The 117,412-nt window shown below is 40.1% G+C and overlaps 6 protein-coding genes and 1 long non-coding RNA gene across 9 annotated transcripts; 2 read left to right on the top strand and 5 right to left on the bottom strand.

Annotated features, from left to right (window-relative positions):
- Positions 1-1,863: 1,863 nt before the first annotated feature.
- Positions 1,864-27,540, bottom strand: hormad1 (HORMA domain containing 1). Of its 2 annotated transcripts, none has more exons than XM_002935467.3 (15): positions 27,446-27,540; positions 24,248-24,297; positions 23,780-23,924; positions 22,091-22,154; positions 21,482-21,518; positions 18,957-18,977; positions 18,750-18,776; positions 18,303-18,370; positions 16,515-16,660; positions 14,313-14,557; positions 12,636-12,702; positions 10,447-10,523; positions 7,377-7,451; positions 3,928-4,008; positions 1,864-3,236 (listed from the first exon to the last, which is right to left on the bottom strand). In XM_002935467.3, exons 2-15 carry the CDS (start codon positions 24,275-24,277, stop codon positions 3,147-3,149), a joined length of 1,173 nt encoding a protein of 390 aa, XP_002935513.2. In that variant the 5' UTR covers positions 24,278-24,297; positions 27,446-27,540; the 3' UTR covers positions 1,864-3,146. The 2 variants fall into 2 exon arrangements, with proteins under 2 accessions (XP_002935513.2, XP_031747960.1); XM_031892100.1 differs by lacking the exon at positions 27,446-27,540 and adding an exon at positions 27,321-27,366.
- A 5,289-nt stretch (positions 27,541-32,829) lies between these two features.
- ctss (cathepsin S) lies at positions 32,830-50,619 on the bottom strand. Its single transcript, NM_001005695.1, has 8 exons — positions 50,540-50,619; positions 43,032-43,155; positions 41,492-41,614; positions 40,256-40,417; positions 38,513-38,737; positions 37,073-37,238; positions 36,505-36,607; positions 32,830-33,601 (listed from the first exon to the last, which is right to left on the bottom strand). Exons 2-8 carry the CDS (start codon positions 43,152-43,154, stop codon positions 33,502-33,504), a joined length of 1,002 nt encoding a protein of 333 aa, NP_001005695.1. The 5' UTR covers position 43,155; positions 50,540-50,619; the 3' UTR covers positions 32,830-33,501.
- Positions 50,620-62,683: 12,064 nt separating this feature from the next.
- Positions 62,684-70,380, top strand: LOC105948306 (serine/threonine-protein kinase N2-like). 2 transcript variants are annotated; one of them, XR_001171729.3, is made up of 16 exons: positions 62,684-62,863; positions 63,239-63,295; positions 63,988-64,099; positions 64,283-64,380; positions 64,465-64,543; positions 64,785-64,843; positions 65,180-65,266; positions 65,586-65,674; positions 66,132-66,308; positions 66,516-66,578; positions 67,160-67,236; positions 67,496-67,638; positions 67,856-67,963; positions 68,727-68,807; positions 69,129-69,476; positions 69,865-70,380. XR_001171729.3 is itself a non-coding variant. In XM_031891370.1 (15 exons), exons 1-15 carry the CDS (start codon positions 62,810-62,812, stop codon positions 69,237-69,239), a joined length of 1,395 nt encoding a protein of 464 aa, XP_031747230.1. In that variant the 5' UTR covers positions 62,684-62,809; the 3' UTR covers positions 69,240-70,380. The 2 variants fall into 2 exon arrangements, 1 of the variants encoding a protein (XP_031747230.1); XM_031891370.1 differs by having other exon boundaries at positions 69,129-70,380.
- Positions 70,381-76,048: 5,668 nt separating this feature from the next.
- Positions 76,049-88,183, top strand: LOC100490139 (cathepsin K-like). The gene is made up of 7 exons (XM_018096545.2): positions 76,049-76,273; positions 77,053-77,175; positions 77,835-77,990; positions 82,308-82,526; positions 83,387-83,552; positions 86,324-86,429; positions 87,641-88,183. The coding sequence occupies exons 1-7, from the start codon at positions 76,148-76,150 to the stop codon at positions 87,738-87,740; spliced, it is 996 nt and encodes a 331-aa protein (XP_017952034.1). The 5' UTR covers positions 76,049-76,147; the 3' UTR covers positions 87,741-88,183.
- An 8,950-nt stretch (positions 88,184-97,133) lies between these two features.
- On the bottom strand, positions 97,134-98,250 carry LOC116406706. The gene is made up of 2 exons (XR_004219763.1): positions 97,905-98,250; positions 97,134-97,512 (listed from the first exon to the last, which is right to left on the bottom strand). It is a non-coding gene; the product is annotated as an uncharacterized LOC116406706 (long non-coding RNA).
- A 301-nt stretch (positions 98,251-98,551) lies between these two features.
- On the bottom strand, positions 98,552-100,624 carry LOC116406835 (serine/threonine-protein kinase N1-like). Its single transcript, XM_031891795.1, has 6 exons — positions 100,617-100,624; positions 100,318-100,380; positions 100,112-100,188; positions 99,372-99,514; positions 99,005-99,112; positions 98,552-98,644 (listed from the first exon to the last, which is right to left on the bottom strand). Exons 1-6 carry the CDS (start codon positions 100,622-100,624, stop codon positions 98,552-98,554), a joined length of 492 nt encoding a protein of 163 aa, XP_031747655.1.
- Positions 100,625-100,882: 258 nt separating this feature from the next.
- On the bottom strand, positions 100,883-103,635 carry LOC116406705 (serine/threonine-protein kinase N1-like). Its single transcript, XM_031891372.1, has 8 exons — positions 103,479-103,635; positions 103,130-103,247; positions 102,680-102,747; positions 102,493-102,589; positions 102,242-102,324; positions 101,593-101,682; positions 101,401-101,489; positions 100,883-101,069 (listed from the first exon to the last, which is right to left on the bottom strand). Exons 1-8 carry the CDS (start codon positions 103,629-103,631, stop codon positions 100,889-100,891), a joined length of 879 nt encoding a protein of 292 aa, XP_031747232.1. The 5' UTR covers positions 103,632-103,635; the 3' UTR covers positions 100,883-100,888.
- Between the last annotated feature and the right edge of the window lie 13,777 nt (positions 103,636-117,412).

The raw sequence follows: 117,412 nt of genomic DNA, 5'->3' as shown, positions 1-117,412 counted from the left end.
CCGCTACTTTCCGAAGTAGCCTGAAGTTTCCTTGAGAGGCAATTTCACAAAGTCAAAGCGATGTATATGTTTTCCCTCAAGTGATTTACATTATAGCTGGTGGAAAATATTTTCCCTGTACCTCTTACCGATGGTGATTTATCATGGACGGATGATCGCTTAGTGTGCCTTTGACCTTACAGTAAGAGCTGTGAAGTTGTGGAATTCCCTGAATCAGTCCTACTGACAGATACAATAGATAGATTCAAGGTTGGATGGCTTTTTAGCAAGTGAGGGAATACAGGGTTTTGAGAGATAGCTCTAATACAAGTAGATCAAGGGACTGATCCGATTGCCATCTTGGAGTCAGGAAGGAATTTTTTTCCCTCTGAGGCAAATTAGAGAGGCTTCATATGGAATTTTGCATTTCTCTGGATCAACTCACAGTTAGGCAGGTTTCATATAGACATAAAAGGCTGAACTCGGTGGACATGTGTCTTTTTTCAACCTAAATTAGTATTATGTTACTATGACTGTGAAGTGAATAATGAGTCATAACCCTGCGAAACACCGATCTGCCCCCTGTCCGGACTTCAACAAATAAAAAAGGTGGCAACCCTATTTTTCCATGGTGATCAGTGGCTAAAAAAGTGAGCAGGAACTGTAGTCATGTGACTATGTTTAACACACCTTTATAAATATGGGCCTACTGTACATGTGCCTGTAGAGTAGAGAGCGGTGCAGAATCCTGAGTGTATGATAGTATGAATAGGCTTAAAGGCACTTAAGTAATGTAAATTTAGTACATTGCACAATAAAACCTTGTCAAACTTGATCTAATTATATATAAAACAGCAGTGTGTCCTAAAGTATATTCAGAACAACATAACAATAGGTCTCAGTTGTGCCAGAATGCAATATATTGTTTAGATACGAATCACAATGTTGGTAAAAAAAAAAAAAGGAACTTTTTGTTTGACTTCTACTGTGCTTATTGCTTCCCCCCCACAATGAAATCTTTGCAGTGTTCAGGGGTCCCTCCTCAATATATATACTCTAAAAAGGAAATGTATTTGAATTTGAGTTTTACAACAATTAGATTTATTTTTTTTGGCTTTAGATTGATTAAGTGCAAAAACCTTTGAAAAACAAATGTAAAAATGAGGCATCTAAAAGCTGGCCAGTTCATGTGGAAGTCAATGGTACACTCCTTGAAAATGATGATGATTGAAAATGAGATTGAGTTTTTTAAATAATAAGTGTCCATCTGAGTTTGGTAGCTTTTTGGGGTTTTCCTAAGATGAAAAATAAAACATGCACATTGGATTTTTGATAAATATTCCAACCCATATTTGTATCTGCAGCTATTTGTCCCTATTCAAAACAATGCATAGTTAGAAATGAGAACCTGATTGGTCAATAGAGGAGGGCCTAAATAGAAAGATAAGTAATAAAAAGTAAAATAACAATAAAACTGTAGCTTCACGGAGCAATAGTTTTTTTGGCTGCCGGGGTCAGTGACAGCTGGAAAGCTGGAAAGAGTCAGTAGAGGAAGACAAATAACTCAAAAACTATAACAAATAAAAAATGAAGACCAATTGAAAACTTGCTAAGGCCATTCTATAACATGAAGGTAAAAGGAAAGGGTACTAAAGAGTTAATCCCTATCTAGAGGCATACCTCCAGTTTAAAGAGTTCCAGGTTCAGTTTACAGATGCTTTTCTTTTTAAGACAATACGATCACACCATCGCTGCTTTCATCTAAAATATCAAATGGAAATATGTGAGAGGCATTATAGCTTTGCTGATATCTGATCTGCCAGCTTGAAATTAGGCAGGAGCAATGCACTGTTCACTGGAAATGAATAAAGAGTAAGGAAACTATTTTAATCAAGAAATGCTTTTAATATGGAATAGAATTGTTGACCAGAATTTGTAACTGCAATACAGGGAATCAACACAGTTTAAATAATTCTATAACTGGCTAATACTACGTATAAGGCAAAACATTTTATAGCTGTAATATAGTGCACTTCTATATTTATTCCTTTGAAAATACTCGTCATGGCCCCGGTGAGTCATATTGGCTACTATATTAGGTGTTTATCATGTTGCCAATGGAGACTGTTGTTCTGTATAACCACTAGTCTCTTTTTATGCACATGTAGGATCTGCTGTGGATTAAATTATCCCACCAAAACTATGTTAATACACATTTTACCATCTGGGGTTGTTCATTGACTGCTGTTGCCCGTTTCGATAACCCCAATACAAATATATATTGCTTTTATCATGAACTTACTGTGGGTACTGTATCCTACCTTAACTATGTCAAGACATTACAGGAAAAAAATACCCATGTTTTGGGCTCATTCAGGTGGCTACTCAGATGTTCAGTGTGGGTACTCACAGCATAGTAACTGTAAAAAGGCAACTTGCTCTAGTTTATATAATTATATATAATAATCATAGCAATGTACTAAAGGACAAGACCTCTTAATATAGACAGCATGTAATTCATATTGCATTCTAAGATCAATTGCAATTAGTTCATTCTGGAAACCTTTTTGTAATGCTATTTAATATAACATATAAAAAGTAAATTAAATCAACTATCTTTGGACTCTGGTGTACATTCGACTATTAAAAAATTGACAAATATGTAAACTTGCTGCTGTCCCATTCCCAGGAACCGATATCCTGGTGACAGTAATTCTATTACCAAACTGCAATATTTTTGCAGCTGAAGCAGCCCAAATCTCAAGTTCAACTCCCAGGGTTGCTATATGGAGTAGTGGGGCACTATATGCATACCTGGCCTGTCCAACCCTGTCCTGAACGCACTCAAACACTGTCCCCGATTCACCCAATAGTGCCATTTCTAGGATATTGGGTATTGGGAATAGCATAGCAGCATATGTCAGGGTCATTTAACAATTCTGTCCAGAATGATGCCGTGGCAGTGAAAGGGCTCAATGTGATATAAGCTGTATGTGGTGCTTTTTTCATTCAGGTAATTTGTCCTTTAGGAATTAGTTTTTGGGTTAACATGGGATTATCTGCATAGCTTTGCAGAGAACTTGAAACTAGGCAGTGTAACCAAAACCTGAATTAACGTTTTGAGCAAAACTACGATGTAGAGAACAAAGTTCATAGAACAAACAGAGTTATTTAAAAGGGGTCTTTGGCTCGCTAAACTTTCTTCTCTTTGCAACAGCGCGGTCTTCTTGACTTCCAGTGATTTCAAATGGCTGGCTCTGTAATAGGAAGGTGAAAGCAGATTACCAGGCATGATGTTAATAATATTTAAACTCCTATTTAGTTCATTGACTGGCCTGCTGCTTAAAAATTGCAGTTTATATCTGCCATAAATGTTCATATTACAGATATGGGATCCCTTATCTGGAAACCCGTTATCCATAAAGTTCCGAATTATGGAAAGGCCATCTCCCATAGACATTATAAGCAAATAATTCTAATTTTTAAAAATGATTATAAAACAGAACCTTGTACTTGATCCCAGATAAGATGTAATGAATTCTTATTGGAGGCATAACAAGCCTATTGGGTTTATTCAATAGTCAAATTATTTTTAGCAGACTTAAGTTATGGAGATCCAAATTACGGAAAGATCTCTTAACCAGAATACCCCAGGTCCCGAGCATTCTGGATAACAGGTCGCATACCTGTACTTAACTGTGTAAAATTTACAGTATACTTTACCTGCACCTACTAGAAGGCTATCACTTACATAGGTATATATAAATGTATCTGTAAGTAAGTTGTTTTTTATGTTATATATTCTACCAGCTACATGTTGTGCCCTCTGGCCATCTTCCATATGCCCTCTGGCAACCTCTACTTTGGAGGAAATTCTTCATTACTGAACGGTTAATCCCACTTTAAGCAAATATTTATTTTTTTTTAAATTTCACCTGGCATTCTTACCTTCTTCTCTGCTGACTTTCGTGCTTGCTGACTCTCTTTGGAAGTCCTGGCTGATGCTTTCTGAGCTCTTATTTCGAAGTCCTTTCATGCAAACAGAAGAAAGAAGCAACGCAAATTGTAAGTGGTTGTAACATTTGCATACCAAATAGGAACTTTCTTTACTGCCTGAAACAAGAAACAGTCTGAAAGCAATATAAAGTGACATATCCGGCAAGTAAGGAGCAAGGGCCAAACGATCTAATTAAAACGACGGGCATAGGCGCTGTTGGATTAGGGACTGCATCAATGAGCTAATGCAGTCCCTGATCCGATGGAAAAATTAAACCTACCCAATCGAGATCTGGCTGATTTCAGGCCAGATGTCAGTCGGGGAGACCCATCAGTGGTGCCCCTAGGTGGCAGCTTGGGATAAGCTGCCAAATCGGTCTAAATGACCGATAGCAGTTAAAATCGGCCCGTGTATGTACTCAGCAGCCCTACTGAGCTCATATATCCAAGTAACAGGACAGCATTTCAATCGACTTTTTCAATAATTTTGAGTTACTGTTCACATACTGTATAAAACTAGGTGTGTTACAGTGTGCACCTATGTTAATTTATCTAATAGGCACTGCTGGAACAGGTGGTGACGATGAAAAGAAAAAACTTGTATTAATCTAACCGATAAGTTATTCATTGACTAGCATTAAATATGATGTATTCATTCAGAGACACCTCTGTGGACAGATGGTGCATTGGTGTCTGATTTTTATGAATGATATCCTGAGGCCATGTGCATAAACCACAGATGGAAACTGGGGCAGGGGGGCCCTAAATGTCGTAGAGTGCTAGGCTAATGGCATTCATTGCTTTTGACTGCCCCAGTCATCTGAAAGTGGGCATCAAAAGGTCACTTTTCATTTAATAACACAATGCTGACAGGTAGACGGGGGTATTCTGACAGTCATCGGGTGGTCAAAACAACCTGTGTACCATTAGCCTTAGGGTAAACTGGCATCTACCTGACTGACCCAAAGACCAAACAAACAGATACTGTGCAATCATTGTTCTGTTTATTTGGGCCAATGGCCAAAGCAAGCATAACAGGAGGAAGAGCTGTTGCTTTTTTATTTCTGTATTTGATGGTGTGTGGATGATACAATGAGGTGGAGCAGCAACTCATCCTCATATCTGCTGAGGCCTGGGGAGTTCTGTCCCCTAGTGCCGCCAATGGGATGCCAATCCCCCCATTGCCTCTCCATGCTCAGGTTTTTTATGTCAGAGGGGGACAAGGGGGGGTTCTGTATTGCTAGTTGAGAGAGTGCAATAGCTCTTTCTGCACTAGCAGAGCTGAAATTTCCATTTAAAAATCTGAATTTCATCTCTTTAAGTTACCAGGAGTGGCTTTTTGCTGCTCCTGGTAACTTCAGGGGTGCTACTGCCTGAGGTGAGTATCTCGGCTAATGACAGCAGCTCCCCTGGTTTAGGCCAATAATCCGAACAAACAGAACTACATGTTGCAATATGACTATGCTTGTGTAGTTAATGCTTTCAGCAGGCTGAAGGAGAGAATACGCTTCCTGTATAATGCTCTCAAAACCTGCATAATATTACCCTGGGTATAAGGCAAGTAAAGTCCTAGCAATGTAAATCTCAGTAATAATTTGCTAGACTGCACAGCATAGAAAAAACACCTTCCACACCTCCCTTAAATACAGTTCATACAATACATTCCTGTTACTTGAATCATATGGGGCTTTCATTTACAAAACATCAACCTGAATTTTTGTGTTAAGCTGCCACACAGACATGCTAATTATTTTGATGAGAGATTGTAATTAGAATGAAAATCATCTAGCATGAAGTTAAGTCTTAAGTCAAGGTATACAGGAATAACAGGTAGAAATGTAGGCTAAGTTTCTTTTGGGTGGTGTAGGTTTTAGAAGAAATAGCCATGGCTGGATTTATCAAGTGCATTTTCAAACCACCCTGCTTCAGCTACTACGAGAAGCCCTTTTCTAGAATTGTTTAGAAATGTATACAAAAAAGAAATCTGCATTTTATTTATACAATGTAGTTAAAACTGTTTCTGAAGTAATAAATAAATACACTTATTGCTCACCACAGCAGTTAATATTAGCCAGTGGAGATTTCCAGTCAGAATACTGGTATTACCATTCACAAGCCTGATAACCTGCCTGCCCTATATTGTAGCTATGCTAATAGCACTTAAGTGCTGGTTTTAATGGCAAAACAAAAGTATAATATGGCCGCTCCTGGTTAGTTGCTAAGAGTTGGCTAGGTTGATAAAATTTGGTAGTTGGAAAGAGTTGATTTAACTTGGTTAGGTCGTGTTTTAAACAAACAGCTGTGTCATTGCACCACCTATTGTGCTTATTGAGTAATGGAGGTACAGATACTCAAAGGATTATTCCTGCCATTGTACAGATCTACTGAAGTGGCAAAGCCACCCCCATCTGCCCTTTAGCTTGGCTACCCTCTAATTCCCCAGATCCCATTTCCTTTCTTTTTAAGCTCTTGGTGGAGGCCCAAAAGCAGGAGGGATTGCAGTCAGTTTTGTAGTGCCCTGCTGCACTCCCCAAATTTTTTACAATGTACTTTCTGGAAACAACTGCAATTTCTTAACAGAGGAGGAATTTGCCTGCTCAGCAAGTGTTAGAAGCAAGGCTCTTACCTTGAAACATGGCTGAATACCCCGCCATGTAGTGATTTTTAAAGAATTACACTTTCCTTTGGTTTTCAACTTCCTAGATTAAAATGATTTGCATTTTGATGCAAGTTGGGAAGAGGGACTTATGGCCACACTTGATACCAGTTAGCCAGATATCAGTGCAATCCACATGCAATGCAATGAGTGAGCCCACTGGCTGGCAAAACGACAGGAACATGCATTCACAACATAAACTGAAGCAGATCACTGGGCAGCTTTATTGGTGTTTACTGCAGGGCCACAGCTAGGTTCCTATTTGTCAAGCACACGTGCTTGTGATTTATTAGAAAACACAATTTAAAAGATAACCGTAATACAGCCCCAGAGTCTCTTGCCTCTGATACTGATTTTCCATATCATAAGTTTGCTGAACAGCTTCTTAGATGCAGAAGTCCTATGCAACAGAAATACTGTTACTGCTTCCCACTCCAGCGCCATAATATTCAGGTCAGTGTGGTCTTTTCACCGCATACACAACACAGCCATATAACATATTACTGGTAAGTATGTCCTATAAATTACTAAAATTCCTTTTTTGCTAGCATGGTCCAAAGGCAAGTATACAAATGTTTAGAAGTAACCCATATCTACCATCTTGACCGTTTTAAGTGTGACCTTTGCAGAGCGCCATTATCAATTGGAAGTCTAAGCAATGGTCCTTCTCTCTGCTCACAGCATAAAAAAGAAAAATGTCAAAAAGTCACCAATGTAAAAACCCATCACCTGTTTCTAGACTTACAGGCTTTGGAAAGATCCTGCCAGACCTTGTTTTACGTCCATAGGGTACAGGAGTCACCTGTGATAATTCTTCCTTCTAGACAAAAGAAAAATGTATTTAAAATGGAGATCAATACATATGATAGTTTATCTGCTGTTGAAAAGCACCTTATCAGGGTAATAAAATAAGCTCCTGAGTCTCTGTTTTCTACTGGAAGATAGGGGTCACTGACCCCCTCCACCTCTAGAAACACGAAGAGATCAGCAGCCTGTTCTGAGAAACTTGCATAGGCAGCTTGATGTTAAGCTCTCCTGCACATGGACTATAGCTTCTTCACTCATCTGCATACATTTTTCAGCCAATCAGATTAGCATTGTGCCAATGATATGAATGAGGAAGCTCAGACATGCACAGTATTTTAAAATATGCGAATAAAGCTTTTTAAAAAAAAAAAAAAATTATACCAATGGGGACCTCTTTAATGGACAACCCTTTGAGAGGGAAATCAGTGATATCTGATTTCCTAGGTAGATAAAGATGTTGTAACTGAGAAACTGAAGGAATTGCTTGATATAATATTTTTCTTTAATATTATTTGCCTTTAGTGATAAGTTCTTTAGCTTCACAGAAACACAATGGTGTCCTCCACCCTGGCTTGTGGATTTGTATGTGTGTGTGTATGTATATATATATATATATATATACAGTGGTGTGAAAAACTATTTGCCCCCTTCCTGATTTCTTATTCTTTTGCATGTTTGTCACACAAAATGTTTCTGATCATCAAACACATTTAACTATTAGTCAAAGATAACACGAGTAAACACAAAATGCAGTTTTTAAATGAGGGTTTTTATTATTTAGGGAGAAAAAAAATCCAAACCTACATGGCCCTGTGTGAAAAAGTAATTGCCCCCTGAACCTAATAACTGGTTGGGCCACCCTTAGCAGCAATAACTTCAATCAAGCGTTTGCGATAACTTGCAACGAGTCTTTTACAGCGCTCTGGAGGAATTTTGGCCCACTCATCTTTGCAGAATTGTTGTAATTCAGCTTTATTTGAGGGTTTTCTAGCATGAACCGCCTTTTTAAGGTCATGCCACAACATCTCAATAGGATTCAGGTCAGGACTTTGACTAGGCCACTCCAAAGTCTTCATTTTGTTTTTCTTCAGCCATTCAGAGGTGGATTTGCTGGTGTGTTTTGGGTCATTGTCCTGCTGCAGCACCCAAGATCGCTTCAGCTTGAGTTGACGAACAGATGGCCGGACATCTTCAGGATTTTTTGGTAGACAGTAGAATTCATGGTTCCATCTATCACAGCAAGCCTTCCAGGTCCTGAAGCAGCAAAACAACCCCAGACCATCACACTACCACCACCATATTTTACTGTTGGTATGATGTTCTTTTTCTGAAATGCTGTGTTACTTTTACGCCAGATGTAACGGGACACGCACCTTCCAAAAAGTTCAACTTTTGTCTCGTCGGTCCACAAGGTATTTTCCCAAAAGTCTTGGCAATCATTGAGATGTTTTTTAGCAAAATTGAGACGAGCCATAATGTTCTTTTTGCTTAAAAGTGGTTTGCGCCTTGGAAATCTGCCATGCAGGCCATTTTTGCCCAGTCTCTTTCTTATGGTGGAGTCGTGAACACTGACCTTAATTGAGGCAAGTGAGGCCTGCAGTTCTTTAGATGTTGTCCTGGGGTCTTTTGTGGCCTCTCGGATGAGTTGTCTCTGCGCTCTTGGGGTAATTTTGGTCGGCCGGCCACTCCTGGGAAGGTTCACCACTGTTCCATGTTTTTGCCATTTGTGGATAATGGCTCTCATTGTGGTTCGCTGGAGTCCCAAAGCTTTAGAAATGGCTTTATAACCTTTACCAGACTGATAGATCTCAATTACTTTTGTTCTCATTTGTTCCTGAATTTCTTTGGATCTTGGCATGATGTCTAGCTTTTGAGGTGCTTTTGGTCTACTTCTCTGTGTCAGGTAGCTCCTATTTAAGTGATTTCTTGATTGAAACAGGTGTGGCAGTAATCAGGCCTGGGGGTGACTACAGAAATTGATATTGAAATTGAAAATTGAAATTGATAAACCACAGTTAATTTATTTTTTAACAAGGGGGGCAATAACTTTTTCACACAGGGCCATGTAGATTTGGAGTTTTTTTTCTCCCTTAATAACGTAAACCTTCATTTTAAAACTGCATTTTGTGTTCAATTATGTTATCTTTGACTAATAGTTAACGGTTTTTGATGAGCAGAAACATTTAAGTGTGACAAACATGCAAAAGAATAAGAAATCAGGAAGGGGGCAAATAGTTTTTCACACCACTGTATATATAATGATGTTGGTTTCACTGTGCACTGTGGGGCCTAGTTTAGACACACTGGCATGTTTATAATATGGTGTGATGATATGGAGTCCTTGTTGCAGATCCACAACTGGCTGAATTATATAAATTCCTCTATTTCATGAAGTGCATAGAGCATGTATGCCCCGGATGCAAGCGATTTCTGAATGAGCACCAAGTCGCATGATTTTGCTTTAGCGCTTGTGTCTGAGGCCATAATGTCCTAACTATTGAGTTTTGAATGTTTTGGTATACAATGATGGGAGAATATGCACTTCATTGTACAAAAACAAGGTAGTTTTTCTCCCTGGCATATAGTTGCAAACTTTGTACCCTGTAGCGTTTCAGCCCAAACCATTGATAAATAAGCCCTAAAATCTGAAGCAGTCAGCAACAAGGCCTTCATTGCTTAATGATTTGAACTTTGAATGTGTTAGAAAGGGCTTTTCCACCAACTCTGCCCCAACAAGTCAATGGTATCGGGTGTATTCTTTTACACGGTGAAGTCTTATTTGTATACAAAACACAGAAAGAAATCGCCAGTGCTCGGTCTAACCCACGCTGTAGCGTTGACCAGCTGCTAGAAGCACTCTTGTGCCAGTGCTCGGTCTAACCCACATTCTGGAGTTGACCAGCTGCTAGAAACAATAAAAAGCCATTATTTCTACACAAAGAGAAAGAAAGTCTTATTTGTATATCTAGCAAATTTCCCATTTGTTCCATAGTCTGTCACAGCATCACCTGGGAGTTTGCAAGTGCTGACTTCTGGCTGTCATCAGACTGGAGGTTTCCATCCTCTTGACAGGTCAAATTTAGAGCTGCACAAAACAAGCAAAAGTTAAGAATGATTTTGGGGTCCTAGGCTGTATATCAAGTAGACGAATTCCATCCTCAAATATATATATTCAAAACTCAAAACTACAAGTAGTGGCACAAGTGTGTGTGTACAAACCATTATAAATCAGAGTATAAACTTGCGTTTCTTAAAGTATTCCCATTCATAATAACTAAATCTATATCTCAGTGTTGGAGTGCCCTCTTCTGGTATGTCTGCAAGTTCAGTGTAAATTGCAAAGTAAAAGTTGTCCGCAAATTCATCATGACTGTTACCCATAAAGCAAGTCTTTTCCCATAATGTCAGAATTATTATGGCTATGCACAGAGCTGTGTCCACCATAATTACTCCTTATGCTTCAAAACAAACACCATTACTTGTGTGTGTGTGGTAACTTTCTAATAGTTTAGTCTGGATTGTGTCATTTCTAGCTCTCAGAGTCAAAAATTAAATTTGTCTGCAATTCTCTTGGCACAAGTCTGCTGCACTTATTAACACAACCAGCTGTGGATAGCCCAGAATTTATGCAGGCTGAAGGCCGCACCTGAATTCCCTGGTGTCAGTTAAAGCACTCTTATGCATGATTCAGCAGAAGAGACGGGGTGGATGAGGTGATGCCTGCCACAAAGATATGGGACTGTGAGGAAACTGTTATTAAACTGCATCAATAAGTGCAGAATTTGTTTTTATTTTAGCATGACCATGTCGCGGCTGGGTTCACAAGTGAGCCTACAGTAAAGCCTTGTGATTCACATCACCATCAATTTGCTTATAGATTCTCATTTCATATATTATAGCAATCCATACATATAAAACACCTTAACATATATTACAAAGACTAGAGTATAGGTAGGGCATGTACTTATACTTCATGAATGTAGGCTTCATGTTTGAAAATAGGGATATTCCTTAGTAACGTCACTCCGAGATAACAAAAGGGAATAAAAGTAAAATTTTGTCCTCAAATCATCATGTCTGTTACCCATAAAGCATGTCTTTTCCCTTAATGACAGAATTAATTATTGTGTCCACCATAGTTATTCCTTATATACTCCTTACTTTTTTTCATAACACTACTCAACCCATGTTAGTCCGTAAGTGCTTCTGCTAATGAGATTTCACTTTTGGGTGTTACTATCTGGCAGGGCTGGAAATAGCAGCTCTTGCTTTTGGAATAAAAGCAGCTGCTTGTTTACCTTAGCAACCAGGCAGTGATTTAAAATGAAAATAGGAATATGAATAGGATATGCAATAAAAAGTAACAATAATAATTAAATTGTAAGTTCACAGAGAAAATGTTTTTTGGCTGCTGACTCCCATTTGAGAGCTGGAAAGAGTCGGAAGAGAAAGGCTTGAAATTAAAAAAAACTATTGAAAATAAAAAATGAAGACCAACTGAAAAGTTTCTAAGAATAGGCCATTTTATAACATGCTAAAAGTTAGCATAAAGGTAAACCACACCTTTACACATAACACTTAATGCATAAGTTATCAGTACATGCCCTACCCATTACTCTTTGTAATATATACTAAGTTTTGGTGAATGGACCACTATACTGTATAAGCTGAGAATTTTTATGTTTGCAAATTAATTGTCAGGTGAAACCCATTACTACATGGTTGATCACATTAAAGGGTATGGTAAAATTAATGGCTGATAGAGCCGTCACTCTGGTGGGGGGAAACAATACTACTGATGATAGTACTACTGTACTAATGAGTTGGGACATTCCTCGTTATTTGCACTTAAAGTCCCAACATGGTTACCCTCCCGGTGTGGGTGGTATATCACTCACTAGGAGAATTTCTGGCCAAAATCATATTGATAAGCGCCCTTTAACATTTATTACAAAGAGTATAGGTAAGGCGTTCCACTTTGAACATACTGTGACTATACAACAAAGGAGCAGGACTCAGAAAGTGTTTGCTATTACCTTTCTGCCATAAAATTCACTGAACACCCCCACAGTATGTTTAAATACCGGCTATAGATTTAATTATATGTAGGTTACCCTAATTTTCCTTTGTAAGCACAGCATTCCCTTGTAAGCACAGCCTAGTACAAATTCACATACAGTGCCATAATACATCATACCTTCAACTTTCAGGGTCTCCATGTCATCTCTGTCCTGATTGGCTTCATTATCTTGAGCTGTCTCATCCTACAAGAAAGCAAAAATACAAAAAAAGGCAGTTGATTCTTCCTGCAATGAATTTCATTTCTTCCCATTGATTTTGTTTTTTGTAGAACAGAATGAACTCTGGAAATTTAATTTCCAGCCAGGTCCAGGAAAATAATAACTAGGTTTCACCATTCAAATCACAGAGCTGCTACATTTAATAAATGTACAGCTTGGTTAAAATACAATTGTTAAAACAGAGTCTATTACTAAGTGCAGGGATGCAATGTAGTGCAGATTAAATTAAAGGAAAATGCAGACTACCAAATAATATAATATACCAGTACACCTATTCCAGTATCTTTACAAAACAGACAGCAAAAAGGGAAAAAAGCAAGTAAAATTATATTTTCTTCATTATTTTAGCTGGATTATCAAAAATTATTAAAAATCAAATGATCACATAGGATATCATGGCAGTAACATAAATCCTATACAGGTAAAGGATCTATTACCAAGAATGCTAAGGTCCTGGGGTTTCTGGATAAGGGATATTTTCGTAATTTGTATCTCCATGCTAAAAAATAATTTAAACATTGAATAAACTCACTTGGATGTGTCAGTTCCTTATCCTAACAGTTTCTTTCAGCTGCAAATCATTTTGGCCCCAGGGCCAAACAACCGAATTAGCCTAAATTCACCCGATATCGCCCACCCGTAGGTGGGGATATCAGGAGAAGATCCACTCGCTTTAGCAACCTCACCAAGCGAGCGAATCTTAACGTGTATGGCCTCCTTTAGGGTGGTGGCACACGGGGAGATCTGTCGCCCCGGGGTTAAAACTGGGCTACAATGGGCAACAAATGTCCCCTGAATGCTTTCCCAATAAAATAAATTGCCTGTGGAAAATTATTTGTAGCACTTTGTTCTTTGACAACTAAGCGCAGCATTTGTTTTGCCAACAGCTATACACTTTACTGCCAGTGGGAAAGCATTCAGGAGAGATTTGTCACCCACAGTAGCCCAGATTTTACTGTGGGTGATAAGTCTTCCGTGCCATCACCTTAATTGTTCAGCATACAGTATTTTGTATCAATAGCACAAAGAATGCTACCATGGAGATTTTGAGAAAGGTGTGACATTAGACAAAGGCAAAACACTATAAACAGAAGACAAGCCAAAGGTCAGGAAAAGGAAGCAAGGTCAACAACAAGTTAGTGCTGCTGACAGAAGCAGCAGGAACTGACCACCAATATGCCTAATATTATATGAGAGCAGAATAAATGGATAGTGCTAAAAAAATAACAAATGTAAAGGACAGTACTGAAAACGCTGGATTTCCTTTATACTTGCCCTAGCCGGAAAGCTTGGACAATCATAAATCAGGCCTTAATCCCAGTACTTTTTTCAAGTTTCAAATCAGCCAGTCATAGCGTTCAACTAAACTAAATCTAAATCATGTGACATTAAAACTCTGGACAACTAAAACCATACATTTTTTTGTAAACATGGGGGAATTTTTGATTTTCAATAGAATACAAATTAGACTTAGTATTTGGTCAAATCTTTTATATCAGGCTCCCCAGGAACACCCTGGGGTCAGTCATCCCTGCTGAAGGGATTGACCTTAAAGCCAAAGAGAGAAATCTTACATTTATTTGACCTTCAGGCTCTTCTTTGGACATATCTGTCTGAGGTGGTGCTTTGCTTGCAGGTTTCTTGAGTATTGACTTTTCAATGCTTTCCATCCTTTCTTTTTCTGTGGTGACCTTTACTTTCAAGACATGAAAAGGAGTTGCCACTTCACCCACATTCAGGTACATAGGTTCCCCCTCAAACATCAACCCCTCGCAGTTCCCTTCCTTGAAACCAGGAGGCTGGTAGTCTGCAGGAGTAACTACAGGAACAAAAAAACAAACCCACAAAGTGTAAGGGCCAAACACCTAAGGAAAATTGCTCACTATTTTACACTTACTGCTTTTACCTTTAAGGGCGAAGACACATGGGGTGATCAGTCGCTGATGTTAAAAAACTCAGTTGCAGCGACTAATTGCAGCGATTTAGCTGCCATAGGTTAATATAAGAGCAGGCACAACCAATGGCATTCCGATTGCAGCGTGCTGATTAGTTGCTGTGTGTTAATGCAAATTACAGAAAGATCCTTTATCCGGTAAACCCCTGGTCCCAAGCATGCTGGATAACAGGCCCCATACCTGTATTGACATAAAAGCTTAAACCTGATGGACATGTGTGCTTTTTCAGCCTAAGTACTCTGTATGTTACTATGTTAATCAGCATACTGTACTTTATAAAAACTTTAAGTACTAAGAGCTTTGTATCATTAAATAACCGAAAGAAATATATTTGCTGAAAGTACTCTAATATTCTCCATATGTGGGAACGCATCCTAAATAGCACAGAAATTACATGCCCTAAAATACCTGTAGCCTTTTGCTGGATGAAAGGGGAAAAAAAGAAAAAATCAGCTGCTCCTCAGGAGTGGAAGGGGTTACAACTGATCCCACCTACAACTCACGCTGTTGTATGAAGGATAGATGCAAAAATAAAACTCTGGTCTTTACATAGGCTTAAAGGACAAGGAAAGGTTAATATAAATTAAAAGTAAGTCTAAAGGCATTCTTTTTAAGTACTTACTGCATATCTAAATTCCCAGATCCCTGCTTCCTATTCTCTGAGATATGGTGCTGGCAGCCTACAGCAGTGTGAAGACTACAGTGACATCACTGAAATCTCTCTCCCCTTCCTGTAGGTGCCAGCAGCAGCCTTCCTATTCTCTGAGCATGTTGGTACCTTCATCCTGTCTGCTGTTCTGAGCTACACATGCCCACCAGCCAGTCAGAAGCGGATCTGGCAGAGGGGAGTGGGGGGGGAGGGAATGAAACACATGTGCAGTATGAAGCAAGTAGGGAAATGAAGGGAGAGCCTGGTGTGAGTACCAGAGAGAGCCCTAAGAGAGGGTCTCTTGGCCAGAGTACCGGGGGGAGCTCTTAGATAGGATCACCTGGCGGGAGTACCGTGGGTAGCCCTTTGAGAGAGGTTCTCTAAGAGAGTAGTTAAAGGAGAAGTGTCACTGTAACTGTACATGCACTGTACCCTGGAAGTCCTGCCTGCACTTAATAAAGCAAGTTCATCTGGTTCATCATCATAACTGGTGTCTTGGCTGTTCATATACAGAGGATCCTCAACTGCCCGGTAAGCAACTACCCCAAGGGAGGGGCAAGGTACTGGGAGTTGCAGGGAGACCCTGTCCAAGGAGAACATTATAGAGTTTCCCACGGAGGGGAGTTATAGTTCTACTTATACCTACCCTGGGTGGATGCACGCCATTCAGTAATATTGTACCTGTTCCCCCATAGTAAGCGGGGGCTCAGGGCTCCTATTAGCGCCAAAAGTATCAGCAGTAGCAGCACCGTTCTAAAGTGGGCTACACAAAGAATAATACATATTCACAGCCGTGGGTTTGCTGAAACAATGATAAATTAAGTTCCTTCCCCAAAATATTTTGCTTTTATGCTGGTATAAATAAGTTCACACTGATTTGACTTAGTACCTGTATCCTGTATTAGATCCCAGCCCATTACTAGTGGGTTATAAATCTTTAAACCAAAGTCATAACTATATCTATCATGGCCCCTAATTGCAAGCAATGTGGGGGTCAAAAATGGAATTGCCGTTCACAAAACTACTGCACTACAGATCCATAACAAGGGCTTACTGTATCATCTGTGAGGGTCACTGGTTGCCAGCCAGCATCTATGTTAGTAAATGAGCCCCTATGTAGCCAACTAATTTATCTTAAAAAATGTTTACATTTTGCCCATTTATCATAATACCTTCATCATAATAAAACAGCTTCATTGTGAGATAGACATCATTGGGCAGAGGGCCCAGATTTTGCATAAGAACATACAGCTTGCGGATGAGCATAACGCTGGTTCTCTTGACATCAGAACATATGGAGGTAGAGCTGCCATTATTGCTGTAAAAACATATATATAAGATTACAGGTGAACTTTCAAAAAAATGCATGGGACAGTAAGGGAACGTCATTAAAAGCACATCTAATCAATGCAATATCAAGGCCCGGGCCAACGGTTATCATACTGAATTGAAAATTTAGCAGTGTTGTTCAGAATTTGCAATGTAGTCAGAGTCATACTGAATTAAGTCCAACTGCTACTAAAGTACAGCTCATAACATCCACATCCTGCCTTGGGCTTACAGTGCATCTGTAAACATGCATTGACAGTCATCCAGGCAATTACAGTACTTTGGAAAATATCCATCACTCATCCTGGACCAGAACCATTTGCAATTCTGGGGGTGCCCTATCTGGTTGATAACATTTATATTTTCACATTTTTATATTTTACTGGCATATCTGGAGTTAACAAAGTGCTCATTGCCTATATTTAGTGATCTGGCATGTCTGGGGTTACAGGAGTGCTCATTGACCATTTCTACAGTGATTATACTGGCGCATCTGTAGTTAATATGCTGATTATCCATTTCCTGTAGTAAATATACTGGCAGTTCAGAGATGAATATGCTGATTATCCATCTCTTCTAGTAATTATACTGGCATATCTCGGGTTAATATGCAGATTATCTAATTTCCATAGTAATTATACTAGCACATCTGGGGTAGAAATTATTATTATCTGTATTAATTATACTGGCATATCTCAGGTTATTATTGCATTTTCTGTGGCAAATATAGTAGCACATCTCGGGTTTATATGCCAATTATTCATTATCTATAGTAATTATACTGGCACGTCTTAGGTTAAAATGCCTGTTATCTGTTTTATCTACTGACTATACTGGCTCATCTGGGGTTAATATGCTCATTAACCATTTTCCGTAGTAATTATACTGACATTTCTGGGGTAGGTTTTGGAAAATGGTTGTGGTATTCAGGGGTGTGTTCACAAAGTGCTCGTGGCCAAAAATTTTTGCAGCATTGTATTGTGTACAGGCTTAGGAAACAGGTTGTTTTGCTTGATGACTTTGCAACCACCCTGGAAAATTTTCTGTGGACTCCCATAATAACTAAAAGGGCTTAAAACTACTAGCCTGAAAAAGAAGTGGTTATTTCTATAGTAAAGCAATGAAATTCTGTAGAGAAGGGTGTTAAATGACAGCTAAGCTAATACTTTATGGCACATGCTTATTGCTTTATCTCCCTATAATCAGGTGCCTATTTATGAGATAAGTAAAATTAAACTTAATTTATGGATTTACTTTACTGTTTCATGCCTCCCAGTCATCCCTATCTAGGCAGGCTAGTCTTGATCTGCCAACCCAAAAAATGAGCAGCGCTTTTGGGACAGGAGTGACTGGTCATAGTGGAGCCGAACATCTTCTGACACGGGGCCTCAATTGTCCCAATTTTAATACTGAGCATGCTATAAAGCGTGCTGTTTAAGAAACCCTTATGGGCTGTTTCACAGGTTTCATTCTCTCAATGTTGTTAGGCAGCCTATGAGCAATAGACAGAAAGTGCAAAACCAGTGCATGAAGATATGTAGTGTAGCTCTTTATGACTTTGCTGTAATGTCATATTACAGACCCTTTTGGAAAAAATTTTGACCAAGAAAACAATGCACAAATTTACTTACCTGACAAAATCCATGGTGGGTCCAAAAGCAGTGTATTTAAATTTAAACTGGTAGCATTCTGTAACAGTCTTGAAAAAAAGACACAGTATAACATTTATACAACACCCATATATATATATATATATATATATATATATATATATATATATATATATATATATATATATATATATATATATATATATATATATATATTTCTGTACAATGTGTTAATAAATAAAATATAACTATATCTATAGGGAGTGCTGGTCCTCTAACTACCTTTTTAATATATACTTATTTTGGGCATTGGAGTGCAGGCATTTAATAAACTGATATATGCTTTGCTGTTCCCTTATATTATATATATAGTGCAAGGGAAGTGTAGCACTGGTTACATGACTAATGCTATATAACATTTAGAAATAATATTGATTATTATACCATTACATGAACAAACATCCTTACCTGTGGATCTTCTGGATCTGTATAAATCTGAAATGTAATATTAAGGGGAACTAATGATATAACCACAGATTAAAACATAGATATATAAAATTATAACTATTTACTGTATACTCTATGTATAGTTATAACTATATACAGGTAGTAATACTGTAACTAAGAATTATAACATATATTGGGTAAAATATGACTGAAGCAGAAAATACTTACAGCTAACATAACCATTCTAAGCTATTGAAAAAGAAGAAAAAAAAATACATTACTATTTACAATATTCTAGGATAATATCTATAAACATTTACAGTATATATAATCGATGCTACCATTAATATACAGATATAAAACCTAAAACTACCTAAATGGATTGCTTATATAAAATATGTTTATAAATTTACTCTGCAAGGGTTGGATCAAACTGCAACAATTGCAATGTGTATTGGGCATATGCACAATGTATTTCAATACTACAACAAATATATTTTTATTTATTCCTGGGGGCAAATGGCCACACACTTCAGTAGCGTTATTTGAGAATGCCAATAAATTGACTACAGTCTCAAAATATTTAATAAGGTTTCAATTCTAAATAAGCTTAACACAAAATATTTGCATTATTTTAGATCAGTAAAGATCTGTAAAAGTAAACAGATATATTGTGTGCAAAACAAAATACTTTAGCAAGATAGCAAATAGGTCTCAGATGCCAAAAAATGACAAACAATTAAGCCTGCAGTGTTTTTCTTAATATAGTGTTCTTAATTACTTAACGATATCCAAACGGTGTCACCATGGACTGTGAATAGCCTGCAGAATTCAATGTAAACAGCAAGAAAGGTTATAGAAAATAAGAAAAAGAGTACAATGAAGGCCATTTATGAATCTCTAGAAAGGTTAGGTGCCTGAAGTTGTGCTCTCTGAATTTTTAACATGCAGCAAAATGCCCAAATACAGTATGTCCTTATCACCTCCCTTTGACTAAAACAGCAATCACATCAAAGTACCAAGCAATACTACTTGAAAATAATAAGCTGACATGTCTACATTTTTGCAATTGTCATTTAACTCAAAGAGGGAAAGCATTTGTTGGTGGTGAATAAAAACACAGTGGGCAAAATTCACGAATTCTGCCCCATGTGCTGTAGGTCTTTAGCTAATGGGCCACCGAAAATAATTCTCTGAATCATTTCTTCCTGTGTGTGATTGGCAGACAGGATGTGGATAGATATTAGAGCACAATACTGTTACTGAGCTGTACACTATTACCCCATAATCTTTAAAACAGTCAAAAAACTGCTCAAAACAGTCTAATACATTTAGTTCCCAGTTTGATCTTTGATCAAACCCTATTTCTGCCTTATACACTGTTTTTCTTTCATTAACTGAAATAGGTAAGTTAAGATCCACCAAACAATAGCAGTGTTGTAAATTCTAATAAGGCTTTCTGATAAAAGGTAATTGATCCTTCTCTGTTTTTATGAGACAAGTGTTCTGGTCATGACTGTAAATCCAGAATCCATGACGTAAGCAAGATAGATCTGCTGTTTTTTGCCAGAATAAAAATAGAAATAATCTGTACCATAAAATACAGTTCCCTAAGAGAGCACAAACAACTACTATCAGGTAAGTAGGAATACATACAAATATGGCATCCATTATCTGGAAACTAATTATCTAGAAAGCTCTGAATTAGGGGAAGGCCATCTTTCATAAGCTCCATTTTAATGATAGAATTGACATTTTAAAAAAATAATTTTTTCTGTCCTGTAATAATAAAACAGTACCTTGTACTTGATCCAAACTAAGATATAATGAATCCTTATTGGGGGCAGAACAGTCCTATTGGGTTTATTTAATGGTTAAATGATTCCCTTTCTCTGTAATAATAAAACAGTACCTGTCATTGATCCCAAACAAGATATAATTACCCCTTATTGGGGGCAGAACAATCCTATTGGGTTTATTTAATGGTTAAATGATTCCCTTTTCTCTGTAATAATAAAACAGTACCTGTACTTGATCCCAACTAAGATATAATTACCCCTTATTGGGGGCAGAATAGTCCTATTGGGTTTATTTCATGTTTAAATGATTCCCTTTTCTCTGTAATAATAAAACAGTACCTGTACTTGATCCCAACTAAGATATAATTACCCCTTATTGGAGGCAGAACAGTCCTATTGGGTTTATTTCATGGTTAAATGATTCCCTTTTCTCTGTAATAATAAAACAGTACCTGTACTTGATCCCAACTAAGATATAATTACCCCTTATTGGAGGCAGAACAGCCCTATTGGGTTTATTTCATGGTTAAATGATTCCCTTTTCTCTGTAATAATAAAACAGTACCTGTACTTGATCCCAACTAAGATATAATTACCCCTTATTGGAGGCAGAACAGTCCTATTGGGTTTATTTCATGGTTAAATGATTCCCTTTTCTCTGTAATAATAAAACAGTACCTGTACTTGATCCCAACTAAGATATAATTACCCCTTATTGGGGGCAGAACAGCCCTATTGGGTTTATTTCATGTTTAAATTATTCCTTTTTTTCTGTAATAATAAAACAGTACCTTCTCCGGAAAACACCAGGTCCTAAGCATTCTGGATAACAGGTCCCATATTTGTATAAAGATTTGAGAAAACTGGGCAAATGATTGTTGTCTGCTTTCACATTTTTCATAATTTTAATGATCTATTTTTAAGATTTAATTAATTCCACATCTAAATACTTACATATTTTTTCTGTAATGCATCATAACACCCTAACATCCTGTAATAGAATATAAAAGAATTTCTGCTTATTTAGGTTGCATTTTACAGTCTCATGTTGGAGTTATGTTTTATTGTGTTTATTGAAATTCAGTTAATTCAGTGGATTTTGAGCAGATTAAGACAATTAAATTATTTTCTGTATTCAGATTCCTGTCATAAATATAGATCATTTTGCAATTATGTGATAATGTATCCACTGCTACAGTTAAACGTCACTTGACCATTAAAAGACATATTTAGAAACGTAAGTGTAACTGCACAGCTCTATGTGAAAGTGAGGAAGCTGAGGAGCTACTACTGTCTGCATTTCGTGTACAGCTTGTTATTAAGGTACATCCCCACCACAAATAACATTTGGAAGATCAATAATATATGGAGGAAATCATTGAATTGACCTTTCTGGTGACTCTTACACTGGGACAACCTTTTCACAGTGCCGAGGGTTAGTGATGTTGATTGGACTGTTTGCATATTCAATACACAGGCCAAAAAGTGTGCAGTAAAAATGTTTTTTTGCAAGGGGTGATTTTAAAAAAAAAAAAACATTTTAAACAACATATTTTATCTTACCACTTTACTAGCTGGGTTGAACCAGGGCAGCTCTTGTCCTCCCTGAGGATCTTTACACAGATGTCTAAAACAAAATAAAAATGCTGTATTAAGAAAATCAATAATACTCATTTCTTGCCAAAATATGGGAATACAAACCCTATAAAGATAGCTAAGATACATTTTTGTGACTTTTTTTTACCAGAGTGAACCTTGTTTCAGTTGATATTTCATTGCTTTATGCACAATCCTGGGTACTAAGATATTGATGACCCTTCTCTTTCATTTGGTCAAGAACATGTTTGGTAAAAAGGGCAAATAATGTTTCTTTTTCCATTAGGACAGTAAATAATACATGGCAGTGGTAGCCAAACTGGGGCTGGAACCCCTGAGGAGACTGGAGCATGAAGGGTAATTAGAGTGAAATTTAGGAAGAATGCCTATTTTTTTCCCTACATATAGCTGAAAGCTCAGCTTAAATGTTATATAGGGTAAGATTTGGAGGGTAAATTTATTTGCTGACTTACATATTATTCAGACTATATCTGACTGGCTAATAAACCAATGTTTTCTCATATTTGTAACATGTCATGGACTAAAGGGACCTTGACATAAAGTTAGACCCCCTAACTCCAAGGGAAAAGTGAACTGGGCATGTCTGACAACAACAACTAAGGGCTTTGAATTTCAAAGTGCTGGTCCAAATAGAAAGATTATACCAGCTAAAAGGCTAATTAACAAAAATCAGCACCTGTTTTTACAAACCAGAAAATGGCTGTTTAACTATAAGGACAAGTTGTGACCCTTAAAATGCTCAGTCTCTGCTTTTTTCTCTAATGAATTCAAATTAGCCTTCAACCCAAGTACCCAAATACACAAACAATTACAGTTAAACTTTATAGTTAAGCATCTGATTGGCTGCTATGAGCAACATCACCAGTAATGTTTTACTCCACTTTTTACACAGCATGATAAATATTATATATATTATTATTATTATTATTAACATTTATTTATAAAGCGCCAACATATTCCGCAGCGCTGTACAATAAGTGGGTTTCATACATTGGACATACAGAGTAATATATAAAGCAATCAATAACCAATAGGGCCCTGCCCAAAAGAGCTTACAATCTACACACATATACAGTTGTAAGTAAGTTACAATCATAACCAGTATTAAAATCATGAGATTCAGCCTGCCCTTGCTTATAGAACAGAGTTCATCGAGGCAGATGTAGGAGGCCTAGGGAAGTTAAAGATGGGATTGCATTTTACCCTTGCCCCCTCAATCTATGACCCATGACTTACAAGATGGGGATCAAGGTGTGACCCTCACGCCCTATATATTGAATAAGGGTCTGTGGTGCTTATTAAATTTGATGTCTCCTGAAGAGTATGATCCTCATTTCATAAAACCAAATGTCCCTGTTTTACACCATGAACCAAACCTGTGACTTCCTTTATGTAGAATTTTATTTTTTTAAACCAACTGCCAACTGGGCAATGGCATTGAAAGTAAAAGAATTAGCCAGTGTACTTGGGTAAAGATTGGTGAGATATACTGTATATCATGATTATTTAGAAACAGGAGAGGCAGTAACGGTTGCCCTGCACCACCTGAGATTACTTGGGACCCCAATGTCAAGGGACTCTGTTTTGTGGTATTCAGCTTCACATAAACATTTCAAATAATGCTCAGAGACTTACCTTCTAGATATCTTGTTCCATAGGCATATTCAGGAAACAGGCCCCTTAGGTAAGTGATACAAGAGACCGAGACAGCAAGCAGCCTCTTCACAAGAACCAGGGACTGGGTCTCTGTTGTTACACGATTGGGTAGGATCACAGTGTTCTGCATCCATTAATATAAAAACATCATAATTACACTGCTGCATTCCATATTCCAATGCAAAGGGGACTCATATAAAAACTTGGCATAGAGTATGAGGCAAATAGAAAATAACATAAGGTAACACTGTGAAGAATTGTCATTTTTCTAACACAAATAATTAATTACTAAAATGCTATGACTGGTCATCTGAAGAATATGTATTGTGTCAATAAATACAGTTCATTTTTCAATGCTAGGTACATGTTAGACAATAGTTTGGTATAAAGTAAAATCAGCTATGGGAACAGTACAGTACAGAATAAACTATTTTAAAAACATACTACCGTGTTCCTATGCATCTGAGTAGTTGCCATACTCAAGGTGTCTTTTTATCCTGTAAAATAAAGGTACAATGAAACACAATCATTGGAGTAAACAGTAGGGATGCACAAGGATTTGGTTCAGGATTCGGCCAAGATTTGTACCTTTTCAACAGGATTCATGTTTGGCCAAATCCACATTTCTCGCCAAACTGATTCTAAATCTTTAAAATCACATAACTTTTTGTCATACAAAAACAGAGGTTGAAGATTTTTTGGCCTAATAGCCTAATCTGCATATGCATATCTGCACAATAAATTATGTAGGTGACTTCCACATTTGTATTTGACTGAATCTTTTACAAAGGCCTCGGGGTTTGGCAGAATCATAAAATAGTGAATTCGGTGCATCCCTAGCAAAAAGAGTAGGGTCCAATGGCTTTGCTCCTAGTAAACCAGTTAATTATGGTTATACACTGACTGAGGAAATCTTGGATTCTGTGACAAAATAATTCAAAATTATTCTTGAAATCAGGTTCAATATTTGCTATATGTTTTTTCAGCAAAAAAGATATTTCTTCCTGCCTCTTTCCTTTAATTATTTAACCCCTCAGGCATCTTTGTATTCATTGGTATATCAACCTCATCCTATAATTATCATTTCATACAACATGACAATAATGTAAGTATTACATTGTACTCTAAAAACCCATATTTCATTTAAACAGTGAGTTTTTTTGCAGCTCTCATATAAATACAGTAATACATAAGAAAACTTTATTAAATGAGAAATGCCATCCAAACAACAGTGAAGTCTTAATAATTTTTTTTTTTACAAATAGGATTTATTATTTTTTGTTACAGTTTTTGAGATATAATTTATTAGTGTACTAACATTCTTCCTCCTGCAAACAGCGCAACTATGCTGTGTGTCACTAGTATATTTTAACTTGCTCACACAGTCTAGAATCAAACAGAGTGTGTTATATGCACCTAGAAAAAAGTGCAGGTTGATAAAAGGTCTTTCTGCGTCCAACCCTACCCTACCCTTTCCCAATCTGACCCAGTGCATAACCACTTCTTATATAACCGTTAGAAGGAGGAGAATTGGAGTATGCTAATGTGGAGGGTTGGGCAGAGTTTGACCCGCCCACCCACTGGAAAAGTGTTGCACCAGCCCACGCAACACTTATGGGAACCGCTACCTAATGACAACATTACATACATGACATTTGCAACATCAAATGGCACAATCAATAGCCTAGCAATAGGTTGTAATTGATTAATTCCATACCTATAACTTGGTACCATTGGGATACCATAGGCAGCTTTCTTATAGCTTCCCAAGGTACACAGCAACAGGGATAAATTGGATCAGCTACTACTGGTGCTGTGTGGTGAAATGCAATGGATGGCTAATGCACCACAATATTCATGTGTGCAAGAACCATTAAGACTAAAGTATGTAGGCAGGGTTGGACTGGGGGGTGCAGGGCCCACCTGCCCTGCAGGTGCCCCAGCCAGCCGTGTCCCCTAACCTCCCCCCCTGCAGGGGCCCCCCTAACCCCCCCCCCGCAGGAACCCCACCTGACGTCCTCCCCGAGCGCGTATAAATTGAACGCGTCAGGGGAGGAACAGTCAGAAGGGGGAGCGCCGGTAAAGGTCGGACTGGGCCGCCGGGGCCCACCGATATTTTTCCTGGTGTCCCAGTCCAACCCTGTATGTAGGTGACTTCCACACTACATAATAGCACAAATGCTGCATACAGAAAAATTGCTGTAAGCAACATACTGAGAAACTTAAAAAACTCAAAGCGTTCCTGTACAAAAGATTTTGCTAAATATTTGCTTATTTTGTTAGCAGTGTCGGACTGGGACTCCAGGGACCCACCAGAAAACCTTAGGCCCTAGGCCCACTCTCCAAACTATTTTTCCTCCTTTCCTCACCCAATCTCTTTATTCTCCTAGTCTCTTTTATTTATATGCCAGCATCTATTCTTCCATCTATTTCTCCTCTTTCTTCCAATTCAGTATTAGAGAATGAGCATGAAACAGGCCAAATGGTCAGGAGCAGGAGGGCCCACTGACACCTGGGCCCACCGGGAGTTTTCCTGGTATCCTGGTGGGCCAGTCCGACACTGTTTGTTAGTAGTTATGTAGAAGGCTGCTGCAAATATTTGTTGTATAAAAGACATAGGTACCCTGACCTCCTTTAAACAATTATTATCCAGGGCTATCCGGGTTTGTAGTTTGGAAACTAGCCAAAGTTTTTTCCCCTAGTAAACCTGACTTGCCTGTCCCATTGCATGCTGGGTAATTTTATATCTAACAACTAGCCTACAGCTAGGATTAATATAAAACTACAATACCCAGCATGCAGTTGGACAGTATAGACAGAGGCTCCCATTTCTCTTGTATTCAGGCTCAACCTGTCTGCCCTACAACCTGCTCTATATGGTATGAGATTGTACCATTACTTTCTACTGGGATGGGATGGGGGGGGGGGGGGCTGCCATTTGTTGCTTTCTGCAGTTGATCCTTGTTAATGCATTATATTTTTATAGAGACCTACATTGTTTGAGGGTATAGTTTTCCTTTAAATGTATTACCACATCACAACCTTGCACTTTGTAAAAAAAAAAAAAAGAAGTAAAAGCACTCACCGCTGCTTGCTGGTGCTTTTGCTTATTTATTAAGCCAGTTTTACCACACAAAACTTATCTGGGGAGGTCTACCCCTCCTCCAACCTGACGAAGGGAGGTGTAGACCCCCCCAAAACATTGTTCTGTGTGGTAAAACTGGCTTAATAAATAAGCAATTGCACCAGCAAGCAGCGGTGAGTGCTTTTGCTTTTTAAAGTGCTAATTTACTAATGCACATCAGTGCAATAACAAATGACCAGAACCGATCAGTCTAGTAATGGTAAGAATGTCAAATAAACTCTCATTGGTTGCTACTATTGTGGCAGGGAGCATGTTGGTGTTGCCTCTATACTGCCCATTCCCAGCCCTCAGCTGGCCAACAGTGACTATGTATGAGGTAAATTTGAGGTAAGTTTATATCCCTTTTGAGTTGGGGAATTAAAATAACAGACAGACCATAGCTAGTAACACCTGGGTGACTCTCCACAGGGAATGCTACAGAAGCCCATCCCTAAACTCCTCCTTGCTAATCCTAATATCTGGGAGCCTATAGGTAGGTAGTGCTGGGTCCCCGCACTTACCCCCCTCCTGCAGCTGTTCCCTGTGGGGGAGCTAGCACTGAGCCTGTGTCTGTCTTTTGTCAGCTGCTGCCTAGCAACCAGCTGAACAGTAAGCTCAGGGCTGCAGGAAGTTGCAAAGCAGCCTGGGAGCAGGGTTGCCAGGTTGGTGGTTTTTCCACCAAATGGTGCTACTAATTTGAAGCCCAGGCGGGTTTCCAAAGTACAAACCCGCCAAGGTACAGATTTGGGCTATTTTTTGGTTTGTAGTTAGGAAACTAGCCAAAGTTTTTTCTCCTAGTAAACCTGACATGCCTGTCCCATTGCATGCTGGGTAATGTAGTTTGTATCTGACAATTAGCTTACAGCTAGGATTAATATAAAACTACAATACCCAGCATGCAATTGGACAGTATAGACAGAGGCTCCCATTTCTATTCTATTCAGTTCAGCAGGCCCATTTCTTAGCAGGGTTGTGGCCATGTTTGTTATGCTCTGATCCCATCCTTTTATGCCCCTTGCCATAACTTAATCTTGTCCCAGCTTGGCCCAATGTTGTATCTAAGGCAGTGTCATTGCCTCCAAACCCCACCAGAAAAAGCAACCACAGTGCACTTATATACACATATATATACAAATCTATACACTTATATATATAACTATTGTAGGGATCCATAGGGTTAACTAGTCCCTTTGGCTTTAAACCCTGCAGCTTCCTGGTTTTGTGCTGTTACTGGGCGAAGACCCATGTATCAGTTTTGAGTTGCTTGTGTGTGTTTATTGGCTAACAGGGAGACCACTCCCTTGGCACTGAGATATAGTGTCTCTTTGGCTGCCTAGAGGCAGGACTAGGCCCCAGTAAGCCATGTGCCCCAGAGTGTTGTCATCCACTCTGGTGAAGTCAGGGACAGGGACCCTGTGAATGAGGCCCAGTTAGATAGCAAGTTTTGTGGAGCACTTTCTAGGAAAGTGAGATAGTGAGGGAAGGAAGCAAGTGCAGTTTGGCTCAGTGGAAAGTAGCTGTGGGAGTCCATTCCAGACAGGCACTGTTGCCTTAGTGTAGGGCCACGGGTTAGACATAGGAGGCAGGCAATATCTGAACCCTGATCCAGAGTTGCTGTGGGGCCTGAGGGCTAGAGGTGTTCAGCCTGAGGAGTGTGGTAGCCAAGCTGACTGTTTTAGAGAGTGGGCAACTGAACCGTTGGCACTGACCCTGCCCAGGCTCAAGGGGAGTTGGGAGGAGCGGGTGTGCACCCTCTCTGCTCTGTCCTCAGGGAAATGCTATGCTAAACTGCTGTATGTGAGTATATTGCATAACCCTGCATATTGATTGTCTCTGACAATAAGTCAATTCTACTGTTCAACTGCAAGAACCTGCTGGCGCCCATTTGTTACTTTGCACTGCACACAGCTACAGTGAGTTGTAGTTGCACTACACCATAGCTCTGTTTGGTCACTTCTACATAGCGAAGGCCCATCCTGAAGGATTGAGTCACGTGTACCCCATGCTCTAGACCAGGGGTGTCAAACTCAATTGCACAGGGGGCCAAAATTCGAAACACACTTTAGGTTGCAGGCCGAACAGGATAAACATTTATTGAGCACACTAAAATTCAGTTGTCTTTGCTCTTATATCATTTTATCAGAGCTGGACACCTGGCATCTTTTTTTGGTAACAAGTTTGTTTATGTACCTGAGCCAGCAGCTATATTATTGCCCCATGTACCTGTGCCAGCAGCTATATTATTGCCCCATGTACCTGTGCCAGCAGCCATATTATTGCCCCATGTACCTGTGCCACGCCCCAATTAACACACCCCATTTTTTTCTAAAAATACTCCTTTTATATAGTTGAAATGGTGGGATCAGATGCAAATGTGCTATACCCTCATCTGTACTACCTAAGGAAAACAAAATAGCAACTCCTACATATAAAATACAAATATAGAGAGAAGGCAGTCAGTTATAAGTGAGTTATAACTATCTACCAGTTTTTCCCCCCCACACAGGGGAGACAGTATCCCCCATACACAGAGCCCCCCAGGTCCCCCATAGACAGTACCCCCATAGTGCCCCCACTTTACCCCATAGACAGTGCCTCCAATTTCCCCCATACAGTACCCCCCATACACAGTGCCCCTATACACAGTACCCTTTATACACAGAGCCCCCCATACACAGTACCCTTCATACACAGAGCCCCCCATACACAGTGCCCTTCATACACAGAGCCCCCCATACACAGTACCCTTTATACACAGTGCCCCCCATACACAGTGCCCTTCATACAGAGCCCCCCATACACAGTACCCTTTATACACAGTGCCCCCCATAAGGTTGCGCCCAGTGTGTACGTGTGACATCATTACGCATGGGCGCAACCTTATAAAAGGGCCTGGGACCGCTGGAGAAGGAGCCACGTAAGGAGAGAAGCAGCGCAAGGAGTCGGAGCGCTCAGCTTAAGCCCTCTCATCCCGCTATCGCGGATCGTTCTATGAATGTCCCGCATTTCCGTAATCTATTATGGAAATGCGGGACATTCAGGGAACTATCCGGGACAGCGGGATGCGCTATAAAAAGCGGGACTGTCCCGCTCAAAGCGGGACAGTTGGGGGGTATTCTTTCTGGTCAGACTGTGAGCTGGGGGTCTGATGAAAGCAGATATAGCTGGAACCCACCAAAGAAAATAAGCCTTTTTTCTGTGTGTTACCTGACAAAAATAGTGGCCCTTTGAGTACAGAAAAAATAATATTGCCATTGGACTTCTGCAGCCTTCTGTGCTCATGATTACATAATAACAACAAAGTCCTTTCTTGCTCCCCACTCCGGCAGGACACTTAAATATCAAACTTGAACACACAGTGTCACTGTTGTAACACACAAGCAAGTCAAAACACAAAACCAATCATTAAGCAGTAGATAGGGTAAAGGCAAGATCATTTTCTTGTGCTGCACTGATTCCAGAGAGGAAGTCAGTACTGTGGGCTCCAAATGAGTACATGGAGTTTCCAGCAGGGCCGCCATCAGGGGGGCACAGTCATCCTGAGCTGGGGCGATTTTGCCTTTTAAAGGGGGCCCGGCCGTGCTACAGTCTTCTGAATAGCTCGGACGGAGGAGAAGCCAACAGAGGAGTGTATGGGAAGCACTGTGTATGGGGGGCCCTGGCCAGCATGTGGATGGGGGGCCCTGGCCAGCATAATTAGGCGGGCCCTGGTCAGCATGAGTATGGTGGGCACTGTAGATGGGGGGCCCTGGCCAGCATAATTAGGGGGGACCTGGCCAGCATGAGTATGGGGGGCACTGTGTATGGGATTAGCCATTGGGGGAGGGCCCTATGGGAGGGGGGCCCAGAAAATTTTGTTTTGAGGGACCCCGTGATTTCTGATGGTGGCCCTGGTTTCCAGATACTTTTAGTAAAACTGGTTCTGGATACTTTTGGTCATATAATGTACATAGAAATTAAAAAAATATGGCTTACCCAAATGTTTATCTCAGTTACAAAGACATGGCACTGATGAGAGTGGAGAATTGGTACTATGGGGATAAAGTGGGAATAATTGCAATAATCCCCCTCCAAGAGTTTTCTATGAGACTTTAGATTCTTATGGCACAAAACGCGTCTGTGCTTTAGGCCTTATGACTCTCATAGAGAATGCCTGCAGGCATTTTAGGCTTTTTAAGTAAAAATGTGTATCTACTCAGATTGAAGAGGGTAGAGCAGATCAGAAAGCAAGCCTGGAGGGGTCATTCATGACCCCAAGTGCAGTGAACCCAGTGCAATTTTCAGTGCAATTTCCATAGTTTTTCCCCAGAATTCCAGCATTACTTTGCTCACCAGAGCGTGTTGCAATTGTAGTTGCTGATGCATTAAGATGCATTAAGATTTGTGCAATCGCACTTGAAGTTTGATGGGAATATTTGTGAAAAAACTTTATGTACATTTGGCGTCATTTACGCAATTTGGTGTGCAAGTGACATGCCCCATTCTTTGGGGCCAACTGCGCTGTTGTGATTGGCTTAGGATTCTTAGCTACTGCCTGGCTCGGAGGTGGTGGCAGTTCCAGGTTTCCCTGCTTCAATAGACACAACTGATCTCAATTAAGAACAGGAGGGGCTGAGCTTCACTGAGCGCAACAACATGGAAGTTCAAAAAGAGCCCTTTGACACAAGCACCTTAAGGGTGAAGATACACAGAGCTACTAGTAGCAGCTACAGAAATAGACAATGCTGATCATTTACTGATAACTGTCTCTACATGTGTTTTAGCATGACCTCACCTGCGCTAGACTTCTTGGATGTCCCAGTTTTTCCATTTGTGCTGTTAGAAGGCACAGGTACCAAACTTATTGATTTGCAGTTGGAGAGATTTTCAACTCCCTGAACTGTTTATGCCAATATCCTGTCAAATAAAGATGGCAGCACCCATGTGGGTGCTTGGCAGGGACTGACAGGCAATCTGTAGACTTAAGTAGATGCCAAAGGAGCTACTGTAGGATGCCATAGGCAGCCTCTAATCATTGGGCATGTGTGGGCAGGGCCGCCATCAGGGGGGCACAGGGGGTACTGTTGTCCCAGGCCGAGGAAGTTGCTGGGGGGGGCTGGAGGAAGTCGCTGGGGGGGTGGAGCTGGAGGAAGCCACAGGGGAGCTGGAGGGAGTCGCTGGGTGGGGGGGAGCTGGAGGAAGCCGCTGGGGGGGAGCTGGAGAAAGTCGCTGTTGGGGGGGAGCTGGAGGAAGTTGCTGGGGGGGGGGCTGGAGGAAGTTGCTGGTGGGGAGGGAGCTGGAGGAAGTCGCTGGTGGGTGGGGAGCTGGAGGAAGTCGCTGGTGGGGAGGGGAGCTGGAGGAAGTCACTGGTGGGGGGCTGGAGGAAGTCGCTGGTGGGGGGAGGGCTGGAGCTGGAGGATGCTGGGGGAGCTGTGCAAATGTTGGGGGGGAGCTGGGGCACATATCAAGAGGGGGGAACCGCAGGAAGTCACTGGGGGGGAGCTGGAGGATGCTGGTGGGAGCAGAGGGGGAGCCGGAGGATGCTTGGGGGGGGTGGGAGCTGGAGGATAGTGCGAAGGACGCTGGCTGCGAGCTGGAGGATGCTGAGGGGGAGGAACTGGAGGACAAGGGAGGGGGGTTAACTGGAGGATGCTGGGGAGATGCTGGCTACTAATGTTTTAGGGGGCCCCGGCTACCAATGTCTGTGTGTCCTTTTTACTGATGGGAGGGGGCAGGGTGTGGGTGGAGGGGGGCCCAGAAAATTTTGTTGTGAGGGGCCCCGTGATTTCTGATGGCAGCCCTGTGTGTGGGACATTTGTCTGCTTGAAATACCAGGGCCTATTTTCAATGCCAGTCCAGACCTGGTGTGTTGGACCACTGCCTAAACAATATATTCAGAAATATTCAATGAAAGAAAAACAAAGGATTTCCTATTAGATCATTTATTCCAAATCAGAAATTGTACATTAATATTGATGAGGAAAAAAAATAGAATTACAAGAGTCTAAAATTTTTAAGAATACCCTCTTGCCTATGTTGCAGCAAATGCCCCCAGATAAACCCAAATACCAATAGTTTTACAGTAGGTGTAGCACTAAAAAAATAACATTTAATAGCCCTTAAAAGCCCAGTGCATATAATGTAGCCTTAGTCACTAACAAAGGCCCAGTTTCAGTGTGTATCAGTATTTGTTGTCCCCTGGCTCTGTGCCTCCGCGAGGCTTCCGGTGAATGTTAGCTGTTTTGCTGTAAATACAAATGTATAACTAGTGATGAGTGAACCTGTCCCATTTTGCTTCTCTGAAAAATTCGTGAAACGGCAAAAAGACGCAAAATGCATTAAAAGTCAATGGGTGTTTTTTTAAACTACTATTTTTTTTTCATCCATTGGAGTCTATGGGCATTTTTCTTGGTTAAAACCTGGCCAAGGACACTATTGGGCGACCTCTAAGAGGTCATATCAAGTTAATCAAAGGATCAGTTATTTTATATGAATATGTGCAAGTGTGCCCTGTCGCTGTTTCATTAGGTCTAAGATATAAAAGTAAAAGTGAGCAAAGATCCTTTATTGCTCCTTATTGTGGTTCTGGCAAGCACCCTTATATTTCCGGGTAGCATGTGTAACTAGCCACTCCACACAGATTGCCTTTGTTCCTTGCAATGCGGACGTATCCTTGGTCTCCATACTTTGTACCCCAGCTTTAAAAAAAAAAAAGGAAAAAACAAGAAAGACAAAAGTGAGTATTTACTTGATAATCAGATTATGCTGGATCATCGTTTATATAAGTGGATGTATGTAATAAAAGGAACTACATTTGACCGGGAACAGTAACCCATAGCAACCAATCAGCAGGTAGCATTTACCAATAAGCAAACATCTTATTGGTTGCTATACGTTACTGCTCCTGGGCAAACGTACTGCCTTTTGTTACATATGGGGTAAAGCGCTTTACATTAGGCAATCCCCATATTTCTGGTTAAAATGTAATTTGGGATAGATTTATGTCACTAATTTACATTGAAAGCCTAAACAAAATCTACCCTGTAATGACTACAAGCAGCAATCCGATTAAAGCCCACAGAATTCTTAGTTTTAATGCAATTATTGTGTTTTCCTGCTGCGGCATCACATGCTGTAAAATCATTACTCGTGCCATAATTGGATTTTATGGGCAACATAACACAGATTAGAGTTGTTCTTGTCCAATGAAAGAACACAGGATCAAATAATATTTTTGTTGGGACAAACGGTTTCCTCCATAGCTGAGTACGACTGCATTATTCTGCAACTAGTTACCACTATATATTCTGGGACATTCCTGTGTTAATGATTGCTTTTGTTGAAAATCCTATTGTAAGAAATAAAACCCTTGGGTTCCTTCCTGCTCTGTTTAAACGAGGTCTAAATTACCCTAGCACAGGTGTGGGCAAACTTTTTGGCTCAGGGGGCCGGCCAGCGTTACGCCCAGGGCTGCCATCAGAAATCACGGGGCCTCTCAGTTCCCCCCCAGCATCCTGCAGCTCCACCCCCCAGCATCCTCCATCTCCCCCCCCCGGCTCGCAAGGCTCCCTCCATGCTCTGGCTGCTTCTGTCCCCCAGCTCCCTGCTGCATCCTTTTATTTGGTTGCACCCCGTGAGTGCTGACATCACGCGCACGCACGGGGCGCAACCAATCAGGGCCCGAAATTCTTTTAAGGGGGCCGGAGTCGGCGGTCTGGATTAAAAAAGCCAGCGGGCTATAGTTTGCCCACCCCTGCCCTAGCAACTAGGCAGAAGTTTGAATGAGAGACAGGAATAGGGGCTAAATAGAAAGATAAGTAATAAAAAGTAACAATAACAAGAGTTTTTGGCTGCCAGGGCCAGTGACCCTTATATGAAAGCTGTAAAGAATCAGAAGAAGGCAAATAATTCAAAAACTATACAAAATAAAAAATTAAGACCAATAAAAAAGTTGCTAAGAATTAGCTATTCTATAAACACTAAAGGGGAATTAATCGCTTTTTTTGGTTTGGCTTTGTTGATGCCAAAAATATGATTTTGTCACGAGAGAAAAATACATTTTTGTGATTTATTATGTTTTAAAACCACAACAAATCTGAAAGCAAAAATATGCCTAAAACCTGTTGAGATCATATAGAAGTCAATGGCAGATGACCCTAATACAACTGGAAGATCTTTGCTTTTCTTCATGGTTTTAGAGGTTTTCTGGGTTTTTGACGCTGGATTTTGTACAAAAATACAAAAAAATCACTTTTCAGGTGAGAATACGGAAAAGTTGTGGTTTTTAAATTTTTTTCACATTCATGCTTTTTTAATTTGGATCTTTAAAAAAAAAAAAAGACTGACATTTGTGGAAATAAGTTTAGTCGCGGTTTCAAAACACTCCGTCCCCCTTAAAGTAAACTTCACCTTTACTACATTTAACACATATTAAATAAAAAATATTTCCTATTCTTCTGATTTATTTTCAATCATTAGATTATTTTATTTTTTCATTATAGCTCTGTTATCCATAAAAAATCTGGGGCATGGCGGATAACTAAATACAACAAGTAAAGTTAGGTTAAGGGACTAAAAGGAGCCAAAAGACCCTCCTTGAAGTCCTGCACACCTTTCTTTCTATCACGTATTGTGAACAGTAATTATTCTGCTGTTCTCCCCAAATACAGTAGTGCGTGCAAAGCTGCAAGCATCTTAAGCTGCCCATACACACATATTATGATATTATTGTACGAAGCGGTTTCGTACTATATTCAGTGCAAGTATGGTGGATTGACAAGGTGACCGATAGCCTTGGGAGGACAGAACAATTAGGGCTGAATCGTCAGATAGGGGTAGAATTCCTATTGTTTCTACCTCCATATTTGACGATTTAGCCCTGAATGGGAGGGTACGAGTGATCTTTCCAGATCGTAATTGTAATGTGTAAGGCCACCTTTAGCCTAAGAGACTTCAGTAACTAAAACCTGCTAATAAATACCTCTTTCCATTTCCATATCTGTCACCGAAAATCTTGCTTCTTTGGTTCCTTGTTCTATATCAGAATGTTTTTGTCCATTGTGAAATGGAATCTTTTCCTTAATTATGTTCGTTAGAAGTGGTTTTGGAGATTTAGATCTCGCTCTTTGCTGAGCTGGGTTTTTCATGGAGACCCATCGGCCAAGGCCAGTGTCCATAGATTGATGCGGTTCATCCACTATGGTATTTTTCTACCTTTATTTCTAAACATCCAGTGATTAGAAAGTTATTAGGGAAGCCGCTGTTTTGACTCTATATATGAACCAACAGGTTGGTGACTTGGTCAAAGTAAATACCACCCAATATGAAGCTGTTTTCTGTACAAAAATGTGCTTCCCCTGAGAGAATTGTATTGTAAGAAGATTTGTTATGAACTACCTTTTGCCACGTGTAGAAGGTGTGGTTCTTTGGCTACAGATAAACTGTGGAAAATGAAAATGTTCCTTCTACAGTTCCTGTATGTGTTTTTCAGCAGCTTAAGCAATTATTGTTTATGAACCTTCTACATTCCTGGACTAAAAGAATAAACCTTAAAGAGTGTAGAACTTCATAATTGAGTTCATTTAAAGAAATTCCAAGTTACCTGTTTTTTAGAAGCCAGAAATCCTGTCCATTGAGATTTCCATAGCCAACTGCAAGGACGCCATGGTTAACTTCATGAGAGCAGGTTGGATCACTGTAGACACCTATACATAATATAGATTAAACACACCTTGGTATATTTGCCAGTATCTTATAGCGCATTGCTTTCCAAAAAGCTACACTGAAGAGTCTGAAAAATCAAGATACCAATGGTATAGGTTCTCTATAACCATGGGTACAAAAAAGGACTCTTGCCCCAGCTCTTTCTTAAAGGTGAAGGAATGGTGGAATCACTGGGGGGTTCCAAAATGTTAGAAAGAAGATGAAAGAGGATCGCTCGCCTCCATGTACCCCAGACCAGTGCACTTTTTTGCTAACAGGAGCACCAGCCCGGGGTACCAGGTAAGTGAATACAATCACTAGGGGGTGCTTAACATTTTGGCAGCCCCCAGTGATTCCACCTCTCCTTCTCCTTTAAGCCAACCTTGTAATTTTATTTTTGGGTGCTTGCTCTTTTCAGATGTGACTGCATACGAACAGTGCATGTCAAATAAAAAATGAAGTCTTACCACTTCTGTAAAGAAAGAAAGAAGGGCGGGTCCCATCTATAGCAACTGATATTGGACCAATACTGCCTAGGGCTTGCTTGAGGTTGTCTTCTGTGCCAGGAACAATCTCTGTGTATTTAGCACATGTGGAAGCTTTGCCAGTAGGATCATAATGACACTTTTCATCCTAACAATGGGAAATATAAGAAAAAGGTCACATTTATGTTAGCTCTGCACTTGTTTAACCAAGAAATAGGAACCACTCAAGGTGATCTCTGTTATGATTTACTATGATCACTATTGCTTGGGCTTATCAGTGTTCTTTTTTGTAAGTAGCTGTATTTATATGCCCTTATATGTAGGGAACAAGATTCCTTACTGTGCATGACAATTGCTTCTAGAGTCACACAAGCCATCTAATGAAATGTTAGTTGATATCCTGAAAACAATGTAGTAACTCTATGGTTCTGCGGCAAATATGCTTAGAGCAAAGATTTAATATGGAGAGTGCCAGTGAATTATCCATTGTATGGCATAAGGCATGACTAAGACTAGCTCAAAGAGTACGGGAACCCATTATGACCTGTTAACACAACACAGTATTGCAGTTGCTCATTTGCAGTGTTGGGGTCTTGGGTTTCAGTCTGACCTAGAACTATATGCGTGTTTCCACCCACTCCCACTCTTAAACTGGGCATACACCTACCGATAAAATCAGTTTCGTATGATTTTCGGACCTTGTGTGGGCTCCGAATTATCGTCCCATTAATTTTGTAATATGGCGATGGGTCATTTAGTAGATCGGCCAGGTTAGAAAATTTTGGTTGTGTATCGGACGATATCCTTGGTGGACCTACTTTCGTACGATGTAGTAGTAGTGTCTGCCAACTATTTCATGTTCAGAACATCCTCCTATTTCAGTCTGAATGTTAGTTTCAGGTAGTCGCATTTAAACGTACGACCAATATTAGAACTTTCGCCAGAAGAAGACTGAAACCTGAACGTGTATGGCCAGCTTTAGGCTGATGTCCCACAGATCGTTAGTCGCCTGTGATATATCTTTGCTATTATGGGCGACTAACCCCTCTGAAATGCATTCCACTGGTAACAACTTCAGTTTTCCAAAGTCACGCGAAGTTGCCTGCAGGAGGAAACTTAGCAGAGCTTCAGAAAACCTAAACATTGAGAAGGCCTTTGCACCAGCGACTCTTTGCATTGGAAAGGCTTTTCTGAGACGTTAGTCGCCCGCGATAACAGAGATCTATTGCGGCCAAATAACATGCTGTGTGGGACATCAGACTTGATCCATACAGGCAGGAAAAAGATCCATTAAGGCAGGTTAATGTCGGTGCCATATGAATAATAAAATAAATGTTTACCCTATGCCTGCATGTGAATACATTATATACATTTGCTTTTTTCTGTTTCAGAGTGGACATTTTACATGTGAGATGTACTTACCATGGCATGATAAGGATAATAGCTATCAGAATCAATGCCTTTATTGTCAATGACATACTGGAAAGCTTGCGTCATAAAGCCCCCGCCGCAGCCCTTGTTCCCATATTTTGATGAACAGTCTACAAGGTTCTGTGGGCTGAGAGAAACCAGTTTTCCTGTTTTAAGCATCAGCTGTCCCTCCAAGGCCCCAACTGCACTAAAGGCCCAGCAAGAACCACATCCTCCCTGGGAAAAGAAATGAAAATCAGATACCGGAGCTCTAATTTAGAGGCTGCCCGAGTGTAGCATGGGCAGGTAAGTGTTTAAACATAAAAGTAATTTAACAAAATATGTGCTTGCAGCATATCTGTCTAATTTAAATTATTAAAACCCAAAATATGGGGCCTATTATATGGTTGTTCGAGCCTTTAGGCTTGAGTAATCATAAGGGAAGCCCTGTGTGAGTTTGCAGGGGGGTCAGCAGTAGGAACTGTCAATGTTGGGGCTTTGCTAAGAAGCAGGGAGGAACATGTGTCATGAGGCTTAGGTAGATATTCTTAAAGGTGGCCATACACGGGCCGATTGTTGCTGCCGATATCAGTCCCTTGGACCGATTCGGCAGCTTATCGGTCTGTGTAGGGGAAACAACGACGGGCCTGCCCGACCGATATCTGGCCTGAAATTGGCCAGATATCAATCGGCCAGGTTAAAAAATTCAGTCGGATCGGGGACCTCATCAGCTCGTTGATGCGGTCCCCGAACCGACTGCGCCTATTCCAGCATTATAATTCGATTGTTTGGCCCCAGGGCCAAACGACCGAATAAGCCTAAATTCCCCCGATATCGCACACCCGTATGTGGGAGAAGATATATATCGGAGAAGACCCGCTTGCTTGGCGACCTCGCCAGGTGAGCTGATCTTTACATGTATGGCCACCTTTAGTAAGGTCGAGTACCAGGTGAGTGTACTCCGTGGTTAAGCTTAGGAAGTGGTAGGCTCTAGCTTGTAATAGCTCGTCTTAGGGTGGTCAGGGAGGAGTAGACGAGCTAAAACTGGCAGCTAAGGCCATAACCCTGCCAGCAAGTGGCAGGCCTAAGATTAGTGTGACCTTTTAGTAGGTTCCCGTGTAGGTGCAGTTCTGGCCAGTCACCTTAAAGGATTGGTCAAGAATTCTCTGGCAGATAAGCGTTTGGGAAGTAGATACTGAAGAGGGAGAGTACAAGTATACCTCAGTGGTAGAGCACCCTGTAGGTCAGGGGTGTCAAACTCAATTGCATAAGGGGGCCAAAATCTAAAACACAGGCACTGGAGCGGCACTGTCAGGCAATAGGTTCTGCATGTTCAGACAGTCACCAGGGGCCACATAAAACAGCCAGACGACCCACAGACCGTTTGTTTGACACATGTGATGTAGGTAAACCACTATGTGTAACATTGATACTTAAAGCCTGTGAGACTGAATATCTGTGAAGAAATGATGCAGCAATAAGGAGAGTTGTGTAAGTCTCTGGTATTCAAAGGGTTCCTGTAAGTGATGAACTTTTGTAATCTATTGGCAGCTATTCCTAACATGCTTATAGCAGATATTGCACAATATAGGAAGAAGGCAGTGATATGTAGATTGTTTTGCTGCTGGTTGCACAACAACCATGGGAGAAAATGTGCTGATGCCTCACAAGTTGTTTTTTGTTCCCTCTTCTAGTCCAACAATACACATGACATTGTCACTTGCTCTCATAATATTAGTAATAAAATAAACTCACCTGGTTTTTTACATCACTAACGCATCCTTTATCCCTCCAATCGATGGAGTCTGGTACTTTACCTCCAAAAGTGCTATTCTTTTGGCTACTAAATGTGGCCTGCCTCTCACTTTGGGGAGGTAGTATTAAGCCAGTCAGCTTAGACTTGATTTCCTCACTAGTCTAGGAGAAAGAGAGAAAGTCACTTCTTATGGAAGATGTTTGGGGCACTTGACATTTGTAGCCAATAGGTTAATGAAAATGAGATTGTGACTATACAGAAAGTAAAGGTATATAGGCTTTATTGGAGCAAAAGGTTGAGCTTGGTGGATGTATACCTTTCTTTAAACTTCAGCTACAGTCTACTATCATAACTGTGCCATGCATATAAAGGAACATGGCAAATCCCAGAATTCTGTAGGGCTTAAGGTCATGATGTGTGTGCATAAAAGGGTCTTTGACGAAGAGACAGAAGGAATTAAAGTTATATGGAGACAGAAAGAGTAATTTGTGAATTAAACCAGATGTGAAGAGTAAGTAATAGACAGTCAACATAGAAAAGTGTAAGTTATTAAAAAGACAGAAACAGAATACATGTAACTTTACTGCCCTGGGCTTCTTAGAAAGCACTTGCATAACTGTACCCCAACAAAAGACCCAATGCATTGAAACTGCGCCATGTTGAATGTGATATCATAGCAAAGCAAGAAAGGAAATTTACTCCTCCATCTGTACTTTAGAAACATGGCGGAAACATGCACTACTGTGTCGCCCAGGGCACCCAGCTTAATAGGTTAGTAAATAATAAATATTACCTGGTATTTATATAGCATATATATATATAATGGACTCATTGGGCAATCTGGGTGCCATTAAAATATCTTGTTTGCCCAAAAACTGCAAGCGGGCTGCTAGGTGCATATAATTACACAGGGGTGCTAGGCAGTTTAGGTGCTTGTTAATCTGAAACCATACCAAATGTGTTTTTCACATCTGCCACACTTACTTAATGTATATAATATAGATTATGTAAATGGTATCTATATTATACTACAATCTACTAATCTAAGTCAAGTGGGAGCACAACCCACATTCTACAATGCTGGATTTGTATGTGTATGTTGCTAGTAACTTGTAACTATATCATATCGGAAACAGGTTTGTGGGAAAATCCATTCGGCTGAGACGTGGCAATTAGCTATACATTTTGTGCTCACTTGCTGTAGAATTGAATTAATTCTATGGAGGTCAACCTACCATATCGGCAAGATGGTTCATTCCCAGCTCATAGGTGTGCATGCCCATCGAATACTCCAGGTTATGCATATTGACCAAATTAAGGTTCTTTTCCCAAGTAATTCGTCTTTGGAGGTCCTCTATCTGCAAAATAAAAAAGTCAGTTTAGAAGGGAAGAGGTGCCCATGAACTGTTCATATGAAAATGCAAAGATGACAGTTTGATGAAAGTTATTTAAGGGTTCTGTTGACTTGTCCAAGCATCAATAATTTTAGATTTTTATTTAATTCAACATATTTTGGTACATGGTCCTCATATAACAGATTATAGTGGAGGCCAGTTGTTATCAGACATCTCCATTTCAATCCCCCCTTAAGGTCCAACGTTTGTTCAGGGCTCCCATTAGTACCAATATAGGTAACTATCAGTGTAACTATCATAGTTTTAAGAATATCTAGGGCAGAAAATACATATTCACTGCACATCTCACTCTTAACTAACCTTCAAGCTGGGCTTTCAGCTGTATCTTAGCGAGCAAATCTCCATTCACCCCAGTTTATCTACCCTAACTTCCCTATAGGTTGAACCCCCCTTGCCAATGCTCCAAGCCTACCAAGGTGTGCCAGACCAGCAGTTCGGAAACCAGTGGCATAGGCCAATACTGTATTTTTATCAAAGTGTACAGTATATTGCATTGTTTAGCTAAAAAGTGTATGGAGTTAAATTAACAACACAACACATATGGTAAGTCAGTTTGGTTCTTCTAAAATGGATTAGAGTTGTTCTCTCAAATCCAGAAATCTAGCCATCTTATTACTTAAAGGGGTAGGGACCACATTTCTCCACATCCCCAATGTGATTCATTCATTTAAAGGGACAGCAGCACCAGGAAATACATATTATTTGCAATCTGCCTAAGTTCTTAAGGTGGCCATACACAAGCAGATCCGCTCGCTTGGCGATGTCGCCAAGCGAGCGGATCTTCCCCCGATACCCCCACCTATGGGTGGGCGATATCGGGGAGCATTTAGGTAAAAAAAATAATAATCCGATCGTTTGGCCCTGGGGCCAAACGATCGGATTATGTGGGCGGCAATGGGGCAGTCAGATCGGGGACCGCATCAACGAGCCGATGCAGTCCCTGATCCGACCGGATTTTCTAACCTGGCGATCGAGATCTGGCCAATTTCCAAGGGACCGATATCGGCAGCTATAGTCGGCCCGTGTATGGGGACCTTTAGTCCAGTTCTTACATAGGGGAAGGCATGGAGAGCTTTGCTGAAAGCCATAAGCAGTAAATAAAGAAGTAACTATTCCAGATAAGAAAACAGGTTAATTCAATTCTTGCAAACAGATTTACTCATCAAATCTGCGCTGGTGAAATGTCCCAGGAATCTTATGTAACATAAACCTTTCTACATTCGCCATTTTTATAAATGACCGCAGTAGACAGGAACCTAACACCCACTTTTCCTTGGCTTTTTCCTGCCTAAAGTAAACTAATATGTAACAATACAGTGGTGATATTGAGCAGTGTGGTAAAACAGGAATTACCCAGTACCTCATCTTCATAATCTTTGTTATGTGTGTTCTTCCACAGCAGCCAGTGGTTATCAAGTGCAGGGTTAATCCGAGCTTTGACTATGGCTGCCAAAACAGTCGCCAGAAAAATAAGGGATTTCATCCTGAAACAAAGAGAATTGGTAAGTGCCATTTTATCTTCTAGCGCTTCTTGTGTCCTGTGTAAATAAAGTTATATAACCCCCTGACCTTGAGAAAATGGTATTTACAGAAAAGGGTGAAGGCCACATTACTCAAGATTATGTTGGGCCTTTATAAATGCATGTTTCTATTGAATAAAAATGGCTGACTCTGTTAGAACAACAATAGGGTTCCTGAATATCTCAACAGTGAGCTGCTGACTGCTCCAAGCATTTGGCATGTTTATTATCACTTGCTGGTAAACATGCCCTAGGGTAGTAACCTATAGCACCTAATTAGGAAAATGCTATTATTATTCAAATGTGTAGAAATATCAATGCTAATTGAGTCCCTGCCCCAGTGGAGCTTACAATCTAAGGTCCCTATCCCATTCCCATCAGCCCCTGCCCCAGTGGAGCTTACAATCTAAGGTCCCTATCACATTCCCATCAGCCCCTGCCCCAGTGGAGCTTACGATCTAAGGTCCCTATCACATTCACATCAGCTCCTGCCCCAGTGGAGCTTACAATCTAAGGTCCCTATCACATTCCCATCAGCCCCTGCCCCAGTGGAGCTTACAATCTAAGGTCCCTATCACATTCCCATCAGCCCCTGCTCCAGTGGAGCTTACAAGTCCCTATCACATTCATACACACTACGGGCAGTATTATCAAAAGCCATTTAACCTGCCTGTATGTTTTGGAGTGTGGGAGGAAAGCAGAGTAACCAGAGGGAACCCATTTTAGGAAGGGGAGCACATACACACTCCTTGCACAAATGTTTACTTCCCTTATTTATTGTAGCAATACAGAATATGAACTGTTATTAAAGCGGTAATTCACTTTTAAATTAGCTTTTAGTATGATATTTATTCTGAGACGATTGGCCTTCATTTTATATTTGTTTGGGGTTTTAGAATTATTTAAAAAAGACTTTCCAACTGGATAAGTACAGCTCCCTTCTACATAGCCTCACAGCTTTTAGATGGTAAAGTTTTGTACTAGAGATTTTCATGGTTTAATTGATTAAATACATGATTTTAGCGCTAAAAAGTTAGATAACAAAAAAGTCAGAAAACAAAAACGCTAATATAATCAACCCCTAAATGTTAAGGAAATGAGAGGAAGGGGGTCCCAGCCCTGTAGCAACCATTGCTGGGGAGATGCTATGCTAACCTGAGGGTACAGCAGCCAAGTGGCTCTTAATACATATTTCCATAAGGGTCACTGCTTCTTTATTCTTCTACTCTTGTTCCTCTCCACAATGCACCTTCAGTGAGGTTATGCTTGGGGCTATAGGACTGCAGTGAACTTCAGAAACTCTGGGGTTTTTGTTTTCTTTCCATTTCATATAGGACAGAAATGAAAATGCAGACTACACACAGAGCAGCATTTACTGTCAGTAACAGCGGAGTGATTGTCATTATGGTCATCGACCTAGCACCTTTGGATAGAGGTGTATTATTAGGATTTAAGCACCCATCTTTATTCTTCTTTCATGCACGTACAAAGGGGGAGATTTAAAGAGATTTCTGGTGGTTTATCAGTGGTTTTTAACAGATAGTTTATATTATATTAAGTGGCCTATTAAAGAATCAAATCAATCAAATCAAAAAACTGGAATATATATATCAGTAAATATTGCCCTTTTATATCCTTTCCCTTGAGCCGCCATTTAGTGATGGGCTGTGTGCTCCCTCAGAGATCAGCTGACAGGAAATAATGCAGCTCTAACTGTAACAGGAAGTAGTGTGGGAGCAAAAGGCAGAACTCTGCCCATTCATTGGCTGATGGGGCCTAGCATGTATGTGTGCCTTGGCTTGTTTGTGTGCACTGTGAATCCTATGATCCCAGGGGGCGGCCCTTCATTTTTAAAATGGCAATTTTCTATTTAGGATTACCCAATGGCACATACTACTAAAAAAGTATATTTTTATGAAAATGGTTTATTTAGATGAAGCAGGATTTTACATATGAGCTGTTTTATGCAATATAGTTTTATATTGACCTACCCTGTTTGTGGGTATAGTTTTCCTTTAACTGTAACACAGTATGTTCTTCCAATTGCTGCTCTGAATAAACATTTGCATAAGGATATTAGTGACTGAAGCAATCCATCTGGCTATTAAACATTGGCCTGTAACTCAAGGTTGTGTCTCTGTATATAGTAAGTAGTCCCTATACAATGGCATGCTGAATAGGGGAGTGGTGATATTCTGATCTTTAAGTTCCTTAAGTTAACATTGGGAAAAGGACTGTAAATTTGACAGCAAGGTGTGAGCAATTGGAAAATGTTACCACCTATTTTTAATAAACCCACTGGGCCATTCTATATAATGGAAATATCAGCCACATAGAAGGAGTAGGCGGAGCCATACTAAGAAAGAAAAGTCTATTTCAAAAGGAGATTTTTGTTCAATTAATAAATATAGTCACATGATGAAGCAACTGCAGCACCCATGGAGGCCCCTTGCCCTTGCCAGTCATATTAAGAGTATTCATAAGAAAGAAATAGTTCTTTTTTTTATAACATCTGCTAGACAAACCAGCACAAAAAAACATATATAGATATTTTTTATTTTATGGATAATTGTATTGTAAAATAATGGACCAACCTTAGCATTGATGTTCCTTGGCTTTTGCTAATAATTTTTTGTTCTTTTTTTTTTATAACTTTCAGACAGTCCGTAATGGTACTTACCAGTTAGACTTCAATTAGACTCCAATAGGGCGATTCGCAGGAACGCAAATCAGTTTTGTGTGCTGGAATAACCCTCTAGGGCTTAACTGGTTTTTGCTAATTTCAGGGTTCCCTTGTGTCTGTGGCCCCTGTAATTTGCAAGTGCAACTACCTTTGTAAATAGGATCAAAGCATGCACAAATTGGTGTCCATTCAGCACTGTGCAATAGAACTTGCATTCTACAAAGGACCCCTTATATCCCTACCAGGATTTGACTGTATTTCCTAATTCCTATTGGTGACTGGGGTTTCCAACTACCTGTCCTTTTTTTCTGCTACAGTTAATATCTTTATTCTTTGCCAGTGGACTCTACAGTTGCCCTATTATATAGTCTTCTCTTCCTCATACCAAATGTGCTCCAGGCGTGACACATGATCATTTACATTAGTCGGAATTGTGCAGTCTGCATTCCTTAAACTCAGGGTTTTCTAAGTTACAGTATTTCAATCACTCAAAAATCAGAATGATTATATTGGTTTCCCCATATGGGACGGCAGAATTTAGGGCAATGCTGATCCCACATTGTGTATTATTGCCTTCAGATAATTGAAGGTGAAGGTGAATTGGTTTAGGGATGGCATTTTCATACAGAATGTCTCAGCAGCAATTGTACTCAGGGGGATATAAATACTGGTTTCATTTCCTTTAGTTATGTGCTGCACAACCATAAACAAAACAAAGCCCTATAATATGCGTATAATTAAATGTCACAGGCCGGCACTCCTGTTCCGCCCCAGTGTAAGGGAGATCTGTAGCAGCAATTCAGGTTAAATCATACATTAAATAGTAGATAGAAACTTGCACACTTCACCCAACCCAGAATGGGAAAACCAGCTGGTGAGATTGGATAATGTGGGGAAAGTGGTTGGGTGGGTGTGAGCTGGGGGTGGTTGTGATTGGGTGGTACCAACATTTAATGCTAGGAAAGTACCTTGTTGACTCAAAGCAAAAATTCTCTGGCAGAAATTAAACCAAATGTAAAAATGCCTGGTATGGATCCCTGCGGCTTTAGCTCTGATTTGCTGATGACGACTGAACTCCGCAAATGTTATTTCCCCAGTGATCTCAGGAGAATGTGCCCTGCCACTATATCTGTAAGGCATTGCTGTAAGGCAAACACTAGAAGCCATGCAATGCCAGGGGGCACCGCATATTGACATCTCAAGCTGCACATACATGGACAGGTTTGGTTGAGGAGTTTGTCCAGTTTCTACCATAATGCCTGATCATTGTGGGGCAGGTCAGAGCAAAAATCCTGCAATGCTGGTGATACAAGGATTAGCAGGTATAATGGTAAACATCCATCAGTTGGCTGAAAGGAAGTCAAGGGGTACGGCGGATATATGGCTCCTCTTTACTTCCTGCTGTTGTAATGGTTCAGATGGGCCTATGGCTCAGAGGTTGATCAGTTGGGTATTGAGTGGATCTTGCCTCCCTATCTCATGTCCCCTGAATGTTGTACTAGACTGGAAGCCTGTAATTTTCTACTCAAGAGAGCTGGCTATATGTACAAGTACATTAGAGGGGATGTTCATTTTTCCCATAAAAACAATCAGCGCACCAGAGGCCCCCCCTTTAGATTAGAGGAACGGAGCTTCCATTTGAAGCAGCATTGGGGGTTCCTCACGGTGAGGGCAGTGAGGTTGGGGAATGCCCTTCCTAGTGATGTAATGGCAGATTTTGTTAATGCCTATAAAAGGGGCCTGGGTGAGTTCTTGGACAAGCATAGTATCCAAGGCTATTGTGATACTAAAATCTACAGTTAGTATTGATGTTGGTATATATGGCTTATCTATTTGAGTGTATAGATAGGTCAGTATGGGTCTGTATGTGAGTGTATAGATAGGTCAGTGTGGGTCTGTATGTGAGTGGATAGATAGGTCAGTATGGGTCTGTATGTGAGTGTATAGATAGGTCAGTGTGGGTCTGTATGTGAGTGGATAGATATGTCAGTATGGGTCTGTATGTGAGTGGATAGATAGGTCAGTATGGGTCTGTATGTGAGTGGATAGATAGGTCAGTGTGGGTCTGTATGTGAGTGGATAGATAGGTCAGTGTGGGTCTGTATGTGAGTGGATAGATAGGTCAGTGTGAGTCTGTATGTGAGTGGATAGATAGGTCAGTGTGGGTCTGTATGTGAGTGGATAGATAGGTCAGTGTGGGTCTGTATGTGAGTGGATAGATAGGTCAGTGTGGGTCTGTACGTGAGTGGATAGATAGGTCAGTGTGGGTCTGTACGTGAGTGGATAGATAGGTCAGTGTGGGTCTGTATGTGAGTGGATAGATAGGTCAGTATGGGTCTGTATGTGAGTGGATAGATAGGTCAGTGTGGGTCTGTATGTGAGTGGATAGATAGGTCAGTGTGGGTCTGTATGTGAGTGGATAGATAGGTCAGTATGGGTCTGTATGTGAGTGGATAGATAGGTCAGTATGGGTCTGTATGTGAGTGGATAGATAGGTCAGTATGGGTCTGTATGTGAGTGGATAGATAGGTCACTATAGGGTGTATGTGCTGGGTTTACTTGGAAGGATGGAACTTGATGGACTCTGGTCTTTTTTCAATCCAATGTAACTATGATAAGGCCACTCTGGGCAATTTAGTAGTTCTTCCTTATTGTACTCCACTCTATTGTTAGTACTGATTTATATTTTACAAGTAAAGTAGTAAGTAAATACATAATGACTCATGTGCGTGCAGTTTTCAAAAAAACAGTATATGAAAAGATTAACTATGATTTTTAACAGGAAAATCGCTATATTTACCTATTAGCAGAATAAAGATGGGTGCTATTTCAAGGACAACAAAAGGTGCCAAATTGTTAGACACCCCCAGGGATTCTAATTAATTACCTCCTACCCTGGGCCTGTGCTCCTCTTACTCCTAGTACTTTTCCTGTCATTCCCACACTGTCATTTTGTTCCAGTGTCTAGCAGTCCCCTTCACCTATTGAAGCTGGGGGAATTCACATTACAGGTATGGGATCCCTTAAATGGAAACCAGTTATCCGGAAAGCTTCGAGTAATGGAAAGCCCATCTCCCATAGACTCCATTTTAATCAAATAATTTCCTTTTTCTCTGTAGTAATAAAACAGTACCTGTACTTGATCCCAACTAAGATATAATTACCCCTTATTGGGGGCAGAACAGCCCTATTGGGTTTATTTCATGGTTAAATGATTCCCTTTTCTCTGTAATAATAAAACAGTACCTGTACTTGATCCCAACTAAGATATAATTACCCCTTATTGGGGGCAGAACAGCCCTATTGGGTTTATTTAATGGTTAAATGATTCCCTTTTCTCTGTAATAATAAAACAGTACCTGTACTTGATCCCAACTAAGATATAATTACTCCTTATTGTATGTATGTATGTATGTATGTATGTATAACTTTATTTATAAAGCGCCACAAGGGTACGCAGCGCTGTACAGTCTTACAGAATACAAAATTACACACAGGGAGGACAAGTGATATAATAAATAAATACAATAAATACATATATGTATATATATATAAGTGCCATGTGGTATGAGACACAGTAGGAAGGAGGTCCCTGCCCCGTAGAGCTTACAATCTGAGTATTGGGGGCAGAACAGCCCTATTGGGTTTATTTAATGGTTAAATGATTCCCGTTTCTCTGTAGTAATAAAACAGTACCTTGTAACTGGTCCTTATTGGATGCAAAATGCAAAATCCTATTGGGTTTAATTAATGTTTTATTACTTTTTTAGTAGACTTAAGGTATGGAGATCCAAATTACAGAAAGATCCCTTATCCGGAATACCCTTGGTCCCGAGCATTCTGCATAATAGGTCCTATACCTGTACATAAATGGATGAGGAAGACATGCCCTCTTCTTACGGCGACACAAGGGATGCCTGGGACATGGAAGAAAATGGCAGGGTACTCACGTGAAACTACCTCGGTATGGTACTTTCACCATTCCCTGGGATAGGAGGTAAGTGACCAGAATCAATGTGACCAATTCCTATAGAGTTTACACTTTATCAAAAAAAGGATCAAAGGCCAGTCAAACAGGGCCAGAGTAATTGGGACACAGCTCCCAGATTAAAGGGCAAGTCAAACAATTTACCAAACGTATCCTAAACTTAACATGGGGTTAGAACTGCCTATGACTAAGTACCGTTAGGGTACGAAATGCGCAAGGTGGCGTGTTTTGGGCTTCGTATGCTTTTAATATGGATTTTCAAGTTTGGGATACATTTGGTAAACTATTCCTATAGAGTGCTATAGGGAATAGACTGCCAAAAGCACCCATAGTGGCAGCCTTCTCAGATGATGTCTGCCCCTCACTTCTACTTTAGCTCAAGACAACACATTGACCATAGATCACTAATCTCCATTTTCATTAAATAATTCAAATTCCAAATAACTGGAAGACTCCTAATCAGGAAAACCACACTCATTCTGGATAACAGGTCCCATATCTGGAAACTAAGTTTTGTATAAAGGTCAACTACCCCTTTAAAATGTGACCGTATCTGAAACCCAGTATAAACTTGGATACGTTTCAGATCATTTGCAGTGTCCATTGTTTCTGTAGCACTTCCTGGTCCTTTATATATACATATATATGTTATATTGATACGAACAAGCAGTACCTACCTTACTCTGCCGGCTACTCTTTGCGACCCCCTTTTTTATGCTTCGAAATGGGTGAAACTGTCGGAGACCAAGTAGAGAAGGGGAACTTCTCAGCCGAGGGAGAGAGAGTTGGCTTGGGAGGCTGCTGCTGTGCAAATAACAGGAAGAATGGGTTTATTTTCACTTTGCCTGTGTCATGTGTCTGTTTGCCAATCACCGATTGAGCTATTTCTCTTCCTGTATTTACACAAGGTTACGTTTTATAGCATCAAAGTAGTTTTTCTCTTCTGCTGAATTTGTTTAAGCCAAATGAGGTTATTACTCCACAAGCACCTCTCTCCCCTCCACTGCTGCGCAATAAGGAGGGAATTGGAGGAGCAAAGAAACAAATGAACCATTACGGCATGGAGATGGATTTGCTAAGATATGAATGGGGGGAATACTGGCAGTCAGGAAATTGTTTAATGAATTGTCAAATGTATTTAATCCCTTTTTGTTTGACATATTACCTCTTTCTTAATGATAAACTGATAGTTTACGGTTATTGGCTGTCACTTACAGACAAAAGAAGTCCTTTGCACTCTCCCATAGCAATATATACTGTATATAGGGGTTGTTCACCTTTGTGTTAACGTGTTGTATGATGTAGAGATTGATATTCTGAGACAATTTGCAACTGGTCTACATTTCTTTTTATTTGTGTTTTTTTTTTTTAATTATTCCACTTTGTTTGGCAACTCTCCAGTTTGGAATTTCAGCAGTTATCTGGTTGCTATGGTTCAAATGACCTTAGCAACCAGATAGTGGTTTGGATGAGAGATTGGTGTATGAATAGGAGACAACCTCGATAGAAAAGTAAGTAGTAAAAAGTAACAATAGTAAACAGTGACAGTACATTTAAGAAATACATTTTTTATCATACAAGTCTGGATGTGGGGTCTGCCAAGTCCCTGCTTAACTATCCCTTGCATGGTGTTTAGCTTCAGTAAGCCATTAAGTAGCTCTACATTTACCCATACATAGCTCACGCTTGTGTTGCGCAGGAGCTTTTACAGTGGCAATACCACTTTTTTTATTTTACTTATTTCCAGTTATTTATATAGCACCAACACATTTCCACAGTGCTTTACAGACTTTATTCATCATTCCCATCAGTCCCTGCCCCAGATGAGCTTACAATCTAAGGTCCCTATCACAGTCACACACACTATGGGCAGTTTAGTCAGAAGCCAATTAACCTGCCTGTATGTGGTTGGAGTGTGGGAGGAAACTGGAGTACCCGGAGAAAACCCAAGCAGACACGGCGGGTATCATACAATCAGGACTATGGCACAGGCAGGGTCAGACTGGTCAGACCCGACCCTTGTCAACGCTCAGGGGAGGACGTTGGGTGGGGGACCCTGCGGGGGGTAGGGAGGCTCAGCTGGGGGGTGAGGGGGTGCCGGGGCACCTGCAGGGCAGCAGCCTTGGTGGGCCCTGCACCCCCCAGTCCGACCCTGGCGCAGGGATGTTTTGTTTGCTCCTGCCATCCAGAGAAAGAACATTGTCAGCCAAAACATTCCCTTTTTTCTTAAATATTTTTCACACAGAGTTTTACCTGCCTGCAATGTAAACGTTAATACAAAGAGGGAAAGTAGAATTTCTCTGAATAGGGGGTGAGAATGTCTCTACTCTTTTAGTCTGGGATTGGTGGGGGGGTTTAAGCAATTCTACTGAAGATTTCTGGGAGCTGTAGTTCAAGAAGTCAGTTTTTTGCCAGTTTGTTAGGTATCCCACCAGCCCAGTGATGGAAACCACTCACCTTTTTCTTGGGCTTACCCCCCTCTTTAAAAAGTGATGAAATGTGGGGTACGTTCCTCCAGAGCATCAGCCAACTATGTTTGTTCCCTGCCCTGCGGTTGCCTTTCCGCTGAGCCAGCTGGGCACAAGTACAGTACAGTAAGCTCTAAATAAGACATTGTACCCTACACCCTCCCAGCCATGGAGGTACAAGGGATACCTGTGAGTGGGTAAATACATGGCGGAGTCTCATTCTCCTTTAAATGACTGTGGTGGTGACAAAAAAACTGCTCCTGTTAGGAGATGCCTGTGAAATTAACTAAGAGCCATGCCGGCCTTTTGACTGGCGTCCTAGGCATCCATTGTGTAAATCTCTGCTCACACAAGTAAACCCGGCAAGTTATACTGCACTATTACTGTACTTGTGACCACCTGTCTCCAGAGGACACCGGCCCAAGGAAAAACATAGCGACCTATTTCACTGGGCACCCCCCAGTGAAACAGACTCTACATGTCCTTTAAGGGGGAAGGGATACGATAGGGTTGGATATGAGTACAATTCCTGGGAAGTACGAAAACAGTGTTAAGTAAATAGGAACTGAGCTGAAATTATGTAGCGCCTAGTCTTATATTTTAATATTTAACACCTATAACATAAGTTAAAATGACGCACAAACATATGTCAGGATGTACTGGGTTTTGAAGTGCACCTGTATATACAGTACAGATATAGGACCCATTATACAGAATGCTTGGGACCAAGGGTATTCCAGATAAGGGGTCTTTCCTTAATTTGGATCTCCATACCTTAATTAAACTTGAATTAAACCCAACAGGATTATTTTGCCTCCAATAAGGATTATTTATATCTTAGTTGGGATCAATTACAAGGTACTGTTTTATTATTAAGAGAAAAGGGAATCATTTAACCATTAAATAAACCCAATAGGGCTGTTCTGCCCCCAATAAGGGGTAATTATATCTTAGTTGGGATCAAGTACAGGTACTGTTTTATTATTACAGAGAAAAGGGAATCATTTAACCATGAAATAAACCCAATAGGGCTGTTCTGCCCCAATAAGGGGTAATTATATCTTAGTTGGGATCAAGTACAGGTACTGTTTTATTATTACAGAGAAAAGGGAATCATTTAACCATTAAATAAACCCAATAGGGCTGTTCTGCCCCTAATAAGGGGTAATTATATCTTAGTTGGGATCAATTACAAGGTACTGTTTTATTACTACAGAGAAAAAGGAAATCAGTTTTAAAATTCTGAATTATTTGATTAAAATGGAGTCTATGGGAGACAGGCTTTCCCTAATTCGGAGCTTTTTGGATAATGGGTTTCCGGATAAGGGATCCCATACCTGTATTGGGCTTTTACTTGTGGTCATTTCCTACAGATCTGCTTCCACTTAAAGAATCAGTAATTCATTCCTAGCAGATGCCCTTATGCTCCCTGTTTGCCCCCCCATCTTGCCCTTCCCACACTGAAGCTCTTTTCCCCTGGGACAGTCATTGATTAGAAAATGTGTTTGAGAAGAGAAGTGAAATCACAAACACGAGGCACATGATGTATTAAACAAGAACTGAAAATGGGCCTGTGCCTTACGTATCTTAATTTCCAAGTATATTATACACATGTGACTATTGGGTGATACTCGCAGATCACTTGGTTACACTATGGTATAATGATCACACTGTAGAATATATATATATATATATATATATATACAGCAATATAAATACCGCACTCACAGGACTTATGGTGAAGAAAAAAGTTCATTTATTGTTCAAACATCAAACTGACGTTTCGGCTGTGTCCACAGCCTTTTTCAAAGTGAAAAAGGCTGTGGACACAGCCGAAACGTCAGTTTGATGTTTGAACAAGCCACAATTAAAAACCACAGCCACACTTTAAAAGTCCACCCTCCAATTCAACACAATAAATTAACCCTTGCTTTACCTTAGCTCTTTCTACAGACCACTGTATATAATATGCCCAAATATGACTATTATTCCAACACATTACATACACAAAGAATAAAAAGCCATACCCAAGATATCCACTAGTTATATCTGTACAGTTACAGCATACATATTTGACACTACTGCTCCTGTCCCCGACATAATTATAAAAAAGCAGTCAGATCATATTCCCAGTTCATACCTTTCGGCTCTAATGTTTGTAAAGTATGTATCCAAAATTTCTCCCGTTTTTGTAAATATAGAAGTCTATTACTCAATCTATACTCAATCTGTCTGCCTCACTTTATGTAATTCACTCTGGAGTAACTCTGATGGATACCCTCTCTATATAAACTTCTGAGTCATTTCATCAAGTCTCAATTCTAATCTCTCTTCACTTACTATTCAATGTGAATTACATACAGTAAAGTGCGGCAGACAGATCGAGTATGTTTGCTAACAGGTGGGACAGAGAGAATCTAGTTCCAAACACTTTCCATTTGTTCATACATTTCATCCAGCAATGCGGAAAATACATCATATTATCACTAGGCACTGGTGTATATTAGCCAGAACTTACCCACAAATAGAGGAATTTAAGGGGCCCATTCATTAAACCACAATTTTTTTTAAAAAAATTGTATGTTTTCTAATATATAGAACTTTTTGTAATGTCCGCGATAATTTTATTAAAATTTCATGTCTTTTTCGTGGTTTCCATTAACTTCCATGAAAAAGTCGTATTTTTCGCGAAGACTACAAACATTTCAGAATTCATTCAAACTTTGGTTTCGTGACTTTCTTTTGGCCAGGTTGGAGCTGTAGAGTCCTATGGAAGGCTTCCAAAATCATACATTGAAGGTTTCAAAGCCAGAAAGGTTTTCGCGCCGTTTATGAACGTTCAGATCCAAAAAATTTGCGACCTTTGGGTCACACCACAATATTTTTGTACAACCGATAAAAGAATTTTTGTCACATTTTCGAAAATCAGAAATTATCGTGATTTTAACCACCAAAAAATTGTGGTTTAATGAATGGGCCCCTAAGAGCCCCCTGCTTCTTTCCTACAGACGTCCTACGTACTTCCCGCATCTGTATTCAGGTAAGAAGTACGCCATTAATGGGTATTATACATGCCTTACAGAGTATGCAGTCTACCTCATTAAGTGCCTGTGTGGGTCACTGTATGTAGGTGAGACAGTGCAAGCTATTATACATATTAAAGAATATATTGTAGTGTCACCCACTGTGACCTACAGCACTTATATTTGCCTATTTGTGTCTGTTAGTTACCCTCCCATATAGATTGTAAGCTCTACGGGGCAGGGACCTCCTTCCTCTTGTGTCCTCGACTCTTAACTTATTGCTGCTGTATTTATCTGTATTTATTATTATACTTTGTATTTATCTATTATCTTAACACCCTGTTTGTATTAATTTATTCTACTGTACAGCGCTGCGTACATAAGTAGCGCTTTATAAATAAAGATATACATACATACATACAATAAGTCAGCATAAGTTAACCATTCGGACAAATAATCTTAAATTACCAGTTCCCGCTCATTTTTATGAACATAAGCCTTCTATTGCATCTCTCCATTTTTTGGTGATAAAGGTTATTCCCCACTGAGACGTAGGGGTAATAGACTTCTGTATTTGGATATCTTGACTATGGGCTTTTATTCTTTGTATATGTAATATGTTGGAATAATAATCGTGGACATACTATATACAGTGGTCTGTGGAAAGCGCTAAGGTAAAGGAAGGGTTGATTTATTGTGTTGAAGCAGCAGGGTGGGGTGGAGGGTGGACTTAAAATTTTTAGAAGCCTATATATCGAGGGTTGAAAGTTAGAATTCACCATTTGATTAATATGCTTCTAAAAATCCCATAGGAATGAATAGAATATGGGTGAGTTTTTATGTATTAAGCTCTAAACTCACATTTGGATAAATCTGCCCATTGGTAGTAACTATATGACATTTCCCAAACCCAAAAGCAATGGAGTTTTATAATAAGGATTTGGAGTTTGGAAATGAGCAGGAAATAGTTTCACCACTGGCCGTATAGGTGCCAGGTGGGTACAAATGCAGTAGATGGCAGGACTGGGATCAGAATGATATGTAATGATGCAAGAAAGCAGAAGCAGTAGCAACCAACACAAACAATCCAAGGTTCTGATTAGTTCATGTACAGAGTTTCCCAGTCCCTAACCCCAGGGATGCCATGAAGATAAGGAAAGGACGTTTGTTATTAAAACCAGTTATTTCAGTCAGACTTTGGGTTGCTCTTAGTAACATTTATTTGGATTAATTTTCCATGAACTTGGCCTCATAGCGGTTACTTTATTTGGCTGTTGGTAGCATATCGCTATGGTTAATTTCTGTGTCCCCTTACCTTCTTCGGAACTGGTCGGTAAGTAGGACTAAGGTGCAGTAAAATGGCACATACCCAGCGGGGACAGGCCCAGATTGACCTACTCTCATACAGATAAACAGTTCATTCGGTTACGTCTTTGTAATGCATTTTCCACTTGTAACGGTAACTTTGCCCTATTGCTCTCACCTGTATTTGGTGTTTGTGGCCCCATGGTTAATTTATTTGTCTTCTTACCCTCCCTAACATTTTGGCACCCCCAGTGATTCCACCTTTCCTTCTCTTTTAAAGTCATGTGACGTGAGTTGAAGCGAAACTCTGCGCACCATGTCTCTCATATGATTCGTTGTGTGTAAGCATTACAATCACTGTTCTAAATATGCCTAGCATGAACAATATTTTAGTTTACATATCTGGCCATCTTTCCATACATACCCCACAAATGTCCCTTTTCTACCAACGAAACTTACTTTTTCAGCTTTTTATGTTCTTCCTTGGTTAAACTGCTGCGTAAGGAATTATATCCACAAGTTCAGTTCCCATTTTTTATAACAGAAGTCACATATTGCAATTTAATAAGAGAATTCTAACTTTAACAGTGCCAATATATTTAATGCCTATTGAAGAAAGCTAGAGGTGTATTCACCACACAATTTAGTGCAAGAAGACCGTGTGAGGTGGCCCATGAAAACACTGTCTAGAGCAATGGGTCCCAAACTGTGGGGCTATTGTCCCCCTAAAGTGGCCATATCAGTGTCTGAGGGAGGATGTTGGGGGGACATTTGTTGAGAATAATTACTATGGAAGCATAGCCTGAAGCTCAGGTGGGGTGAGATTTGGGGTAAATGCTTATTTGCTTCCCAATGCAGTGGATGGTTTATGACACATGGGAAGGCTGATATGAGTGTAGGGGCTTATTTTTGGCCTTCGTTTTCCGCAGGTGAAGAATCAGCCTGGTCTATCATTAGCCTTAAGCAACTGGACTTGCTGAGTATCATTCTAGTTGTTCTTTGATTCAACCATATAATCATTATATATATGTAGAACTTAAGCAATCACTGTCTCACACTATATACCGCACCTGAGTGCTATTGGGTAGCTGTATGTGGGCAGTAACTACTACTCATAGTTGATCAATGAATGCAAGTGGTTTTTGGTTTGCTGATTGGCCTTATGGGGATTTCTACCTGTGACCAGGATGGCCAGAAGCAGATCTGTATACAGCACCCAATATTCTAGTATTTTTAGTGGCTTAACTTACCCCCCCCCCTGTTTTGCCCATAGGCCAGGGGGCCGGGTTCAGTTTTTTCATTTAGGATTTGTTTAATAAAGCATGTAAAAACTGCTGCTTAAAAAGATGATATATATATATATATTTGATATGTCTGTTATTTATCTCAAGCATTTTACGTCAGAATTATGAACTAAGAGAGATATCAGTGTAATTTGAATAATTCTTTTCAACAGATGTGTGGAAGTACTACACTGAAGACTTTTGCAGTTCTTCCTCTATCTCCGCATCCCCAAGTTTGCAATTTGCTGCCCCCATCTGGGCAAAGCTGGTACATGATACCTATAATGTAGAAATACGGCAAGTTATGTAAAACAATATGGGCTCAGCTGTAAGTGCAGAGTTGTGGGGGCATTGGCACAGGCGCCGGCTAATATTAGCTGCAATGATGCGGATGAAGACATTATGGGAACTGAGATCAGTCCCTGTTACTTACATACTGTGAATGTATTATAATTACAAACACTTAGCAGTTCCACACATTTAACATCATACCAGAGCAGAGGTGTCACAGTTTTGCATCTTGTGTGTTCTGGGGAATCTTTGTACCCAGTGGGTGTTTGCCATGTCAGGCTCCTTTGGATTAGAGGCCACAGGGGCTGATACAGCCTAGATACAAGTACTAGTAGTATTTGGGATATGGAGGATATGCTCAACATGAATAATCCATTACTATTTCACAGTAATATAGTTTCTAGTAATATATAGTAATATATAGTTTCTAGTAATAAACATGAGTAATAGTCACATTTGCAAGACATGCAAACGTGCTCCAGGAGTGCAGGGAAGAGTAAGAAGGTAGGTCAATAGGAATGGGTTTCAGAATGGCGCCTTACAAGTGATAGAAGGGACATATTTGATGAGAATAATGTTCATTTGAAGGAAGGCTGTAAGTTTCCTTTGGATGGACCTGTAAACTCCTGGGGACTAGGAGCTGGTTGGTGGAATGGAAAATAGAATTGGGTGACACTAACTTACTCACTAGTGCTAGTTACCTATGCTAGAGTCACCTATATAATGCCTCTGTCCAAATGCTTCCTTTTCAGCTTCATTCTGGTCATTTGATTGGCAATGAGTCTGCTGTGTACGCTACATGATGGTTTTTAAATCTATTACTTTCTTATTTAGAAGATGGGCACTGGTTGACATCAGACAATATGCAAGGTGAGGAAGTCTCTTAAATAGCAGATTGGTTGGAAAATTGTATTTTTAAGAATTGAAAACCAATGTGGGGACCATAGCAGATCCCATGGCACTGAGCCTATTAGGTGTCTGGCAGGAATGGGCAATGGGGCAGGCAAATGTACAAACAGATATTCTTATCAGAGAAGAGATGAGTGAATATAAACAGCAGGCGGGACAGGCTTCCCTCAGGGAGCCCAGGTTATAAGACCACCACTTATCTGGTAGAATAGGGGCCCCAATGAAAATAAAAAACTTGTACTTGGCCAGGTACACAATCCACCCAGCCATGCCCCAAATCTGCCTGCAACCCCACCTTATTCATGAAATGAACCTTCTTATCTCTAGAGCCCCCCTTCTGCATATTATGGAGCATAATGAGTACAACGGCAGGGTGAAGCAATGCAGGCCCGACCTTTAAGCAGTTCTTGTGGGTCGCGGGTGAGTTTGGGCTGAGTCCTCCCTTCCACCCTCCCTGCCTACATAGCAATGGTCTAATTCCCATAAGACTGATAGCAGTTCTGCCCTCTATTGACTAAAAACTACTCAGTGCAGCGTTTCCATTGGTTCTACAAAAGTCTAGTCCATCACCGACTAGGCCACAAATGTGTACATGGGATTCAGCACTAGTTGTACTAAAAATTAAGAAAATGCGAAATTTATTTTGTACTTTATCAAAAGGCAAAATCAATTAACAGTGTAAGAAATGTTGCACCCAGCACCACTGCTGCTGCAGGAAAGGCTGCTGGGTAACAGTGAGCAGCAGTGATCCTGTACTTAGGGGTCTGTATCCCAATAAATAGTAAGTCGCAAATGATAGTCAATTATTATCCCTTGCTTGGTAGCATTTAATCATGGAATTACAGTATTTATAACTATTATTATTAAAGTTCCCCCCAAAGGAGTAAATATATTTTTTTTAAAATTCAGCTTGTCTTAGAATATTTCTGGCTACACTATAGTAAAGGTTAAACATAAGGAATGATGGCTACTGAATCCAGGCTGCATCTTGCAGGTGGATAAGCAGCAGTGTGACTCAAAGTGCAGTCAGTCAGTGTCACTGGGGATACATGTGATGTCACAATGGCTCATGATGCAGATCAGTATGTCACAGTCTTGTGACAGTTCAGTTGGAGGTTAGCTAGTGACCGGTACAGACCTGCGCTGTGCCTTTCTGCTACCAACAGCTATTTTTAAAAACTTTTTTAGCTTTTTTTTTTCTTAACATTTCATCTTTATCTATTGAATAACTGTAAGTGTATAGTTTTATATAGATTTTTTAATTGATAATACTTATATGAATGTGTTATATTATGGCTACTTAGACACAGACATTTTTTATGCATTTACAACACACACAAATGCATATATTGTGCTTATAAGTATATATATATATATATATAATATACTCTATGTATATATTAATGTATATATGAGTTTTTGTAAACGTACATAATGCCCGTCAACTGCACGAAAATGCTAAGTCTAAATACACATATTCATCAAACAGAGATATCAGTTCATGTATTCATTAATTACAGATTAATCACAAGGAGATAATAAGATGGACACAGTCACTATTGACACTATTTTATTCTAGTCTAATGATTTAGTTTTTATCATTAATTGGAGCACTAATTTCCCAACCATGGCTTTATAATGAGTTGTGTAATAGCACTTCCACATCCTTTGTATCAATATATCTTTAATATCAATATAGGGAATAACAATAGGTGGCGCAGTAAAAATGTTGTACAGGTATGGGACCTGTTTTCCAGATAAGGGATCTTTTTTTGTAATTTGGATTAGCTTTTCTAGCATTTTTTTAACCTACTAAGCAACCTATCTTTTCTATTGCAGAACTGACAAACATGTTTAGAAGATTCTTTAAAAGAATTCGGAAAATCTTTAGAAGAAAGAAGGTAATCCTACAGATTTTCTCTCCATAATACAAATGTTCCTGCCTTCTTGTCTGCAGTGATATTGTGCGTAATGAATTAATGACTTTCTCACTATTTTTTCTTTTCTTTTATAGGTTCAACCTACAACCTGTATTGAAACAGTGAGTAAACATCGGCACAAATGTGTCATTTTATCTGTCTATTTTATTTACCCCAGGGGCTCGTTTATTGAGGGGGATTTATTTAAAAAGTTGTAGAAAAAAAACGCGAAAGCAGTGACCTTCAATTTGTCGCACTAAAACCACAACTTTTACACAAAACTCAAAAACCTCTAAAGCCACAAAGCAGATGTAAAAGGGCCATAAAATTTGCGAAAATTTGCAGCAAAAAAATATTGACTTCATAGTCCAAAATATCACAATTATTTAATTCAAGGTGTTAGAAGTTTTCAGAAATTTTATTTGTAATTGCAGAAAAAATACTAAAGGAAACAAGGAATTCAAGGTTTTCTTATTCGTATATGTTCCTTGTTTTTATTCAATCACACTTTATAAGTAGACATTCATGCTTAGTTTAGTTCTGGTAAAAAAAAAACCTGATAAATAAGCCTCATAATCTCTCCTTTAGTATTTTACATGCAATGGGGCTTTTCCTCTCTATAGCTCACATATTCATGTGTATGTAGATTTCATTTTTCAAACCGTTAAGCATAATTATTTAACCTTTGTTTTGTGATTCTAGGAGTCCAGTAGCCCAGATGTTGCTGCACCCCAGGAGTTTTGTGTAACAGAACATGTTACACAGGGGAAGGACTTATTTGTTGAAGAATTGAAAGTTGAAAATCTCATTGAATCTCCAGTTCAAGAACTGACCGATGAGGCAATAGAAGAGCCCATTGAGAGTCTGATTGATGAACTGAATGATGAGAAAGAGGACAAAAATTCTGTTGCAACTCCAAATGAAACACTATTAGCGGATATGGAGAAAGAACCACATGCAACATATTTAATAGTGAAAGAAGCTGTGGAATGTCTAGGTACAGTATATGTGGAATCAGTGTTTGCCTTAAGGTCATACATGCTAAGATCCGCTCGCTTGGCGAGGTCACCAAGCGAGGGGATCTTCTCCCGATGTCCCCACCTACAGGTGGGCAATATCAGGCTTATTCAGTCATTTGGCCCTGGGGCCAAACGATTGAATAAGAAAGGTGGGTACGGGCACCAGTCAGTTCTGGGACCGCATCAACTAACCTTTGCGCTCCCTGATCCGACGAAAAATCAAAATGTTATCAAAATCCAACTAAAAATACCCCATACTTACAGTATGTATATATTATTATATTTACACTGTGGGAAATTGATTACATAGTTCTGTGAATTATTGGTGCCCAACTCAATGTAATCAACACCCATAATTACAACGGACCAATGCTATTAGTAAGCGCATGTACCTCCCCTAATCAATATCCTCAATATGGAGATCCTTTTGCCAACCGGCATGATCCACTCTTTGTTACCTGTACAAAGGAAATTGAGGAGCTGTTGCTAAAAACATGTGTTTCCAATTTATTCTGCCCCTGTACATAAAATAAAAAATATGTGAGTTTTTAAGCGTTTATCTTCCCAGTTGTTAACCGTTCAACTCAGGAAGAAATCATGCCCAAAATATTTTAGTTATGAGTGAAAAATTCTATACTAATTGATTATATCCCTCGGCTTCTTTTTTACAGATACTTTACAGTATCCAAATCCAGAATGTCCTCAAAGTGTTTCTCCTGCAGAGGTTTTTATGCAGGACGAGGAAATGGTAGTTGAAGATTTCGAGACCCAAGATAAAAATGATGTAAGTGTTATACCTTGATATTTCAGTATATTCATTGCACACACATTGCCACAATTTGTTTTTTTACAAGCAAAATGAATAAACATATAACAGATTCATTAAGGTGATATCTATATAAGACTTGTAGAACATAAGGATATTAGGGATATAAAGGGTATCCAAAAATAAATTTTTCCTAACGAATAAAATATCCAATTAACTTTCCCAATATACACTGTGAATTCCAATGGGTTTTAAGGAGCAAAGAAAATCTAATAATCGTGAAATAGATTCATGTAATAAAAAATAAAGATCTGCAGTATCAAATACCCCACAGTCCTACCACCTAACCTTACATTTTATTTCAAGAACTTACAATTGTTATTCCCCATACAGGAGAAGGAAATTGCTGATTCAGAAGATGATAGGTCCAGTCTTCTGGATTGTTCTTCTGTAAGTATTAGGCCTTGATTTATTCAATTTTTATTCAGTTTACAATGTGCATTGATTGTGGACCTTTCTCCATAAAATGCATTTAAAAAGTTGATGAATTCAACAAAAAGATAATCTTCCCCAAACGATCAGGTTATATAACTATTAGAGCTGGAGCTTCATCTGCCAGAATAGTGCGTCGGTTGGTTAAAATTACATTTAATAGCCTTACTGAGAAATATTCTTTATGGAACCCTTATACACTAGATCAGGGATCCCCAACCTTTTATACCCGTGAGCCAAATTAAAATAGAAAAAAGGTTCCACAAGGGGCAAATAAGACCTATAATTGGCTTTTTGGTAGCCCCTATATATATATGTATTTTGGCAGCCTATAGAAGACTCTATTTGGCTTTACACTGGGTTTTATGAGCAACTACTTTGAAGCCGCTGGGAGCAACATCCAAGGGGTTGGTGAGAAACATGTTCCCCCTGAGCCACTGGTTGGGGATACCTGCACTAGACTATTAATGTTTTCTTGGTATATTTTTATTTTTCTACCACTGAATGGGTCATGTGTTCGGCTACTCATTAGGTCGCTTTCATGTATTTGGCCTTCTGTAGCCAGAAGTACTTATTTGACCACAATATTCTTGGGAGCAGAAGAACTAAGCATCATTTTGTTACAAATTATTTATATTCTATACTTACAGGAGTCCAGCGGAGACAGCATTTCCAGTGGTTCAAGTGAAATGGAACCACCTATGATAAGTGTTACAGTGAGACCAAAATTACCACGAGTGGAAGAAAATGAGAAACCACCAGGTGCAGTATCTGAAGATTCACTTGCTCATTTTATATATTGTTGAAGTACTTTCAGTATAGTCACTCCTACGAATCTAAATAATGATAGTGCTAGATCTCTGCCTTAGCCAAGTATCAGGGAATGCTGCATATTAATATGTAATGCAAACACCATAAGTGATTATTTTTGGTTGGATTTTCTAGATTCTCCAGAGCCACTAGATAGCTCAGAAAGATCACTTGACTCTTCACCAAGATCTTATTATTTGGAAGCATCACATGAGTACAAGAGTCAAGGGGAGGTAAGTAGAGAGACACATTATACTGTATATCTGAGTACACATTTTATTTCTCCAAAATAATGGTTTTTTTTTTATTATCTAAAGGACTCCAGTGGTTTGGATGATGTACGGACTGAAAGGCAAAGAACAAAGTTCTACATAAATAGAATCGAGAAATCCTCAGGTGACATATTAGAGATTGCTTGTCTAATTTTGTTCTCTGTTCCCATTGGGAAGAGTAACTGAAATGTGAACATACAATATCCCTACAGCTAGATCTATTTGCTATACATTCCTTGTAGAATAAGTAATGAATTGAAGTTTGCATTTACACTCAGAGATTTGTATACAAATTTGTTTACTATGGTTACATGGTTACCTGATGTTGTGGTGTTTATGGGTTATTTTTGTTATCTTTTTTTTAGATTCTTCAGAGCGAGCACATTGCCTTGAAATGGCATTACCAGCAATACATCAAAGTGAGGTAAGTTCAGATATTATCCTGTAGTGTGTTCATCTGAGCAACAAGCTACAGCACTGATGAACCATTAGTAACTTATTTCAGCCAATCAGCAACTTGTTTTGCTGAATCTATGACAAGAGACTAAATAAAAGCAAATATTTGATGTTTTTCTATGAGTAACTGCTATGGGGAAAGTTAGTAGCCCCAGTGTCCAAAAACCTATACACAGGTTTATTTACAGAATATTAAACTGAACTTTAAGTACTTTCATTATTTTACCACACTAAATGGTCAGTAATCTAAAACAACCTGAATCTGATCAATCGCAAGTTACAGTGTTCTGTTTTCTCTCTTTAGTCGGCCAGAAGAACTCCTTCCATATCTAGGTCAAAAAGAGAAGACTATGACCTTCTTAGTTTGCTAGGAGAAGGATCTTTTGGAAAGGTGAGTAAGGGTGGCCATGTACTATTAGATCTGCTCATCTACAATAAATAGGAACCGTTGGAGTGAGGGCGCATCAATGAGCCGATGCAGCCCCCAATCCGACAGAAAAATAAAACCTGACCAAGCAATAGCTGCCCAATTTTTAGGCACGTTGGGGGTGCCCAAACATTGGCAGACAAGCTGCCAAAACAGTATGAATGACCCAAGTCGGCAGCTGAAATCTGCCTGTTTATGGGAACCTTTAGTCCTATAGGAGGACTTTTAAATGAAATGAAGGAACAAAATCAGGGTTACTTAAGATACTTTTTCTTTATTCCAGGTGTTTCTGGCAGAGCACAAACATTCAAAGAAGAAATTTGCGATTAAGGCAATTCCAAAGAATATATATAATAAACATGCCACTGAAAAGTAAGTATGGAAGTAAATAAAAGAATATATTCATAAGAAACAAAACAAACAACACCCATTTAGTTGATCACCCATCTTGGGATGTTAGTGCTATATTAGTGCTCCCCAACCAGAGACACTTTAGTTGTTGGAGAAATAGTTTTGGCTTATAAATAATAGGGCCTTATAAAATCTGTTAGTTCTGGGCCCTACCAAAACAAATGATTGCCCAAAGCTTTAATTTGCTAAGTACATATATCTGAAGTGACAGCTAACAACTGGGTAAACCAAAGGTGCTTCCATGTCGCTAAGGTCCTACAAGCTATAGCACGTGTGCCAGCATTTCCCAGTATTAGCAACATAAAGGCACATCAAATAATGGATAATTAACACAATATAACATAAAAAGCCTTTCCTTATGTATAATATATCATCAAATCAGCATGTAGGATCATGTTCTTATGCTTTTATTTTTCAGAATTGAGACAGAAAAGAAGATATTGCAATTGGTAAAGAAGGAAAAAGCTCCATTTCTGATTGGCTTAGACACTTCCTTTGTGACAAAATACAATGAGTGTTTGGTTATGGAATATGCCCCAGGAGGTGACCTATCTTCTATCATGGACAAGTATGACCTGCCACTGAAATGCAGCATGTAAGTAGCATTGGGCTTCTCTGTAGGATTCCATTGAGCCTGTAATACCAAGTGTAGGGCATCTAACAATAATCTACTTGATGGGATACTGAATATTAATATGCAGGGAATGGAAGTATTATACATATGCTTATTCAGTGTTCAATTATGTCTCTGGTTCCACAAGGCAGTGAGGAAAATAATGTTTTTTCCATTTTCTATTTGCAGATTTTATGCAGCCTGCATTGTGCAAGGACTGAAATTTCTGCATGAAAACAACATTGTCCATAGGTAAGAAGCACTGCTAAAAGTAAAATATCATAATTGTTTAACCAAAAAAAAAGCAAGTTACTCCGTAAAAGTAGTAGAATGGGGACTGTGGGTTTTAAGTGCATTGGGCTTATTCTCAAAGGGATGATTCTGTTTATAAAGTTTAAAGAGAGCAGGGCTTACTGGTACCTGGCTGGAAGTAGTATTGATTATATAGGTGTATGATGGAGCGGGGGATATGAGGGCTTTGCCATAGACAACAATTTCCCCTTTTAGATACTCAGTATTGGAGAGATGCAGCTGAGTCAGTCTGGCCCCAAGGCTGTTGCCCCACTATCCATATAACCAGCATAACCTGTCCTGAGCAGCCAATCGCTTACTGCTTAATAAATGATCAGGTGGTACATAATGGGGTGGGAATTCATTTATTAGCTTACCCTTTAAGACCAACTGCTAGAGTGTAGTATTTTTCACACATTTTGAATGTTAGAGCTGCATAACTTAATGACTGCATTAAAAGATGAAAGATATAATTACTGAATATTCAGAACTCTATTTAGTGGAATGAATAATTGCAATTTCCCTATCACTTTGGTTTGCAGGGATTTAAAGCCTGAAAACATTTTGCTGGATAAGAGAGGATATCCGAGAATTACAGACTATGGACTTAGCAAAACTGGTACGTTTCCCTGGCCTCATATTATATAGACATGGTTTATTGTGCCACAACTATGCTTGTTCATAAAATAGTATCACCCTACTTTATCATATTATAGTAAAGGTCTTTTTAACTGTATTACACTTAAGACCTACGTATGGAGATGTAAATGGGAATAGACAACATAAAATCGATGTTGCCCTTTTTATGTAGACAGCTTAGGTGAGATCTTTATGAATACAGGTCACTTCCACTAACTCATCCTTTTTTTGTATTAAAGGAATAGGTTTTGGGCGTCGAATTTATGGCCGATGCGGCACTCGTGTCTATATGGCCCCTGAAATATTCACAGAACTTTACTATACCAGATCGGTGGACTGGTGGGCCTTAGGTGTCATCATTTATGAGATGATACTTGGAGAGGTAAGTGTAAAGCATCCATAAAATCAATTAGCTGGGGGGTGGTCTATTCCCCTGTATCCTGGAGCTTACTTTAAGCAATGCATTTTTATTAATATGAAGCAAGCTACTAATAGTTAAATTAATATTAGGACTGTGAAAGTTCCATTATGAACTATGTGATTGTTATACTGTTCTTAGAAAAACTACTTCCTAAGCAAATACCTTTCTATATTTACAGTTGCCATTTGATGGAGACGATGATCATGAGATTCGTATAAATATTACCTGTGAAAGGCCAAACTATCCACTTACCCTGCCTGCGCATGTCCGTGATATACTACAAGGAGTAAGTTGCTACCATGATATTCATTTTATTATCTGTTCTCCAAGGCACAACATACAGTGTGTATATATATATATATATATATATATATATATATATATAAAACAGTCCACACGACAGCACCACACTCCAAAATCTGCTGCTCTGCAGTTGCCCCTGTGCACGGGATATCATATAAATATCAAAATAAAACAGCCAGCACCAAGGGTCTTTGTGTTTCAAAAAATCTCTCGTGTATTAAAATTGCATGTACAACCGACGTTTCGGTCCCTTTTGAAAAAGGTCCCAAAAGGGACCGAAACGTCGGTTGTACATGCAATTTTAATACACGAGAGATTTTTTGAAACACAAAGACCCTTGGTGCTGGCTGTTTTATTTTGATATATATATATATATATATATATATCTAAGTAGGAAACACTTAGCCAAATATCCAATGCAGAGCTCACTGTAACACCTGCCTAAAGAATATCCATCATTTCCCAACCAAACAATATCCGTGCTGATAAGAAGTTGTTGCGATAAAGTTTTATAACTTCGGCATTAGTTTGTCTAATGTTTTAGTTGTCTTAGTTTGGCTTATTAAAGAGTGGAACGATTTGGTTGCATGGCTTGGAATCAATTCAAAGAGATAAAATACTGTGGGTTCATATCTCACCATATCAGTAATATTCAGGGATGTTAGAACTTGATCTAAAACATACTGGGAGTTGAAGGCAATATGCTCAGTGCCTTTTTAATATAACATTTATTTCTGTTTGTGCAGCTGCTGAATAAAAATCCCGCACTGCGCCTGGGATCGACTGTAGAAGGAGCGCACGCGGTTATGGAACGACCATTCTTCTTTGTAAGTGTTTGGGAATTTCTCTGGTTATATAACTGTTACTCGTGTATTCTTATATGTTTCCTTATCCTAATTGTAACAATATTCTCTGGGGCCCTTATATATTGAAATATATTTTGTAGCTGGTAGTTTCACCATTAAATGTAGTATCATTGCAAGTTATATATAATCAGATTTCAGGGCTGCCATGACAACTCTAAAGCATAGTTTTTCTGCAGATATTGCCAATGCGTGCATAGAATTACCATTATGCATTATAAGCATTTGATAGGAGATTTCATATTTAGGGGATAATATTAATAAAGGCTCTTTTCTATGTTACAGGGAATGAAATGGGAGGCTTTAAGGAGGAAAGAAATCAAGCCTATGTTTATTATGAATAACACTGGAACAGTTCCTTTGACTGAAACTGAACTTAGCGACTGGGAATTATAATTATTTATATTCCCAGTGGTATAAACATCGTGGACCCCTGTAGACCTACAGAGCTAAGCTGCCTGCATAGGGTGGAGGGCGGGGGGGCCCTAGAGCAAATCATGCCCAGGGCCCCGCAGGCCTCTGTTACTGCCACAGAAGTCAAGTCTACGGGTGCCTGAGGAATAAAGTCTCGTCTGTTCCTCTGCTCAAAGAAGATTTCTGGTTGAAACGATGAGAAGCTGAACACTATGAAAGGTAAGTGATCCAACTTGAATCCATTAATAACTCTACACACATTTCATTACAAAAAAACCCATCTTAAGTTGATCTCTGCATATACTGATCCCTTCACATACTTTATCAATACATTTTATAATATATGACTGCTTAATTATATATAAAAACTTTATTTAATATAGTCCATGATTAATATATGATCAATTATCTGGTAGGAATGTGGGAAAACTTAAAAGTTTCCTCCAGGAAAAGCTATTTGTCCTTTCATCCAGTATATCTGCCTCTGGAAACCTACAGATATCTGATTATGACATAATAATAATATATTTATTTCTTTAGTAAGCTATTTTGGCATTTCCAATGCACTCCAACTGTGTTTTACAGATTTTCTTTTTAATCATAATAGATCCCAATACATCAATCGTCTCGGACCAGTAGAGCGACCTGCAGCACTCTCACTGTTTCCCAGACCAGTCCGTCCGTCAGAGATCTCCATGTGAAGATCCACTTGATCCAGCTGCACTGAATACAGTTTGTGTATTAAAAAGAGGGTCACATCACGTATGCAACATTTAGGGCAAAGCACTGTGTATCCCTTTAAATGTAATTTACTGGGTTAGTTACATTGTTGAAGGCTTGATAAAGGGCATGTGCTTTGCCTATTCGATGTGATCCTTTTTAAATACATTTTTTGCACTCAATCCGCGTGCTGCGTTTGCTTTGAATATATCTACGACTGGAGAACAGGACGGCATCCAGAAATTACTGAGCACCGGAGCTTTTCAGTGTTGGAAGAGTGCGGAGACGTTTCTGTATCAGGATTTGTACATATATGTATATATGATCCTTGATAAAGGTCCTAATGTGGGCCGAAATATTGTGTGATATGTGAAATAAAGACATTTAGTTGTTTTTATACTTATACAGAGAGTGCTGCTCCTTACCAAACATATATATAAACCCATACAGAACCGTAAGCGCTAATAAGTTTTAAATGGCAGATACATCAGATCAGTGCTCCCTCTTTCAAATACAATTCCCATACATACACATGACGTATATGCAATGATCTGCTTCATTAATTACTGTCATTAAAAAGTAATATAGTGCAGCATTAGATTCATAAGTGGGAAATATAACAGCCCCTATTGTATATACAGATTTGGGTCCTATTATCCAGAATGCTCAGGATCTTGGGTTTTCCAGATAAGGGATCTTTCTGTAATTTGGATCTCTATACCTTAAGTCTACTAACAAATCAATTAAACCCAATAGGACTGTAATGGGGTAATTATATCTTAGTTGGGATCAAGTACAGGTACTGTTTTATTATTACAGAGAAAAGGGAATCATTTAACCATTAAATAAACCCAATAGGGCTGTTCTGCCCCCAATAAGGGGTAATTATATCTTAGTTGGGATCAAGTACAGGTACTGTTTTATTATTACAGAGAAAAGGGAATCATTTAACCATTAAATAAACCCAATAGGGCTGTTCTGCCCCCAATAAGGGGTAATTATATCTTAGTTGGGATCAAGTACAGGTACTGTTTTATTATTACAGAGAAAAGGGAATCATTTAACCATTAAATAAACCCAATAGGGCTGTTCTGCCCCCAATAAGGGGTAATTATATCTTAGTTGGGATCAAGTACAGGTACTGTTTTATTATAACAGAGAAAAGGGAATCATTTAAACATGAAATAAACCCAATAGGTACTGTTTTATTATTACAGAGAAAAAGGAAATTATTTTTCAAAAATTAGAATTATTTGCTTATAATGGAGTCTATGGGAGATGACCTTTCTGTAATTTGGAACTTTCTGGATAACGGGTTTCCGGATAATGAATCCCATACCTGTATATGCCACCATAAACCTTAACAAACCATCCTATAGTTTTAATATACTATATTGAGCTGCAGTTCAAATGAGTTTTCATTTAAAGGGCAATACCTCCATATTAAGAGGTCTCAGCCATTGTAGGCATCATTATTATGTATATTTTTCTCCTTTGCGGTGTTTTAGTTTTGTTTTTACCCAGACCATCTTAGAAGGACATTATTATTTATAACTTAACCGTATCAATATCACAATTTATAAAAGGTGGAATTTTACATGTGTAATGGGGAAAAAGTGTAAGGAAGGGGATGCGCAGCTGGGGTGGGGGCCCTTGGGGTAGCACCTCCGATGGCCCCGGACACCTCAGTCAGGACCCTATTTGTAGGTGTTGTTACTTTTTACATTGGTGCAAATTCTCATCTCAAAGAGCTAATTGGAAAGGTGCGACAGTGCTAAACTGAACAGTGCAAACAAATATCAATTTAAATGTTAATAATTAATTAAAAAACGAATCAATAAAATATAATATAACAAAATAATTTAATTTCATAAAAACAAAAAATAAAATGAATTAAGTTAAATAAAAAAATAATGAAATTTCAGGTTTAAACCAATCATTTTCAGAGAAAGAGTATGGAATAGTCTCACTGGCAGGGCCGTATTTATATTAAGGCCTATGCCTAGGACACCGGGTTTTGGGGGGGGGTGGCCCCCGGGTGCCTATATATTCTATTTTTAATTAAAAAGACAAAACAAAATATAACCTTATTCTCCGCCATGGATTTCCATAAGAAACCTGGCGACAGAGCTGGCGGGGAGAGGGGTAGGGGGTTCAGGTCTCGGTGGAAGTGACGTCGAGCAAAACAAAAAATAAAAAAGCCAAAAGAATTTGAACCCAAAAACCTCAATTGTGTTTGCATTTAAATCTGTATTCATTTTTTTTTCGTTTGTATTTTTTTGAATTATTTAACTTTTTGTTCAGCAACTCTCCTGTTTAGCTGTTATCTGGTTGCTAAGGTTCAAGTTACCTTAGCAACCAGGGTGTATTTTGAATAAGAGCCTGGTATATGAATAGGAGAGGACCTGAATAGAAAAATAAGACATAAAAAGTAACAATAACAGTAGAACTGCGGCATCACGGAGCAATAGTTTTGTGGCTGTTGGGGTTAGTGACCTATATCAAAAACCTATAAGAAAAAATAAAGAAAACCTATAGAAAAGTTGTTTAGAATTGGCCGTTCTATAACATACTAAAAGTTAACTGAGAGGTGAACCATCCCTTTAATAATAAAATAATAATACCCGAGCTCTAGGCAGCAAATGTATGGAAATTCAATTTGGGTCGTTCTATCAGCAAGTGTATGGCTGGAATTGCAGAGAAAAAAATACTGTGTTTTGGCAAAAAAACATGGCAAATTGTGTCCAAATTTATACTTTTGCAAATGACCCTTTATACTTATTCTTTTGCCCCTCTTTTAGTTTAGGTGTTGCAGCTGATACATAACTTATTTATAATACTGTTAGTTGTTTCATTAAGGATATGGAGGCTTATTAACAAAATCAGCGTAGGTACAATAAACCATATGAGTGGGTTGCACGCTTGAATGCTCTCGTCTCTTCTTTATTCACTGGTTTGTTGGGTTCAGTTCTGCTTTTATAGCCTATCAGTGTAGTAATGGGAACTAAGCAATGCCAATGCTATTATATTATTTCCATTCCATTAATATGTCGCTCCAGTAGCTGCCATGTTATCAACATAGTAGATCTGAAGCCCCGCACATATAGAGCCTCCTCTCCTGCTTACGGCCATGTTAAATACTTTGTATCTGCCACATGTACTATGATTGGTTTTTGCTCCTAGTGACCTCCTGTAGTACATCCCTCCAGCTTGCCCCACTCTGAGCTCTCCTATCTGTCCTCTGTCTCAACCCTCCTACCTACTCCTGCTCCACTAATGTTTATAAACCAATAGTAAATGAGGCCTACAAACATTAACTACAGAGCATTATTTCTTTCTTGATATGTGGTGACAGTTGCCCTTAAAGGAGAAGGAAAGGCTAGTAAAGAGTTAATCTTAAAATGCAGGCATACCTTCAGTTGTCTTAATAGTGCCCTTAAGTCTCCCCTAATTTCTCCCGTTCAGAGGATCAGAAGCCAAACAGTAAGGAAAAACGCTGAGCTGGGTAGAGAAGATTCCCATAATGCATCACTCATCCCCAGACTCAGGGACTTAGAACTCTAGGCGGCGCATGCGCAGAAACAGGAGGCTCCCCCTAGCGTCTGTAGCGGCAGCATGAGACACAGGTGCTGGTAGGGGGGAGAGGCAAGGGGGACAAGCGGCGGTGCTGGTAGGGGGGAGAGGCAAGGGGGACAAGCGGCGATGCTGGTAGGGGGGAGAGGCAAGGGGGACACGAGCGGCGGTGCTGGTAGTGGGGAAAGGCAAGGGGGACACGAGCGGCGGTGCCAGTAGGGGGGAGAGGCAAGGGGGACAAGCGGCGGTGCTGGTAGGGGGGAGAGGCAAGGGGGACAAGCGGCGGTGCTGGTAGGGGGGAGAGGCAAGGGGGACAAGCGGCGGTGCTGGTAGGGGGGAGAGGCAAGGGGGACAAGCGGCGGTGCTGGTAGGGGGGAGAGGCAAGGGGGACAAGCGGCGGTGCTGGTAGGGGGGAGAGGCAAGGGGGACAAGCGGCGGTGCTGGTAGGGGGGAGAGGCAAGGGGGACAAGCGGCGGTGCCAGTAGGGGGGAGAGGCAAGGGGGACAAGCGGCGGTGCCAGTAGGGGGGAGAGGCAAGGGGGACAAGCGGCGGTGCCAGTAGGGGGGAGAGGCAAGGGGGACATGAGCGGCGGTGCCGGTAGGGGGGTGAGGCAAGGGGGACACGAGCAGCTGTGCTGGTAGGGGGGAGAGCTCCAGACAGTTGCTGAGGAGAGAGAGGCACAGTGAACGTAGGCTGCGGGGGGTGGGGTGGGGGGGCATCCCATGTTAAAGATGGCGGCGCCGTTCACTGAAACAAGTATGTAGAATGTAGCAGTGTATCTCTGTAAATCTTTCATTAGGCAAGCTAGAAATATAGCGTTTTTAGTGTGCTTAATAGATTTTGACTTTCCTTCTCCTTTAATGCAGAAAGTGTCTCCTGCTGCTTCTCTGTTCAGTTCTATGGCTTAATGAGACAGGATCCAGGAGACGCTAGCTGTATCAGTAACCGTTGCAGGGATTAGTAAAACTGTGTCCTATTGAGGGTGCTTCTTCATAATATACTATTTTAGCCTGATCAAAAGTGTTATTTTTTATGCAAAGAAAAATTGTTTCTTTCAGGTAAAGGAGAATAGAGAAGCCACTAAAATGTTTAACAACTTCAATGACATTTCTGTTGCTGTAACTTATATCTGAAATGTAACAGAATAATATTAGTGTGAGATATTCAGTGTATGGGACTGTGTATCCTTGCACTGTGGTAGTACAGCTTGCTCATTACCAAACTTAGGGCATAATAAAGTTGAATTCAATGTAGTGGTATTCGGCAAGGTTCTGCCTTCCGATATTGATAAAAACTAAATAAATCAAATGAATAATAAATGCCTAAGGTGGCAGCTTCAGGTTTAATCTGTTTGCAGAAACTAACTGGACCAATGGGAGCTGAGAGAAAGGTTAGAGTTTTTATGTCTCCATAGCACATAATATAAAGATAAGCATCTTTTTGGTAAAGTTATGGAGGATCCAGCGAGGTTGGGTGAGAAGGGCTAAAATCAGTCGAAAAGCCGTTCCATTGTGCAATAGGGCCCAACTGGAGAAAGAACAACAAAGGGGGGTTGAATAGTTGGCAAAGGAGCCAGCAGTGGGTGGGGGGGCAAACAGGCAGTGGGGAGGCAAAGCAGAATGATTAGCAGGAGAAGGGCATTAAGCAGAGGGAGGGGCAGAGGATGGACAGGCAGCCAAATCTTGGCCCAAGTTGTTGCCACGCACATAGGTTACCTAACCAACATGGATCAAAATAACATTTATGGTTTAAAAAAAGAAGTCCAACTATAATTGGGGAACTCAGCAAAGGGAAATGCAAGAACTGCAGGCAGTGTGCAGGATAGTTATTCTACCATTAACTGTCAGCTTGGCAGCTGCTGAAAACACCTAGATTTCCCCTTTCTCCGGAAAGACTTCCTTCAGTAGAAAAACCCACGAGATACATAAAGTAGTGCGGCACAGGGGAGCGGGACACGGGCGTGTAAGGGTTGCTGTCTGTATTAAAGGGAATGGCTGATACCGACTGGAACATGAAATCACCCAGGTACTGTGGCATCTATTACTTTAACTGCTGAGTAAGCACTAACCTTACAGATCTCATGTTTATGTTCCTTAAAGGGGAAGTACAGTTTAAGTTAAAAATAATCTAAAATTAATATAAACTTGTTTAAAGTGCTCTGACATTTAAATTTGCCGTTTATTCAGTTTGTTTTACTGCTCTACTGGCCACTAGAGGGTTAAGTGCCCGATACAGGAAGAATTAGATGCTTCCCTACACAGTGATCTTGCCACCCTACATGAGACACTTCACTGGTGGCCGACTGGCTAGCATAGCAAAGCAGTTCTGCTGTTCAAAAGAAATGCAACACTGCTAATATCATAAAAAACAAAGAAACTAAAGAATGTCAGTTGCAAAAGTGCTCAAAATACATTTATTTACTTTGCTTCCCCTTTACAGAGGCATACAGTGCAAATCTGCTGTCTGTCTATCTATCTATATATCCATAATCTATCTGTCTATCCATAGTCTATCTATCAGTCTATCTATCGATCGATCGATTTATCTTTGATTATTGAGATTTATGATACAGTATTTCCCCCTATCATTTCAGTACGATGCTGCCTTTCTCCCTTCTGCTCTTGGCACTCCCTTTAGTAAGAGCGGATCTGTATTATAATGGCACGCTGGATTCTGAATGGGAGATTTGGAAGACGACTTACCACAAACACTATGATAATAAGGTACAAATACAAAATGTGCCATACTTACTATCTGTGCTGCTATTTACAGTGGTTGGGAAGCAGAGAGAGATGCTCCCCCCCCCCCCAGCCAGTGTGCTGAGTCAGCAGGGTTAATGGCCATGCAAACAGTAGTGATTTCATTAGGGTGAGTAGGGCCAGGCTTGGTAGAATGACAGTCAGGAGGGGATAGCTGGGAGGCAGTCAAAGATCTGAGAAACATTGGTCACCACTGGTGTTGTTACGGCCATGATACCAGCTGTGCCCACTATCTACGCCCACATTTCATGTCTATAGATGGAATTCTACTCATACTGTTATTTTTTATTGAATTAGCTTTCACCCGCTTCTCTTGTTTGGTTTCCTGTGTCAAACCCCAAACCATATGGCAAGCAAAAGGGGAAGCACAGAACGTCTACCTGTATAGAATCCTCCCCAGTAAATAACATAAATGCTCCATACAGATGAAGCTCTCTTGTTCACTCCATCAACTTGCAATTTGTAAGTTACACAGGGCTAGAACGACAAGTCAGCGGTCAACACAACAGGCCCACTAGGCAACCAATCCATAGTGTAAGGGGCATATTTATCCAAGATCTTGCCACTGTTCACCTGAGGGAATGTAAAAAGCTCTGTTCTCCTGTAAAAGATTTTTAGTGTGAACTGTTCTCCCACTGGCGAATATTCCCCTTTCTGCCTACTTTTAAGGGTATGTTAGGTACTGGCAGGGGCAGTTTTTATATTTGCCCCCGTGATGATTTATGTACTTTATCTTTTTTCAGATACATGAACTTATGAGACGCCTCATCTGGGAGAAAAATCTCAATATAATCAGGTCCCATAATCTAGAGTTCACTCAGGGGCTGCACACCTATGAACTGGGCATGAATAAATTCGGAGATATGGTGAGATATACATACAAACTCTTAATGAAACCTAGGACCTTACTAAGCTTTTCGTAACTATACTGCCCAGTTGGTAAGTGAAACCACTGATTTAAGGGCCACTCCCATTACAAGGTTTTATCTGTGTCTCAGAATGTTGTGTCTTGTGATGCAGAGCAACTTTCCTGCCGCTATGGTTATTGGTTTGCTCTCATGTGACTTGACAAACAGCGTTCCATTTATGGCTTTATGGCTTGGATATCAGATACCAATTAAAAAAGTAAAAGCAACGTCTTATATTCAACTTCCCAGGGATTATTTTTATAGCAGTGGAATAACCTTTGGCAAGGTCCCCTGGTAACCGGTAGGTTTTATTGCCATGGGAAGCAACATGTGCACAGTCCTACAGTGTCCTACAGTGCTATGTCATGATTCTACTAAAGGTGAGATGCTATGGGTCTGTCTTTGCTATGGGGCCATATTGGCGTAGCATTTGTAAATGGCCCAATTGCTATAGAACAGTTTTATTTAAACAACAGTCACAGACTTCATATGTCAATAGACATTTTTTAATAAATTCTAAAAAATAATTATACCGATTTATAAATCTGTCGTTGTTGTAAATGACCTTCACATGTTCCTTCTTTGCAAGTCACACATTGCCACATTGTCTCTTGCAGACCAGTGAGGAGGTTGTGAGGATGATGACGGGCTTGAAGGTCCATACAGGAATGGGGCCCACAAACCTCACATCAGATGAGGACGAGGCATCTCAGCGTATACCTAATTCTATCGATTACAGAAAAAAAGGTTATGTCACCCCAATCAGAGACCAGGTAATTTGCCTTCGGTAATTAGAAACTAAACATCAAGGGGGCAGATTTAGCAAAATGTGAGATTTGAGTTTAACACAAGTATCCACTTTCTATTCATTTCTATGGGAAGCGTATTTATCAATGGGTGAAAGTTAGAGTTCACCATTTGATAAATACACTTCTATTAATGAATAGAAAATGAGTTTTTATGTGATAAACGCTAATCTGACAGTTCGATAAATCTGCCCCAAAGTGTACATCAGTACTGATTTACAAGCTGAAAGTAAGAATATGGGTGCAATCTGCAAAAAATTCCCTGCAGATAGCAGAATTGCCTTAGGTCTCTGGCCCTATTGCTTGGCAACAGGGCCGCCATCAGGGGGGCACATGGGGTACTGTTGTGCCGGGCCCGGACGATATCCTCGCTTTAAAGGGGGCCCGGCCGTGATACAGTTTTTTTAGCTCGGGCCCCCTTTAAAGAACTCCGGGCCCTGTCATTGGTGGCCAGTGGGAAATTGATTGGTTGATTGGTTACGCCCCGTGCGTCCGAACGCATGGGGCGCAACCATATGAAAGGTGCAGATCAGCGGGGAGCCGGACACGGTAGAGGAAGGTGAGCTGGAGGAAGCTGCATGGGAGCTGGAGGGAGTCGGTGGGTGTGGGGGCTGGACGAAGTCGCTGTGGGGGAGCTGGAGGAAGCCGCTGGGAGGGAGCTGGAGAGAGTCGCTGAGTGTGGGGGGGGGCTGGAGGAAGTCGCATGGGAGCTGGAGGGAGTCGCTGGGTGTGGGGGGGCTGGACGAAGTCGCTGTGGGGGAGCTGGAGGAAGCCGCTGGGAGGGAGCTGGAGAGAGTCACTGAGTGTGGGGGGGGGGGCTGGAGGAAGTAGCATGGGAGCTGGAGGGAGTCGCTGGATGTGGGAGGAGGCTGGACGTAGTTGCTGTGGGGGAGCTGGAGGAAGCCGCTGGGAGGGAGCTGGAGAGAGTCACTGGGTGTGGGGGGGGGGGGCTGGAGTAAGTAGCTGTTGGGGGGGAGCTCGAGGAAGTTGTTGGGGGGGGGCTGGAGGAAGCCGCTGTTGGGGGGGAGCTCGAGGAAGTTGTTGGGGGGGGCTGGAGGAAGCCGCTGTTGGGGGGTAGCTGGAGGAAGTAGCTGTTGGGGGGCTCGAGGAAGTTGCTGGGGGGGGGGCTGGAGGAAGCCGCTGTTGGGGGGGGAGCTGGACGAAGTAGCTGTTGGGGGGGGGCTGGAGGAAGCCGCTGTTGGGGGGGAGCTCGAGGAAGTTGCTTGGGGGGGGGCTGGAGGCAGTTGTTAGAGGGGAGGGAGCTGAAGGAAGTCGCTGGTGGGGGGGCTGGAGGATGCTGGGGGAGCTGTGCAGATGTTGGGGGGGAGCTGGGGCACATATCAAGAGGGGGGAACCGCAGGAAGTCACTGGGGGGGGAGCTGGAGGATGCTGGTGGGAGCAGGGGGGGGGAGCCGGAGGATAGTGGGAAGCATGCTGGGGGAGAGCTGGAGGATGCTGAGGGGGAGGAGCTGGAGGACAAGGGAGGGGGTTAACTGGAGGATGCTGGGGAGATGCTGGCTACTAATGTTTTAGGGGGCCCTGGCTACCAATGTCTGTGTGTCCTTTTTACTGATGGGAGGGGCCATTGGGGGGCAGGACGTGGGTGGAGGGGGGCCCAGAAAATTTTCTTGTGATGGGCCCCGTGATTTCTGATGGCGGCCCTGCTTGGCAACACTGGGTTCATGAGGGGAAGACGGGGGGTATGTATGCACTAACTTGCACGTCATTCAAATAAACACATAAGGGAACACCAGTAGGGCCCCTGTATTCACTGCGTGACATATGGAAGACAGAGATGCCTTGTGTCCTCAAGTGCTGCAGTAAAGTAAAGGAAAACATGCACTGCTGGTTCCAATGTCATGTAACATGTAAAAGGGAGGGAAAATAAAAGAAAAAGGGAAAATCCCTCAAAATGGAGCTGCATCTGATCAACAGATTGCAAATGTGTGTAAATATTGTTTATTTATCCCACCCCTACAAATCAGTGTACACAAACACATACAGAAAGACAGACAGCAGAAACCATCTTTAGCGCAAAGGGTTGGGCGCTGGGTTCCAAGTGATATGAAAACATATTTGCAATAATCAGTATACTTGTTTGGAATTTCAGCAGCTATCTGGTTGCTAGGGCCTTGTCTACCTTAGCAACCAGGCAGTGGTTTGCATGAGAGACTGGAATATGAATAGGAGAGGGACTGAATAGAAAGATAAGTAATAAAAAGTAACAAAATTGTAGCCTCACAGAGCAATAGCTGTTTGGCTATTGGGGTCAGTGACCCCCACTTGAAAACTACTGTATATATATTATAAAGATCATTACATCTGTGAATTAATGTGAACATATGCTGTAATATAGTAAACACTGTAATGTGGTCATTGGAATATAAATTAGTCTAATATTTCTGCCATAAAAACTTCCTTATAATCAGACCCAGCATAATATCCTATATAGGTGGAACATAAATACCCAGCAATTCTCCAAAAAGCTCCAAAAGAGGCAAAACATTTTTTTTCAGTTCTCTTGGTTTATGTGATTATTTAAGAATACACTGATTTTTGGGATGTGAAATAAGAATAAAATAGAAAAGAATATATCTTTATTGTCATTGTCACATAGTGACAACAACGAGATTTTAAAAGAAGCAAGCAAACAACTCAAAGCAGTGGCATAATAATAGAAATATCATTCTACTGGTTCCATGTTCAAGGCCTTTATTGCTTTTGGATAAAAGCTGTCTCTCAAACGATTAGTTCTGACTTTCATTGTATAGGTAAAGGGAAAGTAAGTAAGTAAATAAGTAAAGGGTAGTTTTGCACACTTACAAACCATAACTCCATTTTGGGGGAATTCTCCGTTTTTGGTTTTCCAACTTTATGTTCCACTGAAACAATGCTGCGGTAGTTCCCTTGCACAAATAATGCCTGTATATTCTTTCATGCAGCTTCTAGAGCTAGGGGGTGAATGATTAACGTTTGAGTTTGAATTTTTAGCCCTAACAAGTTTTCCTTATTAATAAATAAGCAAGCATTCATAGTTACATAGTTACATAGTTACATAGGGTTGAAAAAAGACCATTGTCCATCAAGTTCAACCCATCCGAGTAAACCCAGCACACAACCTATACTAACCAATCTATACACTCACATACATAAACTATATATATACAACCAGTAATACTAACTGTAGATATTAGTATCACAATAGCCTTGGATATTCTGCTTGTTCAAAAACTCATCCAGGCCCCTCTTAAAGGCATTAACAGAGTCTGCCATTACCACATCACTAGGAAGGGCATTCCACAGCCTCACTGCCCTCACCGTGAAAAACCACCTACGCTGCTTCAAATGGAAGCTCTGTTCCTCTAATCTATAGGGGTGACCTCTGATTGAAAAATAAGCGCACTAATGCTGGCATATGGGTGCTTCTACCAGCTGGCCAACAACTAAGCATGAGTTACAACAAGCTTTGATTTCTTTCATTGTTTATGTACAAATTGTACCATAATATAGCCTGTAGCTGCAGTTCTGCCATTGGTAGAAGTATCCTTTCACGTCAGTACCTTAGTTGGTGTCTAACAGCCGCCCTGTTTCCCTGTTTCTTTCAGTGGAGTTCCATAGTAACGGGCATGGGAACATGGTTAGATTGCTTAGTTACACCTTTATGTATCCCGTTGGTTAAATGGATTCTTTTAAATACATTACAAGATTTGAGACACTAATAGGCTTAATTAGTTCAAACACTCCCCTAGTTGTTTGACCAGAGCTCCTAAATAATGGTTTTCACACTCAATAACCGTAATAAACATTGGGGCCCATTCTCTAAAGTCCGATTTTTTTGTGGTTAAAATCACTATATGGAAAAAATTCGGAGTTTTAACAAAATTATCGTGGACGTTATGAAATGTTCTATAAGTTAGAAAAAATAAAAAATTTTTTTCAGAAATACTCAATTGTGGTTTTGTAAATGAGCCCCACTGTGTCTGAGCTATTTGTTGCCAATCGCTCAGGACTCGGCACGGTACATAGTGTAGGGTTTTCTTACTTACTGCTAGTGGCTTTGTTTCCTTTTCCAATGAAAGTTTCCATGAGAATCAAAACTTCTGCTGTATAAGCAATGCCAATGCCCTTGGGCCCATTCATTTATATGGTTATGTGGCTCCCTCTTCTACTCTTTATATTTATCACTCTTCACCTTAAAGTTTTCTAATCTTCCTCCTGTTGTTTTACATATTGTAGTCTCCTTTAGGTAATAAAGACTAATTACCCAAATCTTTTTCTTCCTAGGGTGAGTGCGGCTCCTGCTGGGCTTTCAGCACAGTTGGGGCTTTAGAAGGACAGTTGATGAAGAAAACAGGAAAACTGGTGGGAATCAGCCCTCAAAACCTAGTTGATTGTGTCAAAGACAATTTTGGATGTGGAGGAGGCTACATGACCACCGCTTTTAAATATGTTAAGAAAAACAAGGGGATAGACTCAGAGGAAGCTTATCCATATGTTGGAATGGTAAGACCAAAGCAGAAAACTTAAGCACATAGCGCATGTTAGCGATATAGTAAACTGGTGTTTTATTGATAAGTATTGTGATATAATCTGGTTTGTACACAGAAATTCCTCTACAGGGCTAATGTACAGGTGACCCAATATATACTATCTGCTAATTGGCTGCTAAAGGTTAGTGGATCTGTTGCAAAAATTGTGATTTTATGACATTGCTGGGCTTTTTTGCTCAGTTGGAGCTTTGGAAGAATAGATGCCAAAGAGAACCTGATAACTGGTTACCCTGTATCTTTACCTAGGAATTATTTGCCATATAGCTTGCAATATGTAGAATAAGCCACATAGTTTCCATACCGTTCCAAAACTGCAGTGTTCTTATTGTTTGCTTTACTTTCTCAATATCTACACTCGAAAGCAAGAAGTCGCTGTTAATTTTTTCCAGATTCCTGTGATGAAATATCCAGTTTAGCATCTAGTTCTTTGATCTAAACTACTAACCCATACTGCCAATATTCAGATCTCTTGGTCATGGAAAGAACTTTTCAGTATTTTATACTGTATACGACACCCCCTTTCCACCCTGAAACCAGACTTGCATAGTATTTCACAGTAGGTCTGTTGTGTGCACAGCCAATGCGCACTAATCGTTTCTGTTGCATTAGGGTATATTTTGCTGTGTAGGAAGAATGAAAGATATGCACAGAAAACTGCAAAATCCTACATCTATTTCAAGTTAGGAACTAGGCAATGAGTGATGTAAACCTTGTATTAAAAGATGAAGTTACTAGAAATATTAAACAGGCATCAAAATGACATTCTATAAGGCCTGGGATTCCTCCACTAAAGCGATATTCCACCTTCTACAGGATCAGAAATGTAAATACAACGTGTCTGGAAGAGCAGCCGAGATTAAAGGCTTCAAAGAAGTCAAGAAGGGCAGCGAAACAGCACTGAAGAAAGCCGTGGGCCTGGTCGGGCCAATCTCTGTGGGCATTGATGCCGGCCTTGATACGTTTTTCTTATACAAAAAAGGTATGTGCAAAGCTGTCACTTTGTCTTATTCAAGGCAGTAATACCCCTTTTTAATATAAACATATATATATAGACCACTGTATTCAAAGGAAAGGAACTCACGATAAAGCAAAAAACCTGTTGCCTGGGTGCAGTCCACACTAATATGTATAAAGACTCGAACAGACGGGCCGCTCCACACAGGACTTATGAAGAAAAAAAAATTTATTCTGAAATTATAACAAGGACTGACGTTTCGGCTGGACTCACAGCCTTTCTCAAAGTTACAAATTGACAGAGGAACAAACCTAAATACAGCAAGTGGCGGGAAACAAAACCATGACGTAAAAGTGACGTGTAAACAAACGGACAAGTGTGTGCAAAACAACAAAAAATAAATAAACAGTAAAAAAATAAAAAATAAATACATAATGCAATCATATCTTATAACTAAAGTGTACAGACCTATAAATGAGTGTGCGCAAACGAAAATCACTTAAGCGGTTAAAGAATTGGAACAAAGAATACATCACAACACATAGCCTACGTGTAACTACGTGTGTGTAAATAATATAACCATTAATGACTGGTTGTTAGAAGCATATACTGTGGATTCGATCGACACTGTACTCATCTGAGTCACACACATGACCCGAAGCGATATCGGAAATTATATCAACGTAACCAAGATAGCTGCAAAGGGGTGTTAGCAAGGTGAATTGGAAGTGATCGTTTAAGTGTAGAGGTGTTGCTACGACAGAACAAGCATAGTAACATAAGACCAGGCAGGCTGCGGTTATGTGAAATAAAAAGTTAAAAAGAAAGTAAAAAGAATAGACAACAAAGATTCAACAGCAGTGAGAATGGCAAGAAAGGAAATAAAAGAAAACTAAGATAAGGGTCAGCTCACACAGGAATACACGTCACGTACCAGTTCGCCCATCCAGAGTAAAAACCGCTCATGGAAAAAATGGGGGAAAGAGTAAGTAGTGCCTCAATGTTCCAAGGAAAGACCCCAATTATAGGAACCCATGGAGTACACGGGTGCAGAACATTTTAGCCTCCGTGATAAAATAGTCATTGTGGGCTGTGGGAGAACTAGGGGCAACTCCTGTGCTGAGGGCCTGACATGTAGTCCGGAAAGGTAAGAGAGTATTCCAGGAAAGGGTAGTGGCAAGCCAACAAAACTCAAGGTACCGACTTAGAGGTCACGAAGAACCAATACTGGGACATCCCCCTTTTTTTGTTTCTTAAGTTGTCAGCTGCGGAGCAAAGGAGCGGTGCATGCCGCCTAATATCCACATAACTGCCTCCCCCACAGTTTCTGTCATGGGCCCTAAACTCCGTTCTATAGTATTGACCGATAGCCATGGTCTATGGGCAATAATACATCCATTTGGACCTCTAGTGACATGTAGAAGAGTCACAATTACCCCCTATGTGGTGGGTTTTGTGCTCCTATGCCTGTTACATTTGAACCTCTCCTTTAAGCATCAAGCTTCCCACCTTACATCTGCGCCTTACAGCCTTGGTTTATGAACAATGGCATATACCTTTTGTGGACCCCCAGTGACTAATGAAAAGCTGCAATTTCCACTTATGAGGTGGTTATTGGGCTCCGATTCCGGTCACTTATAAGGGCACCCGATGTGACAGGTGAAGGAGCTGCAGTTGCCCCTTATGCGGCGGCTCTGCGCTCATTTTACGTTTGCTTCTGTCATGGCATGCACTGCTCCTTTGCTCCGCAGCTGACAACTTAAGAAACAAAAAAAAGGGGGATGTTCCAGTATTGTTTCTTCGTGGCCTCTAAGTCGCTACCTTGAGTTTTGTTGACTTGCCACTACCCTTTCCTGGAATACTCTCTTACCTTTCCGGACTACATGTCAGGCCCTCAGGTTTGTTCCTCTGTCAATTTGTAACTTTGAGAAAGGCTGGGAGTCCAGTCCTTGTTATAATTTCAGAATAAATTTTTTTTCGTAAGTCCTGTGTGGAGCGGCCCGTCTGTTCGAGTCTTATATTTCTCTATCGGCCCTCCTGATATATAAGTTTATAGCTTTATTATTGAGGCTATAGTTTATATATATACAGTATTATATATAATTATATATATATATAACTATAGCCTCAATCATAAAGCTATGAACTTATGGCTTCTAACACAAGGCCTTCTATTTGTTCTCAGATAAACCAGGTTTGGGTTATTACAGGGGGATCTCCACACACAAACTGTTTTGCCTTTTGCTTAACAAAGTATATGCAATTTAAAATTTGCAAAAAAAGTGAAGATTCCCTTTAATATATGCTAATTCCAATATCACCGTAGCTCTTTCACTTTAATCAATTTACACTGCAAAATACATTCAGTATTTCCTACTGAGTGTTCTGTATTTGATAAACATGTACACATCCCCTGGGTACATATATGATCAGCCTCCAAGTAGCACACTTCCAAGCCTTGATGTAAATAGTGACCCTCTGAAACCTGTGTCTCTAGCTTCCATGCTCTAGAAGCCAAAGCTAAATTCCAGAACCCAAAAGGAGCCATTGCAGACTTTTAGAGGCAAGTCTTTGTATTTCATATAGCTGTTATATATCAGCAGAATAAACCAGCTCTGTGCAATGGATTCTCAATGCTGTTGGGGAACATTTGCCCTATAAATGCCTGCCTTTTTAAATCTGCCTGTTCATATACTCAGTAACTGATCTTTTTCCTGTGCAAGCTACATTATGCGTTCAATTGATTTTATCCAGTCATTGCCTTGTAACACACAGGTCTCTTATGCCATTTATAGGTATTTACTATGACAAGAGTTGTGATGGGGATTCTATTAACCATGCTGTTCTGGCTGTGGGGTATGGCAAGCAAAAGAAGGGAAAATATTGGATTATTAAGAACAGGTAATTCATTACTCTTAACTCATTACTTTCTTAAATGCTTACTGTTAGGAAAGGACACAATTTACTGGCGCACCTACAAGCAGTTTTAATTAAAATCAACTTTTATTTTTACACTTAAAAGAGCTATAAAACCTGAAAGAAAAATGATAGCAGGAAATTTAAAATTGCCTACTATCTTTTTTCTTTCGGGTGAAAGGGAAAGCATATGAATAGATGGAAGCTGAGTTTGGTTGCAACAGCTGGCCTTAACGGAATTCTTTTTGCTGCTGCAACAAAGACATTTGCTTTCTGGTTACAAATCTAGGCTGCTAGCCAGGGGTCCCGGACATAGGCCCACATTACAATACCTACTGGAACTATTGGTTCAGGTGATTCCTTAGAGGTTATCCTAGCAGCAGTGGTCATGTAACATAGAGAAATGCATCTCAACATTTCCCCCTACAAGTATTGCAGTTTATTAGTAACAAAAAGGGAGAGTGAAGTCCTGGCATCACAGCAGGAGTAGAATTCACACTGTAGGTCCCTGAACCAATATAAATATGTTCAATATAACCCTTATAAAGGGCTAAGGGTAATGGTTTTACATTAACAATGCTACCTTCTTTATTTTCTCCATGGAATGAACAGTTTGTTTAATAAGACCTAATGAGCTCTATATAATAAACCCTTCCAATAACTCTTTCCCTAATTACTGCCATTGTCTCACACAAGGAGGAAAGCCCAAGGCCAAGGGCTCACAGCATGTTGGCTCCATGGCTCTCAGCCTACATTTTTTTCTGTGCCCTTATACAGGGGATTAACTATCCCTGGTGTTAGCTGCTGCCATATACCAGATTTAAGTGCTTCTTTAAATGAGCACTTTTGTGCCCCTACTAACACCCAATCATGTACAGTAGATCATTGGGGTTCCCCATGTGTTGTACAAGTGCGTCTCTCCAGGTATTGTAGTTAATGTCTATGTAAGATCCAGGTACTTCAGTTATTGGAGTTCACTATCCCCCTTATAAACATGTCGTTCAGCCACAATAAGGTCCACCAACCATGTCACATCATAGACAGCCGACACACTCATGCTTATTGTCTCTGGGCTTTTTCAAGGCCGTCAAGTGAGAAACACCTACAATATATTTATATTTTCCGCCTTTATTACTGTGCCTCTCATTTATGTTGCTATGACATTATAACATAACCCAATGGCTTTGTCTTTTCAGTTGGGGAGAAGACTGGGGCAATAAAGGCTACATTCTAATGGCCCGAGAGAAGGGAAATGCTTGTGGCATTGCAAATTTGGCCAGTTACCCTGTTATGTGATTGCTGTCTGGCAGCCCCATGAGGAGGACTTTCTCCAATATATTGACGTGAGCACCAAGACCGGTCTTTTTAATCTCTCTACCTGGGCAGCATCTAAGCATTATGTACTTGTTGATTGAATATTTTTGAGGAAGCTTCTGAAAATTCCCTGAGAAATGTTTTGTTTTTGTCTTATCACTAATTAATATTTAACCCACATCCACAGCAATAAGGATACGAGGCTCCTCTTACTTCCTATTCTTCCAATGACTAATCCACCTGCCTAGCTGATCTAGTTAGGACAGCCCATCTGTAATCTGGCTCGCAGGATGGTCACTCAAAACTGCAGACTGATAGGTCAGATAACCTTTGAGGTTTTGGTGTTTACCCTAAAGGTCCCCATACACTGGCAGATCCGCTCGTTTGGCGAAGTTGCCAAGCGAACTGATCTTATCCCGGTATCCCCCACCTACGGGTGGGCAATATCGGGAGAATCCAGGGTAATTCGATCGTTTGGCCCTCGGGCTAAACGATCAAATTATCATGACGGGTATAGGCAAAGTCGGTCTGGGGACCGCATCCACGAGCTGATGCGGTCCCCGATCCGACTAGATTTTCTAACCTGCCCGATAAAGATCTGCCCGATTTCAGGCCAGATATCAGTCGGGCAGGCCCGTCGGAAGTGCCCATACACGGGCCGATTAGCTGCCGAATCAGTCCAAGGGACCCATATCGGCAGCTACTATCGGCTCGTGTATGGGGACCTTAAGGTTATCCAACATATCTGCTCACATAGGGACAGATGCTGTTTAATTTAGCCATTTACACCAAGAGTGGATGTGAAAATGCATCTGCCAATGCACCATCTAGCCATGGTAAAGAGTTATCAACAACTGAAATATTAAGTATTAAGACTCTGTTGCCTCCAACCTCCAGAATTATTGTATTAACCTTTATTGGATAGAGAATTAGAAAAGGAGTCCTCTAGGCTACACAAACAACTATATGGGCAGATATTAGGGAAGGAATAGTTGGTGGTGCAAAAAAATGGGGAAAGGGAAATTGGGAAAGGAAGAGTGAGTATGGAAGTGTAGATGGAAGAGACAGGACTTTGACACTAGTGAATGGGTGAGTGGGCCAAGAGGTAGATTGCATACCTGCCAAGAGGAATTTTTGTAGTGCAATGCTATTGGGTTGGACACTATGACGCTATTATTACCTTCCTTTTAATTTAGTATTATACCTTGTAGACAAATGTTGAGCAAAACCCATTGTCAGGGAACCTTATTTTTATTGGCAGTTTTGTTATAGCATATGTTATTGTTTGGCTGCTGTCATTTGCTTGGAATTGAAAAATATCATAAGTATGAGATCCGTCATTATCCTGAGAGCTCTGAATTACAGGAAGAGCATCTCCCATAGACTCCATTAAATAATTCAGTTTTTTTTAAATAATATCCTAGTACATTTTACTTGATCCCAGCTAAGATATAATTGTTTTATTGAAGGTAAAACAATCCTATTGGGTTTATTTAATGGTTAAATGATTCCCTTTTCTCTGTAATAATAAAACAAAGAGATACAAATTAGGGAATGATCCCTTATCTGGAAAGCCCCAGGCCCTGAGCATTCTGGATAATAGGTCCTACAGCAGTAGTATGCTTTGTGCTGGCTTTGCCAAGTGATAACTGATGCAGCCAGCACCTCTGGGAAGTGGCACCATCCTTGCAGTAAATATCCAGATGCTTCTGGGCTTTTATATACACATTGGCAATGGGTAGCCCTTATGTTTTATCCCCAAAACCTTGTGCCCCAATCACCACCAGTTTCTTAATTCCACCCCTCTAGTTACATCTGTTTATCCTCATTTTGCCCAACACAAATAACTATGTACACTGTTTGCCATTTGCAAAATGCATTACTTAAATTCCAAATTCCCTATTGAGGGGTAAACATTCCATGAAGCTTTCGTGTTTATTTTTCAGATTTATTTTTATCTAGACCACATGTTGCCATCTAAACAACATCGTGCTGATGATCAGAAACTGTAGAATCTACAGCAACAGCACAATGGGTTTTATGCACTTTTGATTTAATTTATGGTGGAGCTGAAGTGGATAGAGATTATTTAAATGTCATTCTGATAAAGTGTCCAGTGGGACTATAACTACCAGGCTAGTAAGGAATATGCAGTTGGAATAAACCTAAGCTTTTTCTTTAATTTTGTGTTTTACCAATAAACATCTGTTTAATGGAATATTTGCACATCTTTGGTGACTTACGTATTATATATACTTACCATTGAATTACACCTCCTCTGATAAACGGCCTACTGGCATGAAATACGTTTGAAAGGACGAGCTATGGGGCCTTGCAGCACTGTGACACCTCTGCTCTGGTATGATGTTAAATGTGTGGAACTGCTAAGTGTTTGTAATTATAATACATTCACAGTATGTAAGTAACAGGGACTGATCTCAGTTCCCATAATGTCTTCATCCGCATCATTGCAGCTAATATTAGCTGGCGCCTGTGCCAATGCCCCCACAACTCTGCACTTACAGCTGAGCCCATATTGTTTTACATAACTTGCCGTATTTCTACATTATAGGTATCCTGTACCAGCTTTGCCCAGATGGGGGCAGCAAATTGCAAACTTGGGGATGCGGAGATAGAGGAAGAACTGCAAAAGTCTATTGTAAAGACTGATTAAAATTTCACTGATATGTTTCTTAGTTCGTAATGCTGACATAAAATGTTTGAGATTAATAACAGACATATAATATATATATATATATATATATATATATATATACACATACATACATACGGAGTTCAGGAACCGCTCACACAGGACTTAGTATATTTTACATTGATTTATTTAAAGTGAACAGACCACTGATGTTTCAGCTGTTATGTCGTTTATTAATCTCAAACATTTTATGAATGGAATGTGGGTGAGTTTTTATGTATTAAGTTGTATAATGTTTCTACTACTCCTCCATTCACATAATAGCAAGTATATTAGCTGTAAAAACGAAGGTTCCAGAATGGATTTGGCTAAATGTTATGACTTGGTACTTCCATATTTATATACAGTATATATATATATATACATATATATATATATATACATACATATATAAATATATATACATACATATACATATATAAATATATATACAGTCTCTAAAGAAAATTGGCACAGCCGGTTCTCATTTAGGTGCAGAAGGACTTAGCCGATTGCTGCAGCTTTCATACAAAAATCAACAGACCAGTCCTGCACTCTTTAGTCACTTTATTGTTAAATGTAGAAAAATACAAAGGCAACATTTCAGAGCTTCCCGCTCAGCCACACTTTTATATCCCACATCCACCCTCTGCCCCACCCCTCCCACTTACACAATAAATTAATTACATATACAAAGAATAAAAGCACATAGTCAAGATATCCAAATATCGAAGTCTATTACCCCTACGTCTCAGTGGGGAATAACCTTTATCACCAAAAAATGGAGAGATGCAATAGAGCATTAAGTTCATAAAAATGAGCTGGAACTGGTAATTTAAGATTATTTGTCCGAATGGTGAACTTATGCTGACTTATTGTATGTATGTATGTATATCTTTATTTATAAAGCGCTACTTATGTACGCAGCGCTGTACAGTAGAATACATTAATACAAACAGGGTATAATATAATAATAAATACAGATAAATACAGCAGCAATAAGTTAAGAGTCGAGGACACAAGAGGAAGGAGGTCCCTGCCCCGTAGAGCTTACAATCTATATGGGAGGGTAACTAACAGACACAAATAGGCAAATATAAGTGCTGTAGGTCACAGTGGGTGACACTACAATATATTCTTTAATATGTATAATAGCTTGCACTGTCTCACCTACATACAGTAATGTAGTGTCCACAATAATTTCATTAAAATTCCACAACTTTTTCGTGGGTTTCGTTAACTTCCACGAAAAAGTTGTACTTTTCGCAAGGACTACAAACATTTCGGAATTAATTCAAGCTTTGGTATCGTGACTTTCTTTTGGCCAGGTTGGAGCTGTAGAGTGCCACTGAGTCTGCATCTGGTCCGATCAGGTGAGCCAATGTCCCAACCACTGTAAATAGCAGCACAGATAGTAAGTATGGCACATTTTGTATTTGTACCTTATTATCATAGTGTTTGTGGTAAGTCGTCTTCCAAATCTTCCATTCAGAATCCAGCGTGCCATTATAAGCTTTGTTATATTAGCTTTGCTATGCTAGCCAGTCGGCCACCAGTGAAGTGTCTCATGTAGGGTGGCAAGATCACTGTGTAGGGAAGCATCTAATTCTTCCTGTATCGGGCACTTAACCCTCTACTGGCCAGTACAGCAGTAAAACAAACTGAATAAACGGCAAATTTAAATGTCAGAGCACTTTAAACAAATTTATATTGATTTTAGATTTTTTAACTTAAATTGTACATCCCCTTTAAGGAACATGGAGGCACATTTATATAAACACCTCGGATGAAACAATGAGATCTGTAAGGTTAGTGCTTACTCAGCAGTAAAGTAAAAGTAATAGATGCCACAGTACCTGGGTGATTTCATGTTCCAGTCGGTATCAGCCATTCCCTTTAATACAGACAGCAACCCTTACACGCCCGTGTCCCGCTCCCCTGTGCCGCACTACTTTATGTATCTCGTGGGTTTTTTTATTGAAGGAAGTTTTTAAACCATAAATGTTATTTTGATCCATGTTGGTTAGGTAACCTATGTGCGTGGCAACAACTTGGGCCAAGATTTGGCTGCCTGTCCATCCTCTGCCCCTCCCTCTGCTTAATGCCCTTCCCCTGCTGATCATTCTGCTTTGCCTCCCCACTGCCTGTTTGCCCCCCCACCCACTGCTGGCTCATTTGCCAACTATTCAACCCCCCTTTGTTGTTCTTTCTCCAGTTGGGCCCTATTGCATAATGGAACGGCTTTTTGACTGATTTTAGCCCTTCTCACCCAACCTCGCTGGTTCCTCCATAACTTTACCAAAAAGATGCTTATCTTTATATTATGTGCTATGGAGACATAAAAACTCTAACCTTTCTCACAGCTCCCATTGGTCCAGTTAGTTTCTGCAAACAGATTAAACCTGAAGCTGCCACCTTAGGCATTTATTATTCATTTGATTTTATTTAGTTTTTATCAATATCGGAAGGCAGAACCTTGCCGAATACCACTACGTTGAATTTTGCCGTAAACCCATGGATCATTCAACTTTATTATGCCCTAAGTTTGGTAATGAGCAAGCTGTACTACCACAGTGCAAGGATACGTAATCCCATACACTGAAGATCTCAAATTAATATTATTCTGTTAAATTTCAGATATAATAAACAGCAAGAGAAATGTAATTGAAGTTGTCAGTTGCTTCAAAACATTTTAATGACTTCTCTATTCTCCTTTACCTGAAAGAGATATGTTGTGCGGTATATACAATACCAGGTCCTCAGCGCTTTTATCCAATAGTGTTCAATAGTAGTAGTGATTAAAAAGTAAACTTGCTGCTCCACCTCAAGACAACCCCTTTGGCTGGGTTCCAAACGTATAAACAGCAGTATAATGGGAGCGCATATATGTAAAAAAAAACAAATAATAGTGCAATATTGTTTAAATAACAGATCTATAGAGATAAACGCAAACACCAAATAGATGTGAAAAAACGCTTTTTCACTTTGTGTGAATCACCCTGTGCAGTAGTACAAAATGCTCACCACATGGCGATGGGTAGTTAGCCCAAAGTATATCCAAAGTCAGATTACAGCCATATCCTCAGTGTGGGCACAAACAGGAGAAAAAACGGCAAATAGTGCAAGATCATTTATTACATAAAATTTCTAAAATAAAATCTACTTACAAAATGTAGATAGTGTACAAGCTCTCAAATACTCTACGCATTTCGCGTACTATCCGGTACGCTTCTTCAGGAGTTTACCAACTCCTGAAGAAGGTAAACTCCTGAAGAAGCGTACCGGATAGTACGCATTTTGTACTACTGCACAGGGTGATTCACACAAAGTGAAAAAGCCTTTTTACACATCTATTTGGTGTTTGCGTTTATCTCTATAGATCTGTTATTTAAACAATATTGCACTATTATTTGTTTTTTTCACATATATGCGCTCCCGTTATACTGCTGTTTATACCTGAAAGAGATGCTTTTTCTTTGCATAAAGAATAACACTTCTGCCAAAATAGTATATTAAGAAGAAGCACCCTCAATTGGACACAGCTTTACTAATCCCTGCAACGGTTACTGATACAGCTAGCGTCTCCTGGATCCTGTCTCATTAAGCCATAGAACTGAACAGAGAAGCAGCAGGAGACACTTATGGGCAACTGTCACCTCAAGTAAGAAATAATGCTACCCGCAATTATATATAATCTCTCCCTACAGCTGACATATCCCTACTCCCTATTTTTGCCATGCCACCTCTTCTTTAACCTGCCCAGTATTGACATTTCAGTACGCACAACCTCCTTTGATGAGGGAGCAACAATGAGTACAATGTGTGTGTGATCCAACAATAGGTATGAATAACAGGGAATGTAAGCTCTTGCGAGCAGGGCCCTCCCCCTAGTGTCTCCGATCCTCATCCAAATGTAACTGTAACCCATTTTTGTGAATTGTTTACATGTACATGTTAACTGTTCTGTCTTTTGTACCCCTCTATTCTGTAAAGTGCTGCATAAATTGATGGCCCAATATAAATAATAATACTGCAAAAGAATGATTTCACATGATTGGTCCCTTGCTTTGTTCCTGCCTCGATCTGTGCACAATAGAAAAGCAGATTTGCCCCGATTCTTTTTCTTTGGGCACGACAAAGATACTAACTGCTGTGATATTAGTATAGTGTGATGGGTTGGTTGGCACTGCACCTCCATGCCATATACAGAGGCAGGAAGAAAGCACCAAAATTCAGGTGACCTGGGGGGGTCTCTGTAGTTAGTGTTTGTAGGCCTCATTTACTATTAGTTTGCAAACATTAGTGGAGCAGGAGTAGGCAGGAGGGTTGAGACAGTTCTAGTAATCACCATACCATGAGAAGGAGCAGGTAGGCAGAGGACAGATAGGAGAGCTCAGAGCGGGGCAAGCTGGAGGGATGTACTACAAAAGGTCACTAGGAGCTAAAACCCATCATAGTACATGTGGCAGATACAAGGTATTTAACATGGCCGTAAGTAGGGGAGGAGGCTCTATATGTGCGGGGCTTCAGATCTACTATGTTGATAACATGGCAGCTACTGGAGCGACATATTAATGGAATGGAAATAATATAATAGCATTGGCATTGCTTAGTTCCCATTACTACACTGATAGGCTATAAAAGCAGAACTGAACCCAACAAACCAGTGAATAAAGAAGAGACGAGAGCATTCAAGCGTGCAACCCACTCATATGGTTTATTGTACCTACGCTGATTTTGTTAATAAGCCTCCATATCCTTAATGAAACAACTACCAGTATTATAAATAAGTTATGTATCAGCTGCTGCTGGGCTTACTACAACACATAAACTAAAAGAGGGGCAAAAGAATAAGTATAAAGGGTCATTTGCAAAAGTATAAATTTGGACACAATTTGCCATGTTTTTTTTACCAAAACACAGTATTTTTTTCTCTGCAATTCCAGCCATACACTTGCTGATAGAACGACACAAATTGAATTTCTGTACATTTGCTGCCTAGAGCTCGGGTATTATTATTTTCTTATTAAAGGGACGGTTCACCCTTCAGTTAACTTCTAGTATGTTATAGAATGCCCAATTCTAAACAACTTTTCTATAGGTCTTCATGATTTTTACTTATAGGCTTTTGAATGATTTGCCTTCCAACTTTCAAAGCTAACAAAACTATTGCTCCGTGATACCACAATTCTACTGTTATTGTTCCTTTTTTGGTCCTCTTCTATTCATAAACCAGATTTTCATTCAAACCACACCCTAATTGCTAAGCTAACTTGAACCTTAGCAACCAGATAACAGCTAAGCAGGAGAGTTGCTGAACAAAAAGTGAATTAAAAAAAACACAAATGAAAAAAAATGAAGACCAGTTTGTCTCAGAGTATTACTATCATACTAAAAGTTAACACAAAGGTGAACAACCCCATATTTATAAAGTGCCACTGGGTGTGTACATTAAACATACAGATTTAAATACAAATACATTCAAGGTTTTGGGGTTCAAATTCTTTTTTTTTCTTATTTTGTGTGACATCCCTTGGACCAATTCGGCAGCTTATCGGCCCGTGTAGGGGCAGGAATGAGGGGCCTGGTTGACCGATATCTGGCCTGAAATTGGCCAGATATCAATCCGGCAGGTTAAAAGATTTGGTTTGGGGACCGTATCGGCTTGTTGATGCGGTCCCCGAACCGACTGCCCCATTGCCGCCACTATAATTCGATCGTTCAGCCTACATGTTCCCCGATATTGCGCACCCGTAGGTAGATCTTAACGTGTATGGGCACCTTAACCCTACCCGTCTCACCGCCAGCTCTGTCACCGGATTTCTTATCCATGGCAGAGAATGAGGGTATATTATATATATATATATTTATTTTTTTTAAAACCTGGTATCCTAGGCATAGGTGCCTTAATTCTATACTCTTTCTCTGAAAATGATTGATGTAAACCTATTTATAAATTAAAATTATATTTTACTGATTCATTTTTTAATTAATTATTAACATTTAAATTGATATTTGTTTGCACTGTTCAGTTTAGCACTGTGCACATTTCCAATTAGCTCTTTGAGATGAGAAATTACCCCAATGTAAATAGTAACAACACCTCCAAATAGGGTCCGACTAGGGTGTCCGGGGCCATCGGAGGTGCTACCCCAAGGGCCCCCACCCCAGTTGCGCGTCCCCTTCCTTACACTTTTTCCCCATTACACCCCCGGCGCACATAAACACGCCCATCGCACACAGGGAGGGAGCGGCATAGAATGGACCTGGCCCGGCCGCTCACAAGGGATGGGACCCGCTGTGTTTTTTCTCAGTCCAAATACGAATATTAAGTAAATGATACCATTTGATGGGAGTTATAAAGGATTTAATAGAAGAAAACACAATATGAACCAGTCAGTCAAAAACCCAAAGAGAGTGAACATCTTAAATGACACACGTAGTGACAAGTTTCCATCATATCTAAGAGCTGCTGCAGCTACTGGGGATGCCACAGAATTAGAAAAATTGGGTTTTTAGCCCCTCAATGAAGTTACTTATGATTAAGACAACAATTTTGATATGACCCAAACAAGTCTATGGTTTAAGACACACAGCAGCAATGACTTGTACTTTAAAATTTCTAACAAAGAAATGTTCCGTATGGGTTTATATATATGTTTGGTAAGGAGCAGCACTCTCTGTATAAGTATAAAAACAACTAAATGTCTTTATTTCACATATCACACAATATTTCGGCCCACATTAGGACCTTTATCAAGGATCATATATACATATATGTACAGATCTTGATACAGAAACGTCTCCGCACTCTTCCAACACTGAAAAGCTCCGGTGCTCAGTAACTTCTGGATGCCGTCCTGTTCTCCAGTCGTAGATATATTCAAAGCAGACGCAGCACATGGATTGAGTGCAAAATATGTATTTAAAAAGGATCACATCGAAAAGGCGACATTTCAGGCAAAGCACATGCCCTTTATAAAGCCTTCAACAATGTAACTAACCCAGTAAATACATTTAAAGGGATACACAGGGAATGACATCACCTTCAATTAGTGGTTGCTGTAACAAAAAAAAAAAATCTGTAAAACACAGTTGGAGTGCATTGTAAATGCCAAAATAGCTTACTAAAGAAATAAATATATTATTATTATTATTATGTCATAATCAGATATCTGTAGGTTTCCAGAGGCAGATATACTGGATGAAAGGACAAATAGCTTTTCCTGGAGGAAACTTTTAAGTTTTCCCACTTTCCTACCAGATAATTGATCATATATTAATCATGGACTATATTAAATAAAGTTTTTATATATAATTAAGCAGTCATTTATTATAAAATGTATTGATAAAGTATGTGAAGGGATCAGTATATGCAGAGATCAACTTAAGATGGGTTTTTTTGTAATGAAATGTGTGTAGAGTTATTAATGGATTCAAGTTGGATCACTTACCTTTCATAGTGTTCAGCTTCTCATCGTTTCAACCAGAAATCTCCTTTGAGCAGAGGAACAGACGAGACTTTATTCCTCAGGCACCCGTAGACTTGACTTCTGTGGCAGTAACAGAGGCCTGCGGGGCCCTGGGCATGATTTGCTCTAGGGCCCCCCCGCCCTCCACCCTATGCAGGCAGCTTAGCTCTGTAGGTCTACAGGGGTCCACGATGTTTATACCACTGGGAATATAAATAATTATAATTCCCAGTCGCTAAGTTCAGTTTCAGTCAAAGGAACTGTTCCAGTGTTATTCATAATAAACATAGGCTTGATTTCTTTCCTCCTTAAAGCCTCCCAGTTCATTCCCTGCAACATAGAAAAGAGCCTTTATTAGTATTATCCCCTAAGTATGAAATCTCCTATCTACTTCTGATATATAATGGTACTTCTATGTAGACATTGGCAGTATCTCCAGATAAACTATGCTTTAGAGTTGCCATGACTGCCATGAAGTCTAATTACATTGCAATGGTATTGTATTTAACGGTGAAACTACCAGCAAGACTATTTATCTCAATATATGAACAGCCCAGAGGATAATATGTTAGTGTATGGAAAGATAGGAAGAGAATACATGAACACCAATCATAAAACCAAAGAAATTCTCAAACACTTACAAAGAAGAATGGTCGTTCCATAATTGCGTGCGCTCCTTCTACAGTCGATCCCAGGCGCAGTGCGGGATTTTTATTCAGCAGCTGCACAAACAAGAATAGTTTGTCTTAGTTATGGTTCTAAAATCTCTAAATATTAAATTATACTTTATACTGTTAATATGAGAAATGATCCCATGAAATGATAATATTATGTCTCCTGGGATGGATCTCCAAGCCATGTAACCATATTCTTAAATATAACTTAAATAAGTGACAATTATATAAAGTGATCAGTAAGGATATTGTATGGTTAGAAAATGATGGATATTCTGTAGGCAGGTGTTACAGTGAGCTCTGCATTGGATATTTGGCTAAGTGTTTCCTTCTTAGATATATATATATATACTGTATGTTGTGCCTTAGAGAACAGATGATAAAATGAATATCATGGCAGCAACTTACTCCTTGTAGTATATCACGGACATTCGCAGGCAGGGTAAGTGGATATTTTGGCCTTTTGCGAATAATCTTCATACGAATCTCATCACCATTGTCTCCATCAAATGGCAACTGTAAATTTAGAAAGGCATTTGTTTAGGAAGCAGGTTTTCTTAGACCTCTAACAACGATTCAGTTCTTACTGAGTTTTACAGTTCTACTATGAATCTGACCAGGGCATCAGTCATTGTGTCATATTAATATATATTATAAAGAAGGGGAAAGACTATATATATATATATATATATATAAATTATTGTTTCACTTAGGCTCCAGGATACAGGGGAATAGACCCCCCAGCTAATTGTATTTATGGATGCTTTACACTTACCTCTCTAAGTATCATCTCATAAATGATGACACCTAAGGCCCACCAGTCCACCGATCTGGTATAATAAGGTTCCGTGAATAGTTCAGGGGCCATATATGGGCGAGTGCCGCATTGGTTACACATTCTTTGCCCAAAGCCTATACCTTTAACAGAAAAAGAGGATTGAGTTAGTGGCAGAGTAGCGACCTGTATTCACGCACTTTTGTTCCTGTCTACCTGAAATACTGATTGTATATTTTCTATAACACCTATATCTCCATACTTAAGTCTCAAATTAAATACGGTTTTAAAAGAAACTAAAATAATGATATATAATACAAATAACTAACAAATACAGTAAACATTGATTTGTATAGTAACAGCTTATGAATTAGTTATACACAAAGTTTCAAAAGTACCTTCTAGAGGTGTGCATACTTATAGAAAATATAAATATGAACCAACACAGCAATTATAAATATTATCTCCCCTTTCTACTACAGTGTAAATAAGAGAAGTACTAAGCCCACAGCAAGAACAGAATAGGCTCTGTGGTGCCATGGAACTTAAAATAGGCCTGATGCACATAACATACACACTAATGGGAACAGGCCACATTTATATAGATTGGAGCCGTATCTGTATCAGTAGCTGATTGCATATTGGATACAAATATTGTATGAATAAATTTAGTTTCTGGCCATGCACAAAATGGCACATGAAACCATCTCTTTATATAATATGAGGCCAGGGAAACGTACCAGTTGTGCTAATTCCATAGTCTGTAATTCTGGGATATCCTCTCTTATCCAACAAAATATTTTCAGGCTTCAAATCTCTGCAAAAAATATTAAAAATACCTAGTGAATATTCAATATTCAATATTTTTTTTATCATATAATGCAATAGTAATGTTTTGCAGCTCTCACATATAAAGTATTTGAGAATCTTTTTTACCAATGCTTACCTATGGACAATCTTATTGTCATGCAAAAATTTCACACCGAGCACGATGCAGGCTGCATAAAATCTGCAAAAATAAAGAGAAAATTGTAACTTCCAATTGCCTAATGGTACTAGAGATATCATATAACACTAGCTAAGCATACCTATAACGTTCTCTGTTTATATTCAGTATCACACAAAATAGATTAGTGGTTTAATTGCCCTACAAATGGTACTACTGGCTCAATGGGAACCTACAGAGATGCCCAGGGCCGGATTTCTCTCCGGTGCGCCCCGAGGCCGCCCCTGTGGGCGTCCCACATGCGCATGCGCGAACGCGCACCCCGGTGCGCATGCGCGAACGCGCCCCCACTGCGCATGCGCAAAGCGCCAGCTCCCCATTGCGCATGCGCGAACGCTCTTTTTAACTCCCATACGGAGCAGTGGGGAGAGGTCCCGACTGCTCCGTATGGGAGCAAAATTAAAAAATGTTCTTGCGGCGGGGCGGCATGCCGCCCCTAAACTTCTGCCGCCCTAGGCCCGGGCCTTTGTGGCCTCTCCACAAATCCGGGCCTGGAGATGCCCAATACTACTTACCTGGTGCATTCCAGTGGCAGGTCATACTTGTCCATAAGTGACCTTAGGTCACCTCCTGGGGCATATTCCATAACCAAACACTCATTGTAGTTTGTCACAAAGGAAGCATCTAAGCCAACCAGGAATGGAGCTTTTTTGTCCGTTACCAATTGCATTATGTCCTTTTCCGTCTGTATCCTGAAAAACAGAAGAATACGATCTTACATGCTGATATTATAAAAAAGTAGAGCTATTTTACGATACTTAAACCAATACTAACTAAAAAAGATTTGGCCTCATACAGAATTTAACACCTGTATCACATGACACAAGAATTTGTATTTGGTTTGACCCATCATTAATAATTTAGCCAAATCTAAATCTTTTACAAAGTGTTGGGATTCAGCCAAATCCTGACATTCCACAGCTTGGTGAGCAACTAGTTGGTTGCTATGTGTTACTTGCTAGGTGCCAAGTTGTCCCACTGTTTTTTTTTTTATTTCCTTTTTTTATTTCGGCCCATACTTACCTTTGAGCAGCATGTTGGTCATATTTTCTCCTTGGAATGGCCTTCACGGCAAATTTGCTGTTAGTAGGTTTGTGATCTGACAGAAATACCTGGAATAAAGAAAGAGATACCTTTAGTAAACCTGATTTTGTTATTTCATTTCTATACCCTGAATGTGCTTCATTTAATAGTGTCCCCAAAGGACTAACTCACCTTTCCGAAATTTCCTTGACCCAGCATAGAAAGGAGGTCAAAATCTTCACTACTTGTGTTAGACATGGAAAGAGTTCTACTTCTGACAGACTAAAAAAAGGAAACAGAACACTGTTACTTACAATTCAGGTTTTAGGTTTGTGAATCTATTTAATACAGCAAAATACATGAATGTTATTACTAGTTATATTATCATGCATATAATGCAGGGGTGGGCAAACTACGGCCCGCGGGCCACATCCGGCCCCTTGGCCTTTTTAATCCGGCCCGCCGACGACGCCAAGTCTCATCACGCGAGACTTGGTGTCATTGGCCGGCCGGAATTAAACAGACTAAGGGGGCGTAACGCTGGCCTGGCCCTGCCCGCCCTGGCCCGGGGGTAAGTAAATGTGGCCCGTGAGCCAAAAAGTTTGCCCACCCCTGATATAATGTAAGTATAAGTTTTGGGACACTGAGGCTACTTTATTGACATGCACAGAATTGCCCCATAGCAGGTACTAATTGGATATTTCCTTTCATACTCTAGCTTGCAATAGATTAGTACAAAATTAATTGCTGATTGGTTGCAATAAGTTATTATTACTAGGTTATACAGCACGGTTGCTAATTACCCATATGGGCAAGTTCTACAAGAAACATCTGATCTTACCTCACTTCGATATTCTGGGGAATTTCTTAAGTGCGAGAAAGCTGGTAATGCCATTTCAAGGCAATATGCTCGCTCTGAAGAATCTAAAAAATAAAAAAAAAACCATTTGAACACCACAGCATCGGATAGCATAGTATCAGTTCTGTACAGTACAGTGCAATCATGTATACAAGCCTGGGAGTATAAACACAGTTTTATTCATTACTTATATGTTGGTTTAGACAAATTTAGACAAGTCTCTAATATGTTACCTGAAGATGTCTCAATTCCATCTAGCTGTAAATTTAAACTTGGTATTTCTATCCCAAAGAAGTCTGAGTCATTGGGAGGTGTTGCATCTTGGGAATCCTGGAAATAATAAAACAAATACATTTGTCAATTGGAAGAAATTAAACATAATGTGGTCAGATCGCAAGTGTAATGGGTCTCTAAACCTACCTCCTCTTGCCTCTTGTACTCATTTGGTTCTTCCAAATATTCCGGGTTGTCTAGAGGCTCTGGCGAATCTAGAAAATCCAACCAAAAATAATCACTAGGGATGTTTGCTTTCCAAAACCAAAATAGTGTTGTTTTACATTCTGTCAGCAATAGTGCCGAGGAGATTGATGATAACATTTTTAAAATGTAATTCTAGAATTTGTCCATGGTTAGAAAGAAGCCATAATAGGCCATGTTGGCTCCAGGATTAAATACTAGGGCTGTGTAGGACCATGTGATCATGTGTATATAGTATGTATAGTATATGAACTCATATGGTTGTATCCTACTGGCTATAGTCATAATGTTTTAACTTATATTGCCGGGACATAGATCTAGGACTACGAGTATTTAGATTTATATCAATCCCTATGGGAAATTATAAAACAAGTGAATCCTCAGATACTGCACCTGATTGATTTTCAGTTTCCTCCACTTGTGTGTTTCTTTTTGGTGTCACTGTAACCTTTATCATCATAGGAGGTTCCGTATCACTTGAACCAGTGGAAATGTGTTCTTCACTGGATTCCTGGAAATATATAACATACAAAATGATTAATTAGGAACATGAATTTACTCTTAATTCTTTTGGCTACCAAGGTTATTATGATTAAATCAGTACTTCTGGCTACAGAAGGTTAAAGAGATGAAAGCTATGGATTTAGTAGTAGAAAAACAATAGTTTTGTTTATAAATCTTCCATGAATAATACACCAGGCAATAGCAAAAAACATACAGTTCTACCAGCAATAATACTTACATCAGACAAGCTCAGAACACTTAAAAGGCTGAACCTCTCAGACCTTTCAGTGCAAATATTCTTATCTCCGGTCTCAGAATCTGCAACAACATTTTCTTCGTCCTGCATAATAATCTCTGCAGGAGAAGCACATTCAGGACATTGTGGATCCATTAAAGTATCTGTAAAGAACAAGTGGAGATATATAATCCATTAGTATAGGATATGTTGCCTGAAAAATCAAATTTGTCTTATTCCTGGGTGGCACTATTACCAACCACAAAGGAAAACACTTTATTAGAGATCAAAACTCTGTTATTTACTCAATAAATTAAGATTTTTATTTATATAGGGAGCAGAATAAAGAGGAAACCTTATGTAGGCTAATATAATAAAAAGCCAATAGCCACAGCAAACCATAGCAACCAATTAGATGTATGGTTTAACCAGCTGACCAGTAAATGCTACCTACTGATTGGTTGCTATGTTACTAGACAAATAGCAAACCTTAAACCAGTATTTAAACATTCTATATTTTTAGCTTTTTCAGCCCGTCAATATCCTCTGCTATATCTTTCTGGTTCATGGATATACATGCTGTGGATATTGCTTGGGAGGTACATGTGGCTGTGTCAATAGTCATGGGAAACATTCAATATATATGGGAGAAATATTTCATTGGTCATTTGAAAATACGCGCAGTGGGGATACCATATGGTTACTGCAGTGGCCCTATGAGCTCACATAAGTAATAACTTTCCAAAAGTGTAATTGTTATATAAATTGGGGTGTTTTTAGTTGTGTTTTGATAACATTTTGATAGTCAGAGTAAGGCAAAACATTATTCCACAAATATTTTACCTAGGCATTCCACAGCTTCTTTCACCATTATTATATTGTCCTGAGGCTCATCAGTGAGCTCTTCATTTGAAGTTGAAGAATTTTCAGACTCTTCCTCATCACTCAGTTCTTCATTGAGACTCTCGATGGGATCTTCTATCTCCTCATCGGTCGGTTCTTGAACTGGCATTTCAATAGGATTTTCAGTTTTATATTCTTCAACCAAGAAGTCCTTCCGCTGTGTCACATCTTCTGTTTGACAAAACTCCTGCGGTGCAGCAATATCTGGGCTACTGGACTCCTAGAATCACAAAGCAATGGTAAAATAAAGATGTGGAAAAAAATAAATATATATATATATATATATATGCCCATGTGACTTACTGCCCTTTTATAAAGAAAAAAAGACCCCCTGTGCAAGCAAAATAGTGAAGGAGAGAGTATGGCAAATAAAATACAGACAGATAGACAGATAAAGACTACAAGTATGCCAGTTTTTACTCACTGTTTCAACAATAGTTTTAGGTTGAACCTATAAAGAAAAAAGAAAATACACTTAGAATATGAGAGTCATTCATGCAGTTTAAAAGCCAAACCCACCACTATGTCCAAAATTCTGCACAAAGCGACTGTAAATACAGCAAGCAAAACCATTTCCAACTGGCCATGAATAGCAGTTTGTTCATTTAAGTGTTACATTCTATGAATGATATAAATGATTTGGCCATTGCAAATCAGAATTCATTGGGGTATAAAATGCTGCTATATTATGGCAGGAATGACTAGCGTGAAGCCCTAGAACCCAAACTCCCACCAAATCCTTCAAGATTTTATTTGATGCTTGAAGTTGTAGCTTTAAAATCATAGGAAGGATGTGGATGAGGCAAGCGTGGACTCTATATCAGAGGGATAGCTATAGCTCTTTGGGTACTGGACAAATTATCGAAAATGGTCCACTCCCAAGTAGGGTTGCCACCTGTCTGGTTTTGACCCAGCAGCCCGGTTTTCGGAAGAGTTGCCCAGGTCAAAACCTCCTGCCTGGTTTCCCAAATTAGGAAAACCGGGCAGGACTCAGTAACACTGACGTGGTGTTTGGCCAATTGCCAATCGCTGCGCCTGTGATGTCATTACCTCGCCACTTCCCCGTCCCCCTTGAGATCACCCCTGCCAGGCTAAGAAAGCCGGCAAACCTCCTAAATCTAAGGCTACAAATATTGAAGTTGTTATGTGTGAAGTATGGAAGATGACATTTTGCTGTGGCCCTAAGAAGTATATGTTTTTACACCATTTTTAAAATGCAGAATGCCGAGTAGCTGAACTACACACTCCTGGGCCTTATCTCCTGTGAGGCCTGTGGCACACTAGGTATTTGATAACCAATACGCCTAGTGCTAATACCACTACCAATAATGTGTAGGGAGCCGCCCGATGATGGGCACTGCTGATACCTCAGCTGATGTCAGTGGGAATGAACCCACAAAGATTCAATGGTATTTTATTTGCTGCTGATTTTAGCAGTAATCAAGATGCCTACTGTTTAATAGGCTTATACCAAGCATGTCACTTTGTGTGATGTTATTTTAGAGTTTGGAAGGAATGCAGGAAAGAGCCTAGAGGCTTATGTATCAGAACTTGTTTATTTAAAAATTTGGATCTAAAAAACTTGATTGAATAAAACTAACGTAATAAATATTGAACATGTGAGTTATGGAAACCCTAATTCAAATTCAGGAGTTTTGGCACACACAAAAAATTTGAATCGTGAAAAAAATGTGAAATTCCAAATCATTATTAAAGAAAAATATCAAATCGAATTACCTTTTTGTTTCTTCCAAAGAATTTTCGAACTCGTTTAAAAAATCTTCGAAACATGATTCTCAGTCCTAGAATAGAAAATATCAAATGCCATCACTCAGGGTGGATGAAAAAAGGCATAAACATAATATAAAGGTTTATAACATTTCCAGCTTATTTTTGCTTTTTAGAAAACACAAAATGAAATGGAAGGTTTACTATAAACCAAGTTCATATAAGCACAATATTACTAATGAGAGACTAGAATAGGAAGGCTGAATATATATGTAAAAAAACATGAAAAATAATAAGAAATCCAGCCTAACATTGAATTGTATTTCTGCTTGCTATTGCCATTGACCTGGGCAAACAGTTGGCAATTCCAGTTCTAGATCAGAGACGGACAGAACAGGAAAGCAAATAATTTATAAAACTCCCAGATATCAGTTGCTTTCATTCCTATTACCCAAACATGCCCTGTACCAGTAGCCTTTCAGCCATGCAGAGGTTTACTTCTAAAATTCTAAATGTGAAAGTGCCACTAAACCCTTATACAGACAGCCTGATGGGCGCCTGAATGTGATAGGGAACTTAGCTTGTAAGCTCAAATAATTGCACATTAAGTGCTTGCAGAAATAAGTGGGGTGCTGTTTGGCACATTAGGCCCATGTGTTTGAATCCTGTAGGAAATAGCACTAGGTTAGCCGCCCAGAACCTATAGATGCAGGGGGGGTTCACCTTCAAATTAACATTTAGTATGTTATACAACGACCAATTCTAAGCAACTTTTCATTTGGTCTTCATTACTTATTTCTTATAGATTCTAAATTATTTGCCTTCTTCTTCCGACTCTTTCCAGCTTTCAAATGGGGGTCACTGACCCCGGCAGCCACAAAACTATTGCTCTGTGAGGCTACAGTTTTATTGTTATTATTACTTTGTATAGCGTATTTTTCTATTTAGGTCCTCTCCTATTCATAAACCAGTCTCTCATTCAAACCACATCCTGGTTACTAAGGTAATTTAGACCCTAGCAACCAATTGCAAATTGTCTCAGAATATTACTCTCTACATTATACTAAACGTTAAGTCAAAAGTGAACATTCCCTTTAATCTCACAAGCTAGAAAATCAATCGTTCATCCTCACACAACAAGCTACCATGGTGCTGAGCAGAACCGGCATTGTAATAAAATAATCTCTACAGAACCCTGTGCAATGGGAACTATCTGTGCCTGATACATAAATACTGTGTGGCACTTTGCTTAAACTGGAGCCGCCATTAGATACTGACACTAAAAAACTACTTTTCAAAATATTTAATGTACATACAAAGTTCCCTATAGGCCTTTAATAGCTTTCGCTGATAATTGTTGTAAATAGTTGTTACTTGAAGTCCCTAAACCTGACTGTTCTGCCAACCTGACTGTCCCTTCTCAGCCTGTCAGTTATTGCTTCTAATGCTAACGGACAAATGCAGCCCCCTCATATATAGGATCAGATTGGTAAAGGGATCAGATTGGTAAGGTGAGAGCATTGGGAAAATACTTTTAAGGCAATGTTATAAATAGCATGGAAATAGAATCTCTTTATAAAACACCTTACTGTAATATATAATAAACATAACTGTCTCTTTGTAACCACAGTATAATGAGTTTCCATATAAGTATCATGAATAAAGGAATCTATATAAAGCTATGCACTTACACAGTTGACTGATTCCTCAGTAAAGTAGAAAAATATTTGAAAAAGTGAAAAAACGCTAGAAAAGCTAAAAAGAAAGCTGTCGGTAGCAGTAACGCACAGCACAGGTCTGTACTGGTCGCTAGCTAACCACCAACTGAGCTGTCACATGACTTTGTGATACTGATCTGCATCATGAGCCATTGTGACATCACAACATCAGTGACATTACAGTGCCTGTTCATCCACCAGCAGGATGCAGCCTGGGTTGGTTACAGTTATTCCCACAAGGGGGAAACTACAAATTAATCAGAATGGAAACTCAATAGGAGAGGCCTGAAGAGCAATAAATTATTAATAACAGTAAAACAATATGAAACATTATAACACATGATTCAAAAGCCCATCTATAACATACTGATCGTTATGCTCAGGGTGCGCCTCTGTAATGCCAAAATTGTCCTAACCCCCCCCCCTTAATTATCAGCACAGTGTTTAACCTGCAGCACCTATAACTACTGCAAACCTAGAATATTGATATTAAAATTGGCATTAAAAATGTGAAAGTGCTCTTATACAAATCATTATCAACCATGATTGGGCAAGTAGTGTTCCTATTGATTAACTGAATTAATGATGAAAAACAAATCATTATGAGTAAACGAATCCGGGAGGCCGGTTAGTAGGAAATTGCAGTAATCTAAGCGGGAAAGGACTTCATATTATTTATTGGTTTCATATATATAATTCATAAAAGGAAAGTGCTAGAATAATTATAAATATAAAGTATAAAATGGTGAATGATTCATTCATATCTTGATTTGTGAAACCAAAGATATAAAATGATAGTAATGTGTTCCTATTAATGACATTGATTGATAAACAAATTGAAAGTCTCTGCTGAGTAAGTATGAAAACTATAGGGATTGGCTGCTGCCAAGCAAGGGATAATAACTGCTACCCACCCGCACTTCCCTCAGCAGCAGGATTGGGATACAGACCCCTAAGTACAGGATCCCTGCAGCAGCAGCAGCGCTGGGGTGATAAATAGTGAAATAAATTGATTTTACCTTTTTATAAAACACAAAGAGAAACATCTGTCACATTATTCTTAATTCATTTCTAACCACCTAAATTCATTTTTAGTAGAACCAAGGTGTAAATGTCACTGAGGTATATGTTTGCGGCCTAGTACGTGGCAGAGTCTGGATTTTTGTAGAATTAGTGGAACCTCTATGCAGAGTTGTGACTCAAGAGAGGGCAGTGTCACTTTAAATCTAATGGGGGTTAGACCTTTGCTATATAAGTAGAACCATTCCTTATGTTTAGGGATATAATAACCTAGTCAGGAAGGTTCTGTCATCAGTTACAGACCAGCCATTTCTATTTTATTCCTTTAATTAAAGCCTAGGAATGTTGCACCCCAGTACCACTGCTAATGAAAACAACCATTATATTCTACTATTGAAACAACTATAATTAGCAGTCACAAATTAACCTGTAGCAGCAACTAATCACAGAATTATACATAATTCTTAATGGGAGACTGTTCCAGTTCATTATGAGTGCATTACTATCATATCAAACTTGATAAAAGACAAAATGGTCTGAAATGTTGCTAATCTCTGGGCCATTGCCAATGTCTAAATAAAGAATTTTTCACAAGATTTAATGTGAATTGCTGGGTACTACAAATATTCCTAAGGATTGATGGCTGCCGTGGGACGTGCACTAAATACTAACATATATTCTGGGTGGGTGCTGCTATTGGTTATAGACAACAATTATTGCCACTATTTTATCAACATACAAACTGATAAAAATAAGAAAGCTTCTATTCGTTTGCCTTTATTTATTTATTGCTGTTATTAATTAGACTTTTTAGTTGTTTAACAGCACTTTTTACCATTTCTTTAACATTTGAGTTGCATTATATTACTGCCTTGTCCTCTATTTTCTTTGATGAGTTTTTATATACTGCCACTTGCTTGACCTCTGGCTCATTTTAACTGCCTAACTAGTAGTGCTCAGAACACTGTATATAATCAGGGCCATCCAGGGTCGGACTGGGGGGTGAAGGGCCTGCCGGGGCTTCCACCCCAGGGGCCCTGCAGGTGCCCCCGCCGGCTGTGTCCCCTAATTCCCTCCTCCCCCCCCTCGCAGGGCCCCCCTGACCCCCCCGCGCAGGGCCCCTCACCCGACGTCCTCCCCCGAACGCGCGTAATTTAACCCGTCAGGGTAGGAGTGGTCGGGCAGGGGGAGCGCAGGTAAGGGTCGGGTCTGGGCCCAGTCCGACCCTGGGGCCATCTGGAAGGCACTTTATGGTCCCTACGCTGGTTTCCAGCTTAATTTCAGCAGACTTAATAGGCAATTGTTTCCCCATGCCACCCAGCATATGGCCTGCCAACCTGTACCTAGTTGGCACATAAGCCTACACTTGAATACACCCAAGAGGACCCAATAGGTTGGATAACCAGCACTAGTGGTTAGTTAGTTGCTGAGTAACACCGCCTCAGTTTACATGCTGAGGTCAGGTCTATTCCCTTCTAAGGAAGATTTTCTATTTCTAAAACATTTTGGTTACATGTAGGGGAGAAATATTATCTTTTTTTCATTATAAAACCACCTAATAATATTTCTGCTGGACATGCATTTTCTCGGTTCTTTCTTTTATAGTGATGAGCATATCTGTCATTTAGCTTCGCCAAAAAATTAGCAAAATTAAAATTTGTGAAACAAAGTCAATGTGCATTTTTTTGGTGCAATTGTTTCCATAACATGTGACTCAGGGAAAGGTGGGGGCTGGTTATACAGAGCTCTTTATCTCTGTTACACAGTAACCAATGTCTTTGGGGATAGAGTTAAAGGGTACTTAGTTTGTATTAGGGCAGGGACTTATGCTAATAATTAAAGGGGAACTAAAGGTTCTGAAAGAGTAAGTATCTTCCCCTGTGTTGTTTTGCAATTTACTTTAATGCATCATTTTGGAGGTGATTGCTGGGAGGTTTTTGACCACAACCCCATTAGGCCTCAGCCCCCCCTTGTTATGGATTAGCCATGCTCCCTGCTCCATTATTGCCAGGTGGGTTGATGGTTCTGCTCCATATTTGTGGCACTTGTGTTTTCTATTCTTCTCTTTACTTTCATAAGCTCATCTGCCACAATATGTTGTATATATTGTATATTGCATATACCTCACTTCCTGAATGATACCACTCTCTTACTCTCTGTATATACGCTGCTGTATCTACTCTTTACACTCTATACCTTCCCAAATGTAACTGTTCATAACCACTGCCAGCCTGATAAAGTTTGCCAAACCAACACAACACATTTTCCCATTTATTTATTTAGAAATTAAACACGTCACTAAAGCAAATGGATAAAAGCAACACATACTGGGCCAGAAATATATTTAGAAAAGTGTCCACTAAAACAGAGAACCCTGAACCTGTTTCAAATCACCAAAGTTATTGGTATATTTATTGGCAGCTGCCAGTACAAATTCTTTCTCCAGATAGCTTTTTTTGAAAGGGACAAATGCTATCAAGCCCTTGCGAGTATACTATTTAACTAATTGTTGACTGGCATCTATAGGCAACTGTACTTGGCAGTTTAGTACCATGAATCAGCTCCTATCGGTTTTGACTGATATTTCTATCATTGTGCCACTAGGGGGTGTATGTGATGAGAACTAACTGCTAGTATCTATGGAGAACAGCCCTGCTGCGCCAGATTTCTATGGACCAAGTCCTTATTACTCTCCTCAGCATAAACTTGATAAAGTTATACATACTATTGGTATATGTTTAATGACCCCGTGCAACAATTCAGGCAGCAGTTCTTTAGGAGGGGGCATAAACTGTCTCTGGGTTACACTTCTAATTACCCGTGCCATGCTTTCTGTGTAGAGCAGATACAATATGTTGGATAACATGGCATTTGCCCTGGTTTGTTCTTGCAAATATCCTGCCATGAGTTTAGTTACATTATATATGGAATTATTTCTGGATTTAGCCCACCAAATGTTCTCAGGGCATTAAAGATTAACTTGACAATGCATTTACGGGATATGCAACCTAACCTTACTGTTCACAGCCTTTCACTGTGCATGTTGTTTTTGGGGTGTCAGCAAATATGAGTAGAATGCATGTGTCATGGAGCTTGACTGTCACCCCAAGCTCCTTTGTGCTCTTTTCCAGCCAAAGGACAGGTTTCATAATTAACCATGAGCAATTGTGGATCCAGCCTAATGGTGTAAGTCAGCATGGCTAGCTGTTGTAGGGAGCTGGGTGGCTACCCAGTCCCCCTACGTTGTGACACCCTAGGGATGATATGAATATAAGGCAGGACATGAAGATGGGGAAGGGCAACAAAGAGAAAGACTCACTACTTGGTTTCCAATCCAATGTATATATTTTAGTTAGTATTTGGGTTCCTTTTAATGACATTTATTTGTGATGCATATTCCCATAATTAACTTCCTTGTCTCTTTACCTTCTCCAGAACTGCCAGCTAAATAGCACTCTAAAGCTGGCCATACATGCACCGATACTATCGTACCAAACCTCGTTTCGTACGATATTCGGTGCGTGTATGGCATGTCGGCGAGTCGACCGATATCGCAGGAAGCTGCTGATATCGGACGACTCGCCGATCAGCCAGGTTAGAAAATTTTGATCGAGCGCCATAGAAGGCGCCTGACCAAAATCTGCCGTCAGGACTGAATCGGCAGAAGGAGGTAGAAATCCTATTGTTTCTACCTCCTTATCTGCTGTTTCAGCCCTGACGGTGTGTGGCGGATCTGACGATGTTTCGTGCGACTGATGGTCGCACGAAACATTGTCAGATCGCCACGTGTGTGGCCACCTTAAATCACGTAACCCCCCCATGCATGCACTGATAATGAAAGCAAAACTGCCACAAGCCTCTCATATGTTTGATTTCTAGCTATGACAGTGCTTATAAATGTAATACCTTTTTGAAGAAAGCTAGAGATTGTACACTCTGGGGGAGCTATGAAATCTCTGGCTAGAGTAGAGGGTCTCACACTGTGGGGCTGTCCCACTAAGGGGGTCTGGCGCAGTGGCTGGGGAGGGAAGTAGGGTGAATAGTTGGGTGCATACGGAATTGAACTCATCAACAAAGTTAAGCAAAGAATATCTTACAAACTCCTTCTCTTAACCTTCAAATCCCTCCATTCCTCTGCTCCTCACTACATCTCTTCCCTTGTGTCTCCGTATGTTCCTGGCCGACTCGTTCGTTCCTCGCAGAGCAATCGTTTGGTTGCGCCCCCCACTACTACTGCTGTTTCCCACCTTAAACCTTTCTGCCTTGCTGCCCCTTACATTGGGAATGCCCTCCCTGATTTCCTCCGGAGAGAATCCTCCCTCTGTCTTTTTAGAATTAAACTCAAAGACTCTGCTGAACTGGGAACTGGCACTTATATTGCAGTACCACCCACTGTAACCAGCAGCACTAATTACCCTCCTATTTGTGTCTATAACTTACCCTCCCATTTAGATCGTAAGCTCTGTGGGACAGGGAATCAAATCAACTCAAAGTCAGTTGATAGCATTCCGGTTTGGCAAATTTATCCCAGTTCAAATCATTTAATTAACGCACAATGATAGGGGAATTCATTATGTCATCAATCAGTATTGTTAGTTAAATTACCACTGGAAAAATAGAGAATGGAGTAATATGAGAGTGCCCAATTCATTAGTGGGTGGACTGTAAACAATATGTACATGTGTAACAAGAGTCACAAATTCATTAAGAGTGAGGTATGATAGCCCCGCACGAGCGAGCGTGACAAAATGCGTAGGGCGGGTGCAACTTTTGAAGGTAGAGGCAAGTGGGTCTTACTAGGGGACAGGACTGATCTGTCCAGGCTGTGATGCGGCTCTTATTAGCCGCATGTTGAGTAAATACGAGGGTGGACGGGTAGCGGCAAACAGGTAGGCACGCATAGACATGGGAACTTGTAATGTGGCTCCTGATAGCTGCAATGCCGAGACTTCAGCGTGGGCTCCATACAGCTCTGATTAGAGGGTAGCGCTGACTCCCGGCAGTAATTATTTGATTTACAACCATTGTCCAAGAATTTGGCAAATACTCGGGACTTCGCATAAACTGGGAAAAATCACAACTATTCAGTATTGACCCCCTCCCCCATATCCCCCCTCCCCAGCAGACACAGTTGAAATGGGTCACATCCTTTAAATACCTGGGGGTATGGATACACCCTGACCCCCAACTCTTTCTACAACTCAATTTAGACCCTATAATGGACTCTCTGTCACAAGTCCTTAAGACCTGGGCCAAACTACCGCTTACACTTTGGGGAAGAGTGAACATCATCAAGATGATATACTTGCCTAAATTCCTGTACATATTTCACAATACCCCATTCACAATCCCTCGATCCTTCTTTAAAAAACTAAACAGAATTATTACTTCATTCATATGGGCTAACGGTACCCCCTGAATTTCCTGGGAGAGGCTAACAGCACCTATTGATAAGGGAGGCTTAGCCCTGCCACACTTTTACTTCTACTATCTAGCCTCTCAAATCTACTACATACATTGGTGCCTTGCCCCTAACCCGTATAATCCCAATACACAACTCCAAGCATCCATCCTCCACTCAATAGAAGGCCTAAGCACTTACCCTTATAGACACCACGCAGATATGACCAACCTACCACATACGCTACTGACCCCGCATAAAGCATGGACCACAGCCTTGAAAACTCTACACCATCCCTGGCCACTTCTCTCACCCCAACTCCCACTCTGGGCCAACTCGCTTCTACCCGACCTACAGGAACTACAAGATTATACCTACTGGCCACGACTGGGCTTTAAGAAACTTGGCGATCTAACACTTGGTCCTCAGTTTCCCACATACCACAATTTACAAGACAGAGCCCTAGGAAACCAGATACAATTTTATAGGTACCTCCAACTTAGACACGCCTTCCACGCACAATTTCACACCCTTCCCCCCACAATAACCACAGTAACCTTAGAGGACATCCTGTTCTCCCCATCTCCAGCCAAACTACTATCCAGGCTATATAAAGAAATTATGACAACAACCAAACCACCCTTTGATCGAGCCTACCGCCTGTGGACGCAAGACATCCCAGAGCTAACACAAGAACAATGGGAAGAAGCCACAGAAAATGCTTACAACTTCCTAATCTCAATAAAGGATAGGCTCATACAATACAAATTCCTGCACCAAACCTACATAACACCCCTAAAACTGATGAGATTTGGGAGGAGACAGGATGACCTCTGCCCAAGATGTAAATCCCCCGGGGCCAACTTCTTTCACATGATTTGGTCCTGTCCCCCCATACATGAATTCTGGTCCAAAACAATGGAAACACTAGCAAATGAACTGGGTACCCCGCAGATAGTAGACCCAATACCCTGCTTGTTAGGAGTCATAGACGAAATGCTACCCACTAATGCGGCCAGAGTTAGGTTGCGTGCACTCATGTTCTACGCCAAAAAAACAGTAATTATGCACTGGATGGGAGACACTCTCCCCTCCCTAACATTCTGGAAAAGGCTGGTAGATGGAGCTCTTCCTCTTATCAAACTAACATACGAAACAAGGGGTGCATACGACAAGTTTGACAAGATCTGGGAAAGCTGGTATAACCAAGATATTTGGGACGCATAGCCTATCCCCTTACATTAAGTGTGACTAACTCGACAGAACTAAACACAGCCACTTACACTGTGACAACCACAATGCCTAGCTATAGTTCCCTCGTCTGTATTAACCTGAACCGACACCATTCCGATATCAATATACTGAACACTGTTTGTATCTTTGTTTTGTTATGTTGTAAAACAATAAAAATTTACCTTTAAAAAAAAAAAAATTATTTGATTTACTGGCTGCCTCTGCACATAGATATTAGCGTGGTGTGTGAAACCGCGAGTGCTATTGTGAATAATCCCTTGAGAGCGTTGCATGCTGGCTCTCACTGCCATACAGGGCATTGATGTGATAAGGCGCAAACTACACAACTTTACCTCGGTACAAGTAGCCTTCTACCCTCTTATTCCCTCATTTTGCATTAACGGTAACTGAGTGAGGAGGTGTGTGGCTATAAGCAGCAAAGAGACAGTTGTGCTGCTCATAATTGAAATGAGATATACTATAACCAGCATCTGTGATTTAAACTCTGTGAATAAACTTATCAATAAGGAGTTTAACAAATGTATTAATTGACAGCTGTTATAAGCATAGTACTGCCATGTTTGGCTCTTAACCTCACTCTTAATGACTCTTTTTACACATGTACATATTGTTTACAGCCAACCCACTAATGAATTGGGCACTCTCCTATTACTCCATTCTCTATTATTCCGGTGGTAATTTAACTAACAGTACTGATTGGTGACATAATGAATTCCCCTATCATTGTGCGTGAATGAAATGATTTGAACTGCGATAAATTTGCCATGGCGGAATGCTATCAACTGACTTTGAGTTGATTTGATTTTATGATTTCAATGTGGTATGTAATACATTTATAAATCAATTTTAGTATAGCAATAAAGATTCATTTTTTAAGGCATAACACTAAATTTATATTGTTTTGGGGGGGGGCGTGTCCAGCAGCGCATGGAGTAGGGCGCATCTTCTGGCGCTCCCGGGGTCTCTGGCATTATAAGCCACATATAGGGGATATCCCCCCTGCAATACTTACCCCACGGGAAGCGAAGGAGTCCCGCTACCTCCCCTCTCCTGCCCGCCGTCTCAATGGACTGCTCCGGAGCCGCCGCAACAGAAATTGAACCGCGGCCTAGTCGCGCCACGGAAGCCGCGGCCTAAATTTTGGGAGCCTGCCCGCGATAGCCTCGCGTCGACGCGGAGCGCCGGTTTTGTGCATAAAAAAGCGCAGAAAAGCCACAAGAGCTGCAGAAAAGAAGAGGGTGAGTAAACCCTGACCCCGGGGGCGCCTTCCCATCTACGCCAGTGACGTGCTACACACCAAGCCTCACCCCAGCTGCTAGCCACAAGCCATAATACAAGGGCTGCAGAACACACAGCTGAGCCACAACACGGAGGCCAACCTACATACTCTACTGTGGCAGGTGGGAATCACAATTTGCTAAACAAGGGACCAATCCCAAGATGTTGAACTGATAAACAAGACAAAATAGCACCGCGCACAGAGCACATCTTCTCTAATAACTCTGCCAGACTGACCCATCAGCAGCACCAATATATAAAACAGAACAGTGCCTGCAACACCTACCACCACAATGGGGAAACACACTCAAAAGCAAAAGTCAGAAGCAACCTCACGACTGGAGCGCTTTGCTCGCACTGAGCCACAGAGCTCCCAATCTATCTCGCTTAATGACTCGCTTCCACCATCACCAGGAATGGGATCGGAGACACCAGAGCCAACAGCAAGTGAACTTCTTTCAGCAATAATTGAAAGTCGTACCGCTACAACGTCACAGCTAGAAGAGATCAAGGTAGACATTTCTCTCCTGCGCCATGACTTGCAAAATATAAGAGAACGCACCACGGAGATAGAAACCAGAGTCTCCACACTGGAGGACACAGTTTCCCCTATTCCAAATGATGTTACAGCCATT

The sequence above is a fragment of the Xenopus tropicalis genome, chromosome 8 (genome assembly GCF_000004195.4).
Source record: "Xenopus tropicalis strain Nigerian chromosome 8, UCB_Xtro_10.0, whole genome shotgun sequence".
In the NCBI taxonomy this organism is placed as follows: Eukaryota; Metazoa; Chordata; class Amphibia; order Anura; family Pipidae; genus Xenopus; species Xenopus tropicalis.
Note: the sequence above shows the minus strand (reverse complement) of the source record. Positions and strands in the feature narration are given on the sequence as shown.

Coding starts and splice junctions, on each gene's coding strand:
- LOC105948306 (XM_031891370.1), top strand. CDS start 62,810: ATGCAGGACGAGGAAATGGTAGTTGAAGATTTCGAGACCCAAGATAAA. Junction 63,296..63,987: donor GTCTTCTGGATTGTTCTTCT/GTAAGTATTAGG, acceptor CTATACTTACAG/GAGTCCAGCGGAGACAGCAT. Junction 64,844..65,179: donor CAGCAATACATCAAAGTGAG/GTAAGTTCAGAT, acceptor TTCTCTCTTTAG/TCGGCCAGAAGAACTCCTTC.
- LOC100490139 (XM_018096545.2), top strand. CDS start 76,148: ATGCTGCCTTTCTCCCTTCTGCTCTTGGCACTCCCTTTAGTAAGAGCG. Junction 83,553..86,323: donor GTTTTTCTTATACAAAAAAG/GTATGTGCAAAG, acceptor TGCCATTTATAG/GTATTTACTATGACAAGAGT. Junction 86,430..87,640: donor TATTGGATTATTAAGAACAG/GTAATTCATTAC, acceptor TTGTCTTTTCAG/TTGGGGAGAAGACTGGGGCA.
- LOC116406705 (XM_031891372.1), bottom strand. CDS start 103,631: ATGGATCCACAATGTCCTGAATGTGCTTCTCCTGCAGAGATTATTATG. Junction 102,748..103,129: donor GGAAACTGAAAATCAATCAG/GTGCAGTATCTG, acceptor TGGATTTTCTAG/ATTCGCCAGAGCCTCTAGAC. Junction 101,490..101,592: donor GTCAAGGAAATTTCGGAAAG/GTGAGTTAGTCC, acceptor TCTTTATTCCAG/GTATTTCTGTCAGATCACAA.
- ctss (NM_001005695.1), bottom strand. CDS start 43,154: ATGAAATCCCTTATTTTTCTGGCGACTGTTTTGGCAGCCATAGTCAAA. Junction 41,615..43,031: donor ACAAAGATTATGAAGATGAG/GTACTGGGTAAT, acceptor TTTATTTTGCAG/ATAGAGGACCTCCAAAGACG. Junction 36,608..37,072: donor TTTCTTTCTTTACAGAAGTG/GTAAGACTTCAT, acceptor TATTATGTATAG/GTGTCTACAGTGATCCAACC.
- hormad1 (XM_002935467.3), bottom strand. CDS start 24,277: ATGGCAACTACTCAGATGCATAGGAACACG. Junction 18,978..21,481: donor ATGCATTACAGAAAAAATAT/GTAAGTATTTAG, acceptor CTTTTTCAATAG/CTTAGAATGGTTATGTTAGC. Junction 16,661..18,302: donor CCCACCATGGATTTTGTCAG/GTAAGTAAATTT, acceptor ATGTTTTTACAG/CAATAATGGCAGCTCTACCT.
- LOC116406835 (XM_031891795.1), bottom strand. Junction 99,515..100,111: donor CTATGGAATTAGCACAACTG/GTACGTTTCCCT, acceptor TTTCTGTTAAAG/GTATAGGCTTTGGGCAAAGA. Junction 98,645..99,004: donor TCCGTGATATACTACAAGGA/GTAAGTTGCTGC, acceptor TTGTTTGTGCAG/CTGCTGAATAAAAATCCCGC.